Source organism: Lissotriton vulgaris, chromosome 10, assembly GCF_964263255.1.
Source record: "Lissotriton vulgaris chromosome 10, aLisVul1.2, whole genome shotgun sequence".
NCBI classification, from domain to species: Eukaryota; Metazoa; Chordata; class Amphibia; order Caudata; family Salamandridae; genus Lissotriton; species Lissotriton vulgaris.
In genome coordinates this window covers 812670903-812815081 of record NC_141698.1, presented here as the reverse complement: position 1 = coordinate 812815081, position 144179 = coordinate 812670903, and the positions used below count along the sequence as shown (strand labels likewise).

At 45.3% G+C, this 144179-nt stretch overlaps 1 protein-coding gene across 2 annotated transcripts; it reads right to left on the bottom strand.

The window, feature by feature from the left end:
• Positions 1-63780: 63780 nt before the first annotated feature.
• CTNNB1 (catenin beta 1) lies at positions 63781-131314 on the bottom strand. 2 transcript variants are annotated; one of them, XM_086941726.1, is made up of 16 exons: positions 130787-131314; positions 104134-104190; positions 103255-103482; positions 102786-103039; positions 101600-101838; positions 101313-101514; positions 100464-100608; positions 100118-100221; positions 95684-96022; positions 95267-95425; positions 94760-94879; positions 93559-93709; positions 85581-85702; positions 80127-80187; positions 75623-75848; positions 63781-64511 (listed from the first exon to the last, which is right to left on the bottom strand). In XM_086941726.1, exons 2-15 carry the CDS (start codon positions 104144-104146, stop codon positions 75640-75642), a joined length of 2346 nt encoding a protein of 781 aa, XP_086797852.1. In that variant the 5' UTR covers positions 104147-104190; positions 130787-131314; the 3' UTR covers positions 63781-64511; positions 75623-75639. The 2 variants fall into 2 exon arrangements, with proteins under 2 accessions (XP_086797852.1, XP_086797853.1); XM_086941727.1 differs by having other exon boundaries at positions 131077-131249.
• Between the last annotated feature and the right edge of the window lie 12865 nt (positions 131315-144179).

Here is a 144179-nt window from a genome sequence, read left to right as displayed (position 1 = left end):
CTTGCCCATTGAGGGGCTATGAGTATTAGGCTTGTTCCTGGTTGTCTGGCTCTCCCCACTAATCTATGTAGTAGATGAAGGATAAGTGTATGCAAATGGCGTTGACCAGTTTAGTGACCGGGCATTCCCTTTTGGTAGGCAGTGTTGAAACCCAGAGGCGAAGGATTGTATATTTTATGTTCTCCATTGTTGCAAATAGGATCACTGAGGGAGTTGGTTTTTGAAAGGTCTGCCTAGAGTTATGTTCTTGGATGCCCACCATTTTATCTCCGTCTGAACCTTTTCTATTACAACCACTAGATCCTCCCAACTTCCTGTGGTTTGTGACCAACTGCTGCATAGCCACTCCTGCAGAGGATGCATGTGGAGTTGTGCATGAGTGATGAGGTAAATGCATGATGTTCTCACGCCCATGAGTTTCAGGACTGTCCTCACTGTCGGAGACTGACAGATCTGGTAGAGGCAAGTTTCTTGTCTGATTGCTTGTATTCTCCTTGGGGTCGGGTATGCCAGTGCAACCTTAGAACATATCTTGCTCCTAGGAAGGTCTTTTCTTGTTCTGGCTTTGTTGATGACTTTTTGTGGTTTATTGAAAAACTCAATTTTGCAGTGTTGTGATCACCTGATTAACTGGTGAGTAACATCTTTGCTTTCACCAGCTTGTCGTCTAGGTAGGGATGCAGCAACTGCTGCTAGGCACTTTGTGAAAACTCTTGGTGCCGATATTATCCCGAAAGGCAGGACTTTGAACTGGTACTGAGTGTTCTCGTGGAAGAACTAGAGGTATTTGTGAGCTTGGTTCATGGGGATGTGCAGATAGGGGTCTTTGAGATTGATTGTTTCCATGAATTTCCCTTTTGTAGCTGTGGGATTACTTCCTGTAGTATTGACATTTTGAAATGCTGCATGAGAATGAACTTGTTTATGAATCTGAAGTCTAAGATGGGTCTTCGCGCGAGATCTTGCTTTGGTACCAAGAAGTAAGTTGAATAGTTTCCTTTGTAGTGTTCCCTCCTTAGTACCGTATCTATTGCTTGCTTTTGTAAGAGTTTCTTTATATCTCTGTCTCAATTAGGTGTTCCTTGGAACCGCTTCTTTGGTGAGTGATCGTTAGTTCTACACAATAGCCATGGTATCTCACATTTAAAATCAAACTGTCTGTGGTGATGTTTTCCAATTGAAGTAGGTGGTGCACTTTTCGGCCTCCCACTAGTGTTGTATGGGGGTCTTCTGTTGTACGCAAGTCACTGAGTTTTTCTCCTTGCCCCTCTCAAGGGTTGTCAACAGCCTCTTCCTCTTCCCCGAAAGGTGTGCCATGGTTGCCATTGCCAGGTTTGGTATTCCGACTGCTGGTTTCATAGCTGTCCGCTGCCCTGGGTTTGTAGTTGCCGACCTGTTAAGAAGACTCCCCTTCCCGTGGGTCATCTGAGTTTAAAACCTCTCTTGAAGGTGCACCGCTTTTGCAGGGCTCGCATATCCCTGACCGTCTCATTGTCCTTTATTTGTGGAAGGAATTAATCTACCTCACTTCCAAAGAGTGCGTCTCCTCTGAAGGGTTTGTTAATTATTGAGATTTGGAGCGTGGCTGCATTCTTAACGTTCGGCCTGTGCACATTTGTCTGCTGGCTGTATAGGCTGCGACTAGGGCGGATTTCAGGTAGGTGTTTGCTATGTTTTTTCCCCTCCTGTATGATGGATTTTGCTTTTATTGGCCTCTTCTGGGAGCTTGTTTATCAGTCCTTCGAGGTAATCCGATTGTTGGTGACCATGCCCGTTGAGCAGGGTATTGGAGTTTGCAATGCGGCACTGTCTCTCTGCCTCCCCCTCCATCTTTCTTCCCATGTCCATTATTTTGCTTACTCTCTCTTGAAGTGGGCCAGTGGAGAGTGAGCATTGCTCCTTCTTGCCCTGGTCCAGAATGCTTGGTAGCATTGGGAGGTATTATGTCCCCTATGTTGATGATGTTAAGGTCAAAAGGAGAAAGCAGGAGTCTCCTTTCTCCTCCTCTAAAGGGACCCCAAGGTATTCGCTGATCTCTTGACGAGATTGTTGTCGAAGCCTTCGAAGGATAGCTACAGACCGCTTCTGGTCTTTCTGTGTCGAGGTCATGCCATTCTTCCTCGAAAGTCCCTGAAACTTCCTTCTCTTCTGGAGCCTTGAGCTACTCTTCAACGTCCTCTTCGTGAGGTTCGGGGGTTGCTGGAGCTTCAAGGATGTTATCATCCTCGTCTGCATTTTCAGCAGCAGGTTTTGCTAGAATTTTGAAATACTTCAGCCCCTCAAACTCCTTTTTTGTTAGAGTGCATCCATTTCCACTTCCAGGTGTTTTTCTCCAACGCTAGGGCCGTTTCCGCATCTGAGGTCGGGGAGATCCTCTTCTTGGGTGTTTTGGATTCTGCATTTAAAGGTGTGGTTTTTCCCTTCACGGCCTCTCGTTCAGTCCCTGCCTTCGGCAATCTTCCCTCCTCAATATCTCTGGGTTGAAATCAGTGGGATTCTTTTGGTCGTGGCTAACCCTTAGTCGTCGTTTTTTCCGACTCCTGGGCATCCTTTAATGCCTTCTTTTTCAGGCCCTTTGTTTCAGACGAGGTTTTTTTACCTTGTCCGTCTTCTCTGCGTCCTACATCGCAGTAGACCTCTTTTCGGTGTCCATTTCAAGGATCTCAAAATCTGACCCCAGTGTGTCCTTTCTGCAGCCACTCCGTGGTCGTACGTTGCAAGAGAGGCCTGAGTCCCTCAGTGATGGTTGTTTCTGGCTTTGGAGCATGGCTGCGTAATGGTCCTCCCTAAAATAAGACAAGGGTACTCCCAATATTTGTTTTAGGTCTAGAGGAGGGAGTGAAGGCAAAAAACTAGAAAGTAGAACCTCTGTACTGACCTGCTTCTTATTCACAACTTAGAATGAATCTAATATATTTCTCTCGGGACGCCCCTGGGTACCCATCGCGCTTTATAAATTATCTTTTCATTTCATTTCATTTCAAGGATGCAACATGAATGAAAATATTCACATAGACATAGAGTACTTTGGTTTGCTATTTATTATCATTTAACACTTGAGATCAAGGAAACATTTTATAATTTTTCCATATTTTATAAATATTTCAGTGCAAAAAACATTATTAACAAGTGAAGGAAAATTGATTCGGACCCCACAACGAAAAAAATACTTTTAAAAAAACATCATGCATTCTTCATCATTCATTCCTAGTCTAACATACTCTCAATTGTGACATAGTGCTAAGAGGACAAACAAGAAACAACAGTACATCTGAGATCCCAATTGGTTCTTTACAGTTAAGTGTCCAATTCTTTCATCTTTGATTGTATCCAAATTCATAAGTCACTTATTCTCAGGTTTCTTTCTACTTGTGATCTTTTTATGCAGGGGTCTCAGGTGTATATGGCCTACGTACGTTTTGGCGAACCTGGTAATATCACCTTCATCAGGGCCAACATTAAACACAGACTAATACATACATAATTAAAATCAGGGTGTCCTTTACATCTGAAATTTAAAAAGATATGCAATAAATTTACATATTTATTTAACATTGTCTGTTGCATCCTACTAACAAAACATCATAAATTTGCATTTATCTTTTATTTAGTGCTGCTATACTAACTTTCAGGCTCGCATAACGATGCCCGTAGTGAGACTCTAGAAGGTAGGAGTAATTAAAGTGACTATATAGATGCGCCATAGATAATCCAGGTTACACTCAGGTAGAAAAAGATACCCTTTAATTCAGTTTATAGAAAAAGGAAAAAGGAACAGAGAGTTTCTCCTCATGCATGTAGGGAATCAGAAAAGAAAAAAAGGGAAAAGTGAGTCACAGGCCCTCCACCTAGCAGTGTTCTTATTGAAAAGTACCTACTTAGTATAAAAAGGAGTCACTTTTCTGAGTACAAATAATGGGGTGTCCAAAAATGGATGACTTATTCTGCTACGTAGTATTCTAAAAAAGGAATAGACGTGATTAAGGCTACGTTCTGTAGAATGGAGAACTATTGATTAAAGGTAAAAGATAGAGTACTACCTATTAATAGATGTAAGAGCTCTCCGAATGTCTGTTTACATAATTATCATAGGGAGGTGGTCGGTAGTTAACACGTGGTGTGCTCATAGGTTATTCAGATCCTAAGACAAAGTATAGCATATATTAAATATCGATCTCGTGGGGATATTTGGAATTGTTTTAATTCCCTGTTTTTGGCAAATGTAACTGAAGCCCCCTTACCCATAGATTTCTGCTGCCAAATTCAAAGTGCCTCATTAAAGTTACTTCTCTGTAATATTGCTCACAGACCATGTGTTTCTCAAAGTAGTGATGGCCTGCATGGGTAGAAACAGAGATTACATATATGTTGTTAATGCTATACGGTTCCAATGAAGCACGAAGAAAAAACACGCAGATAGGTCCAGGTATTTAGTCACAAATGGGGACGGTGAACCAGTTTGTAAACAGTAGTAGCCACTATCGGGAGGGCGATAAGTCCCTGTTGCTGGTGCTTTGTAGAATTTGTGCGAAATGGTAATACATCATGCACCGGTAATGAAATGGATATCTCTAGTTAATGACACGGTGTGATAAAAACAGAAGTTTGCGCAGAGATTGAGAGTAAGGCATTACTGAGGGCTAAATTAAACGCCCTCAAGCATGGGAACAAGCTAAACGAAGAGCTTCAGTGTTCTCCTATGAGTGCTCCATATTTAACACTATGGCTGCTAAGGCAATTCCCCTCCTGTGCTGGGAATTGCCATTTTGCTGGTGTCATGACGAGCTCAGCTCGTCATGAGCACAGCTCCAGGCTACCTCATGACGAGCTGAGCTCGTCATGAGCATGGAAGGGGTTTTAAAAAGAGCATCCGTTTACAGAAAAGGCGAGACTCGAAAACACGGAAAGAGAGGGCGTGTAAATGAATAAACACGCCGATAGCCTGGTGCTTGAGCTAGCGAGCAGAGAAACGTTATCGGCTTTCCGTTTCACATACCTGTTCCCGGGCTGACGAGCCTCGTAACCACACCAACGATCACCAGTGAAGCCGCGACTAAATGCAGTCAAAGTTACAGGCGGCTTCTTGGTAATGCGTAATGGTCCTCCCTCTTTCAACGTGCCTTGAGTGTCTTCAACATTAACACCACGCAAGCCTCAGTCTTCATACTTGTGATCCCTCAGCAGGCAGAGGCTACAAACGCCACGTGGATTATATAGCGCAAACTAGTGGTGGCAATTTGGGCAAAAATGGAAAGGAGTATTTTCCATGGCCCCTACCTTGCCCACTTTCGATCACTCTACAGCGCTGCACTCTAAGGGTCCACCAATAGGGAGAGGTGTCCGGAGGTCTCTCTCCTTCTCCAATGTGCTCAAAGTCAACGCAGAAAGCAGATCACCGTAGCTTGAGGTGCCACACGGTTTGCAGCTTACGCACTTAGTTTTAACCACTGCCTACCTTTACGGGGATTTTAGAATTTGTATTGTGTTGCTTGGGGGAATTTAGGGGCATACTACCAAGCAATAGCGATAATTATCGCTATTGCTTGGTTAGAGACAAAAATGTATCGCCGACCTGCGGCGATTTTTATCGCAGATAAACCTTGGTATTACCAAGGTTTATCGCAAATGCGATAAAAATCGGCCGCAATGCATGATTATCGCTGAAAAGTCAGCGATATCAAGCAATTACCGAGCTAATGCTCTTAGCCATGTTATCCACCTCCCATTGGATAACATGACTAAGAACTGCTCAGGGCAGGTGTTAGCTTTTGGAGATATTCGCGCTTAGCGCGAATATCTCCAAAAGTTGGTAATAGGAGATAGCGATGTTAGTGACTGTTTCCAGTCGCTAACATCTTGGCACGCCCACTTTGCATGTCATTAGTGATAAATTTCTCTGACATGCAAAGTGGGGCCGAAGATGGTCGCCTTCTCCTACTAGCTGTCGCTAACTGGTGTTAGCGACAGCTAGGTAATAGGGAGATAATTTTATCTCCGCTTTCTTGGCTTTTAAAGCCAAAAAAGCGGAGATAAACCCCCTTGATAATATGCCCCTTAATCTTTTTAAAAGAAAAACGGAAATAGTTTTTACCTCACTCTCACTTTATTTTACTGGGGAACTTCATTCTTCTGAGCATTTCTTTGGGGTCAGTAGAGGATCTCTCGCTCCTTCTCCAGTCCACCACTGCTTGCCGATTGAGTGGAGGGAAGTGAGTTGTTTACTTGGGCTCCTCCCCCGCATTTCCTGACACAGCATTACGGGCGGTGTTCTTGTCTTTTACCGGTCCCAGCTATTTAGGCAGCATGCTGGGCCGGGCGCGCCAAAGGCAAGCCGTCTGCACCATGCGCCGGAGACCCTGGTCAATTATCCCCAAACCCTGGTGAGCCCCTGGTCTACTCCAGGGAACAGCTCCTGGAGCTTCAATCACAGGATCAGGGGCACTGTTGTCCTATGAACCTTGAGACCCCGGGTTGTGGTCAGAGGGTTAAATGTGCCACTTGTGAGGCATCTTTCTTGGTGGGTGCAGCCCAGTATTCCTTTGAGGATAGTGGTCGGCCCAATCCCGTGCCTCTGAAACACTTTTATGGGATATCTCCTTAATGCCAGATCCCTTATCAAACATGCTACGGGATTTACCGACTTTGTGACCCTTCGTAAACCCGACTGGGTCTTCATCACTGAAACCTGGGCCAGACACTGCTCAGGTCCTGACTTAGTGGAAGCCACTCCTTGTGGGTATCTTTTTGCTAGACTCGATAGGGAAGGGAAGTTGGGGGGAGGATTAGGAGTAATGTATAGACACCTACTCCTGTTTTACCGAGGCCCTCTTCTCCCACAGATCCCGATCAGGCCCTTTATTTCTCTTTGAAGGTGCTACCCACTGAAAGTTTCATTGGAGTGGTTACCTACCGACCTCCTGGACCAAGAGCTCAGTTCCCCCAGAGCTTCAGTAGCCGAATAGAGCCCTATCTAGCTAGCTCCAAGGTTACGTTTCTGGGTGACTTCAATTTCCACTTGGAGAAAACCCTCTGCCCTGAAACCCAGGCCTTCCTGGAAGTTATGGAATCCTGTGGTTTCCCTCAGCTAGTGAAGAGCCCCATGCATACCGCAGGACATATTTGGATGAGATTTTTCAAATGATCCTAGGATAAAGGTCATGGATTCTATTTCACTCTCCGGGTCAGACCATTTTGCCATCCCTTTTATCCTGGAAATGTTAGTTTCTAACATTGACCCTAATCTGAAGAACAGGGTGGAGTTGAAGAGAAACCTCAGTCGGATTAGTAAGGAGGATCTCTTCAATACTCTCAGCAATTTTTGCTGGCTCCCCCCTTGAACCCTGTCCTCTTAAGATCCTGAAGTTAGGAAGGGAGGCCATTGTACCACCTCTGACCGACATCCTTAATACTGTCATCTCCTCTGGCCAATTTCCCACTGCCTGGAAAATGGCGATGGTAAAACCTCCCCTAAAGATGGCCTCTCTGGACCCGACAGATTTAAACAAGCATTTACAATGCAATAGGTCTTGCATTATTAAAGTTTGAGCTATTGGCATTGTAAATGACAATGCCTTTTATTCATTTGTTTTTAAAACCTGCTATTGGTGCATAAACACGCATGTTGAACGTATAGTCCTTGCTTACGATGAGCAAGGCTGGCAGTAAAAGAGACTGCCAGCCTTGCTTCTCATAAGCATGGACTATAAGTACAAAGTGCTTGTTTACGCACTGATGCGAATGAATAAAAGGCATTGTCATTTACAATGCCAATAGCTCACACTTTAATAATGCAAGAACTATTGCATTGTAAATGCTTGTTATTTTAGCTTGTGTTTTACGCCACGCCCTGAGAGGACCACCCCCCTGTTTTCATCCCACTTAAAGTGCTGCTTGTAGTGATCGATCAATGCAAGGCCCTTTGTATAAAGCAGCATATATCACATATCCCTCACAATCTCATGCTATGCATACAGGGACCTGGCCTGGCAGTTCGGGCTAGACTGTTACCATTGGGCGCAGGGTCAAGACGGATTTGCAAACGGCTGGGTCCAAACTGGAATGGCATGGTGAGCAAAACAAATATGGATTTAGGCCCAGATCTCTGTACTGGGGTGAATGTATGACACTGTTCTGCATTCTGTCCATCAATTGTTCTTTTTGCATTTGTGCATAAGGTCACTGGCAAATATATGTAAACTAACCCCATTATATATATCATGGTAAAAGTGTACGGCCCTGTACAGCAGTGCCAGGTCCCAACCCTTAAGAGAAACAGGTTTAAGAGTATATTCCAATATCCATCCACTCGTCAAGGTGACCTAATGCCAATTGTCAAATTTGGACTGCACCAACGTCATAAAAGCATGTTTCCTCGGCTAGAAAGGCTATCTACCACGCAGTCCCTCAATGCCAATTACATTTGCGGAGACCCTCCACCAAAAGAAACAAGCATTAGAAATGCAATAGGTCTCGGATTTATTTGAGTTAGAAGTAATGGCATTGTAAATGGCAATGTCTTTTATCCATGTATTATGGAGTGTATGCATGTGGTGTGTAGTAGAAATATGTGGGTTGGATTGGAATTGTATCAATGGTGGCATGCTGCGCTTTAGATGAATTTGTTTAAAAGTGAAGTGCACCATACTGCGATTGCTACAATAGTTTATTGTGGATGCGTTAACAATTGATGTGTGCACTGATGGCTGTTGGTGTGTGTGCCTGTAGAAATTGTTCACTGATGGCTGGTGGTGTGTGTGCTTGGTGGAAGCGTGCACTGACGGCTGGTGGTGTGTGTACCTGGTAAACGTGCCTACAGATGGCTGGTGGTGTAGCGGGAATTCCGTTCTCCTACAGCACTGTGCATAGAGACCTGGAACCTTGGTGAATTAGGATGGCCCAAAACTCACCTGAGTGCCCAAAATCCCCTTACCGAGCTAGCTACAGGGTCTCATTGGTCATAACAAACTCCCAATGTTGAGACAAACCAGAACATGAACTTAGATTTCGCTATATAATCATTTCAAACCAGAACGTGGAGTAAATGAGGACACATGCATATTTGAAATATTTATTTACTAATGCAGGGTTCTCAAACGCAGTATCTTCTATAATACGAGCAAACATATTATAAGCAACAAAGTTATCAGCATAGTTATCAGTCCATAAAAGGCGAAAGGTGACAGCATACTAAGATGCTGAAATGAATAGGAATTAACAACACCTAATTCTCACCCTCCCTATTTAGCATAGTATTTTATATCTATGAAGGTCTCATTTGGGTTTTAGCAGGGTGGGCCCATACCTCATAATCTCAGTGGCAGAGGATCACATCATCTTCCACCAGCTCTTTGCATGCGAAGCAACATCAAGTGTGTTATGTGTGTGTTCAGCACAACAATATAAAACCCGTTTGGAGCCAAATTTTGGCAGCAGCATGTGTGTTATGTCTATGGAGGTGCGAAGATCAGACCTCACAACAACACTGTCGAGTTATCCTTGGAGCCTTCAGCACTCACTGTGCAGACAGTGTACCAAGCAAAACTGATATCAGAGCAATAACATATTATTTCTCAAGTAAATCACGAAGCTCTTCTGGGTTGAAAGCTAAAACAACAATTATGTGTTGTGTGCAAAATGAAGCAAAAGGAAAAACGGCGTTTAAACATTTAATAAGCTCATGCTAACTTAACAAAGTATATAGGCTTCTCAGGATAGGACTGAATATGCAAAATATGCAGCAACAGCCTCCAACATGAAATCACTGTCATCATCCGAAAACAGTTCAGCCATCCAATTAAGTAGTGGGAAAGAACATACGTGCTCCTCCGGCAATGGATCCTCTAGTATCATCAGAGGACAACACGGTGGGTTCTCATGAAAGCTCTATGCCAAGAACTCATGCGCTGCTGCGAGTATGTCCCAATGACCCATAAGTCCATGCATCGCTGCCAAGGCCATAATCCTTTCGCCAGAACAAGCCAACTCGTGAGCAACTACGGGGCTCATCAGATGATTAAAATCGACGTCAGGAGACACCGTCAAGCAGAGACACAAATCAAGGGCCCAGTCGAAATCGCAGCTCAGGCAATGAAACACAGGCTGGACACATGTGAAATAGGAAAATCGAAACGATAATCCAAATGCCGTGCTTAAAGTCGCAAGCGGCAGGGTGCCATAGTAATCAAGCATCCGGTTGCAAAACAGTGGCAGGAGGGCCTCTGAGGCTTCTAACGCAGTACGGGCATCCATGTTTAATAAAACAAAATATCACCAAAACGCCTGCAGCCAATGCTAGCAAAACAGGGAAGCCACCAAACAGACTTGAAAACAAAGAATGAAAGAAGGCAGGGATGACTCCAAATATTTTCTCGAAAGAAGTCACGAGACCACTGCTAAATAATTTTTAAAAGTGAGCAAGGCCAGAAGTAGAGGAGGCATTAAAGATTTGATGAACCAGCTCGCTGAAATGTAACAGCAAATCAGTATTTAAAAGCGCCTGCACCTCGGTGCGCGTGTTAGCTATGTGAAGGACGAATGTTTCTCGGGATGAACTCAGGGCCACCTCTTTTTGAGACAAAAGGGCTCTTATTCTACTCATACCATTGAACTCTGCTTTCAAGGTTGGGATGCGCGGCCAGATGGAAACATCTGAATTCCCATGCGTAGGGGGATACAGAACGTTTTTGCAACAGACAACACGTTCTGATACAGTTACCACATAAGCGATACCTTTAATTAACCCACAACACTTTTCGTTATTCAACAGTAAATAACTACCGTTCGCCAGTAATGTGAAAGTGGGAACGATTGCGGGAACCGGAGTGCCTTTCAAAACACAGGCTAAATTAGGCCGGTCCTGATTACAAGAACCATGTAACTGGATGTGTCTGCATATCAATGAATGGTCCGGGGACTCTGTGCATTCCTCCCCATTAAGATACACTTCTTTCTCCTCTTTCAGGCACCTATAAGTAAATGGAAGAGACCATGCCTCATGGAGGAATGAGCTGCCTAACGGTTCATATCTCCCTATCGCAATATATCGCATACAATTAGTAAACTTGTATAAGGCAAATGGTAATGTGATCAATCCGTGGATAAGCCACGTTGCAGCAGTGGCCTCAGCTACAGAGAACGGTAAAGATTCCAACCTCTCAATGTGTAACATGGAAAAGGATGCATCACGCATTGAAAGCAGGCGCTGTTTGTCAGTCAAATTAAATGTGCAAAGAGGGAGGACACGTTCATGTAATTCCAGGGCACTCTACCTGCCTTAAGCGTCTGCAGGGTCCACGCAAATTGCATTATAGAATGCAATTGATTTTGACCATGGTACAACACAGACACTTCATCATTAACTATATCAACAACAGACAATACAATATTATTAAACGTGTAGATGCGGGAAGAAAGCATGTTAATACTGTTGTCGACAACTGCAAGCACCTTTTCCAAATTGGCTTGATCAATAGCTCTTAGGCGCTGCGCTTAGCAGCCTCAATTTGTGAAAGTTTCCAGATTTCGTTGTAGACTGCATATATCCACCGTTTAGATCTACCACTAGCCGGGCCCTTTATGAAATCATTTAAATCCACATTATCAGTTAACTGGGATAGATGTAGTTTGACTACAGCTAATGTAGAATGTTGTAGCCAATTCTGACATAATTTGCCCACTGAGTAAGTGGTGACAGTATGATCATTATCAAAACGGGGATCAGGCCTGACTTGTGTAAAACCTTCAGATAAACCCAAAAAGCGACGTTGAAAGAATCAGAAATTCTGTGCTGCATCAGCCAACCCTTCGGATTCAAACCGGATACATTAAAGGATGAATTGTGCAATAATGTTATCAATTCTCGAATGGAAAACTGTGTGAAATTATTCCAACCGGAATATTCTTCCAAATCAGGAATAGTAGGGGTATTCAATTTTTTTGAAGTAGCCAATCCAAAGCATGTTGTCTAGAAAATAGTAGAATTTAAAAACAACATATGATTTGGGATGAGACATGCACGGTGCAAAGCCTCAGTGTCTTTTACCTGCCAACTTTTAGAACCCCAAACCGATTTAAGGTCAATGGTTTCCTTCCATAGCTCGTAGCTCTCTTCAGCTAACTTGTCTAGAAAGGCTTCGAATACAGTAATTTAGTATTGGTAAGTCTAACTTTGGACATGGACTTCTGTGTCATTTTAAAATAAAAGTACTCAGGATTTGATTGAATAAAGTCTGTAAAATAAGTGTACTTATTCAAAAATGTACTGGAGCTGCCTTGTAATGGTGCTGGGCAATGTTCCCACTGTGAGTAATTTACAGTACCCCTTCTGGAACTAGTTTTATGCAGAAAATGGTTACCAAAATATTGAAAGCAAAACAAATCACCATAATTAGCAGATTCTAAATATAAATCTTCAGCATCAAAGGCAGCATAATATTTCAAATCAGAGAATAATGATTCTACGGCCTGAACATCCCAATCATCAGAACGTATGTTTTGTTTCACCACATCCCCCATGTTCACTCCGAGTACATTAGGGACATTAACCACTTCAGTAGGGCCATGAATTTGAAATTTAACCGCATCCCACACAATCCCATCAAGAACAGGCCAAGCAGTGATGTTAACAAAATTCAAGTCTCTCTTCAGTCTGTGTTCTGTATGCGACGAAGAATGTGGGGCCAAAGTTCCATTCAAGTGACGAATGCAAGTTCTTTCCTCAACATAGTGTCCATCGCAAGACGGAAAAAATAAAACACAAAACCAATTGACATAAAAAGGTAAATTGAAAAAAGTACCAGCCAAATATATGTCCAAGGGGGAATCAAAAAATGTTTTTTAAACAAAGAATCATAAATTGCACAACGTGAGGGTTTTTTCGAAGTTACTGAAACAGAGTCAAAGGAGAACCTGGATTCTGTTGCCAAACGTGTTTGTAAATCAGGCATAGATAAATCAGCTGGATAGGCGTAATCTAGGTCATCAATGTTATTAACGGGAAAAGTGTTTAATAAAGGATTGGAAACAGCAGGCATCTCGAGGGCCACTTCTGGCTCAGCATTAGAAGTAGTGGCAAAAACAGAATTTCTCACAATCGAAGGACAGGAGACTGCCGGTGTCATGCTATGAAGAATCAGCCACCCTGTGTATCTTGACATTGTCAATAGAGATAAACCTGTTTTCCTTATGACCTGGAAGTGGTAGTAAAATGACTGTTCTTGTGCCCTTCACTCCAAGAACGGGAACCAGTGCTCGATGGGAAGGACCAAATTCTTTCTTGTTATCGATCTTCTCTCGAGCCAGTTCTCCAACTTTGGGTAGCCAGCCAACTACCGGGATCTGCAACGCATCATCCGATGTGGAAGGCAAATGTTCCTTTGCAAGACTTTCTCCGGTCTTTTGTAGATCCTGTAAAACATTGCAATGTTCATCTACGTCAAAGGCCGTGGCTTGGGCCACGCAGTCTAGACCGTCGAGGTCAGGGACATACATCTTGATACCAAAGAGTATTTCGTATGGGGTCGGCCCACCCAGAGACCTTCTAGGGAGATTATTTAGAGCACGCTGCACGCCATTGAGATGGGCCAACCAGTTTCTGCCAGTGCCTATAACTCGTGCTGTCAAAGATTGCTTAAAGTCACGGTTCATTCGCTCCACTACACTATTACCCTCAGGTCTGTACGGAGACGAAAACTTGACTTGGACCCCCAACGAAATCATAGCATCCTTATACGCCTTAGAGTCGAAAGCCGGACCCTGATCCGAATGGAAGGTACCACAGGCAAAAATCCCTACAAAGACACGCAAATCTCTTATGACAGTCCCTGAATCAGCGCTGCGATGGGGCCACACCCACACAAAGCGTGTGCACGAATCAACTGCTACTAAGATGTACTTATACGCAGTATCAGAAGAAAAAGGACCGCAGTGATCTAAATAAACGCAACCCAGTGGTTTATTAGATATGTACAACTGTGTCTGTGGCGGAGGCGCAGCAGATGAAGGCTTAATCTGCTGGCAAATGTCACATTAAGGGACATAATCGCGCGTCTGTTTGTACAGTCCCCACCACCAGAACCGTTGTTGTAGCTGAGTTGCAGTGGCCGAGACACCCGCATGCGCAGACGCCACACCTTCATGCGCCGCTGTAATTAATGTAGCCCTGCGATCCAAGTTGGGAATCAATCGTTCCCCAACATCAGGAATTTTCACATAAGGAACCTTATCGGGTCTTAAGTGGTATGTGTACTTCGAAGGGAACCCCGCAAGATATTTACCTCCCTTCTCAGTGGTAGCTACTGCCGCCAAGATGTCATCATCTATTTTACTTTTGGACCGTGTAACTGCTGCAACTATATATTTTGATACTGCAGATTTCGCCGCTTCATCAGCAAGCGAGTTACCGACAGCGTGAACTCCAACACGCTGATGACCGAGAGTATGAATCACAAACACAAGTGGCAACCGCTCTTTAAGCTCAGCCACTCGGACCCAGATCATTTTATGTTTTATTGTGCGACCCTTGGAATCACGAAAGTCATTCTGAATCCAAAAGAACAAGTTATCATTGTAAGACTGGACACAGTAGTAAGAATCACTTACGATTAGTGTTGTCACACCAGGATCTGCGTACTCCAATGCAAGCATCAGCGCACAAAGCTCTGCTAATTGTGCAGTGCAGTCCCCTAGTGTCTGCGTGTGCAAGACACTGGACTTGAACTCATCGTTCACCATGGCACCGACCACAATGGCGCATGCGGAAACGTAGGCATGTTTAGAACCATGCACAACCTGCGCTGAACCATCAGCGTAAATGATGCAATGGAAATCCTCCAACGGTCGCATTGCTAAAGGAGCCGGATGAACAAATTCATACTGTAAGTACTCCTGCGACCGTAATGAGGCATCAATGATAAACGTGACATCCTGGGATGTCAAGGATGCAGCCCATTGAATCCACCAAGGGTGCAAAGCTTTTGAATTTGGTACACTGGCTTTCGTGACTGCCTCCAAGGCAGGACACGGGGTAACAACCAACATGCGCTTTCCCTGTGATAGGGCACGTTCCTTAAGAATTGCCATCTGCACAGCCGTCAAAACTTTCTCCACAGTGGAAAAGCGCAACTCAGCCGAAGTGTACAAGTGTGACTTGTAAGCAATAGGTACTGTGTCTCCTTCATTAAAAGTCAGGTACATGAAACCCACCGTCCCAGGGATAATTCTTATCACCAGGTTGGTCTGGTTATCAAGAGTCAGTAAGAATTCAGAAGCGAGCAAGCAGATCAGCTTGCAAAGACTGCAGAATAGCTGAATGCTCAGGCAGCCAGCATGATTTGGAAAAAGATGGTTGTATCAAAGCATACAAAGGCTTGATACGCTGGGCATATTACGGAATGTATGTTCTCCCGAAATTCAAGAAGCCCTGTAAAGATTGTAATTTTTTCAGTGTTGTTGGAGCGCGCAGTTGTGCGCATTTCTCCAGGAAGTGAGGAGCCAATCCCTTTCCCTCATTATTGAGCTCGTAGCCTACAAACAACACTGTGTCCTCTGCAATGTGCGATTTTGCAAAGTTAAACTTGTAACCCATGTTTGCAAAGGTACAAATTATTCCGTTGACTCAACACAGATGCTCCCAAAGTTCGCCGTCTGTGAGATATATGTCATCCACATACAAACAAGCATCCGGGTCGATTCTCTCCAAAAGAGAGACAAAGCGGGCAGTAAAAATCCCAGGGCTATTCTTACAGCGCATAGGCAAATGCCGAAATTGTTTTTTGACACCGCCGCAAGTAAAGGAGGTCCATTGGGAACTTAGACCATCCAATCTATGGGCATAAAAACCATTGGAAATGTCAAGCGTGGTTTTAAACCGCTTACGCACTAGACTATTCACTAGAGCAGAGCCGTAAGTATTCTGTACTGCACAGTTACGGCAATGCGAGTTTAAATGCTGGTAATCCAATACCAAATGATACGAACCGTCCGGCTTGTTTACAGTAAAAAGAGGGTTATTCATCGGTGACACACATGTTTCAATTACACCTTGATATTCCAATTGTTCAAGGATAGCCGCGACAGAAGCCGTTGCTTCACGCCGTATGGCATATTGAGGTTGAGGTTGCGGCTGAGACAGTAAAGGAATCTCGTGGCATGGGGACAACTTATCCCAACCACATTGATTGCAGTACACAGCCGGCGCTAGAGCCAGAGCCCACTCTTCTGCAAAATGCAGCGCATCCTCTTTCGAGACTGTGTTCACGAAACTGGGGAGGATTACCTACTCCCCTTGCGGAGCTGCGAGAACAAAAGGTGGGGGCCAGTCAGCCTCCGAAAGCAAAATGTCATATGTAGATGATAGATTTTCCCAAAATACCCCTTTAATGGTTCGCTTTATGTCACCCTTGATTAACAGGACAATTTCAAAAAGTCTATCAGGGGGAGCAACTCTTGTATCAGCTGTTTCGATCACAACATAAGTATCAGTCGCGGTCACCTTCAGTAGTGGACGCAGGGCCTCTCTCACTATGGTAATCTCCCCCGCGCTGTCCAGCAAGGTCAGAGCCCACGTCAGATTCCGAAGCCACGTTCTCACTATCTGTGGCATATCAATGCGCTGTTAAGGCCGCAACTTTCTTCTTTGCAAACTGCGGTCTCTTTGGTGTCGAGCCTTCCTGCCTGTCTGCACCGTTTTTCGGGTGGGGCTGGCCACCCCGACCCCTGCCGCCCCCTCCACCACTGGTTGTCGGGCCGATGAGTCCTGAAAGGAACGAGGAGAGCGTTGTTCAGAAGCCTGAAATCGATCAGGAGATTTAATAATCGCGCAAGTCATAAACACGTTCAGACTGCGCAGGCAACGGAGACGCAGGACGAGAAACCTGTGTTTGTTGCTGTTGCTGTTGCTTTCCCTGTTTCTGGTTTTTTAGGCCAATTCTGTTTCTTGGACTTGGGCTGAACTTCCGTTTCCGAAGTCTGTCCCTGGGGTTGCTTTTTCTCTTTAACAGAAAAAGGCTTAAGACCCTTACTATTGCGACCCACGGTTTTATAAGTCGCAACAATAATTTTCGCTAACTGTCTGGGTTTTTCGGCATCGGGAAACGCCGCCAAAGCGTTTGCAACCTGAAAGTTCACTGCATCCCCCTTGACATTAGCAAGGATGACATCGCAAACCACATCAAAGGTGCCACACAGGCACATGCCCAATTCAACCGCAGACTCCGGTCCGTGATCATCTTGAACACGTTTAAGGACCGTAGGCAGCACTGCCATAGACGGGGTGCCGTAGCACCTCGCATAGACCACTGCAAAAGTCTTACCCCAGGTCTCACAGTCAACGAGCTCAGGGGCCAAATCTTTCGGCTAACTAAGCGTTAGAATCCGGTGTTTTTCACCAGGAGTCGTATTAGGAAATACAGCTTCCAGCTGGTCAAATTTCTTGGCAAGCCAGAAAGGAAAATCATCCTTATCCTGTGGCTTCTTGCCCATTACAGCATTTACCATGACGGGACTGAGTTTCAAACCACCCTGTCCGGCCAGAAGCGCCGCACCCCCCGGGGCTCCACCCGGAAGATTAAGGCCCATGTAATGTACTAAGGCTCTAATCACGGCAATAGAGACATGTAGTCTACGAAGTTCAGCTAGGTTACAATTGCCGTGTAGAGGATGAGGAGTAAATCCAGCCAACACAGGCCAACTTGCGCCAGGAATGGACAAATGACCTAACCTCGGAGCAGTCAAAGTATGGGGTAGGGTGCCACCAAACCAAACTTGATGCTGCCAAACGTCAATAGGAACTTCCTGTGCTCTGTACGGAGTATACTCATTAGGTACAGCCGTGGGAGTGTACGTGTGGAACACATTAGAATTCGCGTCCACCGCCGGAAATGTCACCCACGAATAAAACAGTTCGTAAGGATAAGCAGCCTCCGCACTCACCACCATGATCACAGCCAAGCCTTCTAAAGGCACATTGTACACCCGCAAATGATCTCGCACCGCAATGCGACTATGCTGCGGAATGTCCACGGCAGCCATGACAGCACAGGAAACACGAAAAACAAAGTAAACTTTGTAGCACAACTGGGTAGTAATTCAAGGAAACCGTTTTAGAAAGATTCAAGCTTGAAAAGACCTATTTAAAAAATAGGTAGGTTTGTTCCAACACCACTGTTTTCCGGAAACGACAGTGAAGGGGTTAAGGATTGAATGATATACTACTCGAGTGTCATGATATAAGGCCAACAACGTATGGGCGCCATGTAGAGGGAATTCCGTTCTCCTACAGAACTGTGCATAGAGACCTGGAACCTCGATGAATTAGGATGGCCCAAAACTCACCTCAGTACCTAAAATCCCCTTACCGAGCTAGCTACAGTGTCTCATTGGTCATAACAAACTCCCAATGTTTAGACAAACCAGAACATGAACTTAGATTACCTCAGGTATCGTGGAACACATGAACACATTTTCGCTATATAATCATTTCAAACCAGAACGTGGAGTAAATTAGGACACGTGCATATTTGAAATATTTATTTACTAATGTAGGGTTATTCAAACGCAGTATCTTATATAATACGAGCAATCATATTATAAGCAACAAAGTTATCAGCATAGTTATCAGTCCATAAAAGGCGAATGGTGACAGCATACTAAGATGCTGAAATGAATAGGAATTAACAACACCTAATTCTCACCCTCCCTATTTAGCATAGTATTTTATATCTATGAAGGTCTCATTTGGGTTTTAGCAGGGCGGGCCCATACCTCAAAATCTCAGTGGCAGAGGATCACATCATCTTCCACCAGCTCTCTGCATGCGAAGCAACATCAAGTGTGTTATGTGTGTGTTCAGCATAACAATATAAAACCAGCTTAGAGCCAGATTTTGGCAGCAGCATGTGTGTTATGTCTATGGAGGTGCGAAGATCAGACCTCACAACAACACTGTGTCGAGTTATCCTTGGAGCCATCAGCACTCACTGTCCAGACAGTGTACCAAGCAAAACTGATATCAGAGCAATAACATATTATTTCTCAAGTAAATCACGAAGCTCTTCTGGGTTGAAAGCTAAAACAATAATTATGTGTTGTGTGCAAAATGAAGCAAAAGGAAAAACTGTGTTTAAACATTTAATAAGCTCATGCTAACTTAACACAGTATATAGAAAAGGATTACCTATATGACAGTGGTGTGTGTATGTGCCTGGTGAAAGCGTGCACTGATGGCTGGTGGGGGGTGCGCCTGGTAAAAGTGTGCACTGACGCCTGGTGGTGAGTGCGCCTGGAAAAAGCGTGCACTGACGGCTGGTGTTTGTGTGCCTGGTGAAAATGTGCACTGATGCCTGGTGGTGTGTGTATGTTTGGTGAAAGCGTGCACTGATGTTTGGTGTTGTGTTCCTGGTGGAAGCCTGCAGTGACGCCTGGTGGTGTTTGTGCCCGGTGAAAGCGTGCACTGATGGCTGTTGGTGTTTGTGCCTGGTGAAAGCGTGCACTGACGGCTGGTGGTGTGTGGTTGTGTATGTGGTGGTGTGTGTGTGGTGTGTGTGTGGGTGTGTAGTGTGTGTGGTCTTATGTATGTGTGTGTGGTGGACTGAGTTTGAGTGTTTGTATCCTGCACACTCACACACTGCCCCTACACACTCACACACTGCTCACCCTGCACACTCACACACTGTTCACCCTGCACACACACACTGCAGTCACTGTCACTCTGCATTCACTGTCACTCTGCAGTCACACTCAGTCTGCACTCGCAGTCACTCTGCACTCACTCTGCACCTGCACTCACTCCACACTCACTCTGCATCTGCACTCACACTCACACTCACTCACACTCTGCACTCCCTCTGCAATCACTCTGCAATCACTCACTCTGCACTGACTCACTCTGCACACACTCTTCACTCACTCTGCACTTGCACTCACTCTGCACTCACTCCAGCAATCTCTCCCATCTGCCCCGCAGGACTACTAGTGGGCTATGCACCATTGTAGCCAGGGTTCTACAGAGCCATGTCACCAGATGTCTATTCAAAAGGCAGTTTTGAGGGAACAGATTTAATCTTAAAACAGAAGAAATCATAACTCTGCTTCTGGATAATCCGGTGTAAACTGTATGAACTTGTTTTCAGACAGACATGAGAGCTGCACTGTTCACAGTGGGGGCCTACATGCGAACAGGAACATGTTATGGGTGTTGTCAAAAGTCTGCCATTACCTTACAATGCCTTGTGAAAGGTAGTAAGTGTTATATAAGTACAAATTTACTAATACAAATTACAAATAGATGGAAACCATGGGGACATGATAGTAATTTAATTGGAGGCTGCATAACCTGCTTTCTTATTCCGTCTGTCACACTCTACTAAATGGTTTGCTACAGACTGGGCAAATCACCTTACTTACCTCCATGTGCCTCTATTTCTTTCTGCCCCCGACCCCCTCCAAATTGGGAGGGTGTAAAAAACACATGAACACACAGCATTGCGCGTTTTTGGATTACTTAACATATACCTGCATCCCTAGATTAATAAAATAACTCCTCGCAGAGACATGCAAATAGTTTAAAGCAAATTAGACATTAACCAATGAGATACAGCAGAGCTCAGAACAGATTATGCACTCAAGCCTTCATGGGAAATATATTAGCAACTGAACGCAACCGTGCAGAATTACAGATGGACAACAAATAGACTTTCCCGCCCAATAAATACAGCACATATCATATTCAAAGGCACTGTTTTGTTCGCCGTGCTGAACACGTAAGCACATTTGAATTCCACCCCAGTGTGAACTTGGAAAGAAAGAGATTTGTCCTCTGCTTTGACAACATGACGTCTCCCACGGCTGAGATAACTCACTCGCGTTGGGTACCAGGGGGAAATAGTCGGAGCTGAAAAGAAAAGCGGCCTTTATTTGTGTTCAGTTTCGAGCTGTACGTGTCCACGAGCCTGTATTTCACCCGCGCGCCGTTTGCACGAGTGTATGTCGCCTTTTCGTATGTGCGGATTTAATATATGTCTGCCTGCACTTTATCGTGTGTGCGTGGAAATAGGGAGGGGGGATATGAGCGAACAGCACAATACACGCCTGCTCGGAGTAAACTACATTATTTTTTTTTAATAGTAATACGACTTTACATTCGCTCACTTTCACACTCCTAATTAATGCTATTCTCAACGTGGGAGAATCCTCGGCCGGCTCACAGGGGCTGCTATCTTCAATGTCACGCATGAGTGGGCTCCAGTCACACCTTGATCCTGCCAGCAGGCTGTTACCGGAGTCTGTGGTAAACTCCCCTTGCACGATATGGAAACAGAAAAAAGCCCCTCTCCTTTGTCCTGCCGAGGGTGGGAGAGGGAGAGAGAGGCGGCGAGAGGCTCCCGCGCCTCATACAGCAAAGATTGTTATCAATATAGACCGTGCTGCAATCCTCCCCATATGGCATCCTGGGGACCTACAGCAGCGTGAGCCGGGCTGCCTCCTGCTAGGAAACCGCATGACAGATCCATGTGCTGGTGCTGCACTGAAAGCGATCCCTTTTGCAATCGCGATTACAAAAAAAAGCCTGCTCCAAAAAATAAAAAGCCTGCAGTGGTACGCTCACGCGCGCCACTGCTGGCATATGTTTTGAATTATCGCGGAGCCAGCGAGGGAGAAGAGGAGGTGAAGGGGAATCGAGGGGTGGAGAGATGCACAGACACGCGCCGAGAGAAACAGTGAGGTAGAAGTGCCCAGCATCTGTCTTCAATTACCGCGGCCTCTGACAGCTGGTAATTGAAGAAATATGCCCTTCTGCTGCGCGTGTCCGCACGGAATATGCTCTAGGCGGAGCAACTCAAACGCCTATGGCCTATGGCTGGCTTGTAAAAACACAGGCATGCGAGGCCCAATTGCCATGCAGCTGCCATAAATAACAAGCAAAAATAACGAGCTTTTCTGGAATTCGTAGGTTAGATTTTCAAAGCCCTCATAAAAGGACTCTTAAATCACGCCCACTTTGTGGAACGTAGGCCGAGCCCTAAAAAGGTTGTACTTGGAGTACTGATGAAGAATAGGACTTGGGGTAGTGATTATTATAAAGGAATGCAATTGAAGGGCGGCCTTTATTTTAAAGGTGCCTTTGGTTTTGTAAAGCAAGCATGAATGAATGAATGTTGGATGTATTTAAAACAAATAGGGTTCAAGACAAAGGGTCTTCTAATACAGTGATCAGCAAGGCCGCATAGACGCTAAGATTTTTTTCCCAGGCAATTGGCATTTCAGGAGAGCACATAAAGGCGATTACCAAGCACTAAATACAATGGTCTTGCGGGGCAACCCCCCTTCCCGAAATGATGTAAACGAGAAGCACTTTGCGATCGACAGCACGGAAATACGTACGGAAAGAAGCGGTGCATTTGACCGGCCGTCTGAATAAAATAAAAATAAATTTTAAAAAAATTGCTGCCCTATTCCACATCATACGCAGCTATTGCCATCGTTGGAGCAGACGTAAAGGCAACGTCTACCATTCAAACTGAATGGCGAGCACATGTATCAGCCATCTTGTGTAAATACGACTGTCACTAGGGGGACCGCTTGCGTGACCATCCCTGCATCCTCGAAACCAGTACATGGACAGCTGCCTCTTGTACATTCCCTTTACAGACGCACTTGATACAGCGCAATCAAAATGCTGCATGGCGACTGAACGTTAAGCGTCAAAGGCACATGGTTATTTTAGGAGCATCATTTTCATTGCACAAAGCATGGACTGGTTTATACCAGATTGTGAAATGACGCCCGTAACAAGGAAGCTTCAGGACCAGACACCAAAGCCAGCGTATGAGAGGGTCCTGCAGACAGTACACTTTAACCACCCGCTACGCATCATACTTCGAGGTATGGTTGGTTGAAAATATGTGCATTGTCTAAACAGCAATCGATTGAGCATGTACTAAGGAAAATTAGCAACCATCACTTGCTACAGACACTCAAAGCCAACTAAGGCCCCCTCCATCCATATGTGTGGGAGATTCTCGTGGCACCCCAGAACAGCGCTCGAAAGGCACTGTGCGGCACTCTCGGCTGTCGCACTATGCAATTAGACGTGCTGACCAGACCCTGCCTTCTAAGCAGTCTCCAGCTACCAGTAACCACATCCACGATATTACTTGATAGTGTAACATTTCTAAGGCCATCACGATCTTTCACAGGGCCATTATCCGTCGATGGGTGTGTTGCAGACATTTTATGGAGGGTCTCGGCGGCCTCCAGCTGCGCGCCTCTGAACTGGCGTGAATGGGGCATTGATGAAGGAAAGGTGATAAATGCCCTCAATGCGGAAAGCATCATAATTTACACCAAACAATATAGTCTCTCCTTGCTAATACGCAGCAGCCGTCAAAATAAGACTAGGCTAACAGTTGCAATAACCCGCCACAAGGGGACGCCTGCAGACAACAAAATAGACTCATTGCCAGGGCGAACAGCACCCAAACGGTAAAGTGCAGTTTTGCCAGCAGTTCTTAGAATCCTTGCACGCAGGCTGCCAGCAGACAGATTCAGGCTTTAGTTTGGCCGTGCATTGCCTGGTACCGCCATTGCCTTATATTGAAGGTGAGTAAGTGTACAACAACACAGCATTGATCCGCCACAATTAGAAAGACATAAGCACATTGGACAAGACAGGGCAAACAAGCAGCACTGAAAGTGATCGCAAAAATATTGTAAAAAAAAATGTTTTTAAATGCCCTCGAACGTGTCTGGGCACGATCATTGAAAACATATGGGCTTTGGTGCGCGTAACAGACACCAATAGGCCATGGGCGGAGCTACGCACGCAAAGCCCAATCAAAATGGACCATAGGAAATGAACATGCACAAGCGTGTGGAATGTCCAGGTCCCTTTTGAAAACCCCTACAAAGCGGCTCTCCTGCGCGAACCCTGCAGCGCAGTGCATCACGAGGGGTGAGCCCTAAAAACTATCGACCTATTTCCCCGCTACCTGTTCCAGCTAAAATCCTTGAAAAACATCTTAACTGCCATCTCAGTTCTTACTTGGAGGAATACCAACTACTCGAGGCATGGGTTTAGGAGTGAACACAGTCCTGAGATGGCCTTAACCATTGTCTTTAACAACTTTCGACAACAGGTTGATGCTGGTCATACCACCTTACTGATCCTCCTGGACCTCACGGCAGCCTTCGATACGATTTCTCCTCGTACACTTGTTGGCAGGCTAAGGGAAATAGGGATAGAGGACTCCACACCGCTTTCATCGTTCCTTTTGAACAGGTCACAAACAGTTAAGATGGGCCAGTTTCTTTCTGCCCCTATACAACTGTTTTGTAGAGTCCCCCAGGGATCCTCATTGAGTCCCACCCTTTTTTAATATCTATGTAGCCCCGATCACCACGGTGGTAATGTCCTTTGGCCAAGAAGTGCTATCCAACGCTGATGACACGCAGATCATGAATTCCATCACTGATGGGTCTCAGCTTCTGCAGAAAATTTTAAAAGCTGCATGCTGGCGGTGGCCTCATGGATGATCAAGAACTTCTTAAGACTCAATGGGGACAAAACGGAGGTCCTTATCTTTGGAGACAAGTTGGATATCCAGTTGGATGCCTGGTGGCCTGAATCTCTTGGGTCTTGTCTGTGTCCCTGTCTCAGTGCTAAGAATCTAGGCATCATAGTAGACTCCCCTCTTTCCCTGGGCTCACAAATAAATAAAACTGTCTCTACTTGTTTTGGGATGATACGGACACTCAGGAAGATCTTCAGTTTTCTCTCCCTTTTATAACAGAAACAGGCAGTGGTGGCCCTTGTGGTGTCAATTCAATTCAAGGACCTTTATTCGAATTTCATAAAATTCATAAAAGCAACATATACAAAAAAGCAGTTCCACAATCTTTTTACAAATCTATTTACAATACACAGAATTTGGAATTATTACAGCTCTCATACATTTAGTTTTCACAGATTTTCCATCATTTTGCGGGCACGCGTTATCAGTTTCAGAAAAGTGCTGGTGCAGAAAACCAATTCATCAGTGTCCAGGGAAAGTAACATTACATAAGAATCCTTTAAGGAAAGTGGTCTTCGTTTTCTAAAATATGATTATAAAAACCATTTAATATATTTTAAATAAAATTTACAGAAACATAGGAAATGCAAATCATGTTGTGTGCTTATTCCATCACAAGGGCAAGATTTAAGATGTGATGTCTGATGAAAACCCAAAGGAAAACACAGTAAAAATTTTACAGTACCACCCATTAGGCGAAACAGCAACGATCTTTCCCAGTTGGTCATAGGGAGGGTAAGATATAGTGGAAGTGGTTGCCTAATCAATTCATTGCCCATATAAGTCACAACTGATGTTTTAAGTGTTTCCTTTTCCATTCTTTCAGAATTGTTAAGTGCGTATAGTGCATATTTTAACTCATGTTTATCTTTAGGCTCTATTCTGGATGGATCAGAAAAGAGGTCATCCCTGCCCACGGAACGCAAAGTCTTTAAGACTCACGCGAGCCAGGGGATTACTAAACCTTTTTCGCAACCAAGGCAATCAGTTATAATATCCTGCGTTAAGGCGGCCAAATTGTTCTTCCATATCCCGAGGCAGAATAAAGCCGGTCTAGTCCTAATAAAATCACACATATAGGGCAAATTTAGTTCCTTATGACAAATGAACTCAGATGATGAGATTGGGGCAGCCAAAATCTTTCTACAAAAACGATTTTCTTCTCGATGGATACTAGTGTTTTTACCCAAACCCCAAACCTCTGCCCCATATGTGGCTACTGGTACGCACTGTAATTTAAAAAAAATTAAAATAGCTTTAGTGGCACCTATTTTCTTTGGATGGGGTAAGCTCAGGATGGAATTGATGGCTTTTGAGAACTTGCCCGTGGCGTGGGCCGAATGCCCACTCCATGAGCCGTTTGCAGCAAAAACCATCCCCAAGTATGGGAATGTGCTCACAGAGTCTACCTTATCAGTCCCCACATATATGGTATTGAACTTCCGTTTCCCTGGGCCACATGACATTATAAAAGATTTCTTAAAATTCACTCGCAGATCTAATGCCTCCATATATTGTACAAAAGTTTTAACAAGTGTGCGTAACGCATTTGGGCTGCGGCCTATTAGGACTGCATTGTCTGCGTATAAGAGAACCGGTAACAGTTGCCCCTTAATTATTGGGACGTCTGGAGTCACCTGTCTTAGAGAGTTGGTTAGCCCATTGATATAAATAATAAAAAGCAGGGGTGCTAAAACGCACCCCTGTCTAACCCCTCTTCCTACTTTGATAGCCCCGGAGACTTCCCCACCCATCAAGATTCTAACTTGCGCTTTGAGGTCAGTGTGGAGATAAGCCAAAACGTTTACAAGGGCCTCATCTAGCCCATAATCCAAGAGAATAGACCAGAGTTTAGATCTATTGACTAGGTCAAATGTGGATGAAAAATCCATGAATGCAAGATAGATCGGGGACGATCGAGCAATGTTATACTTATCAATCACTAGTTTCAAATTTAAACATTGCTCCACCGTACCCACCCTGCTTCTAAATCCCATCTGACAGGGGTCCAGCAATCCACAGTCTTCCGTACACTCCAACACCCTATTATAGAGAACACGCCCCAGGATCTTTAAGGTGTTGTCTAATAGCGAGATTGGTCTGTAATTAATCGGATCTGACCTGTCGCCCTTTTTAAATATTGGGACAATGGTGCTAGTAGACCAAGTGTTGGGCATCGGAACTAGGGGCAAACTATTAAAAACGTTGAGTAAGATTGGTGCCCATAAATCCATACTCCTCTTGATGACATCTATTGGAAGTCCGTCAGGAACAGGGGCCTTGTTTCCGAGGCTCTGTCTGATGGCTACTTCTACCTCCTGGAGACCAATCTTCAAGCAGCACAGTTTCCCAGGTGCAAAGCTCGTTATTTCCTTGATTGGGGTGGCATATACTTTGGAAAAATGGGCCTCCCAAGCACTACTGGTTATGGTACAGCTGATTGTAGTTAGTTGTTTACCCATATCTCGCATTTTTCTGACGGCGGACCAAAAGGAGTCACTACTCTTGTGGGTTGCACTTCCGACCAGTGCTTCCCGCTGCTCTGTCAGTAATGCGGCTTTTCGCTTAGCAACTTTGGATTTATATTTTTTCCTTGCTGCCTGTACCTATGTTGTGCATCTGGGTTTTGTAGTTAGAGCCCTGCGCAGTGCCCTATTCGCTATCGAGCAGGCAGAATCGAACCACCTTGGATCTTTCTCTATCTTAGGTAGAGGGAGTTTATTATGACTAAGCATAATTTGACGAAATCCGTAATTATCCTTAAACCGTTCCGGTCAGGGGATAGGCAGGAATTGATCAGGTGGGATGTTCTGTTTCACGGTTTTTAGTATTGCACCACTATCAACTCCCCTCCATTTCAGTCATAAACCATCTCCTGAGGGGGTAATCTCTAGCTCCATGGGATTTAACATATGCAGGGCTGGAGCCTAAGCATAAAACAACTATAAGGGGGTTGTGGTCTCCATATGATGTTTCCAAAACTTTAGTCATTGTTATAAGATCTATTAAACAAGGGGACAAAAATAAAATCAATGGTCGAGGAACAACCTCTACCTCTAAAAGTGGGAACGTAGTAATTACTGGGGGTATGTCCTGCTTCCATTGCGTTGCTAAGAATGTGCTTGGTTAACAGTTTATCTAGTTCTAAACCCCTTCGCTCAGCTTGGTCCAAGTGAGTTTTTTCCTTGGTCCAATGGTTCTTTGGGATTTTTGCGTTAAAATCCCCCTCAATGAGGAACCCTATCTCCTCCTCTAACTGTGTTTTGTTCCAAATTTAATAAAACAGAGAGCTCTATGAAATTCTTATTTGGGACAGAGGAAAAATCATTATTATAGAAATTTATTAAGTAAATCAGAGTCTGTCTCTTGTATTCCTAAACCTGTATTTTTGGGTCGATAGTTGGTAGGTCCCTGATGGTGCCACCCGCTGATATTTTAATTCTGATAAATAGGCTGCCTACCGCACGACCAAAGTCAGGCTTGGATGCTGTCACACTAAAACAGTGATAAACCTCTATATACACATTATCTGTGGCCCATGTCTCTTGGAACATGATAATATCTTTGCCATTCAATAACTGTACCCACTGCGGTTCTGACAGTCTTGATTCTAACCCAGCAATATTCCAACTAAAAATTGTCAGGTTGGCTAACCTTGGGGTTGTTCCATATGTGGCTCTTCAGTATATCCCAGAGTTTCTATTTTTCTAGGCGCTTTAATACCTAATGGTAGTTCTTCTGTCATAGCGCATTCATTATCTGCCTTACAATGGATTGTCGGTCTGTGTAGAGTGGGGTTCAGGGATTAAGCCTGATTGCCATCCTTTAAGTTAGCTTTTTGGTTTTGTAGGCTTACTAATTGCTTTGAAACGTGGTGGTCCCCGGACTCCTGGATAGAGCGTCAGTCAACGCCTTCCAGCCCAGAGAGCAAGGAGAAGTGGTTATATATAGGAACATTAAAATCAAGGCCAATTGAACCATGGGTTTTTATAGTATGCCCGTAACGGGCCCTAGATCTTGAGGTATATGCCAGTAAGGATTGAGGGTAGAAGCAAGGAGTAGTTTCTGTCCTGTAACTCCAGTTCTGTAGTAGGGGTATCTCTGTTATAGTCATAATCTAGTGAATAGTCCCGCCCATGTGGGTGGACCCCGGCAATCAAAAATAATCTCTTAAATTGTCAAATCATGCAGACCCTGCAAGACACTTAAGAGAGAATTTAAAGACAAATAATGCAGCCTATATCCACAGGCTACACTGTCCAGTACTTCAACTAGAAATTCCACCAAACAACACCACACATAACCCAGCCTGCAGTTTCTACCATAGAGAAACTTGCCTCCACCAGTAAAAGACTCTGGAATGATAGAGAGGAAGGCATGGACAGACAAGCCCCATAGGCTGCCATTATGTGGCTCAAATAGGATACTGTGCCTTTAAGAGAACTTTCCAGAACTTTCTCCCAGTATCCCAGAATGCATAGCAGGTCCCTCTTACTTTCAGTTCTTTTTGAAGGCGTAGCACGCCAGACCTGTAGCATTCCTTACATGAAGAATTATCTCCACCGGGGAGGAGGGCGGGCGCTTATGACTATAACAGAGATACCCCTACTACAGAACTGGAGTTACAGGACAGAAACTACTCCTTCTGTAGTAGGGGATCTCTGTGTATAGTCATAATCTAGTGAATAGAATGGCAAGCCCATCCCCACACCAAAGCGGCGGTGGAGAAAAGAAAGCAACACCACTATTGTGCGAACAAATTCCGCAGTGAAGCCTGCCCAACCTGAGCATCTGCCCCGGCATCAGTGTCCAGACAGTAATGCTTAGCAAAGGTATGAAATGACTTCCAAGTGGCTGCTTTGCAGATTTCAGCTATCGGCACGTTACGGAGCAAGGCTGTCGTTGCAGCCTTGCCCCTGGTGGAGTGAGCCTTAGGCTTACCTCCTAAGGTCTTATTAGCCTTTTGGTAACACAATTGTATGCAGTACACAATCCACCTAGAAATGGACTGCTTAGAGGTAGCAAGACCCGTCCTGACTGATACATAATTAATAAACAACTGGTCAGACCTACGAATATATTTGGTTTTATCCAGATAAAATTTCAACACCCTCCTAACATCCAGGGAATGGAGAGACCTTTCCGCTGGAGATGAAGGATTCTGAAAAAACGTAGGCAAAGTTATGGTCTGGTTAACATGAAAATCAGAAATAACCTTGGGAAGAAATTTAGGGTGAGTACGCATAACAACCTTAGCATCATGAAATACAGTATAAGGTTCTTGACAACACAACGCCTGAATTTCACTCACCCTGCGGGCCGATGTAATGGCCATGAGGAACGCCGCCTTCCAGGACAGGTGCTGCAACGAAGCCTTATGAATAGGTTCAAAAGGCTCCTTCATCAACCTGGACAGCACCAAATTCAGTTCCCATGAAGGCGAAGGAAGCCTGACAGGAGGGAATACTTTCTTCAATCCTTCCAGAAAATCTTTGATCACAGGGATCTTGAAAAAGGAAGTCTGTGAAGGGCATTTCCTGTAGGCAGTCAATGCGGCGAGATGAACCTTAATGGAATGAACATTAAGTCCAGACTGCGCCAAATGTATAAGGTAAGGAAGGATGACATCTTCCTTACACCTTGTCGGGTCATGGTTCTTAGACTGGCCCCAGATACAAAACCTCTTCCACTTGTAAGCATAGGAAGTCCGAGTGGAAGGTCTCTTAGACTCCTTCAGTATGTCCATGCAATCCGCAGGCAGATTCAGATGGCCATATTGCACTATCTCAGGAGCCATGCCGCCAAACTCAAAGACGAGAGGTTGGGGTGTAACATCCGTCCCCCGAACTTCGTGAGAAGGTCCGACCTGCATGGCAGCCGAATGTGAGGAAGGAGAGACCGGTGAAGCAGGTCCGTGAACCACCACTGCCTGGGCCACTCCGGGGCAATGAGTATCATCCGAGCCCTGGACCGGGCCAGCTTGATGAGCACTGCCGGAATCAGGGGAATGGGAGGAAACGCGTACAGAAAGCTGTTCGACCAGTTGATCCATAACGCATTCCCCAGCATCCCCCGCTGGTAGTACCTGGAGGCGAAGTCTCTGCATTTGCGGTTTTCGGCGGTGGCGAACAAATCTACGTCTGGAGTTCCCCACCTTGCGAAGACTTCTCCTAGTACTTCGTCGTTTATGACCCATTCGTGGTTTTCCTGAACCAGTCTGCTCAGCGCGTCTGCCTGAACATTCTGCACACCTGGTAGATGGGTAGCCGTTATCGTCAGTCCTATGGCTAGGAGCCAGTGCCAGATCGCTTGCGCTTCCTGCAACAGAGTGCGAGATCTCGAGCCCCCCTGCTTGTTGAGGTAATACATCGTGGTGGTATTGTCCGTCTGTACAAGCATAGAGTTGGTCTGGAAGGACGGAAGAAAGGCCTTCAGTGCCAAGTGAACAGCTCTGAGTTCCAGGAAATTGATGTGATACGTGGCCTCCATCGGTGACCACGTTCCTTGAATCTGTAGGTTCCCGGAGTGCGCTCCCCATCCCAGGAGAGAAGCATCCGTTACGACAGTCTGCGTGGGAATGTCCTTGTGAAAGGGAACCCTTCTGAGGAGATTCTCCGCTGAACACCACCACTTCAGAGACTGAAGAGCCTGCAGCGACAGTCGTATCTTGTCGTCCCAAGATCCTTTCCTCTGATCCCACTGATCTTCCAAGCACTCCTGCAGCGGTCTCATGTGCAGCTGTGCGTGTGGCGTCAGGAAGATACAAGAGGCCATCGATCCCAGTAGAGAAGACACCGTCCTCACTGTTGTAGATGGAGTTGTCATAAGAGCCTGAGACTTCCGAAGGCGAGATAATCGTCGCTCTTCCGAAGGAGACACGCTTGCTGACAGCGTATTGATGGAGGCTCCCAAGTACTGTATGCTTGGACCGGAGTGGGGACAGATTTGGACATGTTGATGTGCAACCCCAGCTTGTTCAAGAGAACGCACGTCTTCTGGAAGTGTGCTCGCGCTTCCGAGAAGGAGGATGCCTTGATCAACCAATCGTCCAAGTACGGGTAGACAAACACCTTGTTCTTCCGTAGGTGTGCTGCTACCACCGCCATGCACTTCGAGAATGTTCTCGGCGCAGACTTTAGTCCGAATGGGAGTACTGTGTATTGATAATGATTGGCGCCGACTTGGAACCGCAAGAACTTCCTGTGTTTGTGTGCAATGGGCACATGGAAGTAAGCATCCTGTAGGTCTATAGCACATAGCCAGTCTCCCTGTTGCAACTGAGGATAAATCTGATGCAACGACAGCATGCGAAACTTTTCCCTGCGAATCCATTTGTTTGCCTGTCGCAAGTCCAGAATGGGCCTGAACTCGTTCTTGTCCTTCTTGCGAACCAGGAAGAACCGGGAGTACAGACCTCTTCCTCTCTGGGACAGAGGTACGTCTTCTATCGCCCTTTTCCTTAACAGGATATCCGCTTCAAGCTCGCGCAGCTGAAACTGCGAGCTGACCGGTGGAATTGCTGGAGGCGGGCTTGTGAACCGAAGACTGTATCCATTGCAAACAATATTCAGCACCCACTTGTCCTGAGTAATTTTTCTCCGCTCTGCCAGAAAAAATTGAATGCTTCCCCCTATCGGATGGGTAACAGATCCGGGGGAAGTAGGTTCCTAGGGCCTAGACCCAGCCTGGCCCTTGGTCGCCGGAGCCGACTGCTGGCTTCCTCTGCCCTTCTGGCGTTTCTGGAACGGCTTACGGAACTGTTGTTGTTGCGACTATCCCGAAGCTTGGCCACGTCCTCTGCCTTGCCCACCGAACCGCCGTTGGAATGGGCGGTATGATTTCTTCGTGTCTTTAGGCTTCTCCAGGCCCACAGCCGTGAGCGTTTCGGCCTCCGCCTTCATGCGGGCCATCTCGTCATCCGCATGTTTCCCGAAGAGGGTCTCGCCAGAGAATGGCAGGTTGGCAACCCTCTGCTGTGCGTCCGGTTTCAGGGACGTAAGACGGAGCCAGGCGTGACGTCGCTGGCAAACACCATGGCAAAACCCATGTGCCGTTAACAGCGATGAGTCTGCCGCAGCGCTGATAATCTGGTTCGCCACCAGCATTCCTTCATTCAGCTCTTCCTGGAAGTCTTCCCGCTTCTCGCGAGGTAAGTGTTCCGCAAACTGCTGGAGGGAGTCCCAGAGGGCACGGTCGTAGCGTCCCAACAACGCCGCGGCACTCGCAGCCTTCATAGAGGTCGTCGATGTTCCACATACTTTCCTCCCTGCTGAACCCATCCATCTAGACTCCTTATCCGGGGGAACCGATGATGACGGGGTGGTGGCATGTTGTTTGCGGGCCCCCGTCACAATCAAAGAATCCGGAGGAGGCTAAGCCCTTAGAAAGGCCGGGTCCGAATCGGGAGCCCGGTACTTTTTCAGCAATCTCGATGGAGCCACCTGCAGGGGCGAGGAAAAGGGCCATGGCCGGTTCCTCCAGGCCCGGCACCAGAAGTAGCAGTGGACGAGACAGGTGTTTCTGATGCAACGTCTCGAAAATGACTGAAGTCTTAGGTGTAGGCACCGTCAAGGATATGCCCAACTTTGCAGCGCCCCTTAAAAGGACATCATGGAACGCCACCAGGTCAATCGGAGACACCCTCGTGTCCGGTGACCCCGACAAGGTAGGAGAGTAGTCCCTGGTCCCCGAGGACCTTGTGTGAGAGCGAGATCTGTGCCTCCTATGGCGGTGTCTCGACCGCGTGGACGATCTGTGGCACGATCGCTCCTTCCTCCTAGAGCGAGAGCGAGATCTGCCAGCCCGTGGCCGCTCCACAGGTTTCCGTGGGGTAGTCTTCCTCGGTTCCTCCTGGGGTCTAGGTTTCGGTGTCCCCTTTGGAGGTGTAGGCAGAGGAGGTAATGACGTGGACCTCGGCGGAGGGACCGGAGGTATCACCGACCGAGGGGCAGGCCCATGCGGTGGCAGTGGTCTGCCTGGCGGAAGAGGAGGGTTGGTGGGAGGGTCCTCCTTAGGTACAGGCGGAGGTGGCGACCTAGGCCGAGATGGTGTGTATACCACCGAGTACACCGAGCCCGGTGACCTCTTAGGTGAAGTGGGCTGAGATCCAGCCCCTTCAGCAGGTGATCGCTTCCTCTTGCGTCCTCCACTAGATCCAGTCTGACTTCTGGGGCCAGAATCCCTCTTGCGCCGTTTAGGAGAGGTGGAGCGACTCCTAGACGCCGATCACTTCTTTCTCGACGCTGAGCGTCGCTTTTCCGGAGTCGAACGTCGACTCCGGCGTCGAACACCGCCTCCGCGACGTCGATTCCATCTCCCACGATGTCGAACGCCGCCTCCGCGACGTCGACCTCTTCTTTCGTGACGCCACCTCCGCGACGTCGAACGTTCCATTCTCGACGACGAGCGTCGATTCCTCCTTCATGAGCCCCTCGACGTCGACCGTTGTCTTGGCGGCGATCGGCGGTGTCGCCTCGACGGCGAGCGCCGATGCTTGTCGCTTAGTCTCCGACGTCGAAAGGTCGACTCCGATGTCGACGATGATGACGTCGATGCCGTCGACGATGGCTTCTACGGCGGCCTCTCCAGGCCCTTCGACGTCGAGTTGTCACGCCGTCTCGACCCGGAGCCCCGGGGAGATGGGGAACACACCGCCGTCATCCCTCTCGACGTCATCGTCGTCGCAATCGACGCCGATGGAGACCGGGACCGTTTGCTGGTCTTCCTGCCTCTGGGGAGCCCCCCAGAGGCCTCGGCAGAGGGAACCTTCCCAGCCTGCCCAGACCCACCTGCAGCCTGCAGACGTCTCTCTTCAAGGCCTGAAAGCCTAATCTTCAGCCTGTCCCTCAGGGTCCTTGCTGAAAACTGCTGGCAGATGTCACAGTCTTCAGGGACATGTTCTTCAGGGAGACAGACGATGCAGACGTCGTGTGGATCACTCTTGGCCTTCTTCCTTCCACATGCTGGGCACTTGTCAAAAAGACCAGGCATTTTAGAGCCCTAAAACGCCTGAACCAACACACAGGAGAGAAGAAAAGCACCAAGAAAGCTAAACTCAAACACTTTTAAACACAAAAGTGACCAAAATCCAATAAACCCTTGAAACAAGGGAGAGCTCAATGCCAGGGTCCTGTTAGCAGGAGCCGGAAAAAAGAACTGAAAGTAAGAGGGACCTGCTATGCATTCTGGGATACTGGGAGAAAGTTCTGGAAAGTTCTCTTAAAGGCACAGTATCCTATTTGAGACACATTATGGCAGCCTATGGGGCTTGTCTGTCCATGCCTTCCTCTCTATCATTCCAGAGTCTTTTACTGGTGGAGGCAAGTTTCTCTATGGTAGAAACTGCAGGCTGGGTTATGTGTGGTGTTGTTTGGTGGAATTTCTAGTTGAAGTACTGGACAGTGTAGCCTGTGGATATAGGCTGCAATATTTGTCTTTAAATTCTCTCTGAAGTGTCTTGCAGGGTCTGCATGATTTGACAATTTAAGAGATTATTTTTGATTGCCGGGGTCCACGCACATGGGCGGGACTATTCACTAGATTATGACTATACACAGAGATCCCCTACTATAGAACTAAGATTGCAAGTGGAGATTTCTTCCTCTCTTCTCTCAGAGTACCAGTCACTTATGTGTCTGGTTGCTCTGCGTTCCTTGAAATTTATTACAACGACGTCCCCTCTAATATCCTTTGGTCTGGAGCCTACCCACCCAAGTCTTCCAACATGAAGAATTTCCCCATTTATATTGGGTGGTAATGGCCTGTTATTCCTCAGCCAAAATATAACTTTGTTTTTAAGTTCCTGGTAGCCCTCAGTTTTTCCCGCTATTAATTCCGGTACCCCAGTTAAGACTACGACATAGGGTGCCGCCTCTGGTAGTAGGTCAATTTTGTGCTGGTGTGACATTTGGACTTTGGCTGGGAGAAACTTCCTAGATGCACTGGTCTGGGGATTATCATTTTTATCGGTCTGTCCGATCTGTCGTCCCTATTCGGTATATGGGGTTTAGCTGGAAAGGGACTCATAGGAACAGTGGTCTGGGGATTATCTTTAGCTTTTTCATGGCTCTCTGTGCGGTCTTTGTGGTGTCTAGGCTGTCCTTTATCTGTTGTCGGGGTAGCCATTATATTCCTAGCTTGAGATGTTCGTGGATTCTTGCTAGATGGTTTTTCGGCTACTGTTGACCCCAATTGTGTTTTATGATTTTGTTGATTGTCCCTTGCCTTGACAGTTTCTTTAATCAATTCTGTATTGGATGAAATGGCTTTTTCTATTCTCCCTAGTTGTTCAATCATTCTTTTTATTCATTCTACTAACGGGAGTATTAGTGATTTAACTAATATTCCCATGATACCCATTAAATCACTAGTAAAGTGGGTAGGTAAAGTATGGCAAACCTGAATATACTTGCCCACGTTTTTCTCAACGTTCTTTGCACAGTTCCTGGGTGATTTAGGTATGTTTGCATTTCTACTGTTATATGTGACCCCACATTTCCAGTTTCTTATTATTTGACCGTGAGCTGTTGATTTATCATACATTTCCTTAGATGAGAAATCCCTAGAGGAAATTGTAGATATTTGCTCCTCTGAAATGATCTCTAAATGTAAGTCAGTAGATGACTCATTTGTATGTACTGACGACAGGGATGTTTGGTCTTGAAGTAGTATTGGAATGCGAATATCTATATCTTGGGATTTTTGGGGAATTTGAGTTGGTGGAGTGGTTGTTAGCTGTATTTTGCCCAAGAATGAACGTTTGCTGTACAATTGTTCTATGGATAGACGCCTTTCCTTCATTTCGATCTCTCGTTCGAGCGCAGAGGCAGCCCTTGTGATAAAGAGATCTAGGGTTCCTTTGACTGAGCCTCCCACCAGAGATTTCCTAGACTTACTTGGGCAGCCACTCATGTTCCTATAATGTTTGATATGTGCACGAACTGTGTGTACAGAGACAAAAGAAGGGGATAGACAATAGCCCAACAAAACTAATTAAAGTCAAATGATGTGATAAGCTGACCACAAGTATTGTAAGTATCAAGGTACAAGGGAACCCGTAATGGTGGCCAAGGACCACGGGTAGTACTACTTATTTTTATTTAACAAAGGTCCTAGGCTTTAGTAACACTTGGAGGAATAATTTTCACAGGCTTGAAATAAGGACTGTGGGTTTTTCTTCTTCAGTGTCCAGCCGGACATAGAAGTGTTTATTTTGAATATAAATTAACGTTATACACAGAATCAGGTGAGACAAGTCACACATTGATAACTGGGCACAAGCCTGTACCAAGTCAAAGAAGGACAATACATGGGGGAAAAAATAAGAAAGGAAAGAAATAACAGGCAAAAGAGGAGAACAGGGTGGCTTATAGTACAATAGAAACTTTAAATAAGCTCAAACCCACAGTAACTGCCATGGAAAATACAAATCATAGAAAGAGCAGTACTGCACAAATAGTCGACGAACGTTTCGATCCCTATCTCCAAAAATATAGTGGGATCATCTTCAGGACTATAATGAAGAGCTTTGCCTGATTGGTCGAGTGAGCCTGTAGAGTTTACACAGGAGGAAATGAAGAAGGGGAAACAAAAAGAAAGGTTTCTCATGGATTATTTACATAGTTAAAAAGCTAAAAAGCTAGTCAGAAGCAACTCTCTACATGCGGAGTGCAGCAAGTGCACATGCAGTTATTTATTCCAAAGGGCACGGGTGGCAGTGTGCTCATATTTGGAGTGTATGAACTTGCCGACTTATATGAAGCATGCCTCGTTGTGCACTAAGGTTTTGTGCTCAGTGATGGAGTGCGCAGTGTTTGAGCAAAAATGGCGTGATGGGGGAGTGTTGGCCAGATATCGTCAAGAATAGAGGCTGTGAACCAACCGTGACGCAAGAATCGCGTTCCGGTTTCAACGGACGGTGCACCGTAGGCAAGACATGGCTGTCACGCATCAGTTGGCGTTCAAGTTCCAAATAGTCGATGCGGATTATATTAATTCCTGTGAGGAAGGAGTCATAATGTGAGAATTGTGAACAAACGATTACTTGGTAAAACGAAAGTGAAAGTGTTGCGTTTACCGTGTTAGCCTAGCAAAATTGCATAGGCATCTGGAAGGATTATTGGCAAAAACACTTGGTCGGTCCAATTTGACCTGTAAAAAGTTAGGGTGGGAATTTAGAACATACGAGATGAAGCGGGAGCAGAGATTAAGGGCGGTGGGAGTAAGCCAATTATTACCATTAAAGCCTAGCGTTTATAGAGTAGGCTTGATCGGCGGGTACTGACAAGGAACCATAGTTGATCCTCAATAAAAGTGAACCTGTGGAAAAACACAGTGGGAATTAGGTCAAGGGTGGTTGTGTGTGAGGGAAAGTGAAGGCGGCGAGTGCAAGCAAGTTATTACCTTAAGATAATACTTATGGTCTGAGCAGGGCGCTAGTTAGCGTGGACCTTTTCCGTGCGAGCCTGCAAAAGGAAAGTGAAGGGCGCACATGAGTCCTTTGGAACTGTAACGGACCCTTGTTATACCAAGGTCGGGTGAGTGCGCTAGATTAAGGCTTACCGCAAGGTGCTCGTAGAGGGGCCGAAATTGGATCCCGTCTTGAGGCGCGATGGCCGAGTACTAGGTGCCGGCATGCAGGGCTGCCTAATGTGGTCCTCGGTTGTGGTAATTGAAAGGGAAAAAGGACTAGTGGCAAGTGGTAGGCGTCACTCGAATATGGGCGCCATCTTAGAAGGGTGTGATCGGGGAAGTGAGTGAAACAAGTGCCAAGGGTGCATTAAATTCGCGGATTTTTGGAGTGTCAAGGTCGCAAGTTATACATGTTAAAATAAACTGGCATGTTTTGGAAGAGTTAGAGTGAACACAGACAATCATATATGAGCTCATGCTGAGAGGAAAAAACAGATAACCAGCTTATATTAAGCTAGTCCAGTCCTCGGTTCTGTTGAGGCCATCCTGGATAGAGTTGAACTGTATGATGGACTTCAGCTCTTCTTTGTTGAGTAGCTGTCCCATGTTGCCACCTCTCGGTGGAAGGTTCAGTACTTTCAAGACAGTCCATTTTATGTCGTTCTCAGAGTGTTTTTGGGCAGCAAAATGTTCCACCAAAGGTGCATTGGGGGTCCCGCATCGGATGCGACTTCGGTGTTGCCCAATGCGGATTTTTACTTTCTGGCTGGTTTGTCCAATGTACACTTTTTGGCACGGGCATAAGATTAAATAAATGACATTGCAGGTATTGCAGTTTGAAAAGGAACAACATTGTACATTTACATTGTTAAAGGTGAAACTTTTTCCTTCTATAGTGCTGTCACAGTTATTACATCCACCACATTTTGCATGCCCAACAATGGGGGACAGACCCCATACAGTATCAAGTGTAGCAGAAGGTAGGGGACTGGGTAAAGCAGCCCTCACAAGATGGTCTCTAAGGTTCTTACTCTTTTTGAAGGCGAAGAATGTTTTTTGAATGGAAAGGACACCTGTATTTAGTATTGGGCAGTGCTTAAGAATAGATTTTCTTAATTGGTTAGAAATTGGTGAGAAGGTAGAGACACAAGCTATACGTTTTGAGTCAGTCTTTTCTTTGGGTGTAAGCAAGGCTTCCCTTGGGCAATACCAAGCCCGTTTGGTGGCATTCTTCACCAATTTCTTTGTACCCAAAGAACACTTGATACTGTATGGGGTCTGTCCCCCATTGTTGGGCATGCAAAATGTGGTGGATGTAATAACTGTGACAGCATTATAGAAGGAAAAAGTTTCACCTTTAACAATGTAAATGTACAATGTTGTTCCTTTTCAAACTGCAATACCTGCAATGCCATTTATTTAATCTTATGCCCGTGCCAAAAAGTGTACATTGGACAAACCAGCCAGAAAGTAAAAATCCGCATTGGGCAACACCGAAGTCTCATCCGATGCGGGACCCCCAATGCACCTTTGGTGGAACATTTTGCTGCCCAAAAACACTCTGAGAACGACATAAAATGGACTGTCTTGAAAGTACTGAGACTTCCACCGAGAGGTGGCAACATGGGACAGCTACTCAACAAAGAAGAGCTGAAGTCCATCATACAGTTCAACTCTATCCAGGATGGCCTCAACAGAACCGAGGACTGGACTAGCTTAATATAAGCTGGTTATCTATGTTTTTTCCTCTCAGCATGAGCTCATATAGGATTGTCTGTGTTCACTCTAACTCTTCCAAAACATGCCAGTTTATTTTAACATGTATAACTTGCGACCTTGACAGTCCAAAAATCCGCGAATTTAATGCACCCTTGGCACTTGTTTCACTCACTTCCCTGATCACACCCTACTAAAATGGCGCCCATATTCGAGTGACACCTACCACTTGCCACTAGTCCTTTTTCCCTTTCAATTACCACAACCGAGGACCACATTAGGCAGCCCTGCATGCCGGCACCTAGTACTCGGCCATCGCGCCTCCAGACGGGATCCAATTTCGGCCACTCTACGAGCACCTTGCGGTAAGCCTTAATCTAGCGCACTCACCCGACCTTGGTATAACAAGGGTCCGTTACAGTTCCAAAGGACTCATGTGCGCCCTTCACTTTCCTTTTGCAGGCTCGCACGGAAAAGGTCCACGCTAACTAGCGCCCTGCTCAGACCATAAGTATTATCTTAAGGTAATAACTTGCTTGCACTCGCCGCCTTCACTTTCCCTCACACACAACCACCCTTGACCTAATTCCTACTGTGTTTTTCCACAGGTTCACTTTTATTGAGGATCAACTATGGTTCCTTGTCAGTACCCGCCGATCAAGCCTACTCTATAAACGCTAGGCTTTAATGGTAATAATTGGCTTACTCCCACCGCCCTTAATCTCTGCTCCCGCTTCATCTCGTATGTTCTAAATTCCCACCCTAACTTTTTACAGGTCAAATTGGACCGACCAAGTGTTTTTGCCAATAATCCTTCCAGATGCCTATGCAATTTGTCTAGGCTAACACGGTAAACGCAACACTTTCACTTTCGTTTTACCAAGTAATCGTTTGTTCACAATTCTCACATTATGACTCCTTCCTCACAGGAATTAATATAATCCGCATCGACTATTTGGAACTTGAACGCCAACTGATGCGTGACAGCCATGTCTTGCCTACGGTGCACCGTCCGTTGAAACAGGAACGCGATTCTTGCGTCACGGTTAGTTCACAGCCTCTATTCTTGACGATATCTGGCCAACACTCGCCCCATCACGCCATTTTTGCTCAAACACTGCGCACTCCGTCACTGAGCACAAAACCTTAGTGCACAACGCGGCATGCTTCATATAAGTCGGCAAGTTCATACACTCCAAATATGAGCACACTGCCACCCGTGCCCTTTGGAATAAATAACTGCATGTGCACTTGCTGCACTCCGCATGTAGAGAGTTGCTTCTGACTAGCTTTTTAACTATGTAAATAATCCATGAGAAACCTTTCTTTTTGTTTCCCCTTCTTCATTTCCTCCTATGTAAACTCTACAAGCTCACTCGACCAATCAGGCAAAGCTCTTCATTATAGTCCTGAAGATGATCCCACTATATTTTTGGAGATAGGGATCGAAACGTTCGTCGACTGTTTGTGCAGTACTGCTCTTTCTATGATTTGTATTTTCCATGGCAGTTACTGTGGGTTTGAGCTTATTTAAAGTTTCTATTGTACTATAAGCCACCCTGTTCTCCTCTTTTGCCTGTTATTTCTTTCCTTTCTTATTTTTTCCCCCATGTATTGTCCTTCTTTGACTTGGTACAGGCTTGTGCCCAGTTATCAATGTGTGACTTGTCTCACCTTATTCTGTGTATAACGTTAATTTATATTCAAAATAAACACTTCTATGTCCGGATGGACACTGAAGAAGAAAAACCCACAGTCCTTATTTCAAGCCTGTGAAAATTATTCCTCCAAGTATTACTAAAGCCTAGGACCTTTGTTAAATAAAAACACTAGTATTGTAAGGCATAGACTGCGATAACGTTCACTTGCATCAAGAATTTCTGGAGTCAGGAAGTATTTTAGTCTTACATTTGTACGCTCCAAGGTAAGGGGGTGGCCCAGCCCAGCCTCGTCCGGCCACAGACTGCCCGGGCTTCGCCCAGCGAGTCCCACGCGCCGTCCCGCGGCACGGGAGATGAGTCCGTGATTTAAGTGCCGCTTGGCATGATTATCCCGGGTGCAGCTTCCGGCCGCAAAGGCTGATGGGAATTGTAGTCCAACCGTGCCACAGCCCCCCCCCTCCACTCCACTCCACTCAACAGCCGCACTGTGGTGCAATTAGTGTGTGGCAGCGGGAGGTGGGCTATCGCGGCGGAAACAGGCAGCAGGATCCGAAGGATTGTCCAGCAGCAGGTAGGGTCGCTTAAGATTGGCAGCAAACAAGCAAGACTACTGTAATGCACTTTATTTAGGTGCCAAATGCCACCACTAGGCTGGTGATGGGTCTCCCCAAATTCCATTCAGTCTCAGCTACCATCAGAAGTTTGCACTGGCTCCCGTTGGGGAGTAGAATTGTGTTCAAAGCCTTATGCCTGGTCCCCAAGGCTGTGCACCATATGGGGTCAGAAGGCATTAACAAACTGTTTCAAAGATACCTTCCCAGCAAGGTCTTGACATCTGAAAGAAAGAACCTGGTAACTGTTCCCAGGGTCAAGAAAGTTAGATGGGGGCAGGGCTTTCTCACTGATAGGGGCCAGTTTATGGAATTCACTTCCCTCCCCTATTGCCACTCTGGAAACTCACTCCCTATTCCGCAAAGCCTTGAAGATCTGGCTTTTCACTGGTCCTAACATCTAAGCCGAGAAAAGGATTCATGGTGCAAAAATAATACTTACCCTTTAAGCATCTCTTTGTAGCACATAGTGCTGTAGATTCACATGCTCCACTGCATACTCATGTCATCTATAATTGGGATCCGACATTGCAGGTTGTTTGTCTTTCGAGTTACAGGCTGTCCTCCAACTCTTCCTAAAGTTGATAGTGCATTGGCACAGAATCAGACAGTATTTTGCACAGCAGGTGAGTGGATGTGGGGAGTGGAGTCAGTATGGTGGCCATGCAGATTATGTTTATAAGGAGTGAATATTAAGAAATAAAAGGGTAGTCTAAACTGGAGGCAGATGGCCTAAACTATAGCTGCTTACAGGTGAAGTAACATTGTCCATGTGGCTGTAGGTACCCAATCTTTAAGTGGAGAATGCAGAGATCTGAAATAACTTTCTCAAAATTGTTTAACCAACATTAGCCCATTGATGGGCTGGTTTTTGAATGTATGTAGAGTGGATCATGTAGCTTACTTACACATCTGCTATGTTGTTTTCCAAGAAAGATCTTGGTGCACCCTTCAGAGGTTCTTTTGGCTTTGTGGTAGCAGGGTTAACAATCCACCAGGCTAGTCAGGTTTTTAGTATTAGGTGGCCATTATGAGATTTCTCAATTTCTTCAAAAAGTTGTTTTAGGAAAAGTTTGTGTCCTGGCAGTGTAGCACATTACAGTGCGTTAAACTTGTGTGAAGAAGGTTTTCCACTGCAGTCAGGTTGCGGGAAGAAAACCAAGCACTCAACTGCTTGGGTACAGTGGGAAGAGAATACAGCCTTTGGGAGGATTAAGGTTAGTTCCAACAACAACCCTATCCATGTTAACTTGAATGAAGGGACCTTGCAAAGTAAGAGCTTTGAATTAGCTAATAGTCTTTTTAAAAAACATTATCTCTAAGGGAAGCTACCTTCTAAGAGAGTAATTGAAAAGGGCAGGAGTGCAATGGGCCAAAAGGACAGTCCATTAGCCTGGTTAAAACCACATTAAGATTCCAGAGATAAGTTATAGCCCTGGGCAGTAGCACTCTAAGGTAGTCTATAAAAGCTTTGATGGTGATAAGATTTCTAAATAATAAAGCACGCTCCCTCTTTTGCATTTATGCAGCAATGGCATCAAGTTGAGGGCATATAGATGCGTATGCTAAGCCTAAATTTTGGGGGTGATGCTGGTGTTAAACAATGTCCAGGACAGATGGCTTCAGGGGGTCCAGGAGTTTTATATTGCAAAAGTGGCCAACATTTTCCACTTTGTGGCACAGCACATGTGCATAGTAGGTTTACAGCCTTCCCGGAGGATATCCATACATTTGTGGAGTAAACTGAGCTAATCTAATTATTAAAACCTCAGGTGCCAAATTGCTAGATTTAGCTGCATGAAGTTGGGACTCAGATTTCTATGGTCGGGAGTGACAAAATACAAGTAGCATTGAGAAACCCAGTTGTCTGGCCCAAGTGGGAGCTACTAGAATATTTGTTGTAGCTTCCTTATCTGCTATGGATGGAGGGATAAATAAAATAAGCAAATATCCCTCACCGCTTCATACAAAGAACATTGCCCATGTACTGATAATCTAGAGCAATGTTATGCCATTTATTTCCATCTGTTGAGCGAGACAGGAGTAGGACTTGGGTGGAGTTCCCATTCAGGAACTTGTTCCTGTAGATTTCTCAGCAGGTCTACAAAGTTGTTCTCTCCTGGAAGGTACTCAGCCAGGAGGTGTATTTGATGGTTGATCTCCCAATACCAAATTCACTGAACCAGTTTTAAATGTTCTGGAGAGTGTAAACTGCCCTATTCCAGTAGATAGTACACTGTTGTCCTGTTTCTATCCCAGTAAGGAACACTTGTGTTGTACGTTCAGATAAAAGGCTTTTAAGAGCTACATAAATTACTAGAAGTTCCAGATAAATGATGCAGAAACGTGTTGCTAAAGTGACCGTCACACCCTGGATTGTCATATTGTGGCGATGAATCAAACGATACCAAGACAAGACTGGGACGAGTCAATGCTACTGGTCATTTGTGAAACCGGGTCCATGAAGGACATGTCTTGCAACAGTTTGTTGCTGTTCCACCACTGCAAAGACTGATGGCCACTTGCCCTTCCCAACACTAAATCTGCTCAGTGATGCTCTGTGACCACTGTGATGTAAGGTATGACGCATGTAGAGTCTGGAATGAGAAACAAATCGCTATACAAGAGGCTATCATCCCCAGAAGCCAAATTGCTGCTCTACGAGTTGATTTGACTGAAAAAGATTCAGTAACTGCTGAAATGTAAATACCCATTGTTGATTTGGGTATGCTGCGCCAGGACTGTAGTTAGGATAGAGCTCAGGAAGGACTGAACCTAAAAGGAGAAGGGGGGGGGTGGAGTGATGATGGGACTTGGTGGCATTTATTGATATCTCAACCTATGGAGCAGGGAACTAGCAGATTGGGTGCAGTCTAGGCACTGCTGCCTGGTTGCACCCTTGATCAGCCAATTGTCTAGATAGGGAAAACATGGGTGCCATCCCTTCAGATGGGTAGCTACCATCACCAGACATTTTGTGGAGACCCTGGTGGCTGTGGTAACCTCAAAAGGCAAAATCATGAACTAGTAGTGCCGGTATCTCATCACAAAGCAGCAAGAAAGTCAATAAGCAGGGTGGCTAGGTATGTGAAAATAGGTGCCCTTAAGGTCTAGCACAACTGAGAAATTGCCTTATTGCAGCAGAGGGATGAACTGCAGAGCTGCCATGCGGAAATATTCTGAAAGGATGCATTTTTAAAAGAGCCCGAGATTCAAGACTCTTCTGAGGGAACAGTCATGTTTGCAACCATAGTATAGGGAGTAAACTCCCTTGCCCGACGAGGCGAGTGTGGTAACACCTTACAAGACTGATCAGAATCTCTTCCTGGCATACGTATTCGGAGTTTAGGATGAAAACAAGTTACTTACCTGTAACTTTGGTTCCCCAGTATTGGTAACCTTCATAGATTCCCATGCTTTGTATCATTCCCCGTCGTCGGAATGGGAGCCTCAGTAAATAAAAAATACCTTAGTAGTAAGCACAAAGTGAAAAAATAGGCCTAGGCCTCATCTCATTTTGTAGCTTATCCACTTCTTTTTGCAAAAGAGACCAAATTCTTGCAGAAGCCAATCAGAGCAGCCTCACACCATAGAACCTTCCTGAGAGAGCCTCAGATTTTCATAGCAGTTGTGAGCAGCAACATCATTGTATAATAAGGCTGAGCTTTCCCAGGGGAGGAGGGTGGGTGCATGGGAATCTATGAAAGTTACCAATACTGAGGAACCAAAGTTACAGGTAAGTAACTTGTTTTCTTGCCCCAGTATTGGAACTTTCATAGATTCCCATGTTTTTGTATCAGAATAGCTAGCAGTAAAGAGAAAAGCATATTTTGTAATATATGTACCTGTAAATATCATACGTAATCCTGATAAGAAAACAGATACACATTTGCATCACAAAGCAGAACAATCACAAGTAATACAAAATATGCAAACAGGAAGGCGGGATAGAAAGGAAAGCTCACCGACTTATTGGAAAAGGTTCCTCAAAACCGCCTGGCCCACTGCCGCATCCTCTTTCACAGAAGAATCCAAGCAGTAGTGGCGAGTGAAGGTGTAGACACTGCTTCATGTCGCCGCTCCACATATGCCCTTGATCGGGACACCTGAGAATAGTGCCACCGATGAAGCCATTGATCTCGTAGAATGAGCACGAACTGCTCGCTGAAGTGGTTTCCCCACTTCTTGATGGCAAAAGTGTATTGTACTGGATATCCAGCGGGAAATGCAGGGTTTAGAAATTGGACAACCCTTTCGTGGAGCACTGAATGAAACAAAGCTGGGAAGATTTTCTGAACAGTCTTTTGCGCTCCAAGTAGAACTTGAGACCTCTGTGAATGTCCAAAGAGTGCAAAGCCCTCTCTGCTGGCGCGGAGGGCCACGGAAAGAAGGATTTTAAGACCACCGGCTCATTCAGATGAAATTGTGAGGGCACCTTCGGAATAAATTTAGGATTTTTTCGTAGGATGAGAACATCATTCTTGAATTGTAGAAAAGGTTCCTCAATTGTGAAATCCTGGAGCTCACTAACTCTTCTAGCCGATGTCAGGGCCAAGAGAAGAGCCAGTTTCCATGAGACAAACTTCATGTCCGCTCTATGAATAGGCTCAAATGGGGCCTTCATTAAATGTGACAGGACCAGATTAAGATGCCAGGCTGGTGGTGGAGGCCGGACTGGTGGAAAAACCCTGAACAAATACTTCAGGAATTGTTTAATGATCCTCGCAGACCAAAGGGAAGGACCTGATGATGATTGTCAAATTTAGAAATGGCTGCTAGATGTACCTTTACAGAAGAAGGAGCCAACCCAGATTTTGCAAGAGAAAGGATGTAAGGCAAGAGTTGGTGCGGTGCAGAAGTATGTGGATGTAGACCTTCTCTCCGACAACAAAGGCAGAATCTCTTCCACTTTGCCCGATAGGTTTTATTCGTACTAGGCGCTCGGGCCTGTGCCAAAACGTCTTTACATTCTTCTGAAAAATTTAAACCCTGGAACTCTCTGAACTCAGGAGCCACGCTGTCAATTGTAGTGACTTCAGGTCTGGATGCAGAACCTGTCCGTGAGCCATTGTTAACAGTACGCAGGAGAATCAGTTGATCTTGGGAGAGGACAAGAAGTTCTGTGTACCTAAACTGCTTGGGCCATGCTGGTGCAATCAGAATCATTCTGCACGGTTCCACCTTGAGCTTGCGGATCAGTCTGGGGGATCAGCGGAATAGGAGGAAAGGCGTAAACAAATGCACCGTACCAGGCAATCAAAAGCGCATTCCCAAAGGATCCCCGATGGTGAACCCTGCTTGCGTAGGACTGGCACTCGGCGTTTTGGGGAGTCGCGAACAGATCGATGGTTGGGGTCCCCCAACGTGAAAACGAATAGTTTCTTACCTGTCAGTGTAGTTTTGCAGCTTGATGATCTTTCTGGATTCACTATGCTGTGCATATTCCGTGGTCTTGTGGTTGGGTCCGGATTCGTAGTCTTTTCTTTGTTTTTTTTTTTTCGTCGCCTTGGTGGGCGTCGGCGTCACCCCTTTTTTGACCACCTCTTTCCTCTCCAGCCTCATCTTTCTGGCGGAGGTGGGTGGGTTCGCTAGTGAATCCAGAAAGATCATCAAGCTGCAAAACTACACCGACAGGTAAGAAACTATTCGTTTTGCAGCGTGAATCTTTCTGGATTCACTATGCTGTGCATAGATTTTGTAGCGGTTTCTCATTTTTGTGGCGGCTGGGTGGAAGATGAGCTTTGGTTTTTGAATATGTGCTGGAGCACCCTTTGTCCAACCTGTGCTTCTTTGTTCATCTGAACATCCACGCAGTAGTGCTTCGTGAATGTGTGCACCGAAGTCCATGTTACCGCCAGGCATATGTCTTGTATGGGTGTATTAGCCAGGAAGGCTATCGTAGCACCTGTTTTCCTAGTGGAGTGGGCACATGGCCCCTCTGCTAGTTCTTGCCCTGCCCGTTTGTGGCAGAGTTGGATTGTTTGCGCGATCCATCGTGCAATAGTGTTCTTGGTTACAGCCTTTCCCATGAAACTGTTGGCGAATGACACGAAGAACTGCTTTGTCTTCCTGTGTCCCTTTGTCCTCTCGATATAGTGCATGACCACCCTTCTGGCGTCTAAGGTGTGTAGGGCTTGCTCTGCGCTATTTGTTGGTTTTTGGGAAAAAAAAAACTCTGTATCTGTATGGACTGGTTCATGTGGAATTTGGACACCACCTTTGGCAAGAAGTGTGGGTCAGTCCTCATCACAACCCTGTCATTGTGTATTTGTATGTATGGTTCCTGCAGCGTTAGCGCTTGAAGCTCGCTCACTCGGCGTAAGGACATTATTGCAACCAAGAAAGCTGTCAGCATTTCTAGTGATGCCTTGTGGAGTGGTTCAAAGGGCTCCTTCATGAGTTCAGTCAGGACCATGTTCAAGTTCCATGCCGGTGGCGGCACCCTCTTGGGTGGTGCGATCCTCTTCGCTCCTTCCAGGAATCTCTTCACAACCTGTGACGTGAAGAAACTCCTGCCCATCTCACCCCTTGTATAGGAGACTATCGCTGCCAGGTGGACTCTTAAGGAGGACGAGCTGAGGTTCTTCTCCAGTAAGTGCGTGAGGTATTTTAGCACTGTGGAGTCCCTCTTCATTTTATTGTGAAGTCTTTCCTTCCTGCACCATATTGTGAATCTCTTCCACTTTGCCCCGTAGCACTTCCGTGTGCTGGGCCTTCGTGCCTCCCGAAGGACCCTGAGGGTGCTCTCTGGCAGCCTCAAGTGTGCGAATTCTATGTCTTCAGGAGCCACGCCACTAGGCTCAGGCTCTCTGGCTCTGGGTGCAGTACTTCTCCGTTGTGCATGGAGAGCAGGTCCTTTCTTCTTCCGAATCTGTGGGGTGCACTCTGTGCCATCTCCATGATCTGTGAGAACCATGTCTGTCTGGCCCACTGTGGTGCGACCAGTATCAGGGGCATGTTGCTCGCTCTGCACTTGCTCAGTACTCTGTGTATCAGTGGTATCGGGGGAAAAGCGTAAGCAAATGTCCCGCACCAATCTATCCATAAGGCATTCCCAAGGGACCCCTCTTCGGGTTGTCTGGATGCGAAGCTTTGGCATTTGGCATTCTGGCGTGATGCAAACAGGTCCACTGATGGCGTTCCCCACTTGTTGAACAACCACTTCGTCTCCTGAGCATTGAGCTCCCACTGTGGGATGCTGATGTCTGTCTGCCGAGCCAGTCTGCCTGGATGTTCTCCTTCCCCGGTAGGTGTATGGCCAGTAGTTCTATCCTGAGGGGGATGGCCCATCTCCATATCTCCTGCACCAGTTTCGAAAGCATTGTTGACTGTGTTCCACCCTGCTTGTTGATGTAGAACATCGCTGTGGTGTTGTCTGTCTGCAGCAGCACCCTGTGCTGGTACAGTCTTGTTTGGAAGGCTTTCAGTGCCAGGAAGATTGTTTTCAATTCTAGATAATTGATGTGCTTTGTCGCATCTGTCGGTGTCCACAGACCCCTCACTTTGAGCTCTTCCATGTGAGCGCCCCATCCCTTTAGGGATGAGTCTGTGGTGATGGTGTTTGGGGTGTAAGAGGCTTCCCCTTTGCTATGTTCTCCATGGTCCACCATGCCATTTCCTTCTGCACTGCGTGCATCACAACCACTAGATCCTCCCAACTTCCTGAAGCTTGTGACCATTGTTCCTGGAGCCATTCTTGGATGGGTCTCATGTGAAGTTGTACATTTGGTACCAGGTGGATGCATGATGCCATCATCCCCAAGATCTTGCTCGCAGTCCTCACTGTCCGAGCTTGTCCCTTCCGGTAGAGGAGTGTTTCCCTCACCAGGGCCCCTGCTCTCTTGTCGCTGGGGAACACCCTGCCCTGTAAGGTGCTGATCTGTGCCCCCAGGAAGATCTTTACCTGTTCCAGCTCCATTGACGATTTTTTCCAATGGATAGAGAACCCCAGGTTTATTGTCACTGTATGTGCGTCTTTCTTGCATTTCTGGTACGAGTTTGCTTTCACTAACCAGTCATCCAGGTATGGATATACGTGTATTCCCTGCCTTCGTAGGTGCGCTGCGTCTGCCGCGAGGCACTTTGTGAAGACCCTCGGTGCTGACTTCAGACCGAAGGCTAGTGTTGTGAACTGGTAGTGGCTTTCTCCGACTGTGAACCTGAGTATATGTTTTTGCTTTACGTTCATTGGTATGTGCAGATAGGCGTCCTTGAGGTCTATCGTGACCATGAAGTCCCCAATCTGCAATTGCGGTAGCACCTCCCGCAGAGAGGTCATTTTGAATTTCTGTGTTCTTATGAATGTGTTCAGGAACCTGAGGTCCAGAATGGGTCTCATTGTGTCGTCGACCTTTGGCACGAGGAAATACGTTGAGTATATTCCCTTGTTTCTTTCTTTGAAGGGAACCCGTTCTATGGCCTCCTTCTGTAGGAGCTCTCTTGCTTCTTCCTGAAGCCGCTGTAGCTGTTCATTTGCTAGTGGCTTTCGCTTTGGTCTCCTGCTTGTTGGCCTCCCCTCCAACTCTAAGCAGTACCCGAATTGGATGATGTTTAGTATCCATTTGTCTGATGTGATCTCTCTCCATTCCTGGAGGTAGAATCTTAATCTTCCAACCACTGGTGTTATGTGGTGGTAGTTGTCCATTGTGTCCTGACCCCTTTGTACGTGCTGCCCCCTGGGATCCTTTCTGTTGGCGGGCGCACAGATGTTTCTGAAGTCATTTAGAGGCGGGCTGCTGGCCCCCTCTTTTATGCTGTCCTCATCCATTTCCTCTCCCTCGAAAGGACTGGCCCCTTGACTGGTACTGCCAGGACTGCTTCGGTTGACTCTGTTGGAAAGCCTAGTGAAGTACCTGGCTGGTTTCCACCTCTTCCGCCGGGCCTCCGTGACTGGGTGCCCCTCTTGTTGCCTCTGAACTGCAAAGCTCCCATGGATCGTGCAGTTTCATTGTCTTTCTTAAGCTGACTGAGTTTGTCGTCAACTGTTGTCCCGAACAGCATCTCGCCGTTGAGCGGAGTGTTCAAGATGCTGTGTTGCACCTCAGGCTTGAAGCCCGAGATTCTGAGCCATGCGTGTCTTCTTTCCGTGACACCCGTGCTGGAGGTGTCTGCTCCATCCAGGGCCGTCTTGAGGCAACAATTTGCCGCATTCTTCCCGTCTTCCACCAGTTTCTCTGCCTTCTGCCTGGCCTCCTGGGGTAGGTCTTTCACAAGCTTTCCTAGCTCCTCCATGATCTGGTACATGTGCCTGTTTATGAGGGCATTGGAATTAGCCATGCGCCATTGGGTCGCGGCATTCCGTTCGATCCTTCTGCCCACTAAGTCTATCCTTTTGCTCTCCTTATCAGGAGGTGGTCCAGAAGTAGTGGCCACGTAAGCCCTCTTCCTTGCTGTGGCCGTGATGATGGAGTCGGCTGAGACCACGCCTCGAATGTAGGCCGGGTCCTTTGATGAATGTTTATACTTCTTTTCCGTTCTGGGAGTGACTGCCTTGCATGTTGCGGGCTCCCTGAATGCCTCCATCCCCTGCGCCAAGACGCTGTCGAGCATCTGTAGATACTGGCTCCTTGTTTGCGTGGGGAGTAATGTCTCGAGGAGAAAGTCCGCTTTCTGCTTCTCCTCGTCGAGCTTGAAAGCTGCTGCCGCAGACCTTATCACCGAGTTGTAAGCCCCGATGTCGTCCGGCGGCGATGGTCTCGAGGGGTATGTGTCGACCGCCTCTTCCGGGCTCTCTGTGTCAACATCCAGGTAATCCTCCTCTTGCGGGTCAGAGGTGGCCGACTCGGCGTCCAACCTGCTGTCCTCTTCCTCCTCATAGCTGTAAGCTTCGTAGGGATTCTCATCCTCTTCCTGGTCGTCGACCATTTCAGCGACAGGCTCATGTTCCGACGTGTTAGTCTTCCTCCTCGACCAGTTCTAGCATGGGTGACTTGGTCTTGTGGGGAATAGTGAAGGCTCTCATCTTGGCGTTGAACTCTTTCTTCCGCTGCAAGATGTTTTCCATTTCGGCTTCTAGTCACCGTTTTTTCTTTTCCATCTCGGCCGCGTTGTCCGCGCCGGATTGTTCGGCCACCCTCTTCGGCACCTGGCTCGGCTGTGAGAGTTTCGGCGTCGAGGACTTGGACGTCGAACTGGGTTTCGGGTCCCTGTACGGCATCGAGCCTTTCGGGTCTTTCTCCCTCGACGTCGATCGGTCCTTTTCAGGGACGATCGACGACTTCTGCTGCTGCTCAACAGCTCTCGGCGCCAGGGACTCCTTCTCAGAGGATCCGGTGGGCCTGTGGGTAGCCGCGGACGCCAGGTGTCTCTGCGTCGGCGCTTTCGGGGTCATTCCCTCGTTTTTGAGACTCAGAGTCTCTCGTGTTCTTGGGGAACGACGAGTCTCCTGCCTTATCAGAAGTCTTCGTGTAATCGGTCTCTACGTCCGTGAAGCTGTCGTCTTCGACAGCAGCGTTGTTCTCTTCCTCCAAGGACATCCCCAGCTCGTACAGCGATGGCATCGGGGCTGTTCCTTGGAGGGTGGCGTGCGCTACCCTCTGGCTCTTCCTCACACGAAGGGTCTTCGAGGCAAAGGCGGAGCAGGCGTTGCAGTCCTCGCTTCTGTGGTCTACCGGTAAGCAAAGGTTGCACACCGGGTGTTGGTCTTTCTGCGCGAACTTGTGGTGGGAGTTAGGGCAGAACTTGAACGGCGTGTTGTCCATCGAGTGCTGAGGCCTCCCTGGCCGCGCGGACGTCGACGATCGTCGAAGTCCTCGATGATTTCTCCTTCCTTTCGCTAGTCAGTGTTCTGCGAAGTCTTTCGTAGTCTTCTTCTTTCGCTATCTTCTCCAATTTCAATCTTTTCCTAGTACTTTCTCCAAAAATGTCTGGAGCCCAACGGGAACGATCCAGACCCGACCGCGGAAAAAAGAATCCGAAGATGGCGCCCAAGGGTGGGAGCTTCCTCAGGAAGCATGCCGACGTCACCGGAAATACACCCAAGGAGGGGTGACGCCAACGCCCACCTGGGTGATAGGGGGAAAAAAAACAAAAAAAAAAAACGAAAAGACTACGAATCCGGACCCAACCACAAGACCGCGGAATAGCGTCCACTGTGGCATTGAGTGTGCCCACCAGATGTTCTGCTGAAAGGGTGATATTGTGTTGGATCACCCAATTCCAAAGCCTCTGTGCTTCCTTCAAAAGGGTGCAAGATCTCGTCCCGCCCTGCTTGTTGATGTAGTGCATGGTTGTGGTGTTGTCTGTACGAACCAGCACTGAACGGTTGCAGATCCTTGGAAGGAAAGCCTGCAAGGCTAGACGAATGGCCATAAGTTCCAGCAGATTGATGTGGAACTTGACTTGGACTGAGCTCCAATGACCGCTGACTTTCAGTTCTTGGAGGACCGCTCCCCATCTCTCTATGGAAGCATCTGTTGTCAATACCATGGGAGATGGTGGAAGTTGGAATGGCAAACCTACTGAAAGATTGTCTTTTAGCAACCACCAGCTGCCTGCCTTCCGCATCTCCAGAGTGATTACTATCTTGTCGTCGAAGGAGCCCAACACCTGACGCCATTGTTTGTCCAACTGTTCCTGCAGTGGACGCATTAGCAGCCTGCAGTGTGGTATCAATGGTATGCAGGATGATATCGATCCGAGAAGAGATTTGTATTTGCGAACTGACAAACTTCAGTGTCTGTAGAAGGCGAGCTGAGAGAATCAGCTTGGTTTGGCGCTCTTCTGAAGGAATAGCCAGACAGCACTCAGTGTCTAGGATCGCACCCAAAAACTTCGCTGTCTTGGAAGGGCGCAAAATCGATTTTTCCCTGTTGAGCCGAAGGCCTAGCTGCTCAAACAGTTGACTGCAGCTCGTGACTGCCCTGGACGCCCCTTGGAACAAAGGAGCCTTTACCAGCCAATCGTCCAGATATGGGAAGACTTCGAAAGACTGCCTTCTGAGAAAGGCTGCCACAGGAGCCAGTACCTTTGTAAAGATCCACGGAGCGGACCCGAGACCAAAAGGCAGTACTTTGAATTGAAATGGCTCTTGCCTACTGTAAATCAAAGATATTGCCTGTGAGCTGGATGAATGGGTACATGGAAGTAAGCATCTTCCAAATCTAGGGTTGCGTTGGAGTCCCCTGGATTGAGAAGGCGGAGGATGTCCTGAAGAGTGACCATCCTGAAGGACAACTTGTTGAGATAAGTGTTGATCTGTCTTAGATCTAAGATCGGACGCCACTTGTCATTCTTCCGAACCAGGAAGAACCTGGAATAGAACCCTTTCCCCTTTCGGGAGAGAGGTACAGGTTCTATTGCCCCCCTTGGTGAAGAGTTGGTGGGCCTCGAGATGAAGGAGTGTTAGATGTTTGGGTGTAATGGCGTCTGGAGCTCTCGCTGGAGGAAGATCTTTGAACTCCAACGTGTGTGCTTCCTTGATGATGTTTAGGACCCACTGGTCTGTTATGACCATCCAGTTGTTGAGGCAATGGGCAATCCTGACCCCCACTGGTGTTAACGAGGGTACAGGAACAGTAGAAAGAGCCACCTGGCCGCTATTGTCTCTTGGTATTATCTCTCCTCTGCTGCCCCGGTCGTCCTCTCGGCAGCTGGCGAGAGAAAGAACCCCTCTGTGAATACTGGGGTTTGTAAGTCTGGCCAGGTTGGGAGTTGGAAGAGTAGCGGTGCTGATTGCCGCCTCTATAGGATGAGAATCCTCTTCCTCTTGCTCCCCTAAAAGGCACCTTGCGGTATTGTAAAGTTCCTAAGGACTTGGCCGTATCTGTATCTTTCTTTATGCCCTGTAGTGCATCATCCACGTGTTGCCATATAACATCTCCCCCATCGTAAGGCAGATACAGAATTTTATTTTGTACGTCCTGTCAAAACCACGTGGCTCGCAACCAACCCTGGCGTCTCAAAACTGCCGAGCCGGCTAGCGCTCGGAAGGCCGTAGTTGCTATATCCATAGCGCAGTAGATTACCTCAGAAGAGGCTCACTCCCCTTCCAGTAAGATCTATCTGACCTCGTCTTTAGATGCATCCTGAATTTCTTCCACAAACTGGGAGAGGTCACACCACATCTGGCGATCGTATCTCCCCAGAATCGCCAAAGCATTAGCCGCCTTAACGAGGAGGCTGGCCATTGTGGAGAATCTTTTTCCAACATTGTCTAGACGCCTGCCCTCTTTATCCGTTAGCGGCGTGGATGGGTTCTTAGATTTACTCTGTGCGGCCTGGGAGATAAGCGAATCCGGTTTTGGTTGACCTAGTAGACATGCCGGGCTGCCCTCTGGCGCCTTATATTTTTTTCTCCTGTCTGGGGAGCACTGGGAGGACCGTGGCCGGATTCTGCATAGCTTTTAATCCTTCAGACCAAATATGTTCAATGATGGGGATTGAATGTACTGACTTACGGAATGGTTCTTTGAAGTCGTACAAAAAAAACATTCCGACTGAACTGTGGTAACTGGAAGACCAAATCTCTTGGATGCTCGTTCCATTAAGTTGTGAAAACCTCCAATATCTGCTGGAGGAGAGATTGCGGTATCGGGCCCTGTGACGTCTGGATCTCGAAGGCCATCTTGATTCCAGTCCATATTCTGATCTTGGTCAGGGTCCACTTGCTGATCTACATCAGCTGGGGCACCACCTCTTGTGGATGTTCTACAGGCGCTCTGGGTCACGCCCTCTTGAAGGCAAAGTGTTCTGCCAATGGTTAAGGTAACTGAGGCAGAGGTGTAGGAGGGCGTACTTGTTGAACCTCCTGTGGAGCAGGAAATCACCTCCAATAGTTCTGCAACATTAAGTGTAGATCAGAGATGAGTGGATGGCATCGCTATCATATCCTGCTGAGACTGACGTGGAGGTTTCTGCAAAGGAACCTGCATGTGAGGCCTCTCCCGTTGGCCATATTAGTCTTGTGGAACATAGTGTTACTCCTTTTCACCTTCCTCAGAACTGACGTCCTGTAATTTGACTTGTAGGTCAGATGGGCTATAAGTCTGCCCGTAATCGCTATAAGCCTCTTCTTCAGAGTCCTCATCCAGCAATAGGGTAGGAGGCAACCGTGTAACTCGCCGTGGAGATGTTATTTCCAGTCTTATTTGTCTTTTTCTGTGAGATATTGCAAGTTTCCGAGTCGCCGACGGTTGAAGTTTCAAAGACTGTTTAGTCGACGGAGGCGCTGACGAAGAAACTGCACTCTAAGTCTGAATCGTCGACGGGGAGATGGTCATAGTCGACGATGGCTGGATAGTCGACGGAACCGTCGACGAACTAGTCGTCAGCATCATGGTCACAGGTGTCGTCGACAACATTGTCCTAGTGGTCGCGACTAGTAGTCTGTCGTGGAAAAAGTAATTTTTGTCGATAACGAACAGGCATCAGGCGTCTTAAACATGGTTGACGGCGCAGGTGCAGTCGTAGCCATCGTCGACGAGGCCAATTTTAAAGACGAGTCTTTCTTGACAGAAATCGTCGACGTACCTGTGGTTTTCACCATCGACGAACGCTGTTTGTCTGAAACAATCTCCTGAGGCGCAGTAGAAGGCTTTTTCACCCCTCTATCCTGTCAGAGGGTGGTGAAGTCACAGGGAGTCTTTTTAGCCTTTTTTGAAGGTTGCGACTCCTCAGGCTGTCCCTGCCTCTCCTTTTCACCGCGGTGAGGAGATTTTAGGGAAGCAGACCTATCAGAGGTCCCAGGCAAGGCATTGACATGGGGCTCAGAAAAGGGGGTGGTGATGAACAGAGTGTCTGAATTAAGCAGACCACTCTTACCCAGTCCAAAGATCAGGGCTTGATCCATCACTGTTTTTCAGCTCACTGCACCATCCCAGCTCAGAACTTGGCTATATGCAAATTAGTCTGACCCTGGCCCAGTGCATCATGGGAACAGGGCAGACCAAACTACCAATCCAATTCTTATTCTGGGAAGGAAACTAGCTACCGGGGACCGGTTTCTGGCATTTCAGCCGTCTTCGGCCCGGCTTGCTTGAATCCTGATGGAGCAATGAGCTAGGGACTCGCATCTAAGTATACCCTTCCACGCTTATGGTGGACAAAAAAGATTCAGAAAAGGGGGTGGTGATTAACAGAGTGACATGGGGCTCATCAGATGTAGTAGGGGTGAGACCTACCCCTCTTCTTCGATTTTCTAGATGACACCATCGAAGAGGAGCCCTCACTTCCCGAAGACAGAACTTCCTAGCGGTCCTTCATTTTTTGTAGCCAAGTCAGGAGGCGTCCCTCTCTGTCCCTCAAGGTCTTGGTGGAGAAGGTTCTGCAAATCTTGCAGTCAGTGGCCTTATGATCCGGATATAAGCAGTATCTGCAGTCTTCATGTTTGTCTTCAACAAACAACCTCTTTTAGGAGCAAGTAGCACAGGCTCTAAAAAGTGCTTTCTTCTTTGTCAGACATGACGAAAAACAGGCAAAAAGTTGTAGAAAATACTTAGAAGTGAAGAAAATTGAGCAGAGCTCAATGGAGACTCCCTTGCACAACGTGCGGTAGAAAATCTGAGGCTCTAAGGAAGGTTCTATGGGGTGAGGCTGCTCTGATTGGCTACTGCAAGAATTTGGTCTCTTTTACAAAAAGAGGTGGATAAGCTACAAAATGAGATGAGGCCTAGGCCTATTTTTTCACTGGTATTTTTTATTTACCGAGGCTCCCATTCCGACGACGGGGAATGATACAAAGCATGGGAATCTATGAAAGTTCCAATACTGGGGCAAGGGATGTTTGTTGGAGTATTTTGGCCCACCCACCACTTTGCCTGTAATTTCTGCCTCATTGCAGATCACAACAGAATATGCATTTTGTCTCGCCTTTTACTGCAAGAAAATTCCTTGCTATGGAAGGGGCAAGTGCTCGGCTCACATCAGGATGTAAAAGCAGTCAACAGAAGATGCCTCAGACATCTTTGAAAACCAGCCAAGATCCCATTGCCTTCAATCAGTGCGTACAAAGAGTACCTTGAAGGGGCTCAGTTGACCTCCATCAGCGGCCCTCGCACCAAGTTAACATCCAGGGTAGTATGTTTGTTGGGAATATGGTTATATTTCAACTGCAAAGGCCACACAAAGGCAGAGAACCACTAAAGTGGAGCATCCAGTCCTATGCACACAAAAAACTACCATATACAGGTCCTCCCTATCTTGGTTGGCACAAGGAAAAGAATTAGACGAAAAACATCTGGAAAAAAAGGACACCACCCTCATTGGCCTCCCAGCACAAAAAAGACTCAACACCATTTGAAGCCAAAGACACCGACTGCATCAGCCCAGTTACCTGCACTGAGAACTCCTTTAATGGCCAGGTTTACTTCAAAAAGGCCCAGCCTGAAAAGCTGCAGGATCTGGATAGGAGCAGATCTTCATTACCCCTCATAGGAAAATCTTCACCAAAGCCTGCAGAGCCTTTGCCAAGAGGATGATTTTAAAAGTGACCTATAACCCGATCAGTACCATAAAAGATCAGATACATGGCTACCAGCCCTTTTATCACCTCCACATTCCTGCACTCGCCCCATTCCACAAGGGTTACCACTCATCAGATACTGAAAGTAGCTCTAGGCCCAGACTAGATGATTGCTAGAACACATCAGTACAAAGTGTTTTCCTCCCAGTATGAAAGGAAATTCTACGACCAGCAGCACAGAGACTAAGCGTTTGCTGGCATGTTCTCTCTGACCCCACTGAGTGGTGTGTGCACCACATAGACACTGGTGACAGCCGATCCTGTCAAAAATAAAATTGACCAGGTCCTCGGACCTGGTCAGAGCCAGCATTAAAGCGGAGGTTGCGAAGATGCTGGAGCTGGGGGTAACTGAACCGTCTGAGAGTCCATGGGCCAGTCCAGTGGTACTGGTACCTAAACCTCAGAAGGGACCCAAGGAGTGAAGGTTCTGTGTGGACTACAGAGGTTTGAATGCAGTCACAAAGACGGACGCTCATCCTAGAGCTGATGAGCTCATTGATAGGTTAGGGGCTGCTAAGTACCAGAGTAGTACTTTTGATTTGACTTCAGGTTACTGGCAGATTGCCCTCTCTGATGGAGCAAAGGAGAGGTCAGCATTCTCAGCACCAGAGGGACATTATCAGTTCAAGGTAATGCCTTTTGGATTAAAGAATGCACCTGCCACATTCCAAAGGTTGGTGAACAGGGTCTAGTCTGGGTCTGGGTTGGAACAGTTCAGTGCAGCTTACCTGGATGATATAGCTGTATACAGCAGTTCTACCCGGGGGGGGGGGGGGGGGGAGAATCACTTAAACCACCTAAGCAAAGTGCTTCAGGCCATGCAGCAGGCAGGACTGACTATTAAGGCAAGCAAGTGCCAAATAGGGCAGAGTTCTGTGGTGTACCTGGGCCACCTGGTAGGTGGGGGGCCATGTACAGCCTCTCCAAGCTAAAATACAAACTATTTTGGATTGGACAGCTCCTGTTACCCAGACTCAGGGCATTCCTTGGACTGACAGGGTACTATAGAAGGTTTGTTAAAAATTATGGGACCATTGTGGGGCCCCTAACAGAACTGACTTCTAAAAAGAAGCCCAAAAAGGTGATTTGGACCCCAGAGTGTCAGACGGCTTTTGACACTCTGAAGGCTGCTATGTGTTCAGCACCAGTGTTACTGGCCCCTGACTACACAAAAGAATTTGTAGTTCAGACTGATGCTTCAGAGCAAGTGATTGGTGCAGTTTTGTCACAGCTGAATGAAGGGATCCTTGACCAGCCAGTTGCCTTTATTAGCAGGAGGCTTCTTCCCAGAGAGCAGAGGTGGGGTGCCATTGAGAGAAAGAGGCTTTTGCTGTGGTGTGGTCACTGAAAAAGTTGAGACCATTTGTGTTTGGGACTCACTTTCGTGTTCAAACTGACCACAGGCCTCTCAGGTGGCTCATGCAGATGAGGGGAGAATCCCAAGCTGTTTAGGTGGTCCATTTCCCTACAGGGAATGGACTTTACAGTGGAACACAGACCTGGGGTTGCCCATGCCAATGCAGATGGAATTACCAGGTTTTTCCACTTAGCCGATGAGGACTACCAGGGTGTAGGTTAGTAACCCATTACCTTTCATTGGGGGGTGGGATGGGGGGGGGGTGGTAAATGACTGATTGACCCTGGGCTCTGTTTAACCAGTGCCAAGCCAAAAGGGACACATTAGAACACAGTTAAGACACCCAACCTACACTAGGGTACACTTTAGTATGGTGGGGTACCCCTGTAGTTGGCATTACCCACCACCTAAGCCCCTAGTATGTAATAGGGCAGGGGATTGAAACTACCTAGAAGTCTCCAGTATCCTGGGACATGGCAGTTTGGAGGCCAGCAGATTCTCTGCACCAGCATGTGTGCAGTGCTGAAGCCTGAGGTCAGTTTAAAAGCTGCACTGGCGGCCAGGACAGTTTTTTAAACCTTAAATTGTGCCCAAACTCGACTTTGGGGGTAGGGGCCCTTAAAAATTAAAAACCTACCATGTTTTTGCATATTAGGGACCCCCAGGGTCACCCCTAGGTATCCCAGGGGTGGGGGGTCAGTTATCTATAAGGAGCGCCCTTGTAAAATTTCACTTCACCCAGGCTTCTAAAACTCATTTTATATTTCACTCCCCACATGGTCTTCAAGAGGTGCTCAAATTCGACTTTGATGCTGGAAGAATTGGGTATGGGTGATCTGCAATATTTCTGCAGATTCAGAACTCCTGAATTCTCCCCTAGTTGGACAGGGGGTGTGGGTCCGGTAGAAATTAGGGAAATACTTATAAAATATGGTTTTATAAGCCCTGGTGCTACAAAAGTGGCGCAAGTCATTTTCCCCATTGCAAACCCCATGGCACATAGGTTAACATGGTAGTAAGTGATTAATAAATATTGATAGGAGAAGACTAGCCGGACCATTCAAAGACTTTCCAGAATGGTCGTATTAAATCCAACAATATTATATTGTTGAATTTCTCCTAAAGTGTACATACAATAAGTTATGAGACTTTCTTGTTTGTAAGTCCAAATTCAGCCTTTCAGTGGTCTGCCCCGATTGGTCAGAGTTAAGTGGATTAGCCAGGCTGCTGGGAGGGCAGTGATCTGTTCTATAAGAATGTCAGGCCAGTAGGTGGCGTCGTAAACTACGCTCTTCAAAGGCAAGAGGGGAGGCCTGGGTTTTAGTCCACTTTGACAGTAGTGACCCAGAGTCAGGACTAGGCTTAAGAAAAGGTATTTGCAGATGTTACTGGGATGGTCCATGGAAATGAGATATCCCAGGGGGTGTGTTTAGCCAGCTCTTACCTCCTTGTGGAAAATCAGCCATTATGGATTTGGAAGGATGATGCACTCTGGGAAAACTAATGCCACACTCCACCGGATGTGGTCATAACTAGGAGGAGTTGCCCTGCTCTCTGGTCAGCAGTGACTTGGTGCTTGACCCAGAGAATTTTGAATAAGTATCTGAGAGGGGCAGAGCCCTCCAGATCTGCTGCTTGAAACTGAATGAAGCAAGAAGTGCCCTGCTGAAGATTTTGCTGTGTGCAAGGAACTCCAAGGCATGACCTATGAAGACTGCACCCTCCGAAACTACAGCCCTGTGGATTACCTTGCTGCCAAAAGACTCAAGAGTGGAAACTCCCTGCAAGCTACAGGTTAACAGAGCTCACCGGAACAGCCCAACAAAGAATTCAAAGCATGGAGTACCAGCTGATTTGTAAGGGTTTTGTTTAAGTGGATTGCGGAATTGAAGTTTCACACTTTCAAGGACCCTCTTGGAGATTCCAGAACCTTGGATTGTGTGTTGGATACTTTGGGACCTGCAAGCAGAACGCCAGGAAGGTGTTCTAACTGTACCCCGCTTGCTGAAGGCGGCGGCCCACTACAGTGGTGAGAATTCTTCAGAACAATTTATAAAGGTGTGTCCATGACAGAAAACAAAAATGACTTAAAGGGGCGCTGTTGGTTTCTAAGCACTAGAAAGTGACTAATCTTTAAAAATTCATGTATCAGGTTTCCTACAGTGGATTATTTTCGTTTTGGTGTCATTTAAAAGAGAAAATGTTACCTATTTTTATAAATTGGTGTTGGATTTTTATTTTGTGTGGCGTCTTAATTATTTACTGAAATGTTTTTAAATGCTTTACATACCAGTCTTGTTATGTTAAATGAACTTGTTGAGCGCAACTAACACCATTAGGTTTCTTGGCGCTTTGCTGAGGGAGCCGGAAATAGAAACAAAGGAAAAGCGACTAATTGTAAAACTCAGTGAAAAGAAAGGTTTTAAGGGAAGATCTAAACTTGGGGTAAGGGGAAGACAACCTAAGAGGGAGGGGTAGGGAGTTCCAAAAAGACGGGGCTAAAAATGAGAACCTAAGGCCACCGTGTTTCTTCCTCTTGAATCTGGGGACTGATAAAGCCATCTGAGATGATCGGAGGGTACGAGGAGGGGCATAAGGGTGAAGCAGGGAGGAAATGAAGAGGGCTGTGACCTGCAAGAGATTTGGAGATAATGCAGCCAAGCTTGAATTTGCATCGAGCCGTCATCGGAAGCCAATGGAGACTTTATAAAGGGGGCGAACATGTTGATCTTTAGGTTGGCAGTAAATCAGGCGGGCAGCCTGATTTTGGATCAACTGAAGTCTCCTAAGTTGATAAGCAGGAATGCCTACATATAGTGCATTTGCGTAGTCAAGCCTAGACAAGTCTTTGAAGTTAAGCCGGTCTGCTCGCAGCCTCGCTACCAAGGGTTGAGCAAAGGAATACATTTCCAAGACCTATGCTGAGTCCTATGATGTGTTAGTGGCCTTATTGCCAGTGGCAGACCTACATTTGCCCCCATCAATAACTCACTTTTCAACATCTTCTTAAAAAAAGGGAATTTATTTTGTGCCCAAAATATCAAATTTCACTGTGCCTGAAACCACAGCATCCGACAGCCTCCCAACCAGACTTCGCTAATAAGCTACGGCCTCCAAAAAGTACACCATAACACCAGTACCCAGGATAAAGCTCTTCCAATGGTTAGAGGGCAATCTACATCACCACTGAAACTAGCAGGAAATTCGGTCTGGGTACATCCCTTCAAACACAATCATTACACATCAAAAACAGAGGAGCAGGGTCAAGACCGTTGTTTGGATAATGAGCATGTATTGGTTTCTCAATGAGAATAGGAATCGCGGGGAGCCAGGTTGGAAACTAGCTGCGTAACTTTTTGCATCAAATGTGTTCTTATTTGGACCTGTAGCAGACCCGCCATTTATTAGATCCGTGAGGCTGCACAGATGTCACCCATGCCAGCTCATCTACTCCAGGCCGTAATTCTTTGACAAAGACTCAAAACCACCAGCTCATCGAAGCACACTTGCAGCGCAACAAAATACAGAACATATGTACAACTTTCTCGTCTAAAGTCTTCCAATTATCAACCCTGTCCAAACAGTGAAAATAAATGCAGCACGGGGCGAGGGGAGTGGAAGGGAGAGAGGAAAGGTGAATTTGGGTGTGCTCAGTCAGCTGTGGAGTTTGCTGTATTAACCAGGTTAATGGGCTCGATGCAAAATTGACTCGTGAAATGTTTTATGGTTGCTAATTTCAACAAGGTTAGTGCACTTTAGCAGGATGGTTGGACCATGGTATAAATGGTGGGGGGAGCTCTGTTCCATTAAGATAGGCATTTTCAGTCTGAGATTTCAAATTAATCTGGTTTGAGGAAAAATCCATAAAGGCAGTGACGCATTCATTGTTGGATTACCTTCTTGTGCTCTAGCAGGACCTAGTTGATGTGTTGACACTATTATAAAAAAAATATATATGTTTAAAAGTGGGATTCGCACATTTCAAATAATCTCACAACAATGAATTAAAAGTCCACTTTAATTCATATGAGACATTTTATATGAAGCATCTGTATTGCAGCAGGCTACAACTTTGGGATAAAAAGGCAACTGGTAATCTGTCCAATAAAAGCTTCCAAAAACAGTTTTTACTGGCCCCTAACCAGACATCTTAAAATAATAAAAAAATTATAAATCAACTTGCTTATTTTAAGCATTTTATAAAGGAAACCAATTGGACCATTGCTATTTATCTATTTTCGTTTTTATACAAAAGGCTACACAATGTTACACTTTATTCAGAATACAGTTAAGAATGATTACTAATTAGTGTTCTACACCATTAACTTGATCCTTAAAAATTCGAAATTTAAATGTAGCAATATTTCACTATAACTTACAGAAAAAAAGAAAAAAATACTGCCCAAAAAATAAAAAAAAATTAATAAACCTACAAAGCAAGCAAACGTCAGTACCATTGCAGGAGATTAAAAAAAACAAAAAAAAAACGTTGAAACAAGCAAGGCTAGGATTGATGAACATCTTGCGATCGATCCATTCTTGTGCATTCTTTGAGAAGAGTCACTTCAAAATTCCATTTGTATGGGTTCTCCAACCGAAAGGACAAGAAAGTTATTTCTGTTGCTCCCACACGAAACTCAGCTTGGTTAGTGTCAGGCACTTTCTGAGATACTAGTCCAATCCTCTCGGCAACTTTACAGGCCAATCACAATGCAAACTCAAACGATACAGCTGCAAATGAGAAGAAAATAAGTGGTTAGTGTTAGGTAATTTACTACAAATGCTCTAACTTCCAAAATACTACTATGCACGCGATTAAAACATACATCCAAATACTTGCAACAGCAAGTTAACTAGAAGAGGTTCAAGACCAGGGTAACATTCCAAGAGTAATCAGATTTCCACATCTGCAGATAAAACCATATACAATTATTTATGGGTTATGTAAGAGTTTGGAATACGGCCCACTTTTTTTGTTGAAGATCAGCCTTTGTGAGCAAAATTCTACACGGTTTAGACTGAAATCTTCATTTGTAAAGGGAAAAAACTAGCATAGCTCCTTCCACGATATAAGGTAGAAGATCTGAGCAACTCTGCATATGTTGGTTGTGTTCTAAAGGGTGGTGCTGCTCGGTTATTATAATATAATAAAAGTGTGGTCCTTTAAAAAAATAAAAAGTACATAGGCTATTAAACTAGTCTATGTATTTAAAAAAAACATGTTTTAAAGGTGACATAGCTTATGATACAAATCCATACTGCTTTACTATGGTACCGGAGACTCCAACTTGGACAACCGAGAATACCTCAAGCATGTTAATTTATAAAATATCCAACACTGGAGCACCAGGGGGGCGATCTCCAAAACATTATCAGTGGAGAGATCATGTTCCAAAACTTCTTTTGACAGAAGCCCTCTCGTTTCCCCAAATTTTGCCCCAGAGCAGCAGAGGGGCCAACTTAATCCTGTCCTCCAGGGGTACAGGCCCACAAGAGTGGCATATAAAAGAAGGGGTGGCTTGCGGAACTGCAAGGAGTCTAAGGAACTGGTTCTCAGCCTTTTCAGGAGAGCCAGCACCTTTGTGCACTTGCCACATCCCTGCTCCATACGGCACAGGGTCAAGGCAGATTTGCATATGTCTGGGTCCAACCTGGGGTGGCGTAGTTAACAAAAGAACGATGGATTAAACCCAGATCTCTTGACTGGGGGAGAAGGTTTGAATCATTCAACATTCCGTCCATTATTTGTTGCAGTTACACCATACGAAACTACTGCTGTGCACTTTTGTACACGCTAATCTAGCACAACAGTTTTTGCCCTAGCAGGCATGCAAAGGGGAAAATCACCTCCACATTTCTTTTGGACTGGATAACCCCATTAGAGAAGAGGCGGTGCAAAAATAAAATTTGTCAAGCTGGATGTCCAAGCACTTCGACTTGAAATTTCAAGTTCCCGTGCCACCCAGGTAACATTTTCGGGTTTTAAAATTTTTGAGCAACACTCATTGTGAAGGACTTGCTGAGATTGGTACGCAAAGCAAGCCCAACAAGCCCCCCAATAAAACTATAAAAGCAGTCTAAAAGTAGTTCCAAACCATTTTCAGTTCTTAAATTAAGTACCACATAATCAGCGTATATTAAAATGGGTAGGGTCTTTGATATCACATTGGGGAGATCTCTCAGCTTTGCACTGCCTCAGTTCGAGGTTATTTATGTAAATGAGAAACAAGGGCGCCATCACGCACCCCTGTCAGACTCATTTTGAATTTAATTTCAGGTGATCGCTCATCATCCGTACCAAACTGACAAAAATCAGATGATATTGGTGCATCCTTTGTAGCAGGCCAATTATGGTTGGGTCGATATCTAATCATGCCATTATCCACCAGAGCTTACATTGGTGTTAAAGGCTGGAGAGAGGTCTAAAAACGTTGAGCCCTCTGCCTTGACGTACTTGGCCGAGCATTGCTCGACTATCCCCAGACCTGGCTGAAACATGTATTAGACTCCGGATAAGGAGGCAGATTCCTCCAGTTTGCTTGCTAAAATCCTGCAAGGGCTGTGAGGAAGCCATCTAGAAAGTAAAAGGTCAGTAGCAGCAGGAATCATAGCGGTCCACCTTCTTGAACATGGGGACACAGTTGTTACTTTCCCAGTGTATAAGATTTCCCCTGATGAAAGCTTTAAAGCCATTTGTCAGAATTAGGGCACAAAGTGCAATGGTATATTTGAAAGGATCTATTCTAGAGGCATACAATCTGGGCTAGGTGCTTTCCCCGCCGCACCCTGAGGGCATTGATTTAGTCTCAGACTATATAGTAAGGTTAGAATACAGCTCAGAGCTTCCATTTACTATATCTTATCCCTGTAGGGGCTCCATTGTATTGATTTAAAATACCATTGTAGTGGGCAACCAATGCCTCTAATCTGATGACCGCATCTATGGAAAGTTTCTCATACCCTGAAAAGAAACTCTGGTTAACAACCTTCCAATTATAGGGAGTCCTTCGGGGGAGAGGTTTTTGACAGCACCTCTCAGGCTTCTTTAGTATTCGTCAAAAAGCTAACATGCTGGAAAATCAGCACTTCAAGTAAAATGATTGGCAAGGTAGAAATTGTTATTTGTGTAGTGAGCACTACAAGAGACTGGATTCCAATCTTATCTAGTGCTGAATGGCTCCAACATTTCTAGGGCTGGGAGACCTAATGTAATCCTCACAAAATTGTGTAATTCCATTAAATGCTTTTGCGATTAAAAGGTGAACTGCTGGAGTCTCACATTTAATGGAGCACATGCCTAGTTTTTAAATAAAAATAAAATAAAAACCTTAGCAAATACAGACTGGAGGGGCACAATCAGTTTCAACATATAATCAATACATATGGTTCCCAGTTAGAGATATCAAGGACAAATGGCATTATAGACTTGTGCGTTTACAGGTTCTGTATTCGTATACTTGCACAACTAACTCATTCCATATAGGCACAGTTTCAACTGTATTCAGGCACAACAGGTTTTAACATTTTACTCACTGTCACTTGTCCTCGTTTTGCTATACAGGTCTACATCCTCCGTTGGATTGATTAGTTCCCTACAGTCCTCTATATTCACCTACACCTTCTGCAAACTTTTCATTCTTTCTACACTCCTTCATATGCATCTCTTCTGGCAAGGACCATTCCTGAACATCTCTCAACCAGCTTTCTATTGTTGGAGCGCGACTACTCATCCATACTATAGCTACCCATCTGCGGGCCAGAGCGATAAACAGCTGCAGCAATTTATATGACATTTTTTTTCTTTTCGAGTCTCGGAACCTGCCCCAGCAAACCATGTAAAGGGCAAACTTTGATCCGTATACCAATAACCACATGCACTCTCAACCACTTGTTCTCAGTAAGCACTCACATCTACACTCCCACGCCAAATGCATGAAGCCAGCTTGCTGCTAGTAACACCTGGGGCACCCACGAGTGCGACCTGGGTCAATGCGATGCAGCATAACTGGAGTCATCTAAAACGTATACATTATAATTTCTTACAGTGGGTATAGGCACAAGTAACTACGTGTAACGATATATCTGTAAGAGGCATTAGTTAGTGATAGATTCCTTACCTTAGAATATCCTCAAGGCCTCAGACTGGATCCGGAAACTTTTGCGTAGCAATACCCCTGCACGTCAGTAGGCGTCGTCCACGGCTCTGTGTCAGTCGTCAGCGTAGTTCGCGCCGGAATGACGTCGCCGGAGTACTTAGACGCCGCCCCCGTGCGCTGACGACAGTTCTTATATACAGCTTTTCCGCGCCAGATACGCAGAGCCATGATAGAACCAACACTGGTGCCATGAAACTAGGGCCCTAAAAGGAATGACCTTAACCCTAGATATCGGTTCGTAGAACAGGGAGGATGGGTGGGGCGGTAAAGAATCTATCATGAACTAATGTCTCTTACAGATATATCGTTACACAAGTAGTAACTTGTGCATCTGAAAGAGACACGTTAGTGATATATTCCTTACCTTAGAATAGACACCCCAGCAATACAAACCCCGGTGGTGGGTCTGCGAACCAATAATCACACCAGAAAGTCCTGGAGGACAGAACGGCCAAAGAAGCCATCCCTCCGGACTTGGCTGTCCAGGCAGTAGTGTCTTGCGAACGTTGCAGCGAGGCCCACATAGCTGCCTGACATATGTCCTGCAAGGGGACTCCTCGGCCCAGGGCAGTAGTAGTCGCCGTGGCCCGAGTGGAGTGGGCCCTCAGCCCAACAGGAGGTTCCTTTTTAGCCAAAGAGTAACACGCCTGGATGCAAAACACGATCCACCGGGAGATGGTCCGCTTGTGCACCGCCCGTCCTTTCTTAGCACCCACGTAACCAACAAAGAGTTGGTCATCCAGTCCGAACTGGTGTGTGCGATCCAGATAGTAAGAGCGCACTTTTTGGGTCCAGACTGTGGAGCACTCTTCCTCTTTCGAGGGAAGGGAAGGCGGAAAGAAGGTGGGCAAGGTGATGGACTGCTCGATGTGGAAGGCTGCGACTACCTTGGGCAGGAAGGATGGTTTTGTCCACGCAACACAACCTTGTCCGGATGGACAGAAAGGAAAGTAGGTTCAGATGAAAGAGCCTGGAGCTCACTCACTCTCCTGGCAGAGGTGATGGCAACCAGGAAAGCAGTCTTAAGCGTAAGAAGACGGAGAAGACAGTTATGAAGCGGCTCAAAGGGAGCACACATCAGGTAAGTTAGAACCAGGTTGAAGTCCCACTGGGGCATCACGAAAGGAACAGGAGGGAACATACGAGTGACGCCCTGTTAACAATCGGGGACTTGAACAAAGAAGGCTGATCAGGAAGTCTTAAGGAGGCGGAAAGGGCAGAAAGGTAGCCCTTGATAGTGTCCAGAGCAGAGCTCTGCTGGGCAAGAGAAAGAAGGAAGAGGAGAACCTTAGAAAGAGGGGCATTGAGAGATCCACAGCCTTTGCTGTGCAACACGCCACAAATCTGTTCCACCTGCAGGCGTATACAGACTTTGTGGAGGGACGCCTGGCTGCCAGAATCACAGTACAGACTTCAGGAAGCAAATCATTTGGCCTCAACTGTCGCCGCTCAATCTCCAAACATGGAGGTGGAGACTGGACCTGTTCGGGTGGAGGACAGTTCCCTGCGACAGAAGGTCCTCCTGAAGAGGCAGACTAATCGGGGGAATCGACTGACATACTGAGTAGCTCGGGATACCAGTACCTTCGCGCCCAGTCCAGAGCCACAAGGATGACGTTGGCCCGGTCGCGCTTGATTTTCTTCAGCACTCTGGGCAGAAGTGGTATAGGCGGAAAGGCGTACAACACACCGCAACTCCACTCGCGAAGAAAAGCGTCCCCGTGCGAGTGCCGCATTGGAAATTCCAATGCGCAGAACTGATGACATTGCATGTTCTCTTCGGTGGCGAATAGATCCAACCAAGGCTCTCCCCACTGCAGAAAGAGGCCTTGTGCCACGTCCCAGTTCAGACGCCATTAGTGATCCATCATGCACCTTCGGCTGAGCTCATCCGCCTGGGCGTTTAGAGTACTTGCCAGTTGTTGAACCACCAGGGTCACCCCCTGATGTTCCAGCCACTGCCAGAGGCACAGAGCCTCCTGGCAGAGGGTCCACGACTACACCCCGCCCTGTTTGTTGCAGTACCACATGGCGGTGCCGTTGTCCGTGAACACCTGCACTACTCTCCCCTGGACACAGGGGAGGAATGCCTTCAGTGCTAGACGAATCGCCCGCAGCTCCAGAAGGTTGATATGGAGCCAGGACTCCGCCAGAGACCAGAGACCTCTGATCTCCACCCCTCCCATGTGGCCTACCCAGCCCTGGAGGGACGCGTCCGTCACAACTACGTGCTCCGGTTGGGGAAGGGAGAGGGATCTGCTGCTGACCCAATCGCGGTCCGTGAGCCACCACTGCAGCTGCCCCGCAGTGCCCTCCAAGATCATGACATGGGCAGATAGGTTGCCCTGATGCTGGGCCCACTGAAACTTCAGGTCCCACTGCAGCGCCCGCATCCGCCACCTGGCGTGATGCACCAGAAGAATGCAAGAGACAATCAGCCCCAGAAGCCGTAGCGTCGACCTGACCGAGACCCGGGATGAAGGCTGAAAGATTGGTATCAGAGCTTGAATATCCCAGACCCGCTGTTCGGGAGGATAAACCCAAAACTGCTGAGTCGAGGACTGCTCTGATGAAGGAGCTTCTGAGAGGGGCACAGGTGTGACTTGGGCACGTTGATGGAAAACCCCAGCTGGTGCAGGAGGTCCGCTGTTGTCTGGAGGTAGCTGACTACTGTCTGGGGCGAGCCCGCCTTCAACAACCAGTCGTCGAGGTAAGGGAAGACTGAAACCCCTAACCTGCGCAGATGAGCTGCGACCACCGCCATCACTTTTGTGAAAACCCGTGGGGCGCTGGTAAGGCCGAAGGGGAGCACGGTAAACTGAAAGTGCTTGTGGCCTACCGTGAACCGCAGGTAGTGCCGGTAGGACAGGGATGTGGAAATAAGCATCCTGCAAGTCCAACGCTACCATCCAGTCTCCTGGGTCCAGGGCAGCTAAGACCTGAGCCAATGTCAGCATTTTGAACTTCTCCTTCCGGAGAAAGCCGTTGACGTTCCGTAGGTCCAAGATGGGGCGCAGGACCCCCTTGCTCTTCTTGGGTACCAGAAAGTAGTGAGAGTAACAACCGCACCCTACTTCCGGCCCAGGAACGCGCTCGATGGCCCACTTAGCCAAGAGGGCCGTAACTTCCTCTTGCAGAAGTTGCAAGTGATCCCCCGACACGGTCGTATTGCGATTGCATGGCCGGTGGGGGGTCGCCTCGAAGGGGAGTGAGTAGACCCTTTTGAATGACTTGCAGCACCCACATGTCAGACGTGACAGTGCGCCAGTGGAAGTGGTGATGGCGAACCCTGCACCCCACTGGCGTCACATGGGCCTGAAAGCACAGACTAGGAGGCGGATGCTGCAGGGGAAGGTGTGGACTGGCCTCGCAGTTGTCCTCGACCGCTGACACTGCGGTTTCCACGGCCGCCACCGCGCTGTTTATTAGTCTGCAGTGCCTGGCTGGCAGCACATGTGGGAGGGCCCCTTCCTTGGCCAAGAAAGGAGCGAAAGGCACCCGTTTGCTGGCGTGGGGCCGAGAGGCCCAAGGACTTGGCCGTAGCCCTAGAGTCCTTAAAACGCTCAAGCGCATGGTCTGCCTTATCCCCAAAGAGGCGACGGCCATCAAACTGCATGTCCAGAAGGGTGGCCTGGACATCAGCCGAAAAGTTGGTGGTCCTCAACCAGGCGTGGCGTCGAACCGCCACCGTCGTTGCCATCGCTATGCCTAGTGAGTCAGTGGTATCCAGCCCACACCGGATGGAATAGCGTGCCGCATCTCGACCCTCCGCAAGGGTTTGGGCGAGTTTAGTCCGGGCCTCCTCCGGACATTGTGGCAGCATGTCCGCGACCGTGTCCCACAGAGTGGGTGTAGCGGCCCAAGAGGCATGCAGTATTGACTGACCGTAGTCCCAAACTCAGGAACGAGAACACCTTATCAAATTGCTCGTACCTCTTGGATTCCCGATCGGGCAGAGCCGTTGGGAATGCAGTCTAGGAAGTAGAGGCCTGGATAACCAGGCTCTCGGCGCTGGGGTGGGTGGAGACCAGAAGCAAGGGTCGCCCGGAGCCGGGCGGTAGTGTCTGGCCACGTGTTTATCTACAGGCTGACCTGTAGCGGGCTTGGACCAAGTGCCCAAAAGAATGTCACACAAGGCCTCATTAAACGGCAGCAGAGGCTTAGCCGAGCTTGCCTGCGGTTTAAGGTCCTAAGTGAGGTGGTTAGTCCTCACGGCCGCAACGGGGAGCTCTAGGCCCAATGCCTTGGCCGCCCGCATCAACACTACACTGTAGGCAGCCCCCTCCTCCGAAGCCACGGTTGGAGGGGAGACAAAACAAGTGTCTGGCAAAGTGTCCAGTCCACTGGCATCCCCAAGCTCACATGTCCAGTCCTGTTGAGACTGGCACTCCTGTGCCAGAGGGTCCACAGACCCCTCCCAATCTCCCTCAGCCATCACCTGAAATTCAGGTTCAAAGGATGGGGCCGGTTCGTGGAAGTAAAAGTCTCCATACGACGTAGTGTAGCACCGCTCCAGCGCCGGAACCGAATCAAGAGAAGGACCGGGGACTGCGTCGCCCGTAGGAGACACCCTATGGCAGTGGTTCCCAAACTTTTTAGACCCGTGGCTCCCATAACCGGGTTGGCGGTGGCTCCCTACCATTTTTTTGCCGGTGGGTGAGGCAGAGCACTGTGCTAGGCACAGACTTTTGGCTTGAGTGTTTTAGGCCACGCCCTTTGTTGTATCGGCCACGCCCCTTAGAGGACCGCTGGGCCCGATGGCACCACGGAGCCCAGCAGAGGAGGGAGAGACCCCACGGCCATGAGGTACCTCTCCATCTACTCTGGCGTTGCATCGTGCCCAGGGACCGGAAGGTATGGGGCAGGTTGCAACGCCTGTGACTCAGTCGGAGCCACGTGGGTGGTGTCACCCGAACCCCCAGTCGCACGAGCGTCGGAAGACCGATGACTCCTTTCCGACCCCTCATGCCTCTTACCTGAGGACCTTGATCCCGAAGACCGATGCAGTCTCTCGGAACTACGAGGGCTCTGACCCTGCGACCGGTCCCTTGACCTCCTGTGGGACCGGGACCTTGAACGGCGTGTGGCAGACTGCTGGAGCTCAAGCCGCTTGGGGGACCGCTCCCGCCTAGCCTTAGACGTCAGGACCCAGCAGTCTGAGCAGGTTCGGTCGTCGTGGTCGAGGCCTAGACACTGAAGACACTGGCGATGGGGCGGGGGGTTTTCGGTAACAAACATCAGTCGGCTGCACTTGGCGCAGGGTTTGAACCCGGGCATCCCTACCAGCACTGTAGGAGTCGAATGACGAGAAAAACAGACCAAAAGATCAAAAAAGTTTTGTCAAAAAGTGACTAAGGGGTAGAGCTTCTCCGGGTCTGCGCTAGCTGGCGTGGAAAAAATAAGAACTGTTGCAGCGCGCGAGGGCGGCGTCTAAGTACTCCGGTGACGTCATTTCGGCGCCAACGCTGACGACGGACGACGCCTACCGACGCGCAGGGGTATTGCTACACAAAAGTTTCCGGATCCAGTCTGAGGCCTGGGGATATTCTAAGGTAAGGAATCTATCACCAACATGTCTTTCAGATTATGTGCGTTACAGGATATTGCCTGTGTTGAAAGAGCAGGCCCCCTTCCATGCCCCGTCCGCCAGGGGAACCCGCATATCTTCATTCCATGCTGCCCGTACCCTGAGGGGAGGGGTCTTTGTGTCCACCCTCATGGCCCTGTACAGTAACACCCAAAGCGCCGCCTGCTCCCACATGTGAGCAATATATCTAGCGTTTGTTACTTCCTGGGCTTGTGGATCCGAAGGCCAGGTCACTTTTAAGAGTTCCATAAGACCGTTATATACATTTTTGCATTATGCAGTTCTGCCAGTACCTGGCATCCACCTTCTCTCCAGGCCGGATATAACATTTTCTAGCATTTTTCGCACTGGTGCCAGAATCCAAAGGTCCTAGTCCCAATGAAATGGCGCATGTTGAAGCACACGCTCCACGTACCTCTGCCAGATGTACACTGTATGCTCAATATATGGGAGATTGGCAGAGGCTCCAGCACCCTCCATGAGAATTGCAGGCAGACTTTCTGGCTGCATCCACCCATTTATAAAGCGATACCAGGTGGATGTCACTCGCTATATGTATTCCCCATGGAAGTAGATCTCAGACTCCTCGCCATAGGCTCAATGGCCAGGGCAAACAACAACAACAGGGATTGGGGGCATCCTTGACAAGTGCCACTTTCCAACACCCATTTAGCGGACCTACTCTTTCCCAGCCATACCCGGACACACTGCTCCGTATAAAGGATGTGTATCCATCTATGAAATCGTGGGCCGAACACCATCACTTAGCACTTCCTGAAGTTATCTCCAATCCACTGTATCAAAAGCTTTTGAGATCTATGGATACCAGTGCCATATCCGTATCATTTTGCATCTGTTTTATAATATGAACCAAACGTAGGATATTCATAGTAGTGCTGCGACCCAGAATAAACCTGCATTGGGCTTCATGGGCAAGGTAGGTCAAATGCGGAACCAGACATTTGTTGAATATTTTACATAAAATTTTGACATCTGTATTTATCACTAACTGGCCGATATGCCGCAGGATCCTTTTCATCACCACCTGGCTTTAGGAGCATACAGATGTCTCATTCACGTATGGACGGAGGTTGCAGGCCCCTCTCGAAGGCTTCACTAAGTCTGAAGTAGAGGTTGCACCAAATTCTAATGGGAATCCATCCATCCCCCCGGGGCCTTTGCTTTCGGTATCTATGCTAATGCCTCTAGTGTCTCCCGAGTAATGTTTTTCCATCACCAAGAAATTTCTGGGCAAACCAGTTTCCAACTGCTATCTAGCAAGATCAATTAAATATACATTGTTAAAATACATTAAGAGGAATTTGGGAGCTTAGCTGGATTAACTCAACCCCGCCCCCCTTCATTCCCCCTCCAGCCCAAAACACTTCCCTGCTGGCTGAGAAGATAAACTACCTAATCGGACCCTCCCACATAAACAGGCTTTTGGTAGAAATAGAAGGAGCAGGAAGTGAGTTGTGTAAACCTTCTGAATCACTTTAAACTAGAACTGGGTCAGAGTTATATAGCAAGTCTGACCGGGAACACTGAAAAGGGGTTTTAGCCAAAACTTAATAGGGGATAGATAAGGTGGCAAGAAAGGAATAGAGATCAAGTCATATGCCAAAGGACCAAGTAGCTTTATGGAACCTCAAATGAGGGCCCATAAAAGTCAAATGAAGGGTTTTTCCTCAACTGACAAGAAGCCTGTCCTCCAATGGCAGAAAGGATCTGAACACAAGTCTGCAGTAGCATTAACTTCAGGTTCACAAAGCCTTTTAGGTTAGTGTTGCTACAGCTGGCAAACCATACACAAATCACAGCTGGCACCTTCACATAATACTACACCATCCAATTATTTATTTTACACCACAGAATAAAAAGAAAAAAAAAAACACAATCTGTAGATCAAGGGACCACGCCTGGAATAAAAATGTGAACATGGCTGGTAGGGAAAGACCGCAAAACAAGTTGACAAAATAACTATGAGACGCAGAGCAACATTACCTGAAGTTTTTATAAACAAATGTGCAATCGGTAGCAAAGTAAAAAATATTAGAAGTGCAAAATACAATAGTTTGTCCCAAGCCTCAAAAACGTACCTAAAAAACATAACATTTTACAGATCAGTATCAAACCAGGCCAGCTGATTACTGTCACCAGGAGGCAAGCCATCCATTAGGTCCTGTGCATGTCCAAGATCTGGTAGTCCATCAACTGGATATTCGGAACCGGGATGGTGCCCTCCCATTTCATGTTCCATCATCGGATCTAAACCCATGGCATCTTGGCCATAACCTCCAGAATGGAAGGAACGATAACTTGGATCTGGAAGAATTATAAAAAGGTGGCAATTAATATATAAAATCAGTGATAAGTTTATTCTTCTTTACTACATCTAGTGCTTTACAATGGGTGGCTTAGCCATTCACTTTTATTCTGCAAAACAAAGTGTGTATACTGTGCAAAGAAGTTCGCCATCCAGTAACCGTGCCAAAGCCAGCTGGGGTGTTGGGAAGGGTCTTAGGCACCATTAAAGTTTAACATTCACCAGAGCTTTACATTTACAAAGGCAGGCATATGCTACGTAGACGTCCTACAATTCTGTTCCCTGCCAGCAGGAATGAAGTTCCCAGAAAACAATACCTTTAGTATGAGACTACACATCATACAGAGTGCTTAACCCAATACTTCATCTGCCAAACTGATGCTATATATCAAATATGTGAAATATTTTTGCTTTGAGAATCTATTACAGCTTAAAACTGAACATTGCAGAAGTGAAGGGTGCAGGGAATACAAGGGGCATTAGATGAACTACAGCCCTCCGAGCACAGTAAGATTTGTCCTCCACATCAGTATTTCAGGAAGGCAAACCTCAAGACGAGGTTAGTTTTGATACTTGGAAATATCTGGAGAACAGTTTAATGCAGGCTGTTGCGACACTTCATTCAGAAGAATGTTATGTAGGTTACTTTTATGGACAGAAAAACATTTAATCAAGTTAAAAAGCGTATTCATAAATATCAATAGGACAGATTACAGACCGAAGATAGTTAAAATGGTGAAGTGCCGCATGCCCTTACAGCAGGTCCCAAAAATGAGCGAAAGTGTAAACAGGTTTCCATATCAGACAATTGAGTAACCGATAACATGGCTCTACACAGCCGGATATTACGATAATTTTTTAAAGAGCGATTAAGAATAGCCTGGTATAAAATGTACAGGATAATAAACAGTGTAAAATTGTTTGGCCAGTTTTGTCGTCACACGGCCCAAGAAATAGCAGCAAGATTTGGCTGATTTCCAAGTGGGAAACACAACAGGTATTTAGTGGAGTCGGCTCGAAACCTGATCAGAGCGCTCCATTCTCCCGCAAGGCTGCCATAAATAAACGGGTGTACTCCAGGGCACTCAGAAATATGCATTTATCAAAGGTTTCCTTTCTGTAACTCATTTCCTGCCCGGATTCATAAAAAATTGGAGGCTACTTTTCTGTTAAAACATGAACATGAATTTGGCTTAATAAAGGCCCTCTGCATACCAATTTTAACCGATTCCGATTTAACATATGCAAACCAAGGGATTTAGAGACAGTGATCACTGGAGAGGCAATCCAATATATCTCTAGTTAATACTGCCTTCTCATTGCTCCAAAGAGACAAAAAAAAATAGGAGTCTCACACAAAGTTAATTATGTATTGTAGGTTTAGTTCTTTATGGCAGATATGTAGGGTGGAAATTTGTACGCCAAGGAGTAGCCTGCAGAACTGTTTTTCTTCATATTGTACGGCTTCACAGTATGCAATACCCCTATATTTCGGACCCGTAGTTAAAAAATGGGATTCATAAATCTGCAACACGGCAGCCAAGTGCCTCCCACCCTGGGGAGGGAGGCAAATAACGAACCAATTGCCTTTGAGAACTGCATTTTGCAATGTGCAATACTGGTGCCCATGCTCCTGAAGCAGAAAACAGGACTCCTAAATATGGAAAACTGTTGACACTAGTCAGAGTTTTCATCCACTTTCATAAAAGGGAAGTTGGGTACAGCGTGGGCTGCATGCAATATGAGAAAAAAAATTGGTGAAGGTCTCGATTAGTAATAAAAATCGAATGAAGGCAAATACTAGAAGGCGCATCGCTTTAGGCGTTCGAGCCATAAACCCTGCGTTGTCCGCATATTGGTGTGGGTAAACTACCCCCTTTGAAAGTAGGATCATCACGGTTACCTTTGCTGAAGATGGGTACAGATCATTAATGTATAAAAAAAAAGGGGGGGCGAGAATGCATACTTCATGGACACCCCTGCCAATTCCAATATCATTAGATATATTTCCACTGTCATTGATTCTAACCCTGGTTCTTGTGCCCCTATGCAGATATGCAAGAAATAAACGAGACATCGAGTCCCCATGACAGCAGCATGCGCCATAGTTTGGATTGGTTGACAGTCGAAAGCGGTACTTCAATCCATAAAGCCATGTACAAGAACATAAGCTTAGTGGGTAAATACGGTCACAATCAGATTAGCACTTTATTCAATAGTGCCGATCTTACTTCTGAACCGGTGCTGGTAATGATGCAAAATATTTTCTGCTTGGGACCCCTCCTTAATTCTGTTATAGAGGACATGTTCCAAAATGTTGACAGTGGTGTCGATTAGATTGGTCTGTAAAAAAAATAAGGTATTCTCTACTACTATTCTTGAATATGGGGATAATGATAGGAGGAACGCTATAAGGACGGCACATCTGTGTGTGCCAGGTTACTGAATAGGGGACCAGAGCTCGGTGTTTAATTTAAATAAATAATTCGGGACACCATTGGGCGCCGGGGCTTTTCCCTTTACACTTTGAGAGACAGCCTTATTATTATTAGGGTTATTTGTAATGCGCATGAATCATCCCCAAAGGGATAGCTCAGGGCAGCAGAAAGAATCAGCAGAGGGCCTAGATACTAAAACAGTTCGGTTTTTAATAGTTTCCAAAAGTTACGGCGGACAATACATTCTCATATGTGGATAGGAAGTTTGATCCAATAACAGGGGCTAAAAACGAAAAAGCTTTTTTTCCCCTTGATTCGTGGGAACAGCGAGTAGAGACTGGTTTTTAGAGACCTTACTTGTTGATAGGGAAGGACTTTCTCGTCAAATAGCTAGGTCCCTTGCCATTAAGTGCATTAGGCAGCAGATTTTAAAAAGTTAACTGTTTCTCACCAGCAGCCAATGAAGTGAGCGCGGTAAAGGAGCCAAGTATAGCTTGCCAGCAGATTATGAATTAGGCGAGCAGCTGTATTCTAAACCACCTGGAGTTTATCCAGGAGGGATTTGTTGACCGCAGCCAGAAGAGCATTGCCATAGTCCAGGTGACTAATCACCAGCGCTTGGACTAGGGTCTGGAGTACTGCAAATGGGAGCATTGGAAAAACTGTGCAGTAGTCTCAACATTGAAGCAAGCCCTAGTGGTAACCCATTACCTGGTCTTCCATAGTTAGATTCTGGTCTAAGTGAATGCCCAGGTTTTTCACTAAGGATTTAATAGCAGGTGGCACTCCCAATTCGGGTGGCCACCACTCAGGGGACCATACCTGTTGTGCTTCTACATCAACAATGGTCCCATGCAAAAAGGCTACGTGAAAGCAATGAAAATAGACACAATGGAAACTATATTGAGTAGTATGACTTGTCCAGCCCGGCAGAGAAGCACAAATAGCTTGAAATACCAGGGAGACAGCAACATGGAGGGCAGGAGTGGGTATTCAAAAAGGTGGGGTGGGGAAGGAACCAGGGACGAGTACTGTAAAAACATACACGCTTGGAGTCCAAAAAGAAAAAATAGTTCCCTAAACTGGACCAGTAAAAAGAATAAATGCCAGACAACCAGTAAAATGGGAATTACACTATGCTCCGGGGAAGGGACTAATACAAGCTGGCACAATGAAAACCGAAGAAAAATAGCAACAATAAGGTCAATCAAGAATAAGCAATGGTCAGGTTCTAAGCCCCAAAACATCTTAAGCCACCAAACATCATGCCCTGAATGGTACGTAGACTCGAGCCAAAATTGTACATCTAAAAAAAAGGACTGCACACCCACATAACAGATCTGCTGACTAAGCATGCACTGCCTAACTAATCTCCACCATTTCCCAAATATCAAAATCTGGGTCTGGTTTTGGACCTACTATGTTTCTAGCAGCAGTCTTCCAAAAAACACAACAAAAAAACGATGCCTCTTCAAACTTCTGCTGGAAGGGCATTGTGTGCAAATATCATAAACGATACAAAAATAACGATTCGGTCTACAACATAAATTTTTATGGTTAACACCCAGTCCGATACGTTTACAACAGGGATACATTTGGTGTATGTGCTACTCCTTAGGATTTGGAACAGTACCAGCATGCAATGCAAGAAGCACATCCATGAAGCACATGCAATAATCGGTCCTTCCAAGCTCACTCAAGTAGGTGCCAACCAGTCAAAAGCTAAACAGAAGCAATCTGTTATACTGATCTCTAGTCAAATCCTATGGTATGGTCTGACATACTAAGAACAGTCTGTACTTCCAACTATTAAAAAAAAAAATAAAAAAAAAAACATACCATCCTGACGATAGCCTAAAGTTTCTCCTTGTGCACCAATATCAAGTCCCAGGTCTCCGGTCTGAAAGAAATAACACAATTAACTGTTAAGCAGTTTTAATTTAATCCTCCAACAATTAGGTAAGACGCTCACTGTAAAAAGTATTGTACACACATTAACAGATAAAAAGAGTCATTTCACGTGACAGTTTTGGATCCAAAGTAGGTATATATGCATATATTAATTATTCTACACAGTTATAAGAGGTTAGGTGTTACGCAAAGCATGTGCAACTATATACCAGACCTATACTAAGGGGAAGCCATAGCCAAAATGTGCACTTGTACCAGACAGTCACCTGATTTTGTCGAGAATGAATGTCACTTTGCAATGTAAGTACTTGAGATCTGCAGTGTTAAAAAAGACGCATGCAATAGTTTAAAAATATTTATTTCTGGGAGGTTAGTCCCATTTAAAGGCAATCCAGGAATAGTCATAGGAATGTGAAAAGTTGCGAGAAGGACGCAACAGCAGTCAAAAGTACTTTAGAAGTAAAACGAAGGTTATATTTGGCTAGATAAAGAAAAGGCAATTGTGGGTCTCGTAATGCACTCGGAAGGCAGGGAGACCTGCTCACAACTAGTCTAATGAGGTGCGCGGAAGGGCAAAAAAAAAAAAAGTTAAAATGCTACTGAGCAATTGTGATTGGTTAGACTATTTGCCAGCATTCCTCACATTATCCTTAGTGGGTTTAATGTAACGCCCTAAGTTGCCAATAGTATGCCCATACAAGAGTCAAGTGGTTACTGCTTCACCAGACTGAAGAGACCCAAATAGTCTGAACACATTTTTTGGGGTGGTTTGTGTCCTGGTTCAGAAGGAGTAGTTTCTTAACTGTAACTCCAGTTCTGTAGTAGGGGTATCTCGGTTATAGTCATAATCTAGTGAATAGTCCAGCCCATGTGTGTGGACCCAGGAGCAATCAAAAATAATCTCTTAAGCTGTCCTCTTTGCAGTCCTGCATAGACACTTAACACCTTGGCTGCTAAGGCAATTCCCATCTTGTGCTGGAAATTGCTATTCTCCTTTATTCATGACGAGCTCAGCTCGTCATAAGCACAGCTCCAGTGTGCCTCATGACCTCGTCATGAGCATGGAAGGGGTTAAGAGAAAATCAAAGACAAATAATGCAGCCTATAATACCAGGCTACACTGGCCAGTACTTCCACTTAAAGTGAAAAGGATAGCCAAATAAAATTAAATTGACACATATTGCCAAGTTTCACCCAAAGAGAAACTTCCCTTCACCAAAATCCTTGAAATAAAGTGAGAGGAAGGGTTGGACAGACAATCCCCCATAGGCTGCCATTATGTGTCTGGAAAAGGGATACTGTGCCTTTAAGTAACTCTCCAGAGACCCTCGGTATCCCAGGATGCACAGCAAAAGTCCTTTTACTTTCAGTTCTTTTTGAAGGTGTATAAAGCAAGCCTGTAGCACACAGTACATAATCATTTTCTCCACCGGGAGTAGGGCGGGCGCTTATGACTATAACAAAGATACCCCTACTACAGAACTGGAGTTACAGGTAAGAAACTACTCCTTATGTAGTAGGGGATCTCTGTGTACAGTCATACTCTAGTGAATAGAATGGCAAGCCCATCCCAACAACCAATCCGGCGGTGGAGGAAAGACACCACTACTGCGCAAACAGATCTCAACGAAGCCTGCCCAACCTGAGCATCTGCACTGGCATCAGAGTCCAGACAGTAGTGCTTCGCAAAGGTATGGACCGACTCGAGAAATTGTTGCAGAGATTCCCACAAAGCACAATCATAGCGACCCAGGAGCGCTGAGGCACTCGCCGCTTTCATTGATGTGGCAGCCGTGCCGCAAACCTTCCGTCCGGCTGAATCCATCTGACGGCTCTCCTTGTCCGGAGGCACCGTAGAAGACTGAGCAGTAGCATGCTGTTTCTTGCCTGCTGTCATGACAGAATCCGGTACAGGATCGGACCTCAAGAACGCCGGATCAGACTCCGGGGGCCTGTACTTTTGCAGCCTAGATGGAGCCAACTTCACCGAAGCCGGGGTCAGAAACAGCTTCAAGGCCGGTTCCTCCAGTCCTGGTACCAAGGGCAACAGGCAAGACAGATGCCGTTTGTGCTAAGTCTCAAAGATCACAGAGGTAGATGGTGTGGGTACAGTCAATATGATCCCCAAATTCGCTGGCCCCCTCAGCAGCACCTCCTGAAATGTCAATGTCGTCCACAGGTGACACCCTCGTAGGAGGGGTATCCGATAACATTGGAGAAAACCTCCAGTCACTCCAGGAGCCTGTGTATCGGGACCGCGACCAGTCTCTCCGATGGCAGTGACAAGACTTTGTGGAGGAGCGGTGTCTACTGAGAGTGTGATCTCTTCCTCTAGACCTTGATCTAGATCTCCTGGGCTTCGCCGGAACCTCAGGTCAAGGAGGAAGAGGAAGAATCGTCGCTGGAGGAGTAAGCTCCGGAGGAGGCATCCTCGGAGGCAGCGGTGGAGGTGTCCTGGGCCTAGAAGGTGAGTAGGTTTGAGAATACTCCGAATCCGGTGACCTCACCACTCCTCTTCTGAGAAGGCCTCAAAGAAGATTTTCTGGAGGCAGACATCTTTCTGGACGAGCACCGGCGCCGCCGCAACCGGGAGCTTGCCGACGAAGATGAGACTGACCACTGAGGCCTGGGACACTGTCCTGGTCCTTGAACGTCTCCGATGCCGATTTTTCCTTACTCAACGTCGACCTCTTGGACTTTCTACTCCTAGACGTCGTTCTTCGACGTCGATGCACTCAGACGTCAAACGTAGTCTTTTCGACGTAGACTGCGACCGGTGGTACAGCCTAGACGGCGAACGTAGTCGCCTCCTTGACCCCAACGACAATGGTGTATAGACGCCGGTTTAGTCCTTAAAGTCGCCCTCGTCCGAGGTCTCGACGTCCTGCCTCTCGACGACGAGCAGCGCCGCCGCTTGGGCCCAGAGCCCTGGGTCGACAGAGCAGATGGTCGTCATACCCCTAGACGCCGACGAAGCCAGACACCGACCGGGATCTGTGCCTTTTCCGGGCCTTTTCTTGACTGGGGAGCCCCCCCCACCCAGAGGTCGAAGCACGGGCAGAGGATGAGGAGTCCCTCCATGCCCTGAAGTCCCACCTGGTTCTTCAGGTCTCCTCTGCTCCAGGCCTTGGAGACGAATCTTCTCCTTCTCACGCAGGGTCCTCCTGGATAAAGTGTGACAGATATCACAGGAGTCAGGGACATGGGTGGAAGGGAGACAGAGAATCCATACTCTGTGGGGGTCAGATTTAGCCTTCTTCCTACCACACTCCGGGCACTTGTCGGATAAAGCTGGCATTTGATAAAAAAAGGTGGTAAAACTGGTTAAAAAAAAAACACAAATGGAAGAGGAAGACCCAAGACGTTGAGTGAAACTCAAAATGTGCCAAAAATTGAAGAAATACCCAAAAAGGGAGAGCTCAATGCTCTAGGGTCCTGCTAGGAGCCGGAAAAAAGAACTGAAAGTAAAAGGACTTCTGCTGTGCATCCTGGGATACCGAGGGTCTCTGGAGTGTTCCTTAAAGGCACGGTATCCCTTTTCCAGACACATAATGGCAGCCTATGGGGGGGGGGGGGGGGGGGGGGGGGATTGTCTGTCCAACCCTTCCTCCATCATTTTAAGGATTTTGGTGAAGGGAAGTTTCTCTTTGGGTGAAACTTGCCAATATGTGTCAATCTGATTTTATTTGGCTATCCTTTTCACTTTAAGTGGAAGTACTGGCCAGTGTAGCCTTGTATTATAGACTGCATTATTTGTCTTTGATTTTCTCTTAAGTGTCTATGCAGGAATGCAAAGAGGACAGCTTAAGAGATTCTTTTTAATTGCTCCGGGGTCCATGCACATGGGCGGGACTATTCACTAGATTATGACTGTACACAGAGACACCCCTACTACAGAAATCGATTTCCAGTGGTTACACCAATTTACAAACATTCATCCTATCACCTTTTCTAGGTTTTAAATAGCAGGTATATTCTGCCGACACCTTGGAGCAGAATCTTTAAATTATTGTACAGTAAGAGCTCATGCAAGAACATTTCACCTGCTTATTCGTGTCAACTGGTCTGTTTAGTTGGCTGTACTGCATGTAGTCTGAAGCCTGTAATTCTGATGAAAGAATGAAGACCCCAGTCTCCAGAGAGGGCTCTTGGGTAATTGAATAGATATATGAAACATGTATGGATACCACAGCCTAAGCCACTTCAAAGCAATGAGACTCATTGCCTCCCTGTAAGAGTCTTACGATCGTTTTGGCAACAGAACTGGAGGAAAAGCACGAGTAAACTAACATGCCACCCCTAAAGGGATTCTTCAGGTGCCTGAGTATTTCGTACAATACCGCAATCCCAATCAAGGAATCCCAAATGACACTCTGCATCCCCATTAGCGGTCTTAATCAGAACACAAGATGGCTTGCCTGTTGTACAAAGAAACGTACTTGTATTAAAGAACAATTGACATTCTCCAGTGATGCCAGAGAGCTAAGCAGCTATACCACAATAAGGCTAGAAGTACTTAGATATAAATTACAATTTTAACAATACTTATTAGAATCTGCAAGTTCATAGTGGAGAAACCTGCACTTCTGAACTTAATTATACCTTTTATTTGTAGAAAGTAAACCAATAATTTACCATACTAAATTGAGGCAACACAGTACCATCAAAACTTCGCCAGCACCGTTATTTGACAAGTTGATCCTCAATTCGTACTGTTCATACGAATGGAAATTCTACCTTTCCTCTTCAAAGTACAAGCAGCATTGGGAAAGTCAAAAGGTCTCACCCAGGGCTTTGGCAATCGTGTGGTGGTAACGGAATGGTTATGGTTTAAAATGGGGATATGAAGCGGCCACTAATGGCAGCTATATAGAGCATTTTTTTCCTTCTGTCAAAGAATAACCATTGGGGGGTGGGCGGGGGGAGGGGGGGTTATCCAGAAAAAACAGGTTCGGGTGAATAGAGAAGGTAGAACTAGGATGCAGCCAACATAGATAGCATCCAAGCGCCCCCCCCCCCCCCCCCCCACAAAGAGATAGAACCTGAAACCTAATAGCCAACGTCACACTAATCAAGCATAATAGATTTTGTCCTTCCACCACAGAAAGAAAAGGAAGTGAAGCATTGCAAGCGCTGCTCAATTAGAAGGCAGAAACCTGACAATGCCAACGAATGGTAAGCAATGGGCAGGTTCCAAGTCCACTACTATACCACAAGTCGCAAGAGCACGTGCTCATGCAGGAGACTGAAAAGAATGTAGTTTGGGGAACATGTAATTTTTTAGATTTTCTCTGCATAAAGACAAACAAAATAGGTCCAATACAATGGATGTGCTCATGCAAAAGCCTGTATAGGGAGAATTAGGATCATGGTTAAGTTTACCTCATTCCAGGTCATAGGTTCAGTTCTGAAGAGAGAACTTGTTAGTTCAACAGACAAGCGTTTCTTGTAATCCTGTGGCTTATCCTCAGACATTCGGAAGAGCACAGCTGCTGCGTATGTGGCTATAGGGGAGAAGGAGAAGTAAAATGTATTGGTGTCAAAAAGGCTAAAGGTATATTCCTATATTCTTACAACACAAAATACTGAAACCAGACATTCAACATATGAGCAAATTATACGTTAAAGTGGGTATATACACACACACACACACACACACACACACACACACTGCTGTCATTTATCCACAACTGATTTAAAGTATTACCCGCACTAAGTAGCCCTGTAGAGATACAAAGTAAAGGATTTCTAGGAAAGTTGCATAGTTATTTTCGACACCAACAGGGGTGGGGGGTTTAGACCCTATAATTTGTCGTGACCATTTGCTCCTCCGAAGAGTGAGCATCGCTGGTCTCCCAACTCAAGAGTTGCCTTTATTTTCTTTATTTTTCGTAACTCTCCTCCTCAACTGCTGGGCTTGGAGCTACACTTCGTAACCAACAATTATTTAGAGCTCCTCATTAAAAGCGAAAAACTTAAGAGCCACTCTTAAACCCAGGACGAAACTGTAGACAAGTCGGCTGGAGACAAGGGCCTAGGCGAGGTCTTTCTGATTGAAATTTGGGGATCCATCGGGGAAGCTCTTGCAGAGCTTGCAAAGCGTGTGGAAGCAGGCAGAGCTACGTTAATCTACTGCTTCATGGTCAGTTGAAGGTCCAGGATGATTCAGAGGTTGCGGGCAGGGTGGGTTCATCCCCCTCCCCAACCAATATCCTACAAGAGCCCATAATCCCCAGGACTCATTTGCTACTATTAAAGGTTTCCTAAAGACTGATCTTGCTCCTTTTAAAAACGGCCAGCTCTGCTCCGCTCTATAAGGCTATACGCTTAAACCACATTGCTCAAACCCTATTATCAATAATAGCTTACCCCTTGGAGAACCAATTTTTCCAAAGCAGCCCACTTGGTGTGTGTGTATATATATATATTTGAATATTCCCCGTCGAAGTGGGAGTCCCACGGTACATAATAGCCGTAACATGCATGTATACATGAAAAATATCATAAATAAAAATATACATACATATGTCATAAAATCAAATTTTAAAAGTACCATAGAACATAATAGGCCCATTGAATAGCCTAAGGGAGAACTCGCTTTAGTAGCATATTAGTGTCATTATGTGTAGGTTCACATTCCAGCCGATCAGGCTGTAGCCTCCTCTAGAACCTTCTCCTCAGAAGACAAGTCCTCAGATTTTCGTAGCACAATAAGTAAAAGTGCTCTAGACGAGAGCCTCTGAGGGGAGGATGGGAGGGTCGCATGTGAATCTATGAAAGACATCAATACTAGAGAACCACAGTTTACAGGTAAGTAACTTTTGTTCTTCTCCAGTATTAGGGGTGTCTTTCATAGATTCACATGCTTGAATAAGAATAGAAAGCAGTAAAATCACATAAGCCATAAAGGTGATATACCAAAGCAAGTAAGGTAAACATATCAGTCAATATGCAATGAATACTAAAATATTACAAAAAAAACCTTTATGACTGGAGGCGGGTAGCAACAGAGGCACACCTTTATTGGAAAAATTCTGCAGCACCGCTTAACCTACTGCCGCATCCGCGATGTCTGTTGATTGCAGGCAGTAGTATTTCGTAAAAGTATGGCTGCTCGACCAAGTAGCAGCTCTGCAGATCTGCCTCAAGGGTACCCCCGCAGAAAGGGCAGGAGAAGTAGACACCGGTCTAGTTGAGTGAGCACGAACTGGAGCAGGAAGGGGCTTCCCAGCCAGTTGGTGGCAAAAGGATATGGTAGAGGATATCCATCTGGTTATGGTCTGTTTGGTAACAGGTTGTCATTTGCAAATTGGGCCATATGCCACAACAATCGATCTGACTTTGACAGTTGCAGTTCGCTGAATGTAAAATTTGAGACAACATTTCACATCCAATGAGTGTAATGACCGCTCAGCTGGAGTTTGCGGAGCAGGAAAGCAAGTCTTCAGGATTACGGGTTAGTTGAGATGAGTCACTGGGAACCTTCGGGATGAATTTAGGATTAGTTTGCAATGTCACAGCCTCATTGGAGAATTGTAGAAAAGGAGGCTATATGGTAAATGCCTGGATGTCACTGACACGCCTCGAGGATGTCAAGGCGAGCAAGAGAGCAACTTTCCATGTGAGAAATGTTAGACTTGCAGAGTGGATAGGCTCAAATGGAGGTAGAAGCAGTTGAGACAAAACTAAATTGAAGCGCAAAGCTGGTGGAGGGCGACGGATAGGAGGAAACATCCTAAAAAGGCTGTGGAGGAAGTTGTGGTGCTGGAGGCAGATGTAGATGGAGGGAACCTGCGGTTATAGTCATTTAGCATTTGCTGCAGGTAATGACCAAAGATAATGGTATTTGCGTAACCGGCTCCGAAGTAACTGGTTCCGATTCGTCAACAGGAAATAATGTGTTCCCATCTTCGACGTTTTCCTCTTAGTCACCCTCATCACTATACTCCTGGCACTTAATGTGCAAATCAGATAGACTAGATGCCTGTCTGAATGGTAGTTCCACCTCTGAATAGTTTCCGGATTCTTCCCCACCAGACTGAAACAATTGGTCTGGGAGAGGAGTTACACTTCTCACTGGACTCAGTTGAATGAGAGGTACTGTCATCAAAGAAGAAGCAGTAACCACTGTAAAAGTGGCAGCTGTGGCCAAAGGTTGATGAGACATCGAGCCCGTTGACGTAAATGCGGCAGTCTTATAATCAACCTGAGGCGTCTGAGTCGTCGCCATAGATTTAATAGACGCTGAAATTTAAGTTTTAGTCGACGATATGATGGGCCTGTCGGCGATATGATGGGCCTGTCAGCGATATGATGGGCCCGTCGGCGATATGATGGGCCCGTCGGCGATATGATGGGCCCGTCGGCGATATGATGGGCCCGTCGGCGATATGATGGGCCCGTCGGCGATATGATGGGCCCGTCGGCGAGATGCTTTTAGATGGCTTGATCTTCGACAACGGGGTTCGCGTCGACTGTTTTGATTTGACACTAGTCGACGAGACCTTCACAATAGAAGTAATGGGTCTCACCTCCTGGGCTGTCGACGAGGTGATCTTAGTCGACGCAGTATTGGTTGACATAGTACATGTCGACGTAGAGGCTAGTCACCGATTTAGTCGTCGCTGAAGACGTCGACGGACGCGTCAACGAGCCAGTCGACGAGCCAATGGCAGGTTTAAAAGTGGATGGCAAGGCTTTGGGCGCAGACGTCAGAGAACCAAGTCCCGTAGACGTGCCCTGAAACTAATCCTGTGGGGAAACAATCCTGGAGGACTCCAGTCTACTTTTCTTCAGAAAAGGAGATGGAACCTCATTTTCATACCCACGCTTCTGAGAGGCTTTTGAAACACCAGATGACAAACTTTCTACCTCAGAAACCACAGACTCTGAAGTCTTCAACTTCTGTAGCCACAGAAGGAGACGGGCCTCTCTATCCCTCAGTCTTGGGCAGAAAAGTGCGACAGTACTTACAGTTTTTCACCTTGTGGTCTGGTTAGAGACAGTAAATACATTTACTGTGTGGATCCTCATGGAAAAGGCGCAGTTTACCACAAGAAGGGCAGGCTTTAAATAATGATTTCCTATTTGAAGACATTTTCTTAAGAAAACAAACAGCTAGAGTTGAAGAAAACTGAGCAGAGCTCAGGGAGACTCCCTTCACACGACGTGCGGTAGAAAATCTGAGGACTTGGGCTTCTGAGGAGAAGAAGGTTCTAGAGGAGGCTACAGCCTGATTGGCTGGAATGTGAACCTACACATAATGACACTAATATGCTACTAAAGTGAGTTCTCCCTTAGGCTTTTCAATGGGCCTATTATTTTCTATGGTACTTATAAAATTTACGATTTTTAAATTATTTGTATGTATATTTTTCATGTATACATGCATATGTTACTGCTATTTTATGTACCATGGGACCCCCACAACGGTGAATATTCAAGCATGTGAATCTATGAAAGACACCCCTAATACTGGATCTATATATCTATATAACATACATACATATACATACATACATATATATATACACACATACACACACACACATATATACATATATATACATACACATATATATATATACACAGATGCAATCTGTAAGATTCTGGCCAATGAGGTCCACTAAACAAAATCTTATTGATACTCAATATTTCTTCCAGAAAATGCGTGTGCTGAAGCCATTTGAGACAGAGCCCCTAAAGTCTGAAATGATACCATAGACTGGCTGACTTTCCTAAACTTGGTTTTGGTTCCTGCTTAACCGTTCTGTTAATGTGCAGCCATCTGTCCATCTAGTAACCTGTTACTCGTTCTATTTTCAAGGCATGCAGCATAGTTACCTCCTTGCCATGCAAAATGTTATTATATATACATATATACATAACTCCTGCTAAGTTGGTCATTAAGTCTCCAAGAACTGCTTCATTCCAACCTCATTAATGTTCACCATGTTCCCATATTTGCCCCATGGTTTGCTCCAGAAAGAATATACTTACATTTGGTGTTTACTTTCGAAATAAAACTAAATAAAATACTCCAGGGCTAGAAACTAATTCCCTACTCAAATCATTTCTGTAAGGTTACTTTTGGAATAAGTAAGTCGGAGGAGTTAAAAGCTACTGACTTTAAAAGAAATACTACATTCATGGAATAAAAATGTAGTAAGCCAGTTTGATTTTTACCTGCATAATAATTTCAGGCATCTCTGCAGATATTGCCTTTACAAACAACTTACATTTGTTAACACAGTACCTGGTAGAGACGGTCTAGCCACAGATTTTTTACTGTAGAATTATCCCCAGGCGTCAGGCTGAATCCAGAAATTTTCCATAAGCAGTACTACTGTGCCACTGGGTGTCGTTGCCCGGATCCTCATGGTGTCGGAAGTAATGGGCGCAACCAAAGTGCCTCTATGGGCGCAACCAAAGTGCCTCTATGGGCGCAACCAAAGTGCCTCTATGGGCGCAACCAAAGTGCCTCTATGGGCGCAACCAAAGTGCAGACTTGTTTTTTAGCAACTTTCCATACTAGCCTTTAAGAACACATCACTGATGTGGAAAACTAGTAACTGAAAAAGGAAAGTAATGTCCCTAATCCATTTGTGGGGTGGTGGTGGTGGTAAAGGGGGGGGGGGGAAATGGGTGGTTTGGTAAGGAATATGCAGTTAGATACTCTACTAGGTAAGCAAAGTATCTTGTACATCTGATAGAGACTTCTGGCTGCAGATTCCTTTCCTTAGAATACTTACCCAAGTAATACCCCCCTCAAGAAGTCCTTCCGGACCAAACAGGCAAAACTTCCATCCCTATGGACCAGAATGTCCAGGCAGTAGAGAGTGGTAATCCGCTGCAGATGCCCACGTTGCTGCCTAGCAAATGTCCAGGCCCGGACCTTGGAGTGCTATCGCAGTGGTTGCAGCTTTGGCTCTGGTGGAATGAGCTCGCAAGCTCTCTGGAGGTTGCTTCTTGTCCAATGCGCAGCAGATTTTAATGAAACGCATGATCCATTGGGACATGGTCTGCTTCTGCAAGCCTTTCCCTTCTTCGCTCTGACATAGCCCACAAAGAGTAGGTCGTCCACCTGGAACTCTTCTGTATGGTCAAGGAAGATAGACAATGCTTTTTGGGGTCCAGACAATTATGTTGCTCCTCTTTCTTGAAGGGATGTGGTGGAGCATAAAAGATAGGCGCGGTGATGGACTGGCCTACATGAAAGGGAGGGACCAAGCTCTAGTGTGAAGAACCAGCTTGTCTGGGTAGATGTTCTGGTACAGAGGCTTGGACGACAAAGGCTGAAGCTCAGAGGCTCCAGGCAGATATTGCCTCCAGGAAAGCAGTCACGACGGCAAGGAGCCTGAGAGGACAAGTGGCTCCAAGGAAGTGTACATTAGAGTACTAGATTAAGGTCCCACTGAGGCAGGATGAAAGGCTAAAGTGGCAACATGTGCAGCAAGCCTTTCAAAAGCCTAACCAGGGATTTAAATATGGATGGTGGATCTGGCAACCACAGAAAGGCGGAGATGGCAGAAAGCTAGCCCTTAAGGGTGCCCAGAGCGCTGCTGGGCAATAGAAAGGATAAAGAGACAGACACAAGAGGAGAGCAGAGGTCAACCCGTTTATTTGCACACCATGCCACAACCATATCCCAACAGATGGTTTATACATTGTAGACTTTGTGCAGAAGGTTGAAAGCGGTCAGTCACCACTCAATTTCCATGAATGAAGGAGTGGTGACCATTTAGGGTAGAGAACCCTTCTTTGCTGTTGCGACAGAAGATCCTCCTGAAGAGGCAGCCTGATCGGAGGACCAATGACTAGGACAAACAGCTTGGGATACCAAACTCTGAGCTCAGTCTGGAGCCACAAGATTGACTTGGGCCCAGTCATTCCAGATTTTCTTCATGAGAACTCTGGGTAGGAGCGAAAAAGCGTACAGGAGGCATGAGTGCAGGAGACAAAAAGCTTGTCAGAGTGAGCAGTCATAGAAGTGCCAGAGTGCATGACTGCAGACATTGAAGGTTCTCAGGGGTGTTGAACAGATCTAACCATGGTTCTCCCCACTGCTGAAAGATACCCTACACCACCTCTGGATTGATAAGTCACTTGTGATCCACTAGCATCTTCAGCAGAGTTAGGCTGCCCTGCATTCAGACAACCGGCTAGGTGTTGAATCACCAAAGATATTCCCTGAAGTTCAAGCCATATCATCTTGACAAAGGGTCCACCACCACCCTGCTTGTGGCAGTGGTGTTGTCCATGAACACCTGCACTAGTCTTCATTTGAAGGAGTTTAAATGCCAGCCGGATCACTCAGAGCTACAATAGGTTGACACCACTGTCAGATCTGGTTTGGGAACGGAGAGAGGTCTGCCGCAGACCCAACTGTGGATCGTTACCACAACTACAGATAGTTTACAGTTCCATCTAAGATCTGGAACATGTTCGAGAGATTCCACATCTACTGAACCCACTGGAACTTCAGGTACCACTGCAGAGCCTGCATATGCCATCAGACATATCACAAGTAGTAGGCAATGAGACCCAGCAGCCTCCGAGTCAGTCTCACGGCAATCCAAGACCACGGCTGAAAAACTGGCATCAGACGGATTATCTTGACTGTTTAGGATAGGCCCAAAGTTGCACTTTAACCATAAGCATGCAGGAGCACTGCTCATGAAACATTAACGTATCCTGTCCAACGCCTGGGGACAATTTTAAGGGAAGGCATCTACGGCTAGAAGTCCATCAGATACACTTGGCCAAGAGAAAATGGTTGCCATAATGGAGCAGAGGATGGTCTATTTTAGAACATAACTCTTCCCTTCAGCTCCTTTAAGGCTTAAGGGTCGAAACATAGTTCATGAGAACAAACCAGAAACAAGAATAAACTTTGTTTGCAGCCTTTCTATCCAGTGGACTCAAAAGAAACATTGCTTAATGTTTTTAAAATCTTAAAACTGTTGAAGCATTATGCTGTAATTGCTGGGGGTGAGGCGAGAGAGGATGCCTTGAGACAAATTAATCTTGTTCTTTACAGAAAGAAAGTCATTTACCATCTAGATTTAATATCTTCAATAGTTTATATGAATTTAACAAGCAATAAAAAGCCCAACGATTAGGTGAACAATAAACGGAGCTGTTGCAACATGGTCACAGATTTTAGTCTCAGGCTAATAGTTAGTTTTTGCCTACAAATTTCACTGTCATTCCTATCTAACAGGACCGTTTCTGCTATCAAGACCAATTAATCTATGCCATCATTATGCAATCAGATCTAGAACCTACGTTAATGCACATTGAAATGGTGTTGAAATGGGTATCCGCATAAGATTAGTATTGAAACTGTAATTCTACTTACCAACACCTTCATTTCTAGAATGAAGCAGCTCTGTCAGAGGGGCAGTGGCTCCCTCTGCCTCAATAGCTTCTGCAGCTTCTTTGTCCTGTGCCAGTTCACACAACACCCCAGCAGCAACTCTCTGGATGTTTTCAATTGGCGAATACAGCAGCTAAACCAAAACAAGTTTGCAGCAGGTCACATCCAAGTTCACACACTGATTAAAGCCACTTTGAGAACCACGTGCACAGCAAGCTAGCACCTTTAAAGTCAAGGGTAACCCAACCATATAATGTAACTGCACTGTAAAACTATTGCAGACCACGCATGCTTAAGGATGTTACACTCTGTTCACAGATCAATAAAAACAAGCATTTGAAGTTGCCTTTATAAATAGAGAGTCTAAAATATGCTTTTTATGTGACAAGATTTTAGGAAGCATATTTGGAGCGCTCAGCAGTATTTGCAGTTCCAGTAATTACACCAAATGCTGGAGGTCCTCCTGAAATTCCAGATACACCAGTAGGGATTCCCATTTAGACTCCAGGCCGGTCAGGCACATATGCAAAGCATGGCTGAGCCAGACGTAACACTTGGGAGGCAGCATTTTTTCCCCAAAAGGACAACTTTCCACTCAATTACCACGATCTCCATCATTTTGGTGCAGTTCCATTTCCAGGTGGACGGAGCTCACAGAACTTCATATTGGCCAGTTTGGGCATCTAAAAGTCCTTGCTTATCACATTCTAATGCAACAGGAAGTGGATATGTAGCAAGCTGCTTGCCTGTTACAGGTCCGGGTAATAAATTTACTATTGAATCCACATGTGCTCAGTGTTTGGTCAATGCCATTTTGCTACCCAAGACCAAACATCGTCCTACTTCAAAGCGAACTGATAAAAACAAGCACTTCTGGATATGCACAACTTATTAAATCCAGGCAGCTTAAGACATTTACACTAGGCTCCAGTAGTTAAGATGAATTTTATAAGCCAGGCAAACACCATCCGCATCATGACAAACCATAAATGCACAATTTAGGTGTGTGGGGTGGTTAAGGTGTTGGTAAGCACTGAAAGTTATCCTCTAAATTTAACCCCCCCACCCCCAAATAAAGTTATCACACTGAACTAAAACAAGGGAAAGAAAGGTAGTCAAATGCGACACTTAGAGAATTGGCTTCAAATTACTGAGATGCGAGGCCTTCCGGAAGTAAACCTACCTGCACAAACAGTGGAATGGTATTTAAACCCCTTATTACAATTCTGTTGTGGACATCACGGGCCAAAATATGCAGCGCACCAGTACATCCCTCCACGATTTCTTCCATTCGAACCCCTTCCTTGAAAGCAAAAAAAAGTAGTAACTTCACTCACAAGCAAAAAAAAAGTATAGTACTCCTAGAAAGACTACATACATTGCACCACTTAAAAATGAAAAAATACTTCAGAAAGTTGTAGAAAATATTGCTACATTAAAAAACAAAAAAAGATCACCAAATCTAGTGCAGGAACAGCTCCGCCTGTATGAAATAAAATGCTGTAATGGGTAGCAAATAGGCTTAAAGTAATACAGTGAAGACAAATTCAATTGGAGGTTTACTTTCAAATAACTTCCGAATTACCCCATTCAAAAACAAAAACAAAAATATATGTATATTTGGGGTTTGATGATGCTCATTCAAATGCCCTAAACTGGGCCACTCATGCACCCGCACATCGTTACCTACCACAAACTGCTGCTGTGTTCCACCCATTGAAGTGCGACGTTGAGTATCTTGATGTGCCCGAACCAACAGCTGTACTAATCTTGGAATTGCACCCTGCTCCCGTAATGGGGCATGATTTGCTGGACACAGCGCAAGATTGCGTATGAGGCCAACTGTAGCCTAGGGACGGGAGGTGAAAAAAATAAATAAAAAAACGACAATTACAATCCGAATGGTAGATAGGGCTAATAGCAAATCTAGCAATTGCATTTTGAAACTGCAACTTTATGGCCAGAGTGGTTCACGGATATTCAACAAGTAACCAATATTTCGGCAAATTCTTTGGTTTTCAACACTGGCCATGAAGCCTTAAGCAAATCATGAGGGGATCTTTACGTTACAAACTAGAGACAAAAAAAATCATAAGTATGACATTACCTTTATCAGGGGCCAATGAGAGGGTGGATGTAACAGTTTAACCACCACTGGAAGTCCATAGTGTAGACGTACAGCATTTTGAGCCATCTCTGCTTCCTGGTGTCTGCTGGTTAGATGACGAAGTGCACAGATGGCAGGTTCAGTGATGTCCTCTCTGTCCCCAGCACGTAAAACTGTTCTCACGAGAGCCTCAATGCCACCAACTTGACAAACCATCATCTTATTTTTATAATTGTTGCAAGTAAGGTTGGAAAGGATCCCAGCTGCACAGGTTACAACATTGATGTCATCTGAGCCAAGAAGTTGAACAAGAGTTCCTAGAAGGCCTTCCATTCCTTCCTGTTTGGAAGCGGACAAGGAAACATTTAATGCAAACCCCCTTCAAAATCAGTTCTACACGTCCTTTAGATGTCACATGTTACAAGAGAATAGAGTAGGACCCCCTCACCCCATTACCTCATTTCTAAAATAACCATAAGTCGTAAGTCAATAGTTCATGAACAGTCTAAAAAAAACCTGCAATAGGTTGGTCTTTTCTTTAGTTTAAGACACGCACAGACAGAGCAACATACCTATATAAGGTATACACGGCCAACTGACACTCAATGCACTTGACCCAAAGGAAACAGATCTGCCTACTTGAATGCTTGATGCTGCTGTGACGCACTAAATTAGACAGAGGTAAGGTAGGAATGAGAAAAAAAAGGATCTCTGAATAGAAGACCATCCAAAGTAGTAGCGATCAGCAACCATCCTTTGGTGTTTGGAGGCTAAAGGGAAAGGACAGAAGATAAAACCCATGGGTGAACTGTGAAATGTGGAGCTGTAAAGAGTTGGGAATGGTACAGCTGCATTCATAATAACCCAGATTAGGACACAGCTCTCAGATTTGCATCCGGTTTTTCGGACGTCATTTTCGAGTGAATGGTCGAAAATGGCATTGGTTGTAGTCTGGCCAATATGAAGTGTGTTGGGTGATGTGAAGTATGAATTGTTGGGAGAGTAAGCCAACAGCCATGTATGCAGATGCCAACCAGATGTCGATAAGTGATGGCCACACATGGTATGTCGATCAGTGGAGGCCACATACAATGTAAACGTCTACACAGGAGTAACGGAGTAATCACTCCCGAGAGCCAAACTGGCACAGCAAGTGACATCTATCCGGGAGCAACTGAAGCCCAACCTCTGGAGGCAGAGACTAATACGCCGAATCGATCCAGAAGTAGAATGCCAGCCCAGAAGTCTGCTATCTGAGGCCATTCAAGAGGGTTTTGTGTTAGATGTGGAGGTCATTCTATGCGGATTTCTTTTCTAGGGTTGTAGTGAGGTACATTTATTAATGTTCGCAGGCCAATACTTTGGTGCGCGTAGAGAAGGTATGAAATTAGCATCTGTGGAAGGAATGAGTTTAATCTACAAAACAAGGAAGGAGAGGGTGAATGGGTCAAGCAAGAATTTAGAGTGAAACAGAGCAAAATCTCTGGCCCTTGCTGTAAATCGCCACGGAAATGACCATTAACTTCTTAATTTACCGTATTATCTGGGGAGAGGGGTTAAATGGCTCAGGAGGGGGCTAGAAAACATTGAGGGGAAGCAGAGTCATAACCCCGTGATTTTAAAAAAAAAAGCCACAATTTGGTGTGCTAGCTTTCAGCCAGTTTGCGCAGAACTGCCAGGGCAAGGCAGGGAGAACCAGATGCCCTTGTTCATAACCGGGTGCAGAGGTACAAAGACCCCCATACAGTTTGGCAACACTATCAGGCCCTTGAAGTGACCGACAGGAAGGGCTGAATTTATGCATGACCGTATTTAGACTATTAAAATTCAATGTAACGTCAGTCTGTCAATTCCCAATCAATATTTTATCTCTTCGAGAAATCCCCTGTATTGACCGATTGAATACTAAACAGAATCACTGATCTTTTAAAATGATAATCTGTATTTCTACCCAACAATGCAGTGCACAGACTGCATGCCGTTTCATCCTTTGTACAAAATCACATCCATGTCGCACTGCAATTCAGTAATATGTTTATACAATACCCATTTACGTAATCTTTCAAAGTGTTGTAACGTAACACCACACCAAATACACAATCCAGTGTTTAAAGTTACTTGTATAAATCATCATCACATGCATAAATTAAACCCAATACACTAGAACTCCCATAGATGCAGATGTGTTAAGTGGAAGCCAAACCTAGCCACTATCCGCTTAGGTCGGCTAAAACGAGTCTGGTAACAACAAGCACCATGCGAAACACTCTTCTTGCTTAGCAACCTTCATATAAATGGTGTAGCAAGAAAAGCAGCTGCTAAGCAAATTGATTAATTCTGCTCGGATCCATCTGCACCCGTGTTTTTCTTGCCCATAATTGCTTCTATGCAATAAATCTATTATGTGAGGTGTTTAACTACATCCTAAACTTAAAACAAAGAATTGTCGTCAGGCACTTTACACAGCTATGAAAAACATACGCCTCAAAGTACTCCGAGTAAATAATGTTTCTACCAGCACTTAAGCAAAAAAAAAAAAAAAAAAAAAAATTTCCTTGCGAGAAAGTCACTTCAAACCTCTCAAAAGGCAAAAGCAAAGTAATTATATGCATCAACCATATAGCTCTTTATATTTTATGCAGTAACGTTCACTGAATTGTGCAGGAACTATTTTATCAAATCCAAGATGGTGGCCTCGTCTCCACGCTCTGTACATTCGCCAATTTTCTCAATTGCTTGGTTCAACTGAGTGGAGTACTATCCCATTTACTGCTAACATGCCAGGAAACCTCAACACCCAGTATTGTGGTCACCTCACATTTTAGAGGATCCCATGACGATACAATACATTGGAGAGAAGGGGCCTTCAATAGACGCTTACACGCCCAAATAAGAAAAGGCTTAAGTTAAAGGCTGCGAGAATGGCCCCCGTAAGTGGTGCATTCCGAATAGCCCATAGATCCGAACACTATTTTAAGCAGGACTGCAGCAAAACGAATCCTTTAGTTTAAAGTCTGACAATTAGCAACTTAATTGATTAAACAGGACCTACGCTTGGAAAAGCAAGAATTGTGAACTGGGCTTTTCCCCTTCAAACATGCAGTCATTGGGATAGAGGTAATGCAGCTCAAGAACCCTCATCTTTCAAAAGGATTTTATGGGTCTGTTGAACTAGCAAAGATCCAGTAAAGGACAAAATGAATACAGTTTATTGATGAAGTAAAATAGTAAACAAAACCCAGTCCAAGCCAACGTGAACCTATCACGTCAATAATCTGACACTAGACCGATGCATTGTAGCGGATCTGAATAAACTGCCACTGTACAACTGCTGCATGCCTTTTGTGCGGTTAGTATACTACTCGTGAAGGAGTTCTTCATTAGGGTGACCAGAATTAGCGAAACGTGGCATAATTATTTTAAGAGCATACAAAGCAGTTTCAAATAAAAGGATTGGACTCATTAACTCCGCCCCATCAGTACCACCTTTGATTACCATTCAAAGATCCTGGGAAATTCACCACTGCAAAAGATTACGTGGTGTGGCTAATCTATCAGGTTGACTTCATCCATTATTCTAGGTATGCAAACGTATTAGCACGCCCCTTAGAAGCATAGCTGCTACACAAGTAATGGTCAGTACCAGTACTTCTGCTGCAAGTCCAAGGCTGTTGCTACCGTCCATCCTTTCAAGAGGAAGAGAATAGCAAGCCACCAATGCAAGCTTTCAAACAGTAGAGGTAGCTTCCCTCCATTGATGCAGAAGCCCTACTGGAGAAAGCTGCTCTCACTCTACATCCCTTCTAAAACACACATTTTGAGGGTACCACTTTAGTGACGACATGCTGTCATGTGAGACCAGAAGCAGAAGGTGGTCTATGACAAAGGACTCTGTATTTGCTGGCTACATAGAGAAGTGAATCAGAGTAGTATGCAGGTTTTGCGGGAGAACACTATGCTGCTGTAAGCTTCGACAGCATTCTCATCCAGCACACCCCCAAACAGTTTCACTCAGCAATTATGCCATGTAGTATGCTACCTACTTTTCGGATTGGCTCCTGCTCAGAGGATTCCAATCAAATGCCTAGGAAAAATACCGAACCCCGGCAACAGGGCATTCAACATTATAAAAGGCTGTATTTAGATCCGCATTGGTCCAATGCTTTAGGTCATCTACTCAAGAAATACTACAAAGTCTACACAACTCAATATTATTTTTGTTTAACACAGAGTGTCAAAGTTTACTGATGTTCGAGCATGTAAAGGTTTGGAACTAGGTTTGGTTATCAAGATTAGCACCACGTACTGGAAGAAACTTAATCCTATTGGATACTGTTGGTTTCAACTCCAACAATATAATGATGCATATTGAGATAAACACAAAGGGGAAGAGAAAAAGAACCCCCCCCCCAAAACACAAAAACATTTCCTTACCTGTTTTGTTGCAGCATCCGAGAGGTTTCTTAGGGTCCAAAGACAATTTTGAACAAGCCGTTGGCTCTGATCGGTTAAGTGAAGTCCTAAAGCCTGCATGCCCCCTAGAAAAATCAGTAAGGCAGAACATTTCAACCAAGCGACTAGTAGGTAGGTAGCTCAATCCATTTTAAGACTGCATAGGGTACACACAGCACCTCGCCCCCCCCCCGCTTGGGTCTATATTTTTACAGGAATCAAGTCATAAATAAGTAATCAGACTGGCAGTCAGTGGTCATTGCGTTTACAATGGGTAACATGGCATGTAACTATGCAACAAATACAGTGGACAGAAACTACTACTTACCGGCTTCAACAATGGCAGGTTTGTTGCTGGAGCAAACTGAAAGCACTTTTAACACTCTGCTTGTAGTCCACAAAAGCTTTTCATAGGTATAGGTTCTCATTATATTTACTAGTGCTTGAGGTCCTCCACTGGCAAGTATAATCAACTAAAAAAAAATAAAAAGACCGGGTTGGTATATTCACCTATCAATGCAGTTAGTAATACAGGCTTCAAAATAGCCATTCATATAGAACACAAAAATAAAATTAGGCTGCTTCTTTGACTAACCACAGGCAACTGTAGGCAAGGAGTCAAACATTTAAGGAAAGAGGGGCAGGGCCCGGGCATCAATAGACTAAACTATCTGAAAGAGCCACCATTTATATCACAAAGGATTAACGTGAAAAACATACAACCACACACATTGGGCATAGGGTGAGGAAGCGGATAAGGCAGTGACCTGGTCCGTCCTTTAATATTAAGGCATGAAGACATACCTTGGGGGACAAGCCTGCCTTGGCTCACCCAACTGGAACTGCCTGCAGAAGTGCACTATTGAACAATGCAATGTTTGAGGCACCCAGAAGGGGATTAGCGACAGTTTTCTTGTAACTAATTCAAAGAAGGACCCCACCGTTATCACTAACCTGCCAAAAAGCACATTGAGTCGTACCACAACTTGAAAAGAATGTTATTGGAAGAGACAACTAACCTCAGAATGCAAATTTGACAGCCTACATGCAACATGGACATTCTCAACTAAGAATCATTAAATTATACAGTTACTGCTTAGTCGGTCTGAAGGTTTGAGACTGAGCATTCATAAATCTCACTGGTGCAGGACGCTCAAAATGCAAGTACTACACCAACCTTGCTCTCTTGGTTACCATAAGCTAAAATTTGAAGACAATCCGTTGTGATGGCCAGGAACTTGACATTGGTCTTATTTAAAAGTGCAACCATTTTTTGAAGCCCACCAGCTAGACGAACAGCCATTTTAGCTCCTTCTTGGTGTAATAAAAGATTGTGTAGTGTAGTGATAGCATAGAAAAGCACAGAATCCACTGGAGAGCTGAAGAAAGAAGAGAAAGGCCAGGTTAATGTACTTTTTATGTAAAGAAAAAAGATGCTTAAGAGTCATGTATTAGCGATCATACCCAAGCATTTTAACAAGCGCAGGAATGCCTCCAGATTTAAAGATGGCCAACAGTCCTTCACGGTGGTGGGAAAGGTTATGCAGAGTTCCAGCAGTGCAGCGTGCCGTCTCCACATCATTTGTATTCTGCATGGTGCGCACGATAGCGGATACCATCTGAGGCGAACGCATGATCGCATGGCGGGAGGCTTCCTTTTTAGATAGTTGATGGACCATGACTGCAGCCTTGTTCACCACAACCTAAAAGACACGTTTATTACATTGCAATACAGTTCATGAACAAGAGCATCCTATTATAAATGAAGTCCCCCAGTCAAAAAAGCAAAGGATAGACTAGCTCCATGTTCAATACGGCATGGCAATCTCCCTTGACAGTTTTAAAAAAGGTGATGCCGAGCATGTCAAAGGCGGAGTTTTAAATGTTAAAGCAAACCCAACCGGTAACTTGTATCAAGTAAGTGTAGTGTTGGCATCAGGCAATTCAGGTAGGTGCTCAGCATGGTTAAATTAGTTGGTGGTCAGCAGATGCCCTTTTCTTTTTGGGAAAGAGATGGAAGGTATGCCGTACTGCTATAAAATAGATGCATGCCGTTTCACAATTGCAGCTTTTATATTACATATTTTGCAATCCTGATACTTCAACAGTCTAGAACATGCATTCATCCAAATTACTTCAGTATGGGCCCCCCACAAACTAACACTACATCGAAGTTTTTCGTAGAACAAAAAAAAAAAAAACATTTTAGCCCCCCTTCCACCACGGTGATATTCTATTTCCAGATGGGATTGATTATATGTATGGAGCGTCTAATTGGTAGATTTTAGGAACCTTTAATTAACGAGCTTTCAATTAACTCTGCAAAACCACTTTCTCTACAGGGTTACGCCCGTCATGGACTAGTGAAGTGTAGCATTTAATGTCACAACTTGGTACCAACTAACTTGCCAGAATACTCTTCAGAATGTCCTAATTTAATCAGTGAACCCACGTGACAACCAGAGAAGAGCAAAACATTGTGAATGAAGCACTTCACATCTACTTATATTGTAGAAGTGGCCACACAAAGAAAAAAAACGATCATTGGCTGTCGCAAGCATGGCTACATGCAAAAGTTAAAACTATCAATTTACTAAAAGCCAGTCTTTAAAGCACGTTCACAAGTCTCCCTTAAGCAAAATTTGCTTACCTGGTCCTCGTCATTCAACAGCTTTGTAAGCTCTGGGATGGCACGTGTTGCTAACTCCGCATCGTCCTGATAATTGATTAAATTGACAACAGCATGCTTCAGCATTTGAGACGGTTCAGCTAGGCGCTGTACATTGGTAGGGTGAGCGGCATCAAACTGAGTGGAAGGAATCTGCATGCCTTCATCCAGTGTTTCAGGGAACATTGCAGCACGTACTCTCTGAGCTCTGGTCATGGCAAATTGGCCATCAATGTCTAAGAAAAATGCAACACAACGGTCAGGGGTAAGGAACGTAAAACGGCAAGGCGCACCAAAGGCTTAAAACATCAGCTTTGGTAATGCAATATAACAAAAAAAAAAGCACACTCACAGAAAACCCACTTCTTTAATGCGTTATTCAGACATAGGTGTGAAGGTTTACTGGCAGTGCACCCGCCCCAAATACAAAAGCATTTCCACCGGTCCATACCTGCTACTTGTTCATGGGTGAAGGACTGAGAAAAGCCCTGTTCCCATTCGTACAAAACTTGATTACTATCGACATCTTCCTCTTCAGGGTTGCCTTTTCCACTCAGGGAAGGCGCTGTGGTGGTTGCTCCAGAATGAATACCAGAATCCAGGTAGGACTGTTGCTGCCAGTGGCTAACAGCAGCTTTTCGATCTGGTTCCATTGCCATATCCAATTCCATCAAATCAGCTGAAAAGTAAGCAATTGATATTTAATTTAGCCAAGTAGCAATGCACCATACAGAACTCACATTTAGCCAATCCTATAGACAAAATAAACTGGGCAGCTAAAGCAGGACGGACATTAATCTGCTATTTAACTGCGTGACTATTTAAAATAAAGGTGGGGAAAACCTCGAGACTAAAGCAGGTCCTTTGACGTTTTTTGAAACATACTTTTTTTTTTAAAACTACAAGAGATCATTGCTTAGTCAGCTACGGTCCTGGCAAGCCATTAAGAATTGAACAATGGTGGAAGTAATTTCAAGGAAATCAAATCAATGGGAAGTAGTGCAAGATGTACCACACACTACTTGCTTTGAATCTGGATTCGGGCTAGCTTTATCAACCTAAAGTGACTTATTGATAGTGGTAATCAGTAATTCAAATCAATGCTTAGGTTGGTTTGCTTTTCACAGCCCAGTTCTTTCACAGCATTTAGAGGTATTCTTTATGGATCTCTCACATTCGGCTCTTTTAGTAATTCAAGTGCCAACACTCCAATAATTAGCACATTTCCCCATCTCTAACATCTTAAGTGATAGCATCGACATACAACTATTTTTGAAGCAACTAGAAACACAAATATAGTTTCATAATCAATTATTAGGTGAAAAAATACCTTGGGTAGCCATGTTTGTGGTAGATCCAGATAAGCAACCAGTCTTTCGTCAAACACCTACACACAAAAAAAATGAATACAAAAATTAGTTCATAGAAAATTGATGGCAAGTTAAAAACAGTCTCAAACAGTAAGTACACAGCTTTATTAAAACCTAGGAAATCTTAAAGAAGGCCCACAGGCACATTATGGATGCACTAAAACTTGGAAAGGTAGATAGTCAGGACGAATTTTTGTTATGCCAAAAAAGAACCAGGGCAAGTCCTCATGGCTGAAGTCTAGAACACCCAAGTTTTGCTGAAGAGAAACCGAATTAGTCCGTATACAATAAGGTGCCACCTAATACATTTTAGAGCAATGAATGGACACTTGAGAAAGCACCTTTACTTGCATCATCGAAACTTGTGCTAACAAGACTAATGTTTTGCAGTTTAAGTGGATACCATTCATTGCTCTGTAATAACCAACTGGACAAAACTTTAATTGCATGGCTGGTATTAAAATAGATCTTTTTAAAGCATCCTTTAACTATTCCATTTGGTGACAATTGTGTCAAATGTCAATATGCCAGATGTCATTTTCTGCCAGCTTTCATGTAGCACTTTTCCAATGCAGCTTTAAACTAGTACATGTCGATAACTGCACCAAGCGAGCTCTACCTCTAAAGAGGATCACAAGCACTGTGTGCATAGTTGTAAAGAACGCGGTCCTGTACAGCTAAGCTTGCTCAAGCAATTCGTTCGATCTTGTTCATCACCCCATTAGGTTGTGAAGACTGAACCAAAAGATTAGTTAAAATTCTATTTCCCTCCACTTCGGTTCAAAACCACAACTTCCATTTTCCAACATGCCAAGGAACCTGGTGTTGATTTACTCCTCCTTAAATGGACTTCGATTTACCAACAACTGCCTTCCTTTCAAAAATGGTGTACCTGCTGGAGATTCCAACCAAACCCAACATGTAATCCTCACCTTCGTTTCTGATGGTCTCGAACTTAATGGTCCATCTTCTCCCAGCCACCTACTGAAACGCTACTGCGTTCATCTGAATGACCTGCACATGAAGTATTCTACTTCTGTATGAGCATACTGCTACTTCTTGTAGCAGGACTGTTGCAATTGCATCAAAGGAGTCCTGCATCAATATCTGCACTGCAGCAAACTAGTCTTCTGCACATTTCAAATCCCTTTACAAGGGAGAGGACATATTGTTAGAACTATTAAGAATTAAATCTAGTTGCGTAGTAGGCAACTTTAATTGGATGGAAAGAATAATAGACTGCAGTTTAGGAGTTGTACCAATAAGTTCCTGTACAATTACACCAGTTCTGTGTTGCTAGTTATGAATTATTTTTCTAGGCAAGGTTTCAAAAATAAACATGGTGCCCTTTTACTACTAAAGCATTTCATGCACTGAGATTTACTTACGACGCTATTAAAAAGTGTGGTAAATTTACTGTGCATTATTCAACCGTCCGTGGGTAGCTAGGCCTACTGATATTCAGCCCTTCAAGTGGCTTAAAGCCATTAATTTTTTTTTTTAAACGCAATGAAGTCAGTGGAAATAATTTGCTACTTAAGAGATATGAGTAAATCATTGTAAGGGATACACAGTCCCCAAAAATACTCATGGATTAGATTTAGTATTAGTACCAAGTACCAACGGTGAGTGATACGTTGTAGTGCCTAGAAATAGAAGCTTCACAACTGAATTAAAAATACATACACACCAAAAAAACTACTAGTCAGATAGGCAACATTAGCTTTAGGAGGTATCTACTTCGGTATCAAATATTTTCAAATTAAGGCACCAAGGATATGAAGGCCTCACTAGAGGCGATTAGGAAATCAGACAGTGGTTATCAAACCAGGATTGCCGATGCAGCAGGGATAGGCAATTTTGCAATGCTTAAGTAGCCTCGTGTAATTGATAACTCCTTAAGGAATGTAAGACAAAAGATTCGATTCTGCACAGACTTCTGGAGAAAATTCATACGGCCGATTTTGCAGGACAGATTTCACAGAGCAGAGTGCGCCCAGACAAGGAAGAATCCATGGGGAACCATTTTAACTATTGACTTTATTTGGCAGAAAGGTATCAATTCAATAATGCGGTCTTAACCTAATAATCTTAAACTAGAATCCAAGCACTAGTCACTAGACGCCAACTCAAATGAGCCAACATTCAGAACACTTGCAGTGGAATAATTTACTTACACTACAACGCGTACTTCAAAAGCATGATTAACCACCTCATCTTTCTCGTTTTTGCATGGATTGGCTGAAGCATTCCCTAAATTGAACTTGTACTTACCAGACTAGCAGATTTCCTTTTTCCTATATAATTAGCATCATCCCTGTAGTTCACGTTTCTTTTCGCGAGCGCCTTTTTCGACAAACGCACCTTCTTACCTCTTTGACACCAAGCATACCATTTTTTTTTAAATTCTAACCTTTCCCCGGCACTCTCCCCTTATTCGAACAGGTGGTGCCTTTTGCTTTACAGCAATTAAAACTAGCAATCAGAACTAGAAAACCACTTTTGCAGCCAGAGACCCGAAACCGATGTCTTTTAAACAGGTTACATCGGATTTGCCATGTTGATTTAAGTTCAAACACCTAAAGCCAGAACTCATTAAGACTAGGGTACGTGAACACACTATATCCCCACACGCTTAAAATACTAAATACAAAGGATCGAACAACTCCAGGAGATCAGATTCATCCTGATGGGTAATTCGCAGTAGACACTTCGCTTTGGGCAGAGGTAGCTTAGAAGTATTTAGAATTGATCTCGGTTCCATTGATAATTTACGCTAGTCTTATCCTGCAAGACTTTGTGCATCACGTCAGTCTCTGGATCAGACTAAAAAAGTATATAAACTTAATAAAAACAGCAGGCTTTCCAAGAAAACCGTATTGTTAAGTTCACATTCCCATCAATTTTGTTGTTGTAATTGAGTCAATAGTGGTAATTCTGCTGCCAACCCAAGATCCTGAAAGTACGCGCAGCCCAACGATGTAACATGCTGCAATGTATCCTTCTCTCCATTAACATTAACTGCTCACCTGGGAACCGGTTCCAATCCACACAAATGTGTCAGCCTGACAAACCGTGATCCAAGATAACGCAAAGGAATAGGGTTTGTGCAAAGTAAGATTTTGCATGGTTAATTCGTCCACCTAAGGAAAAGTAATATGGCTCAAAGTACTACAGTGTTCCGAAATTCATGCCCAAGCCCTGCTGCCAAATCCTCCTTACTATACTATCTAATCTGGAGGAAGTTTGCTTGGCATCTGGAGCACAAATTTCCCTCTAGGAGAGAAACGTTTGGCACACAGGCACAATGGTATTCGCTTACACAGGCACTATATGAAAATCGTGTTGCAAGAGCTCTATATTCGGTGCACTTCGTACGACTAACTGCACCCAATCCATTTATCTACCATATTTGGCACAACCAAGTGACAGTAAAACTGGAATAGTGGGTCCGGCTGCCGGGCCCTTAACATGGGAACTTTCTACACTTATTTGCAGCATTTCTTCTCAAGTCCAGTTTAGCGACTAGCTGCTACAGAAAGGAGTCTATTGGTTAGAGCATGGGTACTCGCAAACTTTCTCTCTGGGGCCATATTTACAGTTTGGTTTGTGTCCGAGGGCTGCACTGGTGGGGGCGGGGTCAGTGTGGGAGGGGGCGGGGATAGAGCAATAAAAAAAAAAAAAAAAACTGACCATGAGGTTGATCACAGGCCCCTGCAGCGGACTCCTTCGTCCACTGAGCAACCAGACCCGGCATACACACATCTCTTGGTTTCCCTCTCTCACTCGAGCTCTCTCGCTCTCCCTCTGTCTCCCTCTTTATTACTCCCTCCCTCTGTCTCCCTCACTCCCTTTCCCTCCCCCTTTCCCTCCCTCTCCCTTTCACTCTCCCTCCCTCACTCCCTCTCCATCTCCTTCACTCTCACTCCCCTCTCCCTCACTGTCTCACTCTACCTCTCTCCGTCTCAATCCCTTTACCTCCCTCACTCCCTTTCCCTCCCTTGCTCTCCTTCCCTTCCTCACTCCCTCTCCATCTCCCTCCCTCCCCCTCTCCGTCCCCCTCCCTCTGACTCCCCCTCCCTCTCCCTCTCCCTCTCATCTCACCCTGCCTGTGTGTCAGCCGGGGCACACACACTCACAGCCGCAAACAGGGTTGTGAATAGATAACACCTACAAAAACATAATATTTTTTTTAAACAAATGTAGCGCATAATTTCTGGAAGCCATTGGGTCAAATATAGAACTAATAGTCGGCGCTGAATCAATAGTACATACACTACTTTAACCAAATAAACGCTGGGCAATCCCTCTTAGTAAAACCTGAACTGTGCTATAAATGTGTTGCTGAATATGAAAGAGTATTCAAATTCTTACAGGCATCCAGGATAGGGAAAGTGCTAAATTACCTTGCTTGGGTTTCAAATCGATTACATGCAAGAAGGTTACTCAAAGCTGCAGTAGCATTTGTTAGCGCTGATTATTTTTGGACAAAAAAGTAAATCATCATTTTCTCTCGGGTGGTCTTGCATTCTGTGGTAGACCCTGATGTGGGGCAATAGACTGAGCGAGCGATAAGTGCCGATTAAGTAGGTGGTTTTCCAGCTAAAAAATGTGCTTTTCTTTTGAGGTGTCCCTGTGTTTATAAGAAAAATGGAGAACAGCACTCCCATGTGGGAATTCGCATGCCAACTTCGAGACAGTGCCTAAGGTAGCTGCTCAGATATTCATATTTGCTAACAAAATGAAGCACTGGCATTTGATTAATAAAAAAAGCGCCTTAAAATACTGACTGCCTAATACTTTGAAAATAGTTGGCTGGTGCGTGGTTGGGAACTGTTTTTGCTAATTTCACCTGAGGATTGATTACCAAATACAAATGGGGTATGCGTGACTCATAAGACCACGGTAAGTTTCCTCTCCCTCTCACTCTCCCTCCCTGTCCGTCCCCCTCCCGCTCATCTCACCCTGCCTGTGTGTCAGCCAGGGCGCGCGCACACACACACGCCGCACCCGAGCACTTAACAGCTCTTTAACCCCTTCCCTGCTCATGACGAGCTCAGCTCGTCATGCAGTACACTGGCCGTGTGCTTATGACGAGCTGAGCTCGTCATGAACAATGGAAATCTGAAAATTTCAGCACCTTGCTGGAATTGCTGTAGCAGTCAAGGTGAAGACCATCAAGGCCTCATTAACATGAAAATGTATTTCACCTCTTCTTGTGCCCCTGCAGCTTTACTCCGGCTATCCCTAGGATCGCCCGGCACCCACAAAGCAGCCCGGCCCCCACAGAGCAGCAGAGTCTCTAGTGCTGCTGCAGAAACTCTTTAAAAAAAAAAAAAAACTAAAATACAGGTATCATGTCTCAAGGTCCGCGGGCCGCCACGGAAGGCTTGCCGGGCCACCAGCGGCCCACACTAGGAGTACCCGTGGGTTAGAGCGAAGGCATTAGCAACAGTCTGCAACACTTCAGGTGTTGCAATTTAAAAAAAAAAAAAATACAAAAATACAAAAAAAAAAAAATTCTTCCTAGCTGCGCCGCATCGATAAACTTTTGTAGAACTGCCAAATGCCACAAAAGAAAATAGTTAACAGTCTACAGTAAAAAAAAAGTCAAGTGATAAGGGCGCTGAAAGGTTAACACTTTAGACAGGCCAACACACTACACTGATCGTACAGTGTGCAGGAATAGTTTCTGCTAGTCACATTAAAAAGCATGGAGTGGTGGTGCTCCTCCAGTGGAGAAAGCATGTAAAGGGGGCGACATCATTACCTTTGGATACAGAAAATGCTTACGCTGCATAAAAAAAGGGGGGTGGGGGGGGGGGGGGGGGGGGGGGAAGAGTATCAAACCCAACATGGCACCACCCATCGATGTGGCAGTCCTGGAGTTTAGGGAATAGCGGGTTCAAGGCCGTTTTTGCAAGTTGGCCTTGGAAAGGATCATACCTCATCCACCCAAAAAGTTTCTATCCACCTATGTTCTGAAAAGGTGGAGTGTAGTTGGCAGTCGTCTAGGTACGGAACTTGAATGCTCATCTAAAACTGATGTTTTGCCATAGAAGTGATATTTTAGTTTCTCAGCAACAACCTATGGTCCTCCAACTCTATTACATGTCATATTGCTGGCAGAACCTGGAAGGAACACTTTGGTCAAATAAACGCTGAACCAGCATCACTCGACATCTTCACTAAAGATTTTGTTATCGCATCAGGTTTAGACAATTCTATCGGAAGTGGAGGATGCGATCAACCAAGAGTAGAAGGCAAGGCACCAACCCATGAAGTACCCATCGACCTATTCTAAAATGTTGCTTTCGGAGCACCCTATCTCATGAACATTTTCAACAACCATGCCCACTCTTCCCTTCGCAGCACTTTTTGGTACATCTGCCAAAGTGCCCATTTCCAAAAAAGGAGGAAATATTTCACACACAGGCTGCTATTGGCCAATATCATCAATAGACACCACTGTAAAAAAAAAAAAACCTGGGCAGGATTATCCTTCATAGAATTATGGACTGGGTGCCCGAGACACTGATACGCTGCTACCAGTACGGGTTTAGGCACAAAGTAGGAACTCTCGAGCAATACCTAATCTTGTTTTGGGGAAATATTTGGTGGAAAAGCAATCCCCACCTGAACCTAGCACTAATGGACATATCAGCTGCATTTGACTGCGTAAACCCGGTCACACTGGCACCTGCTTATCGCACCGGGCTGGATACATCGTTCCACTTCATTGCATACTTTCATAAGAAAATGGTGGCACGAGTCTGCATTAGTACTCGGGGGAGGGGGGTTGACAGGTCAAATAGGTATCCACCGCAGGGTAAGAATAGGTTGTGGGCTGGCCCTGCTCACATCCATTATTTATATTGATGATTCCACTGCCCTAGTATGTGCTACTACAGATGTACCTAGAATCAAAAGGTAAACAGCTCAGCACACGCCCTAGGGCACAGAGTATGCTGGTGCATGCTTTTGAAGATATTATGGGCTCCCCAGGTTTGCAGACCATTTTTGCTAAATCACGTGTCCTGTGGTCCAAAGCACAGATCCCTTTCAAACGTACTAGTTGGCATCCACTGTGTAAGCAGCACCAATACCGTTCCATACTTTGGTATTTTTCTGCTCAAGTGTCATTGTCTCCAAAGACTCTGAACCGTTGAAATAAATTTCTTAGGAAAGAGGTCAACAGGCAGTCTCCCACAACCCACAGTGGGTGGCTGGCTCGCTCTCACCGCTGCCACAAATCAGAATCTTTACCAATTCCTATGTATGGGGATTTCTAACTGCATGGCTACCCAACAAGAAAATAGATTTGGCAGAAAACCTTCACCTGTCCTCATTTCAGCAGAACATATTCGCCTTCATAATACTCCCCTATATAACAGATCTATCAGTGTACGCTGAGGCCTCCTCTGGCTCTTGATCCAGCATAATGAGGCAGCCTTGACCATAGACATTGACTGTCGCTCCCTGGACCGTGGGCTACAAATCCAATAGACTTCTTATGTGAGGGCAAAGTAGTCTAAAACTGGGATGCAATCCAACTTCATGGACCCCTCACCCAGGGAAAACAAAAAGACGGAGGCACAAGCCTTCTCTATATCTTTGGAATCTGAGGATGCATCTGGCCAATCCATGTTCAGTTTTATGTTCTAATAAAGATCTTTTTAATCCCTCCTTCAAAAGAAGTACTATGCGGATTTTAAACTGCGCAGGTCTTGCTTTTATATATTTTTTTTATTTGTTTTATGCAAGGAAAAAACAGAAGATACAAATCAAATATTGCACAATGTTACAATCACATACAGGAGTTCAAACACAATTATCGTAATACACATCATGCTACAGATCGTATTTGAAGCATCGGCCAATACCTAAATCCATTCAGTGATGGGTGCCCGTATCCTTACTCCGATACCCCTCCTCTTCAACCTTTGTTTTGTAACTAGCCAATTCTATATTATACATTGACAATCTTTCACGCCAACAGAAAAAAAAGAGGGGGGAGGGGGGCAGGATTAATCCAGTCTCTTGAAATACAAGCTCGTATCACAGCCATGCAAATAAAAAAAGGAAGCCAATTGTAGCTTTTGGTCTTGGTTGACCCACAGTTCATGAGCTACAGCCAATCAATACCATCTCAGCAGTTATGCTAGTTGTGCGTTTCAAGATTACCCCCAAAAAAGTTCAATATGCTGAAAAAAATTCAGCACGCTTAGGGCACTGAAAAAACATATGTACTGCATTGGCGGCATCCAAACCACACCGGTTGCATTTAGTACCCGTGGTCATGCTCCATTTAGAGATCTTACTAGGAGTATAATATAAATCATGTATGCACATAAAATATTGTGATCGCATCATCCCAGTTATGAGAACTCGATTGGCCAATGTAAAAGATTCAAGAATATTGATTTTGGGTATCCCAAGCTTGTTTACCCATTTTCCAAATCATCCGGAAATTCCTGCATCAAACACGAATACAATATGCCAATTGATTGCTTTAATATTCGGATTACTAAATAATGAGGAAACTGGTGTACATGTTAAGTAGTTATTAAAATCTGCTGTTTGAGCTGGCATGTCCATGTTAAATTAATTCGTATTTGCCGATTCACTGCCATGATTAACATCTTTTTACTGTATCACAGATATTTGAGCAATAAATGACTGGCATCTTGTTTTAGTCTAATACTATGTAACGTCAGTCAAGACACAAATTGTTTTATTTGCGATTTTTATATTTCAACCACAGGTTATTTTGTCTGATGCTTTCTTGGATGCTATAATGCCTCCGAATAAAGAAAATTGAATGGAATGCTTGACTGCACATACAACCCCAACTCACTGCTGCATCTTCCAAAAAACAGTGGTGTACATTTATGTAACTCAATTTAAACAAAAAATAATGTAAAGTTCCCACACTGGATTTTATCATTACAGACCAATACATAGATTTTAATTCAGGTACCTGCATCAAGACTACTTTAGAATTTTTTTATGGTGGCAATTTGTTTTGTAACATCAAATGTAGATCCCCAAGCTCTGCCCAAGGAAGGAAGATCTTTAATTGCAAAGTCACAATACGTTCACACCATTTTTCTGAGCTAGACAGCTGTATGATAAGATTGTGTAAAGAAGGAAAAAACCCAAACCACCACCAGGAGGCCTCAGCATTCTTATTTCGGGTGTGTAGAACTAGGATATATGTGGTGTAATCCAGATGACTTTGCGATCATGGGGGAAGGTTGGCAAATAAAGTTTGGGGATGCAATTTTGCTGTGATGAAATAGGAAGGGTGTGCTTTTTTCCCCCCTATCAGATTGCTCGAAGGCAGTTCATACAAGGTGGCTCTTGGAGGCTAGCATTTATGCACAACAAGAATAGTCATGATTAATAAAAAAGTACATGGACAAGCTCCCCACTAAACTCTGCACTTCAGTAATCCAATAATCGGATCCAAGATGATCAGCACCATTAAGGGTGCCTGGAAATCTTAAATAAAAATAAAAAACCATTTGAACGTTCATCTATCTAGTGTGTGAAATAACCCATTGGATTTGCTTACGGATTTCGAGGCCATCTAAAATTACAAATAATTAATTTATTTTGGCTCCAGATATAACGCCAATACCAATGGGCTATCGTTATCTAGTTATCTTTCAGATATTGAAGGCCTGCTAACACACAAAACTCAAGTACAGCAAAGGGTTTACAAAGCAAAAAGCATGAACCCCTAATTTCAACGAGAAAAAAAAGGAAAATGAATTGCGAACCATGTTAAGTCCATTTGGCCTTTTTAAAGCTTTCGTGGCACTCGTAAGGGCCACTGGACTCAAAACATCTTCCAACACCATAACATTTCCAATTGCAGACCAATTTACTCAGAAGAGAACTTGGGTGCTGGGAAAAATCATGCAGAACTAGCTAAATAAACATTAAAACCGAGGTGGGAGGGGGTAGTCCAGGGGAATCTAGCAGGAATAATACGAAGCCCAATTAACACATTCTTCTGGCTCAACTTGCATAGAAGAGTACTAGGCATTCATGGTCACGGTGTACAAACCACTCCTATCAATTTTATTATATTTCAGAAAGACTAATTTGTTCTGAACTGGACATCTATTTAGCACCAACTTAAACATTCTTGAAGTTTATACCGATGTTCGGAACGCACACATTTTGATATTTATGTATCCACTTCAGGCTTTCATAGGATATTTTTGCTTAAAACAAATTGTAAATTACCACTGTCCACGTTTCTGCATTTAGCCCCTTGTACAAGATGCTCTCCTAAAAGTTTTTAAGGGTGTCAAGTCCAAACCATAGACGCAAGGTTAAATTTATTAAAAAAATAAAATTAAAAAAAAACACATTCCCAAGCTCCCCCAATTAGTCCCGTACTTTATTTGGTATCGTGTAGCCTTGCAACATTACCTTTTGGATACTTTAAAGTCCTTGGTTAAAGGATTGAAACTGGTGGGTAGCATGCATTAGCAAAGCCAATAGGTTTTGCCTATGCGCAATCTATTGGCTTTGTCAATGTTACTTTTAAACATGCGCTGATGTCCTACTCGACGCAATGTCAATTGCAAATAAAAAAAATAAAAAAACAGTATGACGTGTTCAATACTGGCGGTGTATAGTGCTCTTTAATTAGCAAGCTTGAACAACTGCCAGTGCTGCTGTACAATAAGTTAAAAAGAGGGGGAGCCACAGAAGAGGTGCAGCGGACAATAGAGGGAGCTGCAAACAAATAGGTTGGAAGCAACATTACATGCGCACTGGTAGGAGGATTGGAGCAGCAAAAGACCGGGGGGGGGGGGGGGGGGGGGGAGAGAAACACAAGGAAGGAAGCCACAATAAGGTAGGAGGAGGAGAGAGGGTGTGATGAGCGGACACGAGGGTGCACCATCAGACACTGGGAGGAGGGCAGGAGCTAGACTGGGAGTGAGGCTGATGCATGGAATCAAGAATACATGTGAAAAAAGTATTTTAAATAAAAAGTACATGCAGGGTCTTACAGCTATGGCAGAACACTGGCTGCAGACAGGAGACTGAACTAGGTCCCAGATGCATAGCAAGGACAAACATTGGATCCGCCTGGAGGCACTGACCAGTCAAAAGAAAGGAAACAGACGTGGAAGCCAACTAATGGAGATAAGTAATGGACAAGTTCCAGCCTGTATTAAGCTTTTTTTAATTTTTAAACAATAGATTTCACCAATAGTGCGTGTGCATGGTTGTCTCTGGTGAGGTCAAAAAACAGTCAGTTAGTGGCAATACGCTGAATTAATCTCAAGTACCACTTCAATAAGGTCGGCATTTATGCAACATGTATAACAGCCTTCCTGGATGACGCTTAGCTACTATACTGAATTGAGAGCTTCATGCCTGCTCCAGCTGGATGCATTTGAGCTTTAGGAGTGGTTCACAATTCTGTGTTTTTTTTTGTCAAGTTCTGATTGCGGTTGTGCCTGTTAACCAGGTGGCTCTGGTAAGAGTTAGTGGTAGTTCCTATTGAGCATAGCACCATAGCCTTATCTATAGCTCCAAGCTACCTCGTTACACAGTTCAGGACAAGGCTCGTCAGAATGTAGATTATGGGTTTCTCTAAAAAGCTGACGATATTCAACGGACATGGCCTCGACATTAGTCAGAGCTAAAGAATCAGGTTCCCTGAAATGTGGAAAATAGTTGACACACCGGGTCATAGCTGATGCAGCTTGGTTCTACAATGAAATTGGGCCCAGGCTTTAAGTGCTCTCTGTAAGGTGCAGAGGACATCCAGTTTCATTAGGACCACCAGTAATCCAGCGAGTGTTCAAAAAGAGTTTAGGTGAAAATTACTTGCACAAGTCATTCTGCTAACCTAGCATTATGTTGAATGGGATCGGGGGCCATGGGACAAGCTGGGATGTAAGACTTTCCCAAAAAATACGGTCTCCAGTTATCAGTTCTGGCTGCAGAAGATAAGCGATTTAGAGTGTTGGCATGTCTTCACAAATGCACACACTAGCACCCACCCAAACCTCAGGATTACCTAAAATTATGAACTAGTTGACTACTTCACTCACAGAAAATCAAGCTGCCCCATTCTTGGAAACGGCCACCACTGGAAAGGACCCAGTGGAGTGTGTCTTTTGGGTTGATAAACCAGGTCATTTAATTTAGACCGACCCCCCCCCGCACCCCCCAAAGCAATTCATTTAAAAAAAAAAAAATCTTAAGTAAGCGCTTTATTAAACTATCTTTAAGTATTTCAATGGTATCTGTTTTTTCAAAATTTGGATGATTTACATCTCTTTCCTTACAAAGCCAAGATCACTCCTATACTGGATCATATCTGGTGACGACAGGAGGTACGCTTCTACAGGAAATTGATCATTTGGTTAGTTTATGCATGTCCAGTTCCTGAACATGAATTTTCGGCTGCCACCACATCCCCACCACCTTATTACCAGAGGCGAGGCACAGCACATGAAGTTGAGTGGTCATACAAACCAGGGATCCAGGTGATGCTGCTCTGAGAAGCAACCTAAGGGAGGTCTGACTATTGTTTACCTAAGCCTCAAATGTTTATCTGAACAGGAGCCCTCCTTGGATGAGGTGGAGCTAGCGTTAGTAGGTCAAGGAGAGGTGCAGTATTTTAGCACATTTTACTTAAAAATGTGCCAGAAAATGAATTCCTAGTTGAACAAACTGGGTTGGAAGGTTAACAATTACCGATTTGTCCGATGCATTAATTCTAAAGGGCAAAATTGCTCGAGCAACTGATGAGGGTTGGCCATTCAGACGGTGAAGTATGCAAGGCATAGAACGCCCCCCCCCCCTCCCCCCCCAAAAAAAACACATTAGCAATTACATTAACACAAAACTAACTAGGCTTCTACCTGTAAGTAAGTAAGTAACTTTATTCGATTTTTAAGTATAAAACCATAAAAGCACATTGCAAAATATATACACAATTACATTTCAAATCATGTCGCGGTGGATAACCTTAGGATATAAAAACTTTTAAGAAAAGTCAGGAAGTAAATATGTCCAGTCAGGGGCTGTATGTTGAAAACCCCTCACCCCGGAGCTGTATAGGCCCAGCCAAAAGTTAGTCTCTTCGATAATCTTGAGTGGGGGTGTAATGATTCTCTAGGATAAAAATCAGATAGCCCCCAGGTGTGTATGGGTCCGTCTCCTATCTGTGGTTTCCAAGATTGGAGGTAAGGGACAGCATTGCTATTAATGAACCTTATCAACACCAGATCACCAGATCTCCCTTTTCGGAGCGGACCCAACCATCCCACCCTTCTAACACATTGTATTCTACCATCAATGTTAGGGGGTAGGGGTCTATTCTTTGTTAGCCAAAATAGTGCCTTATTTCTCAACTCCTGTTCACTTTTTCCGTTTGAGAGTTCCGGCACCCCAGACAGGACACCCACGAACGGAGCAGCCTCCGGTGGTAAATGGATGTGATTTGTTTTCCTTTGCCTGTTCCTTATCTTGGGGAATGGCCCTTTAGGTGGTATTGTCACTTTATTCAGCCCCGTTGTAAAGGAACAGCTAGGTAGTGTTTTTATTTTGATGGGAACTTTCTCGCTGGGTTGATGTGGCATACCTGGGGTTGGAAGACACTACTTTGTGGAGTTGTTAAAGACTTTACAGTATCACGTGAAGGCTGTGATGGATTGAAGTCTGCCAGGTTTTTTGGGGGGAGCGAGTTTGTCTTAATCTTATCCTCTATTGCCGTGATCCTATCTCCAAGATTGTTCATTCTTTCTAGTAATGGTTGTATTGCAGCATTAATACTAGTTTGTATCTGGGCCAAGAGTGTTGGTGTAATTGAGGGTGCAGGCAATTTATTCTCCTTAGCATGGGTGCCTGTAGGTTTGTCCGCTGATCGGTTTCTTTCGCCAGAGGGGTCCTGGAAAATCATTATAGGGTTTGTGTTACCTGATTCAGGTGGACAGAGAGAAGTACCCAGGCGGTTTCCATAGGGTGGGGATAATGAGCTGGGATGGGGGCTTGTGAAAACTATAGGACAAAAGGAGGCATTGGTATACTCTGATGTCGACTTAACTACCGCATATTTGGAATGGCATAAACTATTGAGTTCCTCAAGGAATGATAAGTTTGGTGATGCGACGGCAAACTGAGGAGAAATGATGTCTATTTGAACGGTCGGTGAACCGTCGGTCTGGTGCTAATGTTGCGGGTTGTTGTACTGTAGACTGTGTTGTCTTAATTAGGTATTGGACCATCGACCCCTTGGCCAGGTCCCTAGACCCAGTAGGTGTTTTCGGGGCCCCCTTACAGGACATGTTATGAGTAGCAGCAGTCACCAGCTTAGGCTTGAGGAACTTTGCGCAAGATGTCTTACCTATTTTGAAAGCACAACCAGGGGTGGTGGCCCGTCCCGGCCTCCTCTGGCCTATGATGGCCTTAGATGGTCCCGCCTTGTCCCGGCCTTAACACGGCGCTCCCGCAACGCGGTACTACTGAGAGACTTTTGTAGCGCCTCCTAGCGCGGAAGTGCTATCCCGCGGCTTCCTGCCGCAAGTCATGCTGGGGATTGTAGTCTCCCCCACACAGCGCGATGTCAGGGACTGCGGCGCCGGGGGAAGACAGCAGGCAAGGTCCCGTCGAAGAACAAGCAGGTATGTGCTCCCAGCCACTCAGGGCTTCACTGGTCCGATTTTGCGTGGCCGCCTCGCTTCTACCTGTACTACTTTAGAAATGCATCTAAAGTTAAGTGGCATCACCTGCCACACAAGTCATGCGTATAGCCGCGCTACCAAACTGAGTGCTTTAAAAAACACAAAATTAGAGGGCGGTTTACTAGATATATACCCAGTAGTAAACACTTGGCAAAAAGCTCCATCATCACATGGACACAATTTACTGTAGAGTTTGTTTCCGCTTTAGGACTTTGCACACTATACGAAAACGACCAAATATTTCTGCTGGGCAATCCAATGCTTTGCCTTATTTGTTGCTAGCGAATTACATAATGCAATACATCGTTGTAAGGCTTATGCATAATGACTATTTTCCCGAAAGCGCACAGATAATCAGGAAGCCTTTATAAAACAGCACCAGATTAATAGCAGATGCGGTCCGTTTAAAGTAGAGACAAAGACATACTTTCGTACCAATTAACACAAACTCAGTCAATGCACTCCCCGCGAGAAGGCCAATACTGTATTTACAAACACCAAAGTAATAAAGGCAGATGCCACTAATCATATTAACCCCATCCCTGCTGATGCCGGAACCGCTCAGGCATCAGCCGCGGTGGCACTGTGCTGATGACGGAGCGGTTCCGTCATGGCCCGCCCGACGCGGATTCCACGCCTGCGCTGGGCGTTCTATTGAGCGGGCAGGGCCATGACTGAAACGCTCCGTCATAAGCACAGCGCAACCGACGCTGGTGACGGAGCGGTTCCGTCACCAGCATGCGCCCGCCCTCCCCCCTTAGCACTGCGGCAGAATAGCCGCCGCAAAGGGGTTAAACACTGATGCATGAAACCGCCATCTTAACCAATCATAGCATTTAATTACCCTGCACTACACCCCTTATTACTAACATTGAGCATCAGTTATAAGAATGAAGCTTCAGTGCATTCTTAACAAATAAAAAAAGAAGCTCACAAGCAAGAACGATTATATTCAGGAAAATCAAACCATTAAGGTATAGGATATGAGATTACCCATTTGATGTGCAGACTAGAATTACATTTGCATGGATTAGATCAATAGATGGGAGGATCAACTATTGCAGTAATTCGGCCAGGACCATAGTCAATGGGCTATGGTGAACTGGCCTTAAAAACGTACCTTAAAACGTACCTATTTAATCAGAGGTAGGGAGGAGGAATTGGTATCCAGTCAGTTCCCCAGGTTAGATATGATTATCAAAAAGGAAAGGTTCTCTAGATAACCCTCATAAACGCTATGTATTGCGCTGTGCGGTTTATATTTGTTCTCCGCCCCACACAGTCGTTATGACATTTATCATTGGGTGATCTAGTGTGCTGCATGCCAACCTCAAGCCTGAGGTAACCTCTGGAGTAGCATAGCAGTGTCCAGTGAAGTGTGTGGGTATCACCAAAAAGAAGGGCTATTTATTAAATTATAAACTCACAATCCGAGCAACTACTTTAACCGCTTCCGTGCGGCGCCAATTCCCCCCCCCGGTGCTGAGCCCTAATTAAAATGAGCGTGGTCCTGACTGAACAGTTCAGTCATGAGCACAGCTCGACCGATGCTCATGACAGAACCGTTCTGTCATGAGCATCGAAGGGGTTAATACATGGATGTGGTTTGTTATTAAAAAATATATAGATGGGTATACTCTCGGACCAAGCAACTGGATCCTCGCATATCACTTTAAACAAACAGTCAACATGTTTCTGCTCTTTGTCGCCCAGTCGGGTATATAAAGCATTCGTCAGGACAAAACAGGTTAAAAAACAATACTTCCACCTTTTGTGTAGTATATTCAGGGGTTGTGATTTTACCCACCGTAGTTTTATGGTAAGGTTCAATTTACCTTAAGCGAAGAAAGTTTCTGAATCTTCGGGGTTCGGACTTAGTCGTCCCAGGCCGCAATTAGAGGCGAATTTCGCGTCTGGTGCTGGCTCTGCCCCCGGACCCGGTCCGAGAGTATACCCATCTATATATTTTTAAATAACAAACCACATCCCATTTATTAAAGTAGTTGCTCGGATCGTGAGTTTGTCTTTTAATAAATTACCCTTCTTTTTGGTGATACCCACACATTTCTCTGGACACTGCTATGCTACTCCAGAGGTTACCTCAGGCTTGAGGTTGGCATGCAGCACACTAGATCACCCAATGATAAATGCCATAACGACTATGTGGGGCGGAGAACAAATATAAACCGCACAGCGCAATACATAGCGTTTATGAGGGTTATCTAGAGAACCTTTTTGTAACGTAGTTACAAGTGTCCTAGTCCTTATTGATAAGCTTAAAAACGTACCTGCACTGTACAGGAAAGAAGATTATTATTATTTTTTTTAACTCCACTACTACTGAGACTAACACCCTAGACGGGGCGTTCTTTATCGGGTGAATCATCCACAGGCCTAAAACACACAAGCTATATCCTTCCAATGAAGTTGCATTCTCTTGGTGCTCTCGTATTCTTCCAGCTTCCAAGGACAGCATCTCCTTCAAGTGGAGTTCACTGAACAGACCCCCCAGGATATAGCGGCATTGATTAGCAAATTTAGCGGCACAAAAATGGAAATTTAGCGGCACAAATATGGAAATTTAGCGGCAATTTAGCGGCATTTTATTTAGCTGTTTTTCCTACAACAAACACAGATATCTTCGTTTTTTTAGTTGTTTAACAACATGAAACCACGTATATTTGGTTTATTTACAATGTAGACACTTTTTTTTGGCTTAAAGGCTGCATATAGGACACAAAAATGTTAATGAATAATAATGTACACGATTTCAGTTTTTTGTCTTCACTTGTGCCATTGTGGAGGCGCCTTCATGATTGGTTCACATACAGCAGGCCCTGAACCTCGTCACCACTTCATTCCCCCCCCCCCAAATTTAAAATTGTTTAATGTAGCATCATACTCATCTGGCTCCTTATCTCCATTATCATCATCTTCGTGAATGGATGGAAGTTATTTCAGTGGAGTTAACTGTCTAATAGCGTTTGGGAAATATGTGCCAAAAAAATATGAACAACGTTTCCCATATTGCGAAACAAAAAATCCGACAATTGCTCTTTAACTCGTCATATTCTTAGTTTTCTCTTGATTAACACATCTCAATTTCATGAACATATTTCATACTTGACACATATTTCCCAAACGCTATTAGACTTTTTTCAGCCTGTGTTTTTATTGCGTGCATGTGAGGATGTTTTGCTCAGCTGTTTTGTAATGCTTGTTTGAAATATGCCGTAAAACGCAGGTGGGTGTGGAACCTGTCAGGAGGGCTAAACAATGGCCTCTTGGTTAATAATGTTAGAGGAGAGCGGCTTTCCCGTGGCTTGGGTTTGGACAGTTAACTCCACTGAAATCATAAGAGTACTGGAGAGAGGTGGGCGAGGGAGAGATGGGCTGCTGTTAGACGAGGGTAGAGAAGTTTCTGAGAAATGAAAAGGGACGAGGTGGAGGGTGAGGTTTGGAGGGGTAGGTGGGCGAGGGTGGGGAGACGTTGGTGTCTGGTGAAAATAGAGGATGCTGCCAACGCATGGGGAGGCCTCGGCTGGCGCCGGTCTCCTCTGGGGCACAAGCGTTGTTAGGTGCGAGGGCTTTGTCTCCTGCCTCAGTCCTGAGCCCTGAAGTTGGTCCCTGGTGAGGAGGGGGTTCAGTTCCCGTTAGCGCTGTTTTCTCTCAGAGCGCTGCACCAGATTAAAAAGCGCACCAGCCAATCGCGATTCCCGGCTGCCTCCGAGCAGGGAAGCTCCAGCAGGGGGGCTCGGTCCTCAGCAGCACCGCAGCCGAGAAGACAGGGCAGAGAAAGGGACGAGCAGAGCCCCTCCCCCGCAGCCCAGCAGAGGCGGCGAGACTCAGCCCAGAGAGCCCACGAGAGAGAGAGAAAGAGGGGTGAATAACAAAGCCTCATTAACAGGTGAATGGGTCTTTCAAAGACCTGTGAAGAGCTCCGTGCGGCTCTGTGTGTGCTCAGATGCTGCCTCGGGCCCCGGCTGACACACACGAAGGGAGGGGGCGCACAGCCAATTAAAGGGCATTGTTTGTGATGCTGTCTCCCAGTAGATTGTAAATATCGCGGCCAATATTGTTATTATCGCGGCCATCGCGGTAATCTGCCGATTTCGCGATTTTTTCGTGAATCGCGAAATCGCGAAATGCTGGAGGGTCTGACTGAAACCATAATGAAGGTTTCAATACCATTGACTCGACTGAACGCGGACGTCAAAGTTCCTCGATGGCAGACATACACTCCTAAACACTCCTCTCAAAAGGAGGGTCATCATTTCTAATGTCAGCAGCACACAAGGAATGCACAGAACAGAGGACTGGTCAGTTATTAATTTATTGTCTCCAATTAAGCAGAGGATCCATTATTAGGGAAAGGAGCATTTGCAATGCAATAGGTCTCGTATTTACGCAAGTTTAAATAACAATGCCTTTTATTTACACTTTTCAAAAACTAAAAAATAAGTCATTGGGGCATAAGTATGAAAATCAGTTTCTGCGATTCTCAAATAGTGATTTTTAGAGAATCGCTATTTGAGAATTGCAAAACAGGATGTATTTGAAAATTTGCAGTTTTTTTGTGATTTTAGTATTCCTTATTTGCGATTAGCAAATTGCGAAATAGCAATTAAGGATACCTTCCCATTCCTTCCTATGGGCCGGGAGGCCCATAGAAATGAATGGGAAGTCATTCTCAAGTTGAGATTCGCAAATTGAGAGAATCATTGAAAGGGTGTCATAAGGACACCCTGATGCACCCCTGAAATGAGCATGTGTGCATACGGCGCACATACATGCGCATGTAATGGCGCCATATTGCACCTTGAAAAGTGCCCAAAAGGAAATTTTTTTAACGAAATTGCATATTACCACCAACTTGAAATTGGTGGTAATTTGCAATTTAAGGAGAAGTCGCACAACTTGGGTGCTTGTTACATGGTATTTAAGGAATCGCAATTTGCGATTCCTTAAATGCTTGCGCAAAATTAAGGAATCACAAAATTTGCAATTCCTTAATATTGCGAGGAGATTTTGAACATACATTGGGATTAGTTGCAAACGCTGTTTTTTGCGATTCGCAGAGTTTGCGACTAAAAATGTGTTTCATACATATGCCCCATTGTCATTTACAATGCCAAGTAACGAAGGGAGGCCACTTCCCATGTGCTCCAGGGGAAGCTCAGCAAAGCATAAGGGTGACTAGGTGAGGTAAACAAAGTCTAAACCTCTAAAAAAAAATAATCATAATGCCTGTAACAGAGGAGATGGCTTACCACCCAAGGCTGCTGACTTTGGAACTAGAGAACATAGTCTAACCCTCGGTGTGGGCGGCAATTATCTCCTGCCTGGATTTCTTAATTAAAAATAAAGAAACAGTATCTCAGAGAAATGCAAGCAGCCATCAGTAGAGCTCGAGTTGCTTCTCAGAGGAAGAACTACAATGGCAAACTGTTAGGATGCAGCCGCCATTGCGGAGGCTGGCGTTCTCCAAGTGTGGTGTACAATAATAAAGGAAATAGTTCTTGGGATTGCTAATGAAAGCACCAGATTTATGACACTAGTAAAAGGGGCAGTCCTCATGGGTGGTAACAGAAGACAGGGCGGTACTCAAGAGGAACTAACAAGCCTAATAACAAATGGGAAGCCAGCCTTTACCAAGGACAATGACCCAAGCCAATTAAAAACAAGGGTGGGGAGGGGGCGGGGCTTCCAGCACATATCATACTAAAGCATGCTTTGCAGAGCGAACAGTGTATGAGAGCTGCCCTTAGGCTCGACCTTAACAACAACAAAAAGATTTCCCTACACAAAGTGACGAGGCTGCTAGCAAAGTACACCGTGTACAGAAAACCCACCAGGGTACAGGCGCACATACAGCAAGCAACACGAGGCCAGTACTTGAGAATAGGAATGGCTGTGCAGACATCCCATTTTAATAGACAAAAAGTAATACAGGTACATATTTAACTCTATGCTGGTATGCAGTCCTCAAGTCCAAATTGGAACTGCATATTTGATGTTGTACAGCTTGTGCTATCGGCAGCAGTTCCTGTGAATAAACTGGAGTATCTAAATAAAATTGCGCCAACTGGATTACTGATAAATCAGGTGTGATTTTACATCATTGCATCGTGGCATTTCTATAGCCATTTCTACCCTCATGTCGAGGCCCCCAAGCAGTTTCCATGTGATCATGTCAATTGCTACTACTGTAGTGGGTAAAAAAAAAAAAAAAAAAAAAGTGTTCGTAGAAATGTTATCCATTAGTATGGCGTGAAGTTGCAGACAGTATCTTAATCATAGGTTGGTAAGCTGAACCAATGTGAAGGATTGGTTCACAGGCTGCATATACAATCCGTAAAGAGTTGTTGTTTTCAGTCACTTGGCTCCAAGTTTGGTAATAGTCAGGTCTTCACGTCTCTTAATAGTCTTCATGACGGTTATTCCCTTTGACAGTATGTGTGCATTGACATCTTCTACATATGTGAGTTTTGGGAATGGGTTCTAAAGAGGGTTCTATGGGTGCATAGTCAGAGTGGATTGTTAAAAAAAAAAATGCACCAATCCCATGTACAGCATGGAGCGCGATGCAAAGAAAAAAATTTCCAGTAACAGCTAAGCAGCGCAACAAGGTAATGTGGGTTAAACACTTCTGGCTGTAAAATTCTAGATTCTTTGTAGCTAGCCAGTTCATTTTTTGGTCAATGCCTCCATATGCCAGTTTATTACTGAATCTTGCCAGAGATCGTGCATGCGTGGTCGCCCGAGACATGTTAGCTTAGAGTGGGCCAGAGCCCACCAATTGCCCATCACAGGTTGGCTTAATAGTCACCCTGCATGCTTGCTTCTAATTTGTTCTGAAACCCCGAAACCGGTCATAGGAAGCGTGTTTCCGGTCCAGTGAGGATCTGGCTTGGCATTTCGGGCTGGACTGTTCCCATGAGGCACAGGGTCAAGGATGCTTTGCGTATGGCCAGGTCAAAAGTGGGGTGGCATGGTGAGCAAAAGAATGATGGATTTAACCCAGATCTCTTGACTGTGGTGAATGTTTTGATCAATTGTCTTTTGCTTAATTTTACCAACAGCAGAGCAGATTACTTCAATTTTAGGTCCATTAGGTGTAAAAATGATTCGGGATCCACTGTTCAACTGCCATTTGAAAGGCATTTGCTTAGCCCAGATGCCTAGACATCCATTACAGTTCAAAGATTGCGTGCTGAAGCTACCCAGGATGTAGCTTTATCGGAGCAGGATTATGGGACACTATTGCGATATGTAGGTTCAAAACGCAAAGACTTCATCTAATACTGGGGATTCGTCTCTGCCATCTACAGATTGGTCAGGCACAAATCACGTCAAAATGTGCAAAGCCAACGATGGTTTAAAGATGCGTGTTCAACTGTCGTATATTTTACCTTCCTGGCTTGATAGGGGAAGGGAGCAAGCGTTGGAAGGCCGTAAGACGATAAACTAAGCATAGACAAAAAGACTGTATATTTCCATCCAAGAACACCCAAAAGGAGAAAAACGCGGTCTGTTGACACAAACTGCTGTGCACATGCTTTTCAAAAATGTTACTGTAAAATAAAAATGTCAGGTTTAAACAATGAATCATGCCAGGTTAAACGGCTACGACAAACACTCAAGGGTTGCCACAGAAATGAAGCAGTGCAAGCAACCACCCAAGCCAATTTTAATGCACCGTTATTTAAATAGGTATCTAGAAATCTACGCGGGGCTGCCTCATACATTGGAGGCTAGCAAATGGAGGCTAGCGAAATGTTGCAGCATCTTGTCGGCAGGCATTCGTTATATGTGATAAATGGACAGAAGCACATTCCGTTTTGAAATTTGCATGCGCATGCCATTTCTGTTTAGTTCGTTCTGCAACTTTGCTTCAATACATTTACTATGATTATTCAATCCAACACTCAGACCAGACAAGGCCAACTGGATTCCACTGCAGTCAACCATAAATGTTTGCTGTGTAAAATGGCCACCGTGTGCATGTACTGTTGGCTCACTGCTGGGCATCCACGCTAAATAGTAAATACACCTGCAGCACTTCAGTGTTGCAGTTGAGAGAATACGGGGGGAAAAGATAATCCAGAGGATCAGAACAAGCAAACAAATGAAGGAAACTAGCCCTACACGCACACATCCAAGATATGAAAAGACCAAAATTAAGTACTCTCGGTGTAACAACTCAATCAGTTGCATGCGCTATGTGCTCATTGCTTGGCATCCACAAGGAAGAAGCCATTTCCTACGTTAAAGTCGGCTGCAGTATGGATGCTTCGCCTCAAGGCCGAAATTCAAATCCACATTCTTCTGCATTTTCTAAAACATACTGGCTCTGGTGAAGTGCTCTTCTCATATTCAAACTGCCGGAGAGCCAGGCAACAATTAAGGCATTGCTGCACCAAACATTTAATTTACATGAAAGGACATGGTAACGGCGGAAGAGTTAAACTCCATGATGGCCGGTGTTTATGCATCCACTCTTCTATGGGGCTTAAGAACGGAGCTAGCAAAAGCCATGTTCACTTTACAGAGGATCTTGCCACACCACCTTAGTAACACGGTACTCAAGCTACTGAATCCGAACATTCCTGTATACGTTATCCTACGGAAAACGCAATTTGCTTATTCCACTGACTTCAAATGTTTCCCTGAGACTCAAGTTTTAGGATTCATTCCCACAATCAATATCACAGGGGAACTCTGGAACGACGGTTAGAAATAGAGACGCGAGGGGCATGTACAGCCGTTCTACTAAAGTATAACGGGAAAAAAGTTCTAGTTCTCCGGGACAGATCACTAAACCATGAGGTAAATAAAAGCCTGATCTCAGCCTAAACTGTAGACAACAGTGAAACGTAGTTTGCCATTATCTGGCACTAACCTCGAACGACCTTCACACAGTTATTAATTACACCACATGGTGAAATAAGCCCATTTCGTTCTACAGTAAGATGTGGGGGAAGTATACTACCCATAAACTGCCAGTAGTGCAGGAAATTGGAATGACAATTAGTAAAGTATTAAAGGTCGGTGATCCGGTATCATGGGGGAAGATAAAGTGAGTCCCAAGTTCGTATAGTGGTCTCAAAAAGTACCCACCAAATGTTGTTCGACTTATTTTTAAGGGCCAACTAAAGGCCAGGAAAAAAAGCCTAAACAAAGCTATATTTATAGTGAGACTTTATTGCGGTACGAAAGACAACTTACCAATCAAGAGTGAATGATCGCTCCTACGTTGCCGTAACTTAATATGGAGAGCTGAGGTGAAGGAGTTAATAAATAATTCAAGCTAAGCAATGCCTACTTATAATCACTTACACAATTTAGCCTTTAAAAATCAAAATGACATGCATGCTCGCTCGAATAATCGAATCCACTGTGTGTAGTAAACGTCACACGATAATCTACCATTGTGAGATGTGCAAAATGTATATTATAAACATGGCCACTGGAATTATGGGATTGTGCCGAGATTTTGGTATAACTATATAAATCTGCCGCATTTGCCACATAATATATCCTCTGCTGCATAAACTCTGTTAAAACCTGCAGGTTTGTTTCTAGGGCAAACGGTTCAAAAGTTACAAAAAAAAAAAGCAGCAACAAGTTTTGCTGCAGGCTGGATGCTCTTTGCAAAACTAGACACATTTCAGTTGCTTACTGCTATTGTGTGCGTGTTCAACTGGTTCTAATGAGGTGCAACCAGTGCCCAGACACTTACCAAGTTTAATGAATGACAAAATGAGGCAATGCCATTAAAAAACGTGCCGCTTTATTTGCCTTTTCTTGCCGCATAGTTTACTCAAACCTGCATAATTCCAATGGTCCGATCATAAACAATGGTCCCCACCACTCCCCCTCCAAAAGCACGTTGCCGCTCACAAGAGGTGTGGCCTACGTATTTGGGCTGAGTTGTCACGGTCAGGTTTCGCGTTGGACAGTGGCGTCCTATACACCGAGCCAAAAAAAACAACAACAAAAAAACCACACGATGGGCGTTTACAGCTAAATAGTAAACAATGACATTGAAGGACGCTTCGCTGATGCAGGATTATTAAAAACTCCCCCAAATTATAGCAGTTTTAGAGTTCCCGACACCACTTAATCTAATTGCAACTCACTTCCTCTAAATAAGAGAACGCGGGAACTAACTTGTCAGACAAAACAAAAACAAGCGATGAGAAAAAAAAAACAAGATAAATGAATGACACGCATACATGTAATGAAAAGGCGGTTGCTGCGCACAAAGCAAACTTCATTAGATGCGTGCTATCACCTCCACCGAAACACAAATCACAACGTGTCAATGTACTTCCTTCCCATGCACAATTAAAAACGTGCTTCAAGACAATTCTAAGAGTCGTATCAAAGGCCCCAGGTTCCTATATACCTTGAAATAAAAACGATACAATCAATATGCATACCACGCAACTTCAGAGTCTCTCTCTCTGGATGCAGACGAGTATGAATTGGAAAAAAAGAAGGCAGATATATATCTGTCTGCCCAAATGACAGATATATAAAGGCGTGGGCACCAAACCAATGCGTCTTTCAACAACTTTAAAATATTCACAGTGACATTTCTGCCATACTGGCAAAGCACCACTAAAGTCAATCAAAATCAACCGTGGCAATAGTTCTCAACTATAGACAACCTCAAATTACCGAAGGAGAAATATAGGGATAAAAAACAAACCGTGATTCCTTGGCGGGACAGAAACATGTGCCAATCTTTCAAACCTGGGTCATAAAAAAGCCACAGGGGACAAACTTTTTACTGTATGAACCACAACTTTATGAAAAAATAAAAGTCCAATACACCCCCATAAGCAAAATGTTATTTATAAGTAAAAGGAGGACACTATCACTTATGTAAACAAATGCCGGGGCAGGACGTGTGTGAAGGCGGCGGAGGGGGATACTTCAAGCAAAGAGGATGGGGAGCACTGCTGCGGATCCTGAAGCAGGACGTGGGCATGCCCAACTCCATTCACAAGTCACATTCCTACGGGGGGGAGAGAGAAGGGGCGAGGAGCCTGGTGAGCACACGCAGGGCCTGGAGACTACTCCGATAACATGCATAGAGCAAATCAGCCACATCCCTAACAAGCACGGCCACGTCAAAATGGAAAATTCGGGGTGCGGATTAGATATCCCACCTCAGCGTTAGGGGCTTAGGGAGCTTTTTTATTGAAGTTGTATTCAGCGCGAACTCGACCCGAAGGTTTATGTGCGCTTTACATAAGCACCAGTTACATCACACACGTATACCACCCTTTATTTTTAATGCAGGAACCCCCTTAACTCAGTTAAAGGGATCGGGCGGGCTAATGAACAGCAAAATGGAAGGTGCAGCTACAAGTACAACCTTGTTAGAGTTTTGGGTGGCAGTGAGAGTAACCCGGTGACGTTACTTCAAACCCTCGATCGCCACTAAGATCTCACTCGAGTTACCAGGAAATGTGGGAAGGGCCAGGTTTAAAACCTTATCCGTGGAGCCTATATGAACAGCGGTTCCATTACAGATAAGCGTGCACAATTGAGGGAGTGGGCCGTTTTTACACAGCCCTGTCCACCAGAGATTAACCAAACATTTTAGACAGAGCTCACAATATAAACACTATCCTGGGAGAAGAACCGGAAACAGCCAACAATAAGAAGCGAGGACTACATCACGGTTACTAACACCACTGCCTACACCCATAATTCCCCCCTTTCCAGAGCTAACAAGTTTACCAGCGGAAGGGACTGTAACAACCACCCCCTGTCCCCATTGCCCACCCTAAGCTCCAGAGCAGTGGGCAACCCCTCTCGTCCGACCCGCATTTCAACCTGTGATGCCCGAAATAAAAAAAAAATGTACCCTTACCTGAGCTACGGAAGCTCTCTCCGGCCTCCGCCGCAGCGCACTTATCCTCCTCTTCTGCCTCCCGCACGGTAAAAAATAACAAACGCCCAATCTCAACAACAGCTCCACACACCGAGAGGTTTAAAATGGCGTCGCACACAGACCTCTTATAGCTGGCATAGCACTCCTATGTATCCTGCCGCCTCCTCCTCCCGATACTATCCCGAGGAAAGTCCAAGAGGAAGGAAGGAAGAAAATAGTGCCGAACTGTACTTTTCACAGGACAGCGTAGAACCTGCAAAGCGGTTTACCCAAAGAATGGTTTTCGCACAACCTCCGGAGCAAGAGACGATGCGGTGAGGTCCTCTTTCCCCCGATCTAGAGCTCAACCTAGGCGAAAGCGGAGCGTGCGGAGTGATACCGGTTTCTGTGGTGCAGTGAGTAGACCAAACAAACCTATAGCTGAGGTTGGAATGCGAGTCTCGGGAGAAGGAGGTGGGCGGGGGATATTTAAAGGGCTAGCAGCCTGGGCTGGAAGCGTCTCATAGAGAGTCTGCGAGAACTTCCCCCCCTCCCGCCTTGGTTTTGCCCGAGGGGTGGGCGGAGGAAGTTACAGTCTGACTGTACAAGTTGCATGTGGGAAATGGGGGCCACCCCAGGGAAGCCGTACCGGACATAAACACAGGCACCCCACACCCACAGGAAGCCCGAAGCCTTTTGTCTGGTGGGGTTAGCAAAGCACCTTTCTGTTAATGGCGCCGTCCTGCTACACACACCTTTCGCACCCCGGGTAATTGCAGGGGGAGGAGGGGTGAATACACAGTGAAGTTTGTGAAGTAGGTGGACGAGGAGACGTGTAGGGGGAGGCAGTTGCTTCCCATTAACAAAGGCGCCGACCGACGTCGGTACTCGTAATTGTATCAGGGGCGTCACAGAGTATTACATTACAGCCCAACCTTTCGAGTCTCCTAGGACGGCGAGAGCGATGGCTCATGGATGGCGAGCCTTTATGCACAGAAATGAACGGAGAGTAATATGTTTTTGGGAGGACGAGAGGGGGCTTCTGGGAGGATATTCCATTTGAAAGCTATTGCCAGCATTTTCCATATTAGGCGGGCGAGGATGATGTCAAGGAGGATGTCCATTTTCAAATGAGTTGAGTGGTAAAATATTTTTACTGAAAGACATCCCAAGCCTTCGAATACAATTGCTAGACTTGGAGTTCATTTCTACCCAGCCTTTGCCTCAAATAAGACATCTCAAGGTGAAGTCCTCCACATCGCGTACGTTCATCACCAGGAACTCTGAGTCGCTTTTATCTCCAGAACCGTTCAATGTTTCTCATATCATAAAAAATACGGTGCCTGTCAGATGAAAGTTTAATGGGAATGTTAGGCGTGGATATGGTAGGGAAGGTTAGGTAAAGGGGAGGGTCGTTGGGCCAAATTTAAAAGTGGTTATATGTAAAGTGGTGTATTGGCAATAAAGAACTGCTGTATGCTGTTGCGGGGAATGAGATTTTGATATCAATTTATGATTATGATTAATCTAATAATTTATCTCATTCGTCACTTTCGGACCGATTTGTATCTGTCATTGAGTAAAAGACAACCCCCGCATAGGTTAGACAAACCCCATTAACTGACGCCACTCTGAAGAACCACTTACAACTGATAAAGTTTTAAGAGTTTTATATAAAGTTAATTTGAATGCAATACAATCCACTCAGGGTAAAATCTCAAAGTATACAAATAACAAAATCAGTTACAATATCCGCAATTTAAGCTTCGATGTGAAGTGGTTCCTTCTGCGTCATCTGCAGTAAGATAAAATAATCAAGTTAAAACTATCCCTACTCTATGCTATGTGACATCCCTACTTCGCAAGTTTCTTCCCTAAAAAGGTGTCAGCAGTTTGACTCCCAAAGAAGTTCAAACTCTCTTAGCCTCTAAAGGAATTCTTAAATTTTAGAAGCAGTACTCTATCTGCCTACCCATCCGTTCTCTAAGGGTCCTCGGCCTACTGCTCCCTTGCGCTCTGATCTCTCAGCGCATCTGCTCAAGGCATCTACCCTTGTCTTCGCTCTCGCCTTAGCCTAATGCTAATTGCTCTGCCCTCCTCCCCGGGGTGCTGTCCCTAAAATACACAATCACAGTGTGGGTGGAACGCCCCTTGACGCCCACCACGGACTTTCCCCGATGATGTCAACTTCCTGCTTCTTCCATTGGTCCATTCCTTGCGTCGCTCGTTAAGTTGACCCTTCTCCTTAGATGTCATCTTCATCATCTCGTTGGCGACTTTTACTGACTCTTTCAGATCAAATGTCATATGAATTTAGACAAGGCTTTAACTTATACCTGCAACTCTTTAACCTTCTAGATCCTGTGAATGGTCTTGTCAAAACATAGTTCACCTCAAAAGTGTCTCTCCTCATGTTCGAGCAATAAGCTCCGTCCGGCATTGTCACCTTAAATCTAACAAGTGCTAGACTTCTTGGCTCTCACGTCCACATCAAACTATTTACGACTTTTACAAGCCCACTAAATTACATACATTTGACTATGCTCCTGCGAACTCTTGGTCAGTTAGGTTACAAGCACAAATGACCTAAACTCTTCCAGCATTCCTACAGAAACCCTCTATACAGTATAACCTTTGGCATACATTTATATACTCGTACTTTAACAAAAGTCTTAGTTATACTTGAATACATTTTACATAGAATATATAATACATATAATACGACCGCGTAGAGTATAACTTATGCATTCTCCTTGGTTACATCGTCATGTAAGTTCTCCATACATTTATCCACGTTATTTCTCCACGTATCTCCATTTAAAATTACACACGTACACGAATTCTACTGTGCACGTTCTACATTTCCTAAGCATTTCTACACATTTCTATGTTTACTCATTATGTATACGGGCCTTCTAAATCTAATGCCTTTTAACACGTAAATACATTTACATTTCCTATACCATGTTATCACGTTGGTTGGCCTTTATGCTATAGTTGTCAACTTTACATTACGATATGCGTTTCATTCCTACGTTTATAACATATACGTCTAAATATGGCTACGATATACTTTATATTCAAATTGCGCTCTCTCAGTTCCCCCCTTTGATGACTTTTAGGAGTCATCACTAAAAGCAATTTGAATACATCCTTTATACAGAACTAGTTACATCAGTTCCTCTTTTTATCGATTCGAGTGTTCTCAGACTTTTATACTGTTGATCTTGTAGAACAGCTAGTCTCCTTTCTTGGTCTCTCATCGATCTTTGTAACTGGTTCGACCTATACCATTTATACAATTTTACCAATCCTAATAATGTAATTATGCAAATTAATACTATTAATATAGGCTTCAAAATATACCAAACTATACCTTTTCCAAGATTTGCAAACCAACTTCCAACCTTTCCCACTCCATTTCCTACTTTTTCCCAAACATTTATTTTTGATAAATCTTCGATTTCCTGATGAATCCGTGTAATATTCCGTATGACTTTCTCAAGTGGCTTTGAATTATCAGGAATATAAGTACAACATTCCTGAACTTTCAAAGCTTTACAAACTCCGCCTTCTTTTGCTAATATCACATCTAAAGCAAGTCTGTTCTGTAAAACCATAGCTCTAATCGACTGCATCTCACCTTCTACTAACATTAATGATCTTGCAGTACTGGCAGACAATCTATCTACGACTGTCGCTAACCTTCTAATCTTAACATTGTTAAGAATCAAACCTAACAATGGAAACATCGCTCCAAATACATCTCCTACTACTTCTGCACCTCCTACTTCCCTTTTCGTTCTCTTCAAAGCCTTTCCTTCTATTATCGCCAAATCCTTTGCATGATATATTTTGGGGAAGACAATTGCCAAGTAACACGAACCATACCAATTGTCAGGTAGTTTTACATAGGCATTTCTCCCACATACAAAATACACATTCGGAATAGCTTGCATCCCTTTCATAAAATCTTTCGTGTAGTACTCTAATTTAAAAGAGTGCTCGCAACTAACTTCACCTACAAATTCACTTTCATAATACGTTTTGCTTCGAGCTAAACATAACTTTCCCTTCTGCGTTCTATCCAATGCTATTGGACCATTGCTACCTTTCTTTTTATGTGCCTTCTCTTCTTCTGTCCAATCTGTTTTCCATTGTCCTGACATTTTTAGAATCTTCTGCCGTCTGCATCGGTCATCTACTTGTGCTATAAACCTCTTCTCTACCTCTGACACTTTGCAAGTCAGATTATTTCTACGTGCATATGATGTATCTAATGTATCCCAAGGAAGAAAGAATTTAGCCAGTCTATCCTCCTTTTTGTAATAGTCCCACTTATTCATTTGCTTATAATTCGGAACTTCAGGCAGTACCGAATCATAATTTGAAAAGTAGTACTCAAATCCTTCTCTACCATAAAATATACTCAGCAGTAAACTACATGTTATCCCATAAGTTAATGGGAGATGATGATATCTAATGCCTTCGTCTACAGAAGCCGGCAATTGCATACAAACGTAGCAATCTTTGGCCTCCATGGCATCGATATACTCATATAACAGTTTAGCGTATGCGTTTGACCTGAAATTTCCCTGGGACTCGTCTACGTGTAATCTACGAGCTTCATCTGCAAGTAACGCCTTTTCACGTATAACAGTGCTCTCCTCCTTCTTTCCCACTAAAGCAGGTTTCAAAGTCGTTACAGTTTTTACATTCGCTATTTCTTTTTCATTCTCATGTCCTGTCATGTAAGATATCGTTACTACTATGATTATGAGAAATATCACTATTGCTATAAGTGTACCTACTATACATCTAGCTTTTCTGTTTGGGTTGCCGTTCTCCATGTCATCCAACAGCGTACCTCGTTCTCTAGGAAATGGTTTCTCTTTCCAGTCCTTGGTTGCTTGTTTGCTTTCACAGTCTTTAAAGTGCCTTTTTTTTTTTTATCAACAGGTATCTTTTTCACCACAATGTCTTTTCTCTTCTTAGCAGCAGACAACCCTAGCCCTTCTCCGTCCTCTAAATGTAATCCCTAATTTTATTCTTCTTTCCACTCGGTGCTAGGTTATCTTCCTCTTTATAACATACGTACAAAAGTCTTTTATGCATCAACAATTATTTTCGGACCTGCAGCTTTCACAAAAATTATTAATAGTTCAAAGCGAATAACTTTTTCTTCTTCTTCTGACATTTGCTGACCAAATGTTGGAAATTGTAATCTTTTTAGCACTAGATCTTGAATTTTACTCAAACGTGGGGGTATGGGAAGTGTGAAAGTCAGTAACCCCTCAGTCTCGAGTCCAGGCGCCAACATCCATATCTCCACTGCCACAAATGGATCGAGATCAATTACTTTCACGCTCTTCACTCTCCCAGATTTCTGTCCCCAATACATCTGCTAGATAAGTCCACTCTGGGGTGGCGTACCTTCTGCAGGGCACACGTACCCTTCTCGATCTTCGTGGACTCTCCGTTCCTGAGTCTGTCGTGTCTTCCTCCTGATCCGATTCTTCAGCGATCGGGGCAAGAGTTCTTTTTTTCTTTCCTTCCGAACTTGGTCTTTTCCTTCTCTCCGGCCAACTGGCTTCTTCACTCTTTGTCTTTCCGCTCCTTGTTCTAGGACCTGTCTCTTGGTCACTCTCAGTTTGCTCGATATCTGTGTCGGACTCCCAATTACTTTCTTCTCCTGAGGCGACTTCGGTCCCACTAGTGTCCTGACCTTCGTCGTCCTGTTCCAACACCGTTTCAGTTTCTTCGATCACCTCCCCAGCTTGGTTTTCCCCCTCTATGGCTTCTCCGCTTCCCGCCGGATTCTCATCCGAGAGAGGAGCTGTTTCTTCTGGAGGTGTTGGCACTCTTCGGGTGTGTGAGGCATGTATCCAGTTTGGCAGACCTCCACACTTCACTGCGGTATTCGTTACAAGTATGACTTGAAATGGTCCTCGCCAACGCACGTCTAAGCAGTTCTTCCGGACATGCTTCTTCACCAGGACCCAGTCTCCTGGACTCAGGTCATGGCACAAGTCTTGTACTGATGAAACCTCTGCAGCCTGGACCTGGAGGGACACAGAATTAACGGCATCAGATAGTCCCTTGCAGTAGTCCAAGATCAAATCGTCTGTGATGTTCACTAGCGCTGCAGTCGGAACCGATGGCAATCTCATAGCTCTCCCCATTAGCACTTCGTGTGGAGAGAGGCCTGTTCTTCTATCAGGTGTGCTACGTATGCTCATAAGAACTACTGGAAGTGCGTCTGGCCAGCTCAGGGATGTCGATGAACAAACTTTAGCCAGTCTGGACTTGATAGTACTGTTTATTTGTTCTACAATCCCTGAAGCTTCTGGTCGATAGCTGCAGTGTAACTTCTGATCGATATTCAAAGCTGAACACAGCATCTTCACCACTTCGCTATTAAAATGAGTTCCTCTGTCCGATTCCAAAGAGGATGGCACCCCAAACCTCGGTATCAACTCCCTAAGTAACAATTTTGCTACTGTAAGTGTATCGCACCTACGTGTAGGGTAAGCCTCAACCCATCTAGAAAATATGCAGACAATCACTAAAACGTATCTGAGTCTGTTGCATGGAGGCATTTCTATGAAGTCAATCTGCATCCTATTGAAAGGCCCCCCAGACCTCCCAATGTGACTCAATGTAACTGGTGTTCTCTTTCCCACATTTAGTTGCTGACAGATCGCACATCGCTGACACACTGCTTCTGCCGCTACTCTAAACTTAGGATTGAACCACGTCTGTCTGAATACTCTTACCATAGCATCTCTTCCTATGTGTGCTGATCCATGCAATTTCCTTGCCATTGGGCTAACAAGTTCATTTGGTAAAACTGCCCTTCCGTCGGCAGAAACCCAAAAATTCATTTCACTTTTTCCGCAACCTGCTGTTTCCCAGCTCCTTTTCTCATCATCTGGTGCATTTTCTTGTACAGCTCTCAATTCATCCCATGTATCTACAGTATCTAGTAACATTGTCAATTCAGTTCTTTCCTGGACTCCCCCCACTTTTACATCAGTGTGAGAATATCCCTGCTCTGCGCAGTAACGCGCTACTTCATCTGCATATCTGTTTCCTAGTGATACAAAATCAACATTTTTTGTATGCGCAACACATTTGACCACAGCTATGGCCATAGGTTTTTGCAAAGCCTCTAACAGAAGTCTCACGAATTCTCCATTCCTAATGGGAGAACCCGAGGAGGTCATGTAACCTCTTTGAGACCATAACTGCCCGTAATCATGAACTACCCCGAAACCATACTGGCTATCAGTGTATATGGTGACTCGAAGTTTGTCGCCTGCTAAGCAAGCACGAGTCAAAGCCACAATTTCAGCTACCTGTGCGGAGTGTACTCCTTCCAGGCAAGCGGCTTCTATAACTCTGGTAATCGTGCATACTGCATAAGCTGCTCTCAGCTGACCGACATCGTTTCTTACGCATGAACCATCAACGAAGAAAATTTCGTCTGGATCTGTCAATGGCTCATCTACGATATCAGGTCTTGGTTTGGTACATAGTTCAGTCACATCGAGGCAGTCATGATCTGTACAATTTTCATCGTCCACTTCATTCGGAAGTGGCATCAAAGTTGCAGGATTCAAGACGGAGCATCTCTTTAGGGTCACATTCTCGGCAGCCAGTATGACTTGCTCGTAGCGTGTGAGCCTGCTATTCGTCAGATGCTGAGTCTTCGTCCTGGTCATTAACAATTCCACAGAATGCGGCACATACACCACTAACTGGTGTCCCATTACTACACTCTCCGATCTCTCAATGCTGACACCCGTTGCAGCTACGGATTTGAGACATCCGGGCAACGCTGCGGCTACTGGATCTAATGTAGCCGAAAAATACGCCACTGGCCTGCGCGCATCTCCGTGGATCTGAGCTAAAACCGCTAAAGCGCATCCCTCTCTCTCGCAGCAGTAAAGCAAAAATGGCTTGGTGTAATCTGGTATTCCCAAAGCCGGGGCACGACACAAGTCCTCCCTCAGCTGTAAAAATGCCATCAAACAATCTTCGTCCCATGGTACCGGATCACTTACTCCTTTGTGCGTCAGTTGTAATAACGGTTTAGCCTTCAGTGAAAAGTTTGCTATCCACTGTCGACAATAACCGACCATGCCTAGAAACATCCTGACTTCTCTTTGTGTCGTAGGCGCGTTCATTTTCATAATCGCCTCTATTCTGTCTGGAGACACTTTCCCTTTTCAATCCTATGGCCCAAGTATTGCACCTCAGTCTTACAATATTGCAATTTACTTGGAGACACCTTGTGTCCGTTCTCGGCCAAGTGATTTAACAAGGTGATGGTGTCTTCTCTGCAAGCTTCCTCAGTTTCTGACGCAACCAGGAGGTCGTCTATGTACTGGACCAGAACTGAATTCTTGGGCAGTACTAGACTCTCAAGATTTCGTTTCAATAACTGGTTAAAGATCGACGGGCTTTCTGTATACCCCTGAGGGATACGACACCATGTTAAGACGCGATCTTCCAGCTTGAAAGCGAAAAGATACTGGCTCTCTTCGTCTAACGGTATCGAAAAGAAAGCCTGGCACAAATCTATCACGGTAAACCATTCAGCTTGGAACGGTATCTGAAATAATATCACTGATGGATTCGGTACCACTGGACAACATGAGACAACAATATTATTAATCTTTCGAAGATCCTGCACTATCCTGTATTTTCCACTAGGTTTCTGCAAACCCATGATCGGGGAGTTACATGGACTACCCACGATCTCCTTCAGTATTCCCTGCTTAATCATGGATTCGATCACAGGCTTTATTCCTGCAATCGTCTCTGGCGTTAGCTTATACTGTGGTGTTCTTGGATACTCAGCATGGGGTCTTACCAAGATTTTTACCGGTTCCACTCCCTTGATCAATCCTATTTCTTCTCCAGTAAAATCCCATACCTCAGCTGAGACTTTCTCCCTCAAGTCCTGTGGAAGTTCCTCCACTGTTAAGGTAGGATATAGTTCCACACACTCTTTTGAGTTTACGACTTTGAAATCAGCATCCTCATCATTGGTCTGCACTTCTACTCCTTCTGGTGTGCAATGTATCGTGCAATTCAGTTTGCACAGCAAATCTCTCCCTAGTAAGCACACAGGACTAGAATCGCAGATCACAAACTGGTGTTCATCACTGTAATTCCCTATCCTTACTGACACTGGTTCGGTCAAAGGATTCGTCATCCTTTTGTTCGCGACTCCTACCACCTGAACCATTTCTCCTGATATTGGCAGACCTGGGACTACCGCAGATCTCAACGTGGATCGAGTGGCCCCCGTATCTACCAAAAAGGTTGTAGGACATCCCGCTATTTCAGCCTCTACGTATGGTCCTCTCTGATCTACTTCCAAGGCGGCTCCTAGTGTACAATCTTCCTCCCTATTCGCCCGTTGCCCTGTAAGTGGATCAACGTAGTAGCATTCCTCTCCTCCTACAAACAATGGCATCTGTCTGTAGGTTTTCCCTCCGTTTGAGATGCGAGGTGGTTGAGGGAACGGGGCTCGAGGAGTCTGAGTCCCCCCTTTGACAAACTTGCCCTTCGGGACTGTGGCTCCCTTAACCACGTTGTTCTGAACCTCTTCCTCCTCCTGCTCTAATTCCCCTGACTCAACATTGTAAGGACACTCGCGTCGCCAGTGTCCCACCTCATTACACTGATGGCATCTCGTCGTCTTTTTCAGTGTCGCGATATCCATTCTCGGTCTCGGTCTTTCTTCCTCATCTCTGCTCTGATTATTCTGTTTCTTTGCCTGCGTTCCTGTTCCCTGTTGCCGCTGTTTATCCTTTCCAGCAGCTTGCATCTGCACTAGCATTAGCTTTTCTTTAAGCTTCTTTGCCTTAGAGTCTATCTCGTCACTACAGTACCTTGCATACCTCAGAATTTCATCTAAAGGTTTGTTCTGCCAACAGATCAGATGCTGTTGGATCATTAGGCATATTTCTGGTCTCAATCCGAGGACAAACTTCGAAACAAACTGTCCTATGTCCTTGGGATCCATCACATCTAACCCGCTGTACTGCTTGAATGCTTTCAGCAATCGCTCATAGAACTCATGAACTGTCTCCTTCGGCTCCTGAGTAGTTCGATCTATCTTTACCCAGTCTATGTCTTGCACTGGCACTTTCTCTTTTAGCCATGTTATTACTCTCTCGTATTTTTCCATGACTCTAGCTGATGGACCATTCGTCCGAATATCTCTCGGTGGCTCACAAGTAGGCCATTCAACACTAAGCTTGCACGCCGTCCACAAGTCTCCGGGCACTACGATATCGAACAGTGTGTTCAAATCGATCCACAGTACCTTCGAGATCTTCACGAATCTTTCTACCTGTTTGTACCACTCGACGGGATTATCCCTAAGCTTTGGGAAGGAATTGGTAAATGCCGCCAAATCCCCCCTACTCCAGGGCACGTGAACGTAGCTTCCATTCGCGACTTCTCGCAAAGGGAAGGCTTCCATTCGCATCAAGTCTGCGTCCTGGGACTTCCCAAGCACACTCCGTCTAACGGAGCCCTTCTTGGACCATCTTTCCTCCCATCTATCCAGATCCTTCCATATTCTGATACTTACGATCAATTCCCTTATGTGTACCTTCAGCGCGATCGTTCTACGCTCATCCAGATCCCGATCTGTGCAAGTTAGCCTATGGTTACTCTGTAAAGCCTTAGTTCGCGACAGGTCTACCATGTACCTGTTTGCCAAATTAGATAGGTTCTCATGAGCTGACCTCGCTCTTCGAGTAATATCCTTGGATAGGAACAGTATTTCATCTGGTGTATACAAGTCTAATCTCTCTAGTGACACTGTGCCATCAATTATTTCATCCAAGTCTGCCTTCAAACTCATTACGTCAAGTCGTTTTGCTTTTATTTCAGCTTTCAGCATTTCAGTTCTATGTTCTTCTCTCATATCCCTCTCACCTCCACTATGCGCCCTACGCCTGAGCACCGGTGAGTTATGAGGAGTCTTCCTTCCTTCTCTTCGTTCCCACCCCTCTAGATCCCAAGCCTTTCCATCTTCACGTGGGGTATAGTGGAATAATGCTCCGTCCCCCAACCCTACGTTCCGACTTTTCGGCTCGGTTTCTCCAGATATGAGATAGGATCCACCGCTCTGTTCTAACCCACTATAACTCGCTTGCTGTCGGGTGTCGCTTAATAAACGATAAGGTCCTTCACGGCCCTCCATGTTCCCGTGATCTCTTTCGCGATCACCGGATGGATGGCGAGACGTTTCGCGACTCCCTATGTTCTCCTGACTCCGTCCACTATCGCCGGATGCATGTCGAGACGCTTCGCGACTCTCCATGTTTCCGTGACTCCAGTGTCTCACATCTTCACCTGGGGCATGGTGTGTGCACCTAAAGGTATTCCGGTACTCCTGTGTTCTACGTTCCCCTTCACTGAAGGTGACGCGAGGCACTTCGCCACACCCTGCACTTCTGTCTTCGCACATTGGCCTATTGCCGCTATTGGTAGGACAAGTATCTCTTCTGCTTTCTTGACTCCTTCTCTCCCACTCGGGGCTGCTTTCGCCAGCTCCACAATGAGAGAGAATCCTGTTATCCGGCTCTCTCCACTCGGATCCCGTTTCTAAACTTCTATTCCGAGCCTCCTCGACAGTGTCCCAATCCTTCAAATATTCTCTTAGCTCCTTAAAAGTCTTTGGTTTAGGACCCCTCAAATCCATTGGCCCTCTTCGATCTCCCTGTTCTACCCTGAGACCCGTTGCCGAATCTAATGGGGTACTCCGACTTATTGGTGCTCGTATTTGCCTGTGGGGATTCATTGTGGCATTCCTATTCTCCTCTTCTGCTCTTTCACTGTCCCATCGTGCCTGTTCATCCTGCTGGACCCCTTCTGGGTTATAGATTGACACAATAGGGCCTATGGTAACCGGAACCTGCAAAGCGTCTAGCATTTGGTACGACCTTGCGCATTGTGTCTCTGGAACCTTCTGGACCACAAATCTTCCCACTACTCTCTGTTCAGAACTAGTTTGGGGTATTTCCTCAGTCTTGTTAGCGTCCCACTCCGTTACTGGGATCGATTTATATTCCCCCCACCTAGCTCCGTCTGTTTGCGGTAATATGGGACTCGCAAGTTCACCGCTGTATGGAGGTGGTCTATCTGTTAACAACCTTTCTATTAGATCCTCCTCCGACTCGCTTTCCTCATCTTCTTGTTCTAGAGGTTTCCTTTCTCCCGTGGCCTCTATCATGGTGAACAGTTTGTCCGCTTCTATCTTTTGCACTCTCCATTTCTTAGCTTCTTCATCCCATTTGGCATCCTGTACTGCCTTTACTGATCGTCTCACTCTTTCTTGGCGCCTCTTTACGCCCCTTTCGTGTGCTGTTCTAAACCACACACCAAGAGCTTCAAATTGTGTTGGCCTCGGTAGAGGTCTCATTGAAAGCATCGTCGCCTTCAGTTGGTTCAACACATCTAATTTAAACGTTCCGAATCTTGGAAACGCCAGTTCTTTTTGCCCTTCAGTTAGCCTATGCCACTCGGAGATCCATAATATTGAATGTAAGCCTACGTTGACTGCCATATGATATGCTGGTGTGCCTTCTGGTGGAGCTTCTTCTCCGGCATATAAATTTCTCCTTTTCCTCCTAAAGATTTTTCCTAAACCCTTGAAACACTTCATTTTCGATAACGTACGATGTTCCTTACTAATTCTCTTCCTTATTTACGTTTTGATGACTACCACCAATCCCTGTGCGACTCTCGCTTAACCGCCTATCCCAGCACGGTTCTACACCAACCGACCAATCTCAGCGCGGCTCTACGCTGACGTCACTTGTCTCTTCTTCAGCAGCTTCCCTCGTTTCTCAACTCGTCTCACGATCTCACATGCGTTTTCATTCATACACTGAAAAATGACTACTTCCGTCCAAGCGATCACTTTTCTCTGACTGTACGGCCACAGTCTAACTGTAATTGCTACCTCAACTGGCACAGCGTCTTTCCTCTTACGGTCGGACACTTGCCTCAACTGATAGGTTACTTACACACAGTAAACGTACGACCAGCGTCCGTTACTCATTCACTCACGCATACGTTCCCCCTATCATCGGTCTGTCGGGAAATCAATGGTACCTCATGACCCCCTTTCAATGGTAGACAAATTACTCTGGGTGTTCGATACACCCGAACCACTTAAGTCCTCTGGACATAAGATTTCATCCGGTTGCGCGCGCTCACAACCTTCCCCCAATCACACTACAGGCATTCAACTCCGCTTGACATTACAACACAGGAACAACATAAAACACCGCAATCTTACAACGCATGACCCTTATACTCACTCTCGACCGACTCTGCTGCTTTTCTCTCGACGCACCAT

Bases quoted from the DNA above. Each gene is read 5' to 3' on its own strand.
- CTNNB1 (XM_086941726.1), bottom strand. The intron at 100,609-101,312 runs GTTGGTGTAGTA...ATTTTTTTTTAG, and splicing joins ATGGTAACCAAGAGAGCAAG to TTGATTATACTTGCCAGTGG. The intron at 93,710-94,759 runs GTAGGTTTACTT...GTTTTGGTTTAG, and splicing joins CCATTCCACTGTTTGTGCAG to CTGCTGTATTCGCCAATTGA.